At 43.5% G+C, this 138,336-nt stretch overlaps 5 protein-coding genes across 7 annotated transcripts in view; 3 read left to right on the top strand and 2 right to left on the bottom strand.

Moving 5' to 3' along the window:
* Positions 1-26,893: 26,893 nt before the first annotated feature.
* On the bottom strand, positions 26,894-37,556 carry LOC108438447 (perforin-1-like). Its single transcript, XM_037535175.1, has 5 exons — positions 37,532-37,556; positions 36,895-37,016; positions 34,279-34,667; positions 27,926-28,792; positions 26,894-27,457 (listed from the first exon to the last, which is right to left on the bottom strand). Exons 2-5 carry the CDS (start codon positions 37,009-37,011, stop codon positions 27,157-27,159), a joined length of 1,674 nt encoding a protein of 557 aa, XP_037391072.1. The 5' UTR covers positions 37,012-37,016; positions 37,532-37,556; the 3' UTR covers positions 26,894-27,156.
* A 14,233-nt stretch (positions 37,557-51,789) lies between these two features.
* Positions 51,790-84,564, top strand: si:dkeyp-113d7.10 (zinc finger and SCAN domain-containing protein 2). Of its 2 annotated transcripts, XM_017716206.2 has the most exons (4): positions 51,790-52,339; positions 60,191-60,454; positions 79,016-79,324; positions 80,454-84,564. In XM_017716206.2, exons 1-4 carry the CDS (start codon positions 51,802-51,804, stop codon positions 80,882-80,884), a joined length of 1,542 nt encoding a protein of 513 aa, XP_017571695.2. In that variant the 5' UTR covers positions 51,790-51,801; the 3' UTR covers positions 80,885-84,564. The 2 variants fall into 2 exon arrangements, with proteins under 2 accessions (XP_017571695.2, XP_037391074.1); XM_037535177.1 differs by lacking the exon at positions 79,016-79,324.
* A 10,999-nt stretch (positions 84,565-95,563) lies between these two features.
* si:dkeyp-113d7.1 (uncharacterized protein LOC407709 homolog) lies at positions 95,564-101,519 on the top strand. Of its 2 annotated transcripts, none has more exons than XM_037535178.1 (2): positions 95,564-95,888; positions 99,472-101,519. In XM_037535178.1, exon 2 carries the CDS (start codon positions 99,640-99,642, stop codon positions 101,137-101,139), a length of 1,500 nt encoding a protein of 499 aa, XP_037391075.1. In that variant the 5' UTR covers positions 95,564-95,888; positions 99,472-99,639; the 3' UTR covers positions 101,140-101,519. The 2 variants fall into 2 exon arrangements, with proteins under 2 accessions (XP_037391075.1, XP_037391076.1); XM_037535179.1 differs by lacking the exon at positions 95,564-95,888 and adding an exon at positions 96,525-96,892.
* Positions 101,520-111,912: 10,393 nt separating this feature from the next.
* On the bottom strand, positions 111,913-118,014 carry LOC108438411 (keratin, type I cytoskeletal 13-like). The gene is made up of 8 exons (XM_017716203.2): positions 117,543-118,014; positions 117,034-117,116; positions 116,778-116,934; positions 115,407-115,568; positions 115,184-115,309; positions 112,494-112,568; positions 112,235-112,380; positions 111,913-112,140 (listed from the first exon to the last, which is right to left on the bottom strand). The coding sequence occupies exons 1-8, from the start codon at positions 117,960-117,962 to the stop codon at positions 112,014-112,016; spliced, it is 1,296 nt and encodes a 431-aa protein (XP_017571692.1). The 5' UTR covers positions 117,963-118,014; the 3' UTR covers positions 111,913-112,013.
* Positions 118,015-136,146: 18,132 nt separating this feature from the next.
* The window catches only part of LOC108438412 (keratin, type I cytoskeletal 13-like), a 2,692-nt gene continuing 502 nt past the window's right edge, over positions 136,147-138,336 (top strand). The window contains exons 1-6 of the mRNA XM_017716204.1: positions 136,147-136,565; positions 137,160-137,242; positions 137,345-137,501; positions 137,607-137,768; positions 137,863-137,988; positions 138,100-138,329. Coding sequence (XP_017571693.1) covers positions 136,173-136,565; positions 137,160-137,242; positions 137,345-137,501; positions 137,607-137,768; positions 137,863-137,988; positions 138,100-138,329 — 1,151 coding nt within the window. The 5' untranslated portion in view covers positions 136,147-136,172. The remainder of the gene's footprint in view (positions 136,566-137,159; positions 137,243-137,344; positions 137,502-137,606; positions 137,769-137,862; positions 137,989-138,099; positions 138,330-138,336) is intronic.

Below are 138,336 nucleotides of genomic sequence, written 5' to 3'. Positions count from 1 at the left end.
CTATCTTTATTTCTTTTAATGTGTTTTGCTTATCTTTGTTTTCTTTTTATTTATTCTGTAAAGCACTTTGAATTGCATGTATGTATGAAAGGTGCTATACAAATAAAGATTATTATTATTATTATTATTAGGAGGCTAGATGCTATGGCATCACTAGGGTGTTACTAGGTGGTTGCTATATTATTCCAGGTGGCTACTATGGTGTTGCTATATTATACCAGGTACTGCCAGGTATTTGCTATGGTGTTGCTGGGTGGTTGCTGTAATGTCCACATGGTTGCTATAGTGTTGCTAGGAGGTAGCTATGGTGTTTGCTAGGGTGTTAGTAGGTGGTTGCTGTAGTATTCCATGTGGTTGCTGTGGTGTTGCAAGGAGGTTGCTAAGGTCTTGCTAGGTGTTTTTTAAGGTGTTTGCTAGGGTTTTGCTATGGTATCCCAGGAGGTTGCTAGGGTGTTGCTAAGTGGCTGCTATGGTATCCCAGGTGGTTGCTAGGGTTTCCTAGGATGGTTCTGAGGCAGTTTTCATTGTATCTCCAGTAGTTGTTTGGGGGTTGCTAGGTGGTTGCTGTGATATCTCCCAGGGTTAATGGGTGTTTCTAATAGAGTTGTACACAGACTGCAGGTTATCTGGATTATATACTCTGATCACAGACATCAGATACCCGCAAACTGAAAAGCATACCTGTGAAAATATCTGCTATCATACTTCACTCTCATTAAGATGGTTCATCAAGGGTTCTTTAGTAAAGGCAATGGTTCTATATATGGACACTCAATGTTCATGGACACATGTTTTCATCATTAAATGGTTCTTCAGACCGATGGAGACTGTGTTGTATATAGTTCTATACAGAACCTTCTTGAAAAGGATTCTACATAGTACTAAAATAGGGTTCTTCTATCGTTACAGGCTTGACATTGTAACAGTAGAAGAACCCTTTTTGGTGCTATATAGAACCATCGTCTTTACTAAAAAATGTTGAAGAACCATTATTTAATGTAAGAGTCTGCTGTGCTGTCTTAATAATAATAATAGTAGTAATAATAATAATTTTGAATAATGCTTGGCTATACTGTAAATGAAGGCAACCCTTGCTGTACTCAGAGTTTAAAGTTTTAAACAAAGGTTGATTGATTGATTTGTTGATTGATTGGTTGATTGATATTTTCATTATTTAATGTTCAGCATATCTAGGACAGTTTCTGTTTGTACCAGAGGGGGGGCAACAAAATTGAAATATTCATTTTCACAATCACTTTATGATCAAACCGCATGTTTTGTAAAGAATTTTTAAAATATTGTGGAAAAAAACCAAAAAAAAAAACCCCACTGAAGTCTTTACATCAGAGCTCAGTGTTGATCATAGAGTTCCACTGATTTGATGTTTAAGTGGTTCAGACGTCTTTACAGTGGTGGTGATGGGAACCAGGCGTCGCCACAACAACAACACAGACACAGACATTTTATTTACCATCCAGAACCACCAGAGAACCTACACGGGTCTTCTGAGTTCATATGGAATGTTGATGATGGAAAATCTGGAATAATCCGTTTTCTTTGGGGACTATTTTGCCGCACAGCGCCCTGCATGTCTCCCTCCACCATGAATGGAGTTGAAGTTCTCTAAACTCTCATAAAACAGCGTCTCAGTCATCAGGCAGTGAATTCAGAACCAGTTCATGTAGGAACTTTCTGTGAGGAGCTTTTAGAGGCGGACGTCTGGTTCCTATCACCACCACTGTGAACAGCTCTGACTTGGTAAGTTTATCTAGAAACACCAAACCACACTGAACTGCTCTGTTCACATCTTAACCATTTAATTTTGAGAAACTGATGGAATTTCCCTTAATTTTCCTTTTCCCGTAAGTGTTTAGAGCAGTGTGTGTATCTCAGTGCTGAGCTCATAAAACACTTCTTAAGAGACAAAGTGAGTTTTATTGAGTGCTATTTAGTTCATCTGAACGGAGGCTGAATCATAACCTAATGACTTTTCTCAGAATCCACCCTTCCCTTCACGCTATTCTGCGCGGTGCTGCTCTAAAGTGCTGGACAGTGTCCAGCGCAATCATTTTATACTTTATGAAAATGGCAACATCGAGCCAAGACATTAAAACAGAGTGTGTGTTCGGTGAGGAGCTGCATGCTGCAGCAGCACAGAGGAAATAACTCAGCTCCTCTGTTTTCATCGGTTAACTCACCCTGATGACTAAAGCAGTTTGGCAGCGGAGTAGAAGAGCTGGCTATGATCCAACCACCCCACAGCGCCCCCTAGAGTTCAGACCAGCTTCTACTGACATGAACAGAATAACAGACAGCACAATAGTTGTGTTGAGGGGGTTAGTTTAACACTATTACAGATAAAGCCCTATTTGAGCTGGATTAGTTTCAGCAGAGTATCGTAGTTTGTGCGTGATTTGACTGGCCGATTACCAGTGACCATAACCATGTACAACCTCTCCCTTTTGTGATGCACAGAACCCTTTAGTTATGGGTTCTTTGCTTGTTCATGGTTCTACGCCAATCAGGCACCACCTCCTTGTTCCTATGCACACTGGCCATTTTATCAGCTCCACTTACTGTATAGCTGCACTTTGTAGTTCTACAGTTACAGACTGTAGTCCATCTGTTTCTCTGATACTTTGTTATGAGAGACAATTAACCACGGGCGTAAGCGTATGCCAATCAGTCTGCGTCCTCGCTTTGGAGAGCGCTTGACCACGCCCCTGCTGCCACAGGGCCTACAGCACCCAAAAAGGTTCTTCAACTGTAACAAATTTGACATCATAACGATAGAAGAACCTGTTTTTGCGCTATGTAGAACTCAAAAGGGTTCTGTATAGAACCATCTACGGCACATTCTCCATCAATCTGAAGAACATGTCATGATGCATGGCACTGTTTAATCATGCAACGGGTTTTTGCACCCTCATGATTCCATATAGAACTAATGTCTTTTATAGAGAATTCTTGAATCTTTTTGAAAAGGGTTCTATATAGCACCCAAAGGGGTTCTTTTATTGTTGCAAGCTTGACACCTTTTCAAAACGGTTCCATAGAGAAATCCATTGATCTGAAGAAACTTTCACCATGCAAAGAACCGTGTAATGATGCAAAGGGTTCTTAGCATCTTCATGGTTCTATATTTAATCAATTTCTTTACTAAAGAACCCTTGAAGAACCATCTTTTTAAGAGTGTAGAAGCTTGACATAGAAGAAGCCTTTTTAGGTGCTACATAGAACCATACACAACACATCCTCCGTCAATCTGAAGATCCATTTCATCATGCAAAGAAACATTTAATCATGGAAAGGGCTCTTTGAGTGTTCATGGTTGTATATGGAACCATTTTTGTACTAAAGAACCCTTGAGGAACCATCTTTCTTAAGAGTGTGTAGTATATAACATCCCCCATACACATTAAATAAAAACGTTTCAGTCACAGACTCATCAAAACGTCCGATAGATTTTTATCTGTTTAGTGGTGTCTGCGAGCGACTGAGAGCGACAGAGAGCGCGTCACTGCGGTAAAGTTTGTTGTGCTATCAGCATTTAAATCAACAAGAAGCGGTAAGTGGCTAAATATCATGGCTTCTGCTGGTTGTTTCGTCTGCGCAGAGTGTGGCATGTTTAGCTTAACGCCCTTTTACGCCTCTAGTGATAGCGATAGCGTTTGTACTAAGTCCCAGCTAGTTAGCTGTTTGGTGGAGAAGGTCGACCAGTTAGAAGTGCGTATCCGGGGATTATTAAGGGATAGGCAGCCAGAGGCAGCGTTAGCAGCCCCCGGTACCCTAGGGAGAGTTAGCACCCCTTCGACTCCGGCGTCAGAGCCCTCACAGCGGGGCGAATGGGTGACGACTCGGCGGTCTAGCCGGAAAGCTAAGGCTAATGCTAACGCTGAGGCCAAAGCTAGCCCACTGGAACACCACGCTCCTCCCATTCGCGTGTCAAACAGGTTTGCCCCGCTCAGTGAAGCACCCACTGTGAAGCCTGTTAAAAGCACTCTGGTCATAGGAGACTCGATTGTTCGACACGTGAAGTTAGCTACACCGTTAGGGGCGCCAGCGGTTACAGTTAGATGCTTATCGGGAGCCAGAGCGCCGGACATTAGTGGCAACCTTAGATTAGCTGATAGGAGATATTCGAGGATAGTCATTCATGTAGGGGCCAATGATATCCGTCTGCGGCAGTCTGAGGTAACTAAGGCTAATATTAGAGAGGTGGTTAAACAGGCCCAGATGATGTCCGATGCCGTAATCTGCTCTGGCCCCATCCCAATGCGGCGCGGCGCTGAGGCCTACAGCAGGCTTACGGCGTTAAACCGCTGGATGTCCAAGTGGTGTTCCGAAAATCAAGTGGGCTTTATAGATAATTGGTTACGATTTGAGGGCAAGCCTGGTCTTATAGGTAGGGATGGTGTCCACCCCACGCGGGAGGGTGCTGACTTACTTTCGTGCAGCATAGCACATAGTCTTTTAGTTAGTCTGCAGAGTAGTGTAAACCGCTGCTGACAATCCAGAGCCGGGACCAGGCCGCAGACAGACAGGCTAAACCGACCGTCTGCGATCCGCCTTGAGGCGTCACCTAAGATTAACCTTATTGAGACTGTGTCTTTGCCCCGAATTAAAACTAAATTTAATCACAGAAAAACTCAATCAGTCCGCTTAAATAACCTAATCAACATATATCCATGTTCTGATGATGGCACTAACACCTTCAATCTAAAACTTGGACTACTTAATATAAGATCATTAAACTCTAAAGCAGTCGTCATAAATGAAATTATAAGCGATCATAAATTTGACTTTTTTTGTCTTACTGAAACGGGTTAGACCAGATGAATATTTAGCTTTAAATGAAGCCATGCCTGTAGGCTATAATTATGCACATAGGCCAAGACTAACAGGCAAGGGAGGTGGAGTCTGTGTAATATACCAAAATACTCTCGATATTAGTCAGAAACAATGCGATACTTTTACTTCCTTTGAGGTCCTCTCTATTCACGTCACAAATCCGGTCACAAAAAAGAAGGCGTTCTCATTATTTGACATTTACAGACCACCAGGGTCATACTCTGAATTTATAAAAGAATTTAGTGACTTCGCTGCAAACCTGGCTGTGTGTAATGATAAAGTAATAATTGTAGGAGATTTTAATATTCACTTTGAGAAGGTAGATGACCCACTAAAAAGGCATTTACCTCAATCCTAGACTCTGTTGGTTTTACCCAAAATGTAACAGGGCCGACACACTACTGTAGTCATACGTTAGATTTAGTTTTGACACTAGGTCTTAACATAGACAAGCTTAATATCTTACCGCAAACCACAGCGATCTCCGACCATTACTTAATTTCATATGAGCTACGATTTAGCCATAACATATATACGTCCCCTCGTTATTCAACAAAGCGCACAATAAAACCATCTACCGCCCTACAATTTATAGAAAATCTCCCAGAGTTATCAATCCCAGTCTCCACTCCATCAGATCCAATTGAACTAGATTTACTAACCGATTATTTAGAAAATACCTTACGATCCACCTTAGAAAATGTGGCCCCACTTAAAATAAAAAGAATAAGGCAGAAAAAGTTCGCCCCGTGGTACAACGATAAAACCGGACCTTAAAACAAACAGCTCGGAAATTAGAGCGGAAATGGCGTCATACCAAACTAGAAGTGTTCCACACTGCCTGGAAGGACGGCCTTATAGAGTATAGAAATGCTCTCACAGAAGCTCGCTCAGCATATCTGGCCTCACTGATCGAGAATAATAAGTATAATCCTAGAGTTCTGTTTAATGTGATTTCCCAAATCACACAAAATCAGGCAGGTAATGAACCAGAAATCCCAGCAACTCTCACCAGTGAAGTTTTTATGGACTTCTTTAATAATAAAATTGATAATATTAGACAACAAAATCAATCCACAGTATCAAATTCAAATCCAGCTTTGCTGCCATCTGACTTGGCTGATATAGAACAAAACACAGCTGTAGAAAAGAGTCTGGAAACCTTTTACCCACTCCCACAGCTGGAGCTAGAGAAGATTATCTCCTCTGCAAATTGCACAACCTGCACACTCGATGCAATTCCATCAAAACTACTCAAAGATGTACTGCCAGTCATTATAAACCCTCTTTTAACTATAGTAAACTCGTCCCTTAGTCTGGGCCATGTACCCAAAGTTTTTAAACTTGCTGTTATCAAACCTCTGATCAAGAAACCAAATCTTGATGTCACCGTTTTGTCCAATTACAGGCCTGTTTCTAACTTACCGTTTATATCTAAGATATTAGAAAAAGCTGTGGCCCAACAACTTAGTTCATATCTACACAAGAACCATATATATGAAAAGTTTCAGTCTGGATTCAGGCCACACCACAGCACTGAGACGGCTCTAGTTAAGATAACTAATGATCTTCTTCTTGCCTCTGATCAAGGCTACATATCTCTCTTAGTGCTACTTGACCTTAGCGCGGCTTTTGATACAATAGACCACAATATTCTCCTAGAAAGGTTAGAAAACATGGTTGGAGTCACAGGGACGGCCCTATCATGGTTCAGATCTTACCTATCAGAACGTTATCAGTTCGTTAGGGTAAACAATTTATCTTCCACTTATTCAAAAGTGAGATTTGGAATTCCGCAGGGGTCTATATTAGGACCATTACTATTTACACTATACATGTTACCGTTAGGCACAGTTATAAGTAATCATGGCGTAAACTTTCATTGTTGTGCAGACGATACTCAACTGTACATATCAGCCAAGCCTGATGACCAACACAGGTTAAAGAAAATGGAGGACTGTGTAAAAGACGTGAAAGGCTGGATGTCACGCAACTTCCTCCTATTAAACAGTAACAAAACAGAGGTTCTCCTTCTGGGTCCAAAATTAGCAAGAAGTAAATCACCAGATTTAATCTTAAATCTCGCCGACTTTCCAGCCACACCTGGCTCAGCAGCAAAAAATCTCAGCGTTATAATAGATTCGGATTTATCATTCGATCAACACATAGGCAGCATCACTAGGACAGCTTTTCTACATCTTTGCAACATTGCCAAGATCAGAAATGCCCCATCCCTGCGTGATGCAGAAACACTAGTACACGCCTTTATTACTTCTAGGCTAGACTACTGTAACGCACTACTGTCAGGATGTATGAGCAGGAATTTAAACAAACTCCAACTAGTCCAAAACGCCGCAGCTAGGGTCCTCACTAAAACTAGAAAATTTGAGCATATTAGTCCAGTGCTATCATCACTTCATTGGCTACCTATTAAATTCCGTATTGATTATAAAATCATTTTACTGACTTATAAAGCCCTACATGGTCTTGCCCCTGAATACCTGCAAGAACTTATTTCTCATTATGAGCCATCACGACCACTCAGATCCCAGAGCGCTGGCTTATTAATAGTTCCTAGAATTCAGAAGGTTTCATCTGGGGGAAGAGCTTTTTCTTATAAAGCCCCCAAACTCTGGAATGATCTACCAGAAACTGTTCGGGACTCAGACACAGTCTCAATCTTTAAGACTAGGCTGAAAACACACTTGTTCAGTTTAGCTTTTGGTAGGTAATGTTCCCCCCCTAGATAAAGGCAGCAGATCCAGGGGTCCATGGACACAGGGAATTATAGTAAACTGAGACGCTGGTGCTGTCGTCCCGCTGCTCGCACGCGGTCACTCAAGTTTGTGGACGGTGGAGCGGAGGGATGCCGAACTGTTTCAGAGTGCTGCCGTGTCTGTGTGTCCTTCTGGTTCTCTCCTTTTAGTTAAGCTGTCATAGTCAGATCTGCCGGAGTCGTTAGCCACACTCTGTAAATGTATACATTCCCTGTTTATGTACAAATGGATAGAACAAAACTAATCCCATTTACCTGCTTTTTTTTTCCGAGTATACAACCGCCCACATGTCCGGCTGGACACTGAAGGACGACTGACTGCCGAGCCCCCCTGCTACCCACTTCAGACCAGCTGCCCAAGCCTCAGCTACCACCAACCTCCTTGGATGAGCTGCCCACCCTACCCTGATGTTCTCATAGACTCCTAGATATTCCTAATATCAATATTACTGCTATTAATATTAGTAGTATAATCACTTGTAGGTAGTTTGACCAGAGGAGGATGGGTCCCCCCTGGTGAGCCTGGTTCCTCCCAAGGTTTCTTCCTCAGTTCTGAGGGAGTTTTTCCTTGCCACTGTTGCCCCTGGCTTGCCCACTGGGGGGTTTCTGTACATTCTGTACATTCTTTCAGTCCTGTGGAAACTTTGTCTTTTCTGAAATCCTGTAAAGCTGCTTTGTGACAACATCCGTTGTAAAAAGCGCTATACAAAAAAATTTGATTTGATTTGATTTGATGATTTAATACAGCCTCCCTTCACTAATATGATTAATATGATATTCTGATGTTGTGATGTTCAATCAACATGGAATTATCTTCAGTTAATTCTGTTTTTCATAGATGTATGAGATGGCGGGGTTCTCCTTATATTCTCGGAACATTCGAGACAAACCCCTGACACAGCAACACTTCTGTATGCTCTGACACATACAGACGTGTGATGAGGCAAAAAACAGCCTGAAGTGTCTGAGTGAGGCGCTCAGACACCTCCAGCTGCGAGAACGTCTTCAGTGCCACTTGTGAAAGTCTCTGGAACTGTTCTGGGGGGACGGAACAGTGTTCTCCCAGAAGATGTTCTCTCAGCTGGTGTTGTGTCTGTAGTGGTGGAGAATACGGGCTAACATGTCGCGCCACACCGTCCAGGTGGTTGCTATGGTGTTTGATAGGGTTTTGCTACGGTGTTGCTAGTTGGTTGCTGTATTATTCCAGGTGGTTGCTATGGTGTTTGCGACGGTTTTGCTAGGGTGTTGCTAGGTGGTTGCTGTATTATTCCAGGTGGTTGCTATGGTGTTTGCTAGGGTGTTGCTAGGTGGTTGCTGTATTATTCCAGGTGGTTGCTATGGTGATGCTAGGAGGTTGCTAACATGTTGCTAGGTGCTTGCTACGGTGTTGCTGGGTGGTTGCTGTAGTATACCAGGTGGTTGTTATATTGTTGCTAGGTGTTTGCTATGGTGTTGCTATGTGTTTGCTATGGTGTTGCTATGTGTTTCCTAGGGTGTTGCTAGGTGTTTGCTGGGGAGTTCCTAGGTGGTTGCTGTAGTATTCCAGGTGGATGCTATAGTGTTGCTAGGAGGTTGCTAGGTGTTTGCTATGGTGTCACTAGTTTTTTGCTAGGTGGTTGCTGTATTATTCCAGGTCGTTGCTATGGTGTTGCTAGGTGTTTGCTAGGGTTTTGCCAGGGAGTTGCTACGGTGTTGCTGGGTGGTTGCTATGGTGGTTGTTATAGTGTTACTAGGTGTTTGCGATGGTGTTTACTAGGTGTTTTCTAGGGTGATGGTAGGTGTTTGCTAGGGAGTTGCTAGGGTGGTTGCTGAAATTTTCCAGGTGGGTGCTATAGTGTTGCTAGGAGGCTAGGTGCTATGGCATCACTAGGGTGTTACTAGGTGGTTGCTATATTATTCCAGGTGGCTACTATGGTGTTGCTATATTATTCCAGGTACTGCCAGGCATTTGCTATGGTGTTGCTGGGTGGTTGCTGTAATACTCCACATGGTTGCTATAGTGTTGCTAAGAGGTAGCTATGGTGTTTGCTAGTGTGTTAGTAGGTGGTTGCTGTAGTATTCCATGTGGTTCCTGTGGTGTTGCAAGGAGGTTGCTAAGGTCTTGCTAGGTGTTTTTTAAGGTGTTTGCTATGGTTTTGCTATGGTATCCCAGGTGGTTGCTAGAGTGTTGTTGGATAGTTGCTAGGGTATCCCAGATAATTGCTAGGGTTTCCTAGGATGGTTCTGAGGCAGTTTTCATTGTATCTCCAGTAGTTGTCTGGGGGTTGCTAGGTGGTTGCTGTGATATCTCCCAGTGTTAATGGGTGTTTCTAATAGAGTTGTATCACCGTGACATTCCTTTCATTCCGATAGGAATAAATTCAGCCATTTAATGGAAAGAGTATGAGGACCAGTTTATTTACACAGAGATTTATTATATTTTGTTATTATATTATTATATTATATCTGCTGTGTCTATTTTGACATGAGTGTAAAACTACATCTGGGTATTTTTCACCTCAACCAAAGTTCCACACCTTCTATGTAGACATCAGAGAACTGCTTGACTACTTAATGAATGCATTCTGTGGCACCTTTAATGTAAATGTGTGTGAAGGCCTGAAAGAGGAAGCAGTGTCCAACTGAGGAGACATTTCACACCTTCAGTCTGCAGAGTCTGAAGCTCGCGCTGCTGCCCACTAGTGAAGAAGTGACCGTAGGGTGCTGAGGGTTCCTCACTCTGCAGGTTCACAGTTACAGTCAGTACACAGACTGCAGGTTATCTGGATTATATAGTCTGATCACAGACATCAGATACCCGCAAACTGAAAAGCATACCTGTGAAAATATCTGCTATCATACTTCACTCTCATTAAGATGGTTCTTCAAGGGTTCTTTAGTAAAGGCAATGGGTCTATATATGGACACTCAATGTTCATGGACACTTAAAGAACCCTTTTCATCATTAAATGGTTCTTCAGACCGATGGAGACTGTGTTGTATATAGTTCTATACAGAACCTTCTTGAAAAGGATTCTACATAGTACTAAAATAGGGTTCTTCTATCGTTTCAGGCTTGACATTGTAACAGTAGAAGAACCCTTTTTGGTGCTATATAGAACCATCATCTTTACTAAAAAACGTTGAAGAACCATTATTTAATGTAAGAGTCTGCTGTGCTGTCTTAATAATAATAATAATAGTAGAGGTTTTAGTGACCGTTAGCAGTGACAGTTAACCTGGTCTGAGTGGTGGGCAGCACCCCTGGCACTCGCTCCGCTCTCGGCCGAGTCATTCCTAAACCGTAGGTGCTGTGAACACTGCGGTGTTCCTCACGCTGAGGTCACTGAGTGCGCTGACTGTGGAGCAGACCTGCAGAGACTTCACTACAGCAGCTGCACTATATATCACCACACACACTGCTGCCTCCACCCACACGGCCAGGAGAGAGTTCAGAACTGATTACACACTACAGAGAACACAGGGCTCCTAACAACCACCTGGAAGAGCTGGTCGACCCCAAAACTGCCTCCATCAGATAAACAGCACTGAAAGCTTCCGTCTCTGAGAGAGAGGAGAAGATCAAGCTGCTTCAGATCTGAAAACATCCACTGGTGTTTCTGTCCATCCTTCCACTGTGAGAAGACCGCTGTACAGAAACCGCTGTAGCTGAATGGTGGAGCTAAACCGCTGTAGCTGAATGGTGGAGCTAAACCGCTGTAGCTGAATGGGTGGAGCTAAACCGCTGAAGCTGAATGGGTGGAGCTAAACCGCTGTAGCTGAATGGTGGAGGTAAACTGCTGTAGCTGAATGGTGGAGCTAAACTGCTGTAGCTGAACGGTGGAGCTAAACCGCTGTAGCTGAATGGGTGGAGCTAAACCGCTGTAGCTGAATGGTGGAGCTAAACCGCTGTAGCTGAATGGGTGGAGCTAAACCGCTGTAGCTGAATGGTGGAGCTAAACCGCTGTAGCTGAATGGGTGGAGCTAAACTACTGTAGCTGAATGGTGGAGCTAAACGGCTGTAGCTGAATGGGTAGAGCTAAACCGCCGTAGGTGAATGGATGGAGCTAAACCGCTGTAGCTGAATGGGTGGAGCTAAACCGCTGTAGCTGAATGGGTGGAGCTAAACTGCTGTAGTTGAATGGATGGAGCTAAACCATTGTAGCTGAATGGTGGAGCTAAACCGCTGTAGCTGAATGGGTGGAGCTAAACTGCTGTAGCTGAATGGGTGGAGCTAAACTGCTGTAGCTGAATGGATGGAGCTAAACAGCTGTAGCTGAATAGGTGGAGCTAAACCGCTGTAGCTGAATGGATGGAGCTAAACCGCTGTAGCTGAATGGGTGGAGCTAAACCGCTGTAGCTGAATGGTGGAGCTAAACCGCTGTAGCTGAATGGGTGGAGCTAAACCGCTGTAGCTGAATAGGTGGAGCTAAACCGCTGTAGCTGAATGGATGGAGCTAAACCGCTGTAGCTGAATGGGTGGAGCTAAACGGCTGTAGCTGAATGGGTGGAGCTAAACTCCTGAACCCCTTAAAATCCCAATATTACATACTAAGGCTGATTACTCAGTAACTGCAGGGGCTTCTGAGCTGATCTCAGACTGTAGCAGTGTGTAAATGGATCCTGGCCTTTTAAGCCTTTTTAATAACACTCATCTCCCTCATCCGGTGCATTAATAACCGTTTCAGTGTATTTGTCTGTGTTTAACAACAGAAAACCTGCTGCCTCTGAACTTTAATTGATGAACAGATATAGAAATTGCTGAATTCTCACTCTGACAAACGTCTCTAATGTCCTCTCTATCGTTAGATTAGCTGAGAATCAAACACATTAGTCAAAGCATGCGTATCAAATCTGGCTGTAATGACGATGAGGGGTGCTTTAATTCAGTCGTAATCAGACCGCGCCCCCTGCTGTCTGAAAACTGCAAGCTTTCTGAACAGTGTTTCAGACAGTGGTGACCACACTACTCCCACATTCTATTTTAAACGAAGTCGACAAGTCACGTCAAGTCTCAGTTTTGATGCTCAAGTCCCGAGTCTAAAGTCAAGTCCCAAGTCTTAAAGTTAAGTCCCGAGTCTTAAAGTCAAGTCCCGAGTCTTAAAGTCAAGTCCCGGGTCTAAAGTCAAGTCCTGAGTCTTAAAGTCAAGTCCCGGATCTAAAGTCAAGTCCTGAGTCTTAAAGTCAAGTCCTGAGTCTTAAAGTCAAGTCCCGAGTCTTAAAGTCAAGTCCCGAGTCTAAAGTCAAGTCCCGAGTCTAAAGTCAAGTCCTGAGTCTTAAAGTCAAGTTCCGGGTCTATAGTCAAGTCCCGAGTCTTAAAGTCAAGTCCCGGGTCTAAAGTCAAGTCCTGAGTCTTAAAGTCAAGTCCCGAGTCTTAAAGTCAAGTCCCGAGTCTAAAGTCAAGTCCCGAGTCTAAAGTCAAGGCCTAAAGAAGTCGCTCTTTGAAGCCGTTTCAACACTGAACTCCAAAAATGAGTGTGTTTACATGTAGTCAACAATCCAATCATAATCTGATTTCTGCAGTTATCTAATTATTCAAATGGTCATGTAAACATCACACTCCGATCTAGAAATCTGACAAAGAGGCTGGATTTTAGCTCAGTAATCAGATTTCTCAGTGCTGTGAGCTCTGACTCTGATTTCTTTTTCGGCTTTCTCAGTTTGAGCGTGTGCGAAAACAGACGGCGGTACTGGAAATAAGCGAGCAGCGTCGTCCATGAGATGCAGCAGAACACCTTTGGAGTGGCGCTGAAACCAAATACACGCCGGACGAAATGAAGGATTTAAATATTCTTCATCGTATAGATGATGTATGTTCAGATTTTCAGGATTAGTAAGTGCATGTAAACACACTCAGTGATGGTAACAGTGCCACAGCATGTTAATGGATAATTTTACTCTTCCAAATAAAACACATCATGTATTGTACACAGATCACCATCACAGATACAGCTACACATGAATAGAATCTTTAAAGTTAAAGCCCCTGTTTCTGTGCATCTCTCTATAGTAAATATTACTTCATCACTAAAATATTATTACAGTATTGGTCAGGACATTCAGGTCAGGAGGACTTTTTTTTTGTTAGACATGCCCTGTACACACTTAACTGCAGTTCATGGTACAGCCTGTAGGGGGCTGAAGTCCATCCATCCATCCATTTTCTAAGCCGCTTCTCCGTCAGGGTCGCGGGGGGATGCTGGAGCCTATCCCAGCAGTCTTCGGGCGAAAGGCAGGATACACCCTGGACAGGTCGCCAGTCCATCGCAGGGCAGACAGACAGACACAGACAGTCACTCACACTTAGGGGCAATTTAGCATGTCCAATTGGCCTGACTGCATGTCTTTGGACAGTGGGAGGAAACCCACGCAGACACGGGGAGAACATGCAAACTCCACACAGAGAGGACCCTGGCCGCCCGGCCGGGGAATCGAACCCAGGCCCTCCTCGCTGTGAGGCGACAGCGCTACCCACCACGCCACCGTGCCGCCCGGGGCTGAAGTCTTCCTTGGAAAAGTAGTTTTTCCATGCGTGTTCTATGTTGGGGGTCTGATGAGTCTCTGCCCTGTCTCCGCAGCGGATGAGCTGGTGAAGCAGTTCGGTCGTGTGGATGAAGGTCACTTTGTGCTGGACTACAGCGCCCCCTTGTGTCATAGAACGAAGGGATCGTGATGAGGTCTGTGGGGTGAGGAGTTCTTTCAGATATGTAGGAGCATTGCCATAAATGCACATAAATGCAATAACAGCAATAACACTAAGAGAAAGTACATTTACTGATAAATGTGATGAGTGTGCAGCTTAAGCAGGTCCCAGGTGGTTGCTAGGGTGTTGTCAGATGGTTACTGTGATATGTTTAGGTTGTTTCTAGGGTGTTGCTAAGCGGTTGCTATGTTATTGTGAGTGGCTGCTTGGGCTTTGCCAGGTGGTTGCAGTGGTATTCTAAGGTGGTTGCTGGGTTTTCAGGCAGTGTTCAAGTGAAGCCCAAGGTGGGTGTTTCTAATAAAGTGACCACTTAGTGGAAGCACAAGGTGGGTAACTCCAATAAAGTGGTCAGTGAGTGCAAGTACAATGTGTGTTCCTAATAAAGTGGCCTGTCGGCGGAAGTATAGACTTCAGGCACCACCTACAGGCTGTACCGTGAACTGCACTATACACTACCACTGAACAGTACCACTATACACTACCACTGAACACTACCACTATACACTACCACTGAACACTACCACTATACACTACCACTGAACTCTACCACTATACACTACCACTGTACACTACCACTATACACTACCACTGAACTCTACCACTGCACACTACCACTATACACTACCACTGTACACTACCACTATACACTACCACTGAGCACTACCACTATGCACTACCACTGAGCACTACCACTATACACTACCACTGTACACTACCGCTATACACTACCACTGAGCACTACCACTATGCACTACCACTGAGCACTACCAGTATACACTACCACTGAACACTACCACTATACACTACCACTATACACTACCACTATACACTACCACTGAACACTACCACTATACACTACCACTGAACACTACCACTATACACTACCACTGAACACTACCACTATACACTACCACTATACACTACCACTGAACACTACCACTATACACTACCACTGAACACTACCACTATACACTACCACTATACACTACCACTGAACACTACCACTATACACTACCACTGAACACTACCACTATACACTACCACTATACACTACCACTGAACACTACCACTATACACTACCACTGAACACTACCACTATACACTACCACTATACACTACCACTGAACACTACCACTATACACTACCACTGAACACTACCACTATACACTACCACTATACACTACCACTGAACACTACCACTATACACTACCACTGAACACTACCACTGTACACTACCACTGTACACTACCACTGTACTCTACCACTGTACTCTACCACTGCACACTACCACTATACACTACCACTGCACACTACCACTATACTCTACCACTATACACTACCACTATACACTACCACTGAACACTACCACTGTACACTACCACTGAACACTACCACTATACACTACCACTGAACACTACCACTATACACTACCACTGAACACTACCACTGTACACTACCACTATACTCTACCACTGCACACTACCACTAAACACTACCACTATACACTGAATAACAGTAGAAGAAGTTGAGGTGTTGATGTCCAGGCAGGCAGAGACAAAAGCTCCAGGAGCTGTGAAGCGGGAGGGTGTGGAGGTGACTGCTGGACATGCAGGTGCTGTAAAGATCTGAACAGGGCAGTCAAACCAGTTATAGAAGATGTTGAACTCATTGTCTCTCTCTGCGTCACCGTCTAACGCACTGTCCATCCTCTGCTTACAGCCTGTGATGGTTCTTCATACCATTCCATACCTCCCTCATGTTATTCTCCCTTAACTTCTGCTCCACCTTCACCCTGTAGGACTCCTTGGCCTCTCGCAATTGGACTTTGAGCTCCCTCTGTATGTTCCTAAGCTCCTCCTGGTTGTTGTCTTTAAAGGCTCTCTTCTTCTTATTCAGCAGACCTTTGACATCGCTGGTTATGAAAGCAATGAGCAAAATACCAGTGGACTGCAATCTTTGCCAGCAGAGGCCCAGCAGTGGCCCAGCAGTGGCTGAGCCAGCGGATGAGCTGGTGAAGCAGTTCGGTCGTGTGGATGAAGGTCACTTTGTGCTGGACTACAGTGCCCCCTTGTGTCATAGAACGAAGGGATCGTGATGAGGTCTGTGGGGTGAGGAGTTCTTTCAGATATGTAGGAGCATTGCCATAAACGCACATAAATGCAATAACAGCAATAACACTAAGAGAAAGTACATTTACTGATAAATGTGATGAGTGTGCAGCTTAAGCAGGTCCCAGGTGGTTGCTAGGGTGTTAAAGTCAAGTTCCGGGTCTATAGTCAAGTCCCGGGTCTAAAGTCAAGTCCTGAGTCTTAAAGTCAAGTCCCGAGTCTTAAAGTCAAGTCCCGAGTCTAAAGTCAAGTCCCGAGTCTAAAGTCAAGGCCTAAAGAAGTCGCTCTTTGAAGCCGTTTCAACACTGAACTCCAAAAATGAGTGTGTTTACATGTAGTCAACAATCCAATCATAATCTGATTTCTGCAGTTATCTAATTATTCAAATGGTCATGTAAACATCACACTCCGATCTAGAAATCTGACAAAGAGGCTGGATTTTAGCTCAGTAATCAGATTTCTCAGTGCTGTGAGCTCTGACTCTGATTTCTTTTTCGGCTTTCTCAGTTTGAGCGTGTGCGAAAACAGACGGCGGTACTGGAAATAAGCGAGCAGCGTCGTCCATGAGATGCAGCAGAACACCTTTGGAGTGGCGCTGAAACCAAATACACGCCGGACGAAATGAAGGATTTAAATATTCTTCATCGTATAGATGATGTATGTTCAGATTTTCAGGATTAGTAAGTGCATGTAAACACACTCAGTGATGGTAACAGTGCCACAGCATGTTAATGGAAAATTTTACTCTTCCAAATAAAACACATCATGTATTGTACACAGATCACCATCACAGATACAGCTACACATGAATAGAATCTTTAAAGTTAAAGCCCCTGTTTCTGTGCATCTCTCTATAGTAAATATTACTTCATCACTAAAATATTATTACAGTATTGGTCAGGACATTCAGGTCAGGAGGATCAGGAGGACTTTTTTTTTGTTAGACATGCCCTGTACACACTTAACTGCAGTTCATGGTACAGCCTGTAGGGGGCTGAAGTCCATCCATCCATCCATTTTCTAAGCCGCTTCTCCGTCAGGGTCGCGGGGGGATGCTGGAGCCTATCCCAGCAGTCTTCGGGCGAAAGGCAGGATACACCCTGGACAGGTCGCCAGTCCATCGCAGGGCAGACAGACAGACACAGACAGTCACTCACACTTAGGGGCAATTTAGCATGTCCAATTGGCCTGACTGCATGTCTTTGGACTGTGGGAGGAAACCGGAGAACCCGGAGGAAACCCACGCAGACACGGGGAGAACATGCAAACTCCACACAGAGAGGACCCTGGTCGCCTGGCCGGGGAATCGAACCCAGGCCCTCCTCGCTGTGAGGCGACAGCGCTACCCACCACGCCACCGTGCCGCCCGGGGCTGAAGTCTTCCTTGGAAAAGTAGTTTTTCCATGCGTGTTCTATGTTGGGGGTCTGATGAGTCTCTGCCCTGTCTCCGCAGCGGATGAGCTGGTGAAGCAGTTCGGTCGTGTGGATGAAGGTCACTTTGTGCTGGACTACAGCGCCCCCTTGTGTCATAGAACGAAGGGATCGTGATGAGGTCTGTGGGGTGAGGAGTTCTTTCAGATATGTAGGAGCATTGCCATAAATGCACATAAATGCAATAACAGCAATAACACTAAGAGAAAGTACATTTACTGATAAATGTGATGAGTGTGCAGCTTAAGCAGGTCCCAGGTGGTTGCTAGGGTGTTGTCAGATGGTTACTGTGATATGTTTAGGTTGTTTCTAGGGTGTTGCTAAGCGGTTGCTATGTTATTGTGAGTGGCTGCTTGGGCTTTGCCAGGTGGTTGCAGTGGTATTCTAAGGTGGTTGCTGGGTTTTCAGGCAGTGTTCAAGTGAAGCCCAAGGTGGGTGTTTCTAATAAAGTGACCACTTAGTGGAAGCACAAGGTGGGTAACTCCAATAAAGTGGTCAGTGAGTGCAAGTACAATGTGTGTTCCTAATAAAGTGGCCTGTCGGCGGAAGTATAGACTTCAGGCACCACCTACAGGCTGTACCGTGAACTGCACTATACACTACCACTGAACAGTACCACTATACACTACCACTGAACACTACCACTATACACTACCACTGAACTCTACCACTATACACTACCACTGCACACTACCACTATACACTACCACTGTACACTACCACTGCACACTACCACTGAACACTACCACTGCACACTACCACTATACACTACCACTGAACACTACCACTATACACTACCACTGTACACTACCACTATACACTACCACTGAACACTACCACTGAACACTACCACTATACACTACCACTGAACTCTACCACTATACACTACCACTGTACACTACCACTATACACTACCACTGAACAGTACCACTATACACTACCACTGAACACTACCACTATACACTACCACTGAACAGTACCACTATACACTACCACTGAACACTACCACTATACACTACCACTGAACACTACCACTATACACTACCACTGAACTCTACCACTATACACTACCACTGTACACTACCACTATACACTACCACTGAACTCTACCACTGCACACTACCACTATACACTACCACTGTACACTACCACTATACACTACCACTGAGCACTACCACTATGCACTACCACTGAGCACTACCACTATACACTACCACTGAACACTACCACTATACACTACCACTATACACTACCACTATACACTACCACTGAACACTACCACTATACACTACCACTGAACACTACCACTATACACTACCACTGAACACTACCACTATACACTACCACTATACACTACCACTGAACACTACCACTATACACTACCACTGAACACTACCACTATACACTACCACTATACACTACCACTGAACACTACCACTATACACTACCACTGAACACTACCACTGTACACTACCACTGTACACTACCACTGTACTCTACCACTGCACACTACCACTATACACTACCACTGCACACTACCACTATACTCTACCACTATACACTACCACTATACACTACCACTGAACACTACCACTGTACACTACCACTGGATACTACCACTATACACTACCACTGCACTCTATCACTATACACTACCACTGCACACTACCACTATACACTACCACTGTACACTACCACTATACACTACCACTGAGCACTACCACTATACACTACCACTGAGCACTACCACTATACACTACCACTGAACACTACCACTATACACTACCACTGAAGACTACCACTATACACTACCACTGAACAGTACCACTATACACTACCACTGAACAGTACCACTATACACTACCACTGAACACTACCACTATACACTACCACTGAACACTACCACTGTACGCTACCACTATACTCTACCACTGCACACTACCACTATACACTACCACTGAACACTACCACTATACACTACCACTGAACACTACCACTGTACACTACCACTGAACACTACCACTGTACACTACCTCTATACTCTACCACTGCACACTACCACTATACACTACCACTATACACTACCACTGAACACTATCACTGTACACTACCACTGAACACTACCACTATACTCTACCACTGCACACTACCACTATACACTACCACTGAACACTACCACTGTACACTACCACTGAACACTACCACTGTACACTACCACTGAACACTACCACTGTACACTACCACTATACTCTACCACTGCACACTACCACTATACACTACCACTATACACTACCACTGAACACTATCACTGTACACTACCACTGTACACTACCACTATACTCTACCACTGCACACTACCACTATACACTACCACTATACACTGAATAACAGTAGAAGAAGTTGAGGTGTTGATGTCCAGGCAGGCAGAGACAAAAGCTCCAGGAGCTGTGAAGCGGGAGGGTGTGGAGGTGACTGCTGGACATGCAGGTGCTGTAAAGATCTGAACAGGGCAGTCAAACCAGTTATAGAAGATGTTGAACTCATTGTCTCTCTCTGTGTCACCGTCTAACGCACTGTCCATCCTCTGCTTACAGCCTGTGATGGTTCTTCATACCATTCCATACCTCCCTCATGTTATTCTCCCTTAACTTCTGCTCCACCTTCACCCTGTAGGACTCCTTGGCCTCTCGCAATTGGACTTTGAGCTCCCTCTGTATGTTCCTAAGCTCCTCCTGGTTGTTGTCTTTAAAGGCTCTCTTCTTCTTATTCAGCAGACCTTTGACATCGCTGGTTATGAAAGCAATGAGCAAAATACCAGTGGACTGCAATCTTTGCCAGCAGTGGCCCAGCAGTGGCCCAGCAGTGGCTGAGCCAGCGGATGAGCTGGTGAAGCAGTTCGGTCGTGTGGATGAAGGTCACTTTGTGCTGGACTACAGCGCCCCCTTGTGTCATAGAACGAAGGGATCGTGATGAGGTCTGTGGGGTGAGGAGTTCTTTCAGATATGTAGGAGCATTGCCATAAATGCACATAAATGCAATAACAGCAATAACACTAAGAGAAAGTACATTTACTGATAAATGTGATGAGTGTGCAGCTTAAGCAGGTCCCAGGTGGTTGCTAGGGTGTTGTCAGATGGTTACTGTGATATGTTTAGGTTGTTTCTAGGGTGTTGCTAAGCGGTTGCTATGTTATTGTGAGTGGCTGCTTGGGCTTTGCCAGGTGGTTGCAGTGGTATTCTAAGGTGGTTGCTGGGTTTTCAGGCAGTGTTCAAGTGAAGCCCAAGGTGGGTGTTTCTAATAAAGTGACCACTTAGTGGAAGCACAAGGTGGGTAATTCCAATAAAGTGGTCAGTGAGTGCAAGTACAATGTGTGTTCCTAATAAAGTGGCCTGTCGGCGGAAGTATAGACTTCAGGCACCACCTACAGGCTGTACCGTGAACTGCACTATACACTACCACTGAACAGTACCACTATACACTACCACTGAACACTACCACTATACACTACCACTGAACTCTACCACTATACACTACCACTGCACACTACCACTATACACTACCACTGAGCACTACCACTGAACACTACCACTGAACACTACCACTGAACACTACCACTATACACTACCACTGCACACTACCACTATACACTACCACTATACACTACCACTATACACTACCACTGAACACTACCACTGTACACTACCACTGAACACTACCACTATACACTACCACTGAACACTACCACTATACACTACCACTGAACACTACCACTGTACACTACCACTATACTCTACCACTGCACACTACCACTATACACTACCACTGAACACTACCACTATACACTACCACTGAACACTACCACTGTACACTACCACTATACTCTACCACTGCACACTACCACTATACACTACCACTGAACACTACCACTATACACTACCACTGAACACTACCACTATACACTACCACTGTACACTACCACTGTACACTACCACTATACTCTACCACTGAACACTACCACTATACACTACCACTATACACTACCACTGAACCCTACCACTGAACACTACCACTATAAACTACCAATGAACACTACCACTGTACACTACCTCTATACTCTACCACTGCACACTACCACTATACACTACCACTATACACTGAATAACAGTAGAAGAAGTTGAGGTGTTGATGTCCAGGCAGGCAGAGACAAAAGCTCCAGGAGCTGTGAAGAGGGAGGGTGTGGAGGTGACTGCTGGACATGCAGGTGCTGTAAAGATCTGAACAGGGCAGTCAAACCAGTTATAGAAGATGTTGAACTCATTGTCTCTCTCTGCGTCACCGTCTAACGCACTGTCCATCCTCTGCTTACAGCCTGTGATGGTTCTTCATACCATTCCATACCTCCCTCATGCTATTCTCCCTTAAATTCTGCTCCACCTTCACCTTGTAGGACTCCTTGGCCTCTCGCAATTGGACTTTGAGCTCCCTCTGTATGTTCCTAAGCTCTTCCTGGTTGTTGTCTTTAAAGGCTCTCTTCTTCTTATTCAGCAGACCTTTGACATCGCTGGTTATTAAAGCAATGAGCAAAATACCAGTGGACTGCAATCTTTGCCAGCAGTGGCCCAGCAGTGGCCCAGCAGTGGCCCAGCAGTGGCCCACTGTCCTCTTGCTATCAGGATTAGACTGCAGAAGTGTGAAATACAACTTTTAAGAGGTTAAATTAAATACAGTTGAATAACCACGTCAGTAGTAACTGTGTCATTAAACCATTTGAATTGCCAGACAAACCACGCGGGATTGGGATGTATCGGAATACCATATTGGGAATATATGCAGAGCCTAAGTACCTACATTCAGTCCAAGATATTTGTAGAACCCTTTTCTTAGCTGTGTAGACCTAAACAAACAAACGTCCAAAACGTGCTGGTCACTGTAAGAGAGCCGCGCCTGCACCCCCCGGCGCTGTTTGACCCCCGAGCCGCCACACAGACGCCGAACACCACCCACCCAACAGTTCACACATGCTGCTGAAAGCCTGACCACAGGCCTCCAGTCTGCCTTGTTTACTCTGTGTAAACGGTGCGTGAGCCGCTCTACCTGTTCATCTGTTCAGCTACTGTACAAGCAGGCCCGACACAGAGAGCCTCCCATACAAACCACACCGTCCCTTTATCTGTCCATCAGCCGCTCAGCCCCGCCCCCTCACTGCTCACCGCAGATCAGCGTAAGGCAGGTTTATTCATACAGAACCTTCCACACACAAAGCCAGTTCAGCGCCGTTACAGACAGAAAAGCACTCACTGGCCACTTTATTAGGTACAACCTTGCTAGTAAACGGTTGGACCCCCTTTCGCCTTCAGAACTGCCTTAATTCTTCGTGCCACACTTTCAACAAGGTGTTGCAAACGTTCCTCAGAGATTCTGGTTGGTTATTTGAGTTCCTGTTGCCTTTCTATCATCTGGAACTAGTCTGCCCATTCTCCTCTGACCTCTCAACAAAGCATTTTCGTCCACACAACTGACCGCTCACTGGCTATTTCCTCTTTTTCGGACCGTTCTCTGTAAACCCTAGAGATGGTTGCGCATGAAAATCCCAGTAGATCAGCAGTTTCTGAAATACTCAGACCGTATCTTCATTTTTGTCATTTTTCAGTGTTTATTGTGAAAACACCTGTTACTCTTTACACTGTGTGTGAATTTCATGATGAATGGACCAAAAGAAACGGCCTAAAAGGACTTGGACAGAAATTCTGGTTCCATTGACTTCCATTAAAAGCAACGTGTGTTTATTCCTTTATTCACTGGGTCTAAGATATCAACACGTCTCTGTCACTCAGTCAAGCCAAGCTGGACAAAAATTCAAGTGTGCATAAGTCAGTGAGCAGAACAAACTCAAAAAGACGAGTAGTGAGAGAGTACAGGGCGGAGTTTCCCAGAATTCCTGGTGAGTTAGGAATCTTGTATTATCTTCAGACATCAGTTTCAAAGAAACAACATGTTTGTGTTTTATGTATAGAGGTTAACGGCAAGTCTGGGTGCACTTTGCATCTTCAGGTGTGGTTAGCTCTCCAGGTGGAGGTGGTGAAGCCTGTTTACCTCCCTGTATAGGAGAGCTCTACGGCTGCGTTCACCCTGCAGACTCTTTCTCCAACCAGATCTTTCAAAGCGACTGTCCACTCTGTTATTTACAAGCGATCAGATCTGATTTGTGTGTCCAGACATCACCAGTCTATCTGTATGGAGGAGCATCATCTCGCCTCCATCATCATGAATCTTTGGAGCTCTTCTTCTATCTTATGTACAACACATTCTCCATCAACCTGAAGAACCGCTTCACCATGCAGAGAATCATGCGCACTTGAAAAAGCAGTTCTTCAAGGGTTCTCTAGTAAAGCAAATGGCTTTATGTAGAACCTTAAACACTCCAAGAGCCCTTTGGATGGTTGAAGAGTTCTTTGCATGGTGATGGTCCGTGGTGGATTTGGTTCTCGTGTCTGGCGTTTTGAGCTTTATTTTTGGTTTATTTGGATCAAAGCTGCCTATTTCAGTGTAGATCGGACCCGCAGTGCCTCTGTAAACGCGGCCAGCTCGACCTCCAACCGCAACACCCCCACTGTGATCTTTTACCGCCTCTTTTAACTTCCCACCCGTATTCAGGGAGGAGGCATTGGCGGAATACGGGTGGTAAAAAATGACCACATGATCCTAACGCCCGTTTCCAGTTGGTTGGCTGCTTTAAAGCCAAAAGTCTTTTCTGAGTGGACCCTGCTCTTTTAAAACGCTGGATGATCTTGGCCACTGTGCTGCAGCTCAGTTTCAGGGTGTTGGCAATCTTCTTGTAGCCTTAGCCATCTTCATGTAGCGCAACAATTCATCTTTTAAGATCCTCAGAGAGTTCTTTGCCATGAGGTGCCATGTTGGAACTTTCAGTGACCAGTATGAGCGAGTGTGAGAGCTGTACTACAAATTTGAACACACCTGCTCCCTATGCACACCTGAGACCTAGTAACACTAACGAGTCACATGACATTTTGGAGGGAAAATGACCAGCATTTCTCAATTCAGTGTACTCACTTTTGTTGCTGGTGGTTTAGACACTAATGGCTGTATATTGAGTTATTTTGAGGGAAGAATAAATGTACACTGTTATATAAGCTGCACACAGACGACTTTTCATTGTGTCAAAGAGTCATTTTGTCAGTGTTGTCCCATGAAATGATAAACTTAAATATCTGCAGAAATGTGAGGGGTGTACTCACTTTTGTGATACACTGTATCTGTTGTGTCTTGTGATTGGTTTGGGGAAATCACATGATGTGGGAAGAGAGGAAGTTGTGTAAAAAAAAAAGAAAAGGGGGAGAATCAACGAGACCATGAGGCTTGAGTATTAAAAAGGTATTAAAAACACTGCTAGAGAGAAATCCGTCTCCATCCTCCTTCCTTTTAAAAACAGTTTTATATTCCTGCTTTCATTCTTGTATAAAGCACATTGCTGGTTATTTATATCAGAGATGATCAAAGGTCCACTGCATGCAGGGATAAACATAAGATTAAACAGGTCTTTAATACAAAAAGCCTTTTCGCTGACTTGAGCACACGCAGTTCAGTCCAGTCTGTTTAGTCCCAGCAGAAATGACCCAACACACCTGATTCAGCAGGTGAGGAGCAGGAGAGTCAGTGAACAGGTGAGCTTTTACATTAACAGCATCTGACAGATGATCTCATTCAGAGTGATTGACAGTCTGGTCATTTTTGCTCAGGCAGGTGAGGGGTGTGATAGGAGTCTTGGCCAAGGACAGTAGTGCAGCGTGTTCATCCAAACAGGGGCTTAAACCCCAGTCTGGAGTGGGGAGGGAGGACACAGGTGTGACCCACTGCACTAGACCAACCAAAGGTGAGCAGGAGTACGAGTGAACAGGTAAATCAGTGAACAGGTGAACAGAGGAACAGATAAACAGGGGAACACAGGGGAAGGAGAAAAGGTGAATAAGTCAACAGAGGAACAGAGGAACAGGTGAGTAGGGGAACATGTGAGCTGGCGAACAGGTGAGCAGAGGAACAGGGTCACAGGTGAATAGGTCAACAGGGGAACAGGGTCACAGGTGAGTAGATGAACAGAGGAACAGGGTCACAGGTGAATAGGTGATCAGAGGAACAGGGGAACAGGTGAGTAGGTGATCAGAGGAACAGGGTCACAGGTGAGTAGGTGATCAGAGGAACAGGGGAACAGGTGAGTAGGTGATCAGAGGAACAGGGTCACAGGTGAGTAGGTGATCAGAGGAACAGGGGAACAGGTGAGTAGGTGAACAGAGGAAAATGGGAACAGGTGAGTAGGTGAACAGAGGAACAGGGGAACAGGTGAGTAGGTGAACAGAGGAACAGGGGAACAGGTGAGTAGGTGATCAGAGGAACAGGGGGACAGGTGAGTAGGTGAACAAAGGAACAGAGGAACAGGTGAGTAGATGAACAGAGGAACAGGGGAACAGGTGAGCAGGTGAACAGAGGAACAGGGGAACAGGTGAGTAGGTGAACAGAGGAACAGGTGAACAGGTGAGTAGGTGAACAGGTGAACAGGGGAACAGGTGAGTAGGTAAACAGAGGAACAGGGGAACAGGTGAGTAGGTGAACAGAGGAACAGGGGAACAGGTGAGTAGGTGAACAGAGGAACAGGTGAGTAGATGAACAGAGGAACAGGGGAACAGGTGAGCAGGTGAACAGAGGAACAGGGGAACAGGTGAGTAGGTGAACAGAGGAACAGAGAAACAGGTGAGTAGATGAACAGAGGAACAGGGGAACAGGTGAGCAGGTGAACAGAGGAACAGGGGAACAGGTGAGTAGGTGAACAGAGGAGCAGGTGAACAGGTGAGTAGGTGAACAGGTGAACAGGGGAACAGGTGAGTAGGTAAACAGAGGAACAGGGGAACAGGTGAGTAGGTGAACAGAGTAACAGGGGTACAGGTGAGTAGGTAAACAGAGGAACAGGGGTACAGGTGAGTAGGTGAACAGAGGAACAGGGGTACAGATGAACTGGGGAACAGGTGCATTGGTACTTTTAGCTGCTGTTGGAACTAAACTTTGTAGGACTAAAATTCAACTCCCCTGAGCAGCGGTCCCCACGGCGCTGCTGGAGATACTAGTTAAGCCTAATAACAATGAAGGGACAGGCTAAGCAGAGCATTAGAACAGAGCTGCTATATGATCACTGAGCCTTTACAGAGTAAAATAATTTCATTAAAAAAGCAACAGCAGGAATCAGACATCATTTGGCATCTTGGAACTCTTGACATGCAGCATGTATTTGAGCCTGAAGCTCAGAGGAAGCTGCTGTTCCGCACCGGCTCGTAGGGTCCCTGAATCAAGGTGCGCCTGTGACCCTCTAAGGCATTCAGGTAGGTGAGGCGGTCCTCGGATGTGGGCGACGGGACGTATTTTTCACACACTGGGCCGCTCAGGTGCGGGCCGCAGACCGCAGTGACTGAGACGTAGAGCGTGCCGTGCTTCAGACGGAAACTCTTCTTCATGTTGTTGCCTTGGTTGGGCACCAGAGCCGCTTTACCCAGAAGATCATCATCCCACCTGTTATCACGATCCCACACCTCAAACCTTACCTGCCTGAGAAGGTGGAGTTAGAAGATATGGGGAAAATTAAGTTACAAATTACAAAATAACAGAATCAACCAATTTTGTTTTTGAAAAAACATCACTCTAGGCCTTCTGAATGTTCTAGATAGGTCACTAACTGAATACGAGTGGCGACCTAATCAGTGGGTTGTTAGAAATGATAAACAAAGGCGGCAGCTCTGCACCAGAGCTCGCTACTGAGAAAGTCAAATTTTCCAGTTCACCTTAAACCCTGCAGGAGTTACATCCATGTGCCTAATGCAGAGCATAACTGCAAATTTCATTGCACTAGTAGACTACTACTAGAGTCCTACAGGGATGCGAGCAGAAGTTAACATTGCTGTTGAGGTGGGTTTTTTCCTCGAGTTTTATGGCCCAAATTGAAGGCCTAGATCTGAAAGTCACAGTTCTCCACTGTATATCAAACCCCATGTGCCACTGAAATGAATATTTACTCACATTCTCTTTGTCAGATCCACAGTTTCGAACTTTTTGACGTGGTTCCAGATGGGGAAGTTGTTGTTCCAGATAACCCGAGTGGTGTCGGCCTGACTTCCGTAGAAGATCTTGACATATCCATCGGTTTTGGAAAAGTAATCTCCCCAGAGTCCTGCCGCTCGCTCCACTGTGACCGTGAGGGTGGCTATGCCTGGCTGGCTAGGGCAGCAGTTAGAGTCGATCCTCTGATGGCCGCTGCACTTGCAGGCACAGTTGATCCTGCGTCCGTTCTTGCACTTGGAGGAGCAGGACAGGGAGACGGCACTCTTCATGATGTACGCTCTGATGGCCTTCTGCAGGCTGGTTCTTCTGACCGTGTCATTCCGAACCAGCATGTGGAGAGAACTCAGCCTATAGGACACCACTCCGGGGACCGTCTTCAGCGTCTTGAGCCAGGCGGTGTAGCCTTTCTGCTTGTCTGGAGCAAACAGAATGTCACCGTGACTTCCATCTCCTCCCAGAACCTCAGTGACCCGGTCTGAGAAGGATCCAGAGAAGCTGTTGCTCTTCTGCAGCTTCTTGCCTTTGTTTTTGCAGTAGCTTGTTTGCCCGCTCACCTTAACGCCCTTGATGATGGCCGAAGCCTCCAATGACAGACAGTTGCTGACGTCCTGCACTGACAGGCCGGTCATGGACACTTGGCAGGTGCGGACGGCGGTGGTGGAGTGCACACGGCCGCCCAGGTCCACTTGCCGCAGGAAATGTGTGCCGTAGGTGGAGATGAAGCTCTCGTATCTGGCTTTAGACTGGCTGTTGTACTGAGCAGGAAGAGTTTTGATGGAGCCGAGGAATTCTTTGGTCAGAGGCGGCCGGGAATGAAGGCGGAACCTGGGAAGAAAAAGATATATAAATGTAACCGATCAGCAAAGACATGTTTGGTGTCCAATGTTTGCACTGGAGCTACAAGGCCAATGTAGCTAACAGGCAATGGAAGCTAATTAGCAACGTAATTCACATGGCGGACAACGCTAAATCATTGTACACTCGCCTCAAAGTTATTTCAGAGTTACTTGTAACACTGTATGACTCCCTTCTACGGACAAGAACGACAGAACCAGTAGACCTTTCTCACACTTCCGTGTTTGCTAAAGTGGAAGTGTAAAGTTCCACTTTGTATTGCAAACTATGGCTGGGACCACTGCCTGGATTCATTGCTGCGTTCCTTAATGCCCCAATAATTCAACCAAACAGCTTCACCAGCGTTTCCATTCGACCGATCTGACAAATGTTCCACTCTGGCAGAAAAGGTACCCGAGTTGAGTCTCGAGTTTCAGAGTTGACTGTTTGAGTTGAGTTTCTGAGGTGAAAGTCCGAGTTGAGTCTCGAGTCTCAGAGTTGACTGTCTGAGTTGAGTCTCTGAGGTATGATTCCGAATTGAGTCTCTGAGGTTAGTGTCTGAGTCAAGTGTTGAGTCTCTGAGTTGAGAGTTTGAGTTGAGTCTTGAGTCTCTGAGATTCAAGTCTGAGTTATGAGCCTATGAAGAGGGACTGAGATACACGTCATCTGCCTCTCACCGTGTGGAGCTGCTGGATTCGTGTGTCCATCTACATTCTGTGTGAAACTGACCGACGGACACTCGGGAGATCACTAAGGATTGACCGTCACGCCGGAAACCCTTCGTTCTTCCACCCTTCAGTCCACATCGGAGGCTTGTGTGAAATGGTGTCAGAGAGTTTACAGCTGCTGAAGCTGCTGCAGCGGGTTTGGAAAGTATTGATGAAGATAACGGAGCATTTAGATATGAAACATATGTGGGATCATGTTCTATGAAGAATCTTTAGAGGAGGATTTAAGGAGAGAGGAACAGATCGTGAGAGAGCAACCTCAGAACCCAGAGGGTTGGTTGGTTTTTACGTGTGCTGTGGTTGTAGTAAAACCAAAGGGCTCTGTAAAACTGCATGTTTTTCACAGGCGTGTCAGAAATAACAGCCTCCAAACCACACCTGCTGAGCACACGCTCTGAAGTGAGAACCTGTCAAACCATCTGAAATCAGCTTTGAAAGCATTTCTCTCTTCTTCTGAGTTTACTGTACTTTCCACCGTGGAACTTTTAGCTCACCAGTCCAGAAACCTAGAGCTAATCATGCTAACATTAGCTTACAAAGCATCATGACACCTCATCAGAATGTGTGTTATATCTCTGATATATATATTTATATATACATCTCACGTTATTAAAATGTTCAGAAATAGTTCAGAAAATGTTCAGAAAAACAGCCTCCAGGACCAGAAATGTCTCATTCGGTTCACCTGCTATCGTTCTGTATCATTTGATCTCAGCAGCTTTATACTGTGTGAATGTTTCATTTTATATCTTTTATTTCACATATATATATATATATATATATATATATATATATATATATATATATATATATATATCTTTTATACTCACACACACACACACACACACACACACACACACACACACATCACGTTTTTCAAGTCATTTTGGGTCACAGACTGCCAGACAACTAGAGCGAAAATGGCGTCTGACTAAATTAGAAGTGTTCCAGTCCGCCTGGAAGGAGAGCCTTATAGACTATAGAAGAGCTCTTACTGCAGCACGTTCAGCCTATCTCTCCTCTCTCACAGAAAACAATAAGAACAATCCTAGACTACTATTTAGCACAATTTCCAAACTAACAGAGAACAAAAGAGTCACTGAACCCCAGATGCCATCAGCCTATAGCCCCAATGATTTTATGAATTTCTTTAGTGATAAAATTGAAAAAATTAGACAGAAAATTCTGAACACACAGTTAAACTCCACAAACCTGCTGGCTTATAATTCCAGTCTAGACCCTGCGAATATTAGAGTCACTCCAGATAGGCTGGAATCGTTTACATTACTCCAATACAATGAACTAGTCAAAATAGTTTCTTCTGCAAAACCATCGACCTGTATTCTGGACCCAATTCCTACAGATCTACTCAAGGAAATCTTACCAGAGATAACTAAGCCTATTCTGTCAATAATATACTCCTCTCTTAGCCTCGGATATATCCCAAAAACTTTTAAACTTGCAGTAATTAGACCGCTGATTAAGAAAGCTAACCTCGATCCCTGTGAACTATCAAATTATAGATTATATCTGAAATCTCCCCTTTATATCTAAGATCCTGGAAAAAGTGGTAGCAAAACAATTAAGCCCTTATTTGCATAGGAATAATCTACATGAAAAATTTCAGTCTGGTTTTAGGCCACATCATAGTACAGAAACAGCATTAGTAAAAAATATAGATGATCTTCTATTATTCACGGACCAAGGAAATGTGTCGTTGTTAGTCCTCCTTGACCTTAGTGCAGCATTTGACACAATAGACCACTCTATCCTACTAGACAGACTAGAAAACCTTGTAGGGGTAACAGGAACAGCTCTTTCCTGGTTCAGGTCCTACCTCACTGATCAATATCAGTTTGTTAATGTAAAGGGTGAATCATCTGTTTGTGCAAAAGTAATGTATGGTGTTCCACAAGGCTCTGTTTTAGGACCTATATTATTCACAATATATATGCTACCACTAGGCACCATTATCAGTAAACACGGCATAAATTTCCACTGTTATGCTGATGACACCCAGTTATATATATCAAGCAAACCGGATGATAAAATTAAACTTGGTAAGATTGAGGACTGTATAGAAGACATAAAAGATTGGATGTCAAATAATTTTCTGCTACTTAACTCAGATAAAACAGAGGTCCTGCTTCTTGGTTCAAAATTAGCCAGAAACAAATTGTCTAACTCAACACTAAAACTTAACAATCTCTCAGTTTCATCAAGCTTATCTATTAAAAATCTTGGTGTCATGATAGACGCTGATCTGTCCTTCGACACACATATAACCAATATCACTAGAACAGCCTTCCTGCATCTCCGCAATATCGCTAAATTAAGAAATGCATTATCTCTTCAGGATGCAGAAAAGCTAGTTCATGCATTTATCACTTCAAGGCTAGATTATTGTAATGCCCTGCTGTCTGGATGTCCCAGCAAAAGCCTTAACAAGCTTCAGCTAGTCCAGAACGCTGCAGCCAGAGTCCTCACAAGAACTAGGAAGTTTGACCATATTAGTCCAGTTTTATCAGCCCTGCACTGGTTACCAGTTAAATTTCGCATTGATTATAAAACTATATTACTGACATATAAAGCTCTAAACGGACTCGCCCCTCAGTACCTGAGTGAGCTCCTCTCCCACTATGAACCGTCACGCCTACTTAGATCACAAGGTGCTGGCATACTACTGGTACCTAGAATTAATAAAGCTCCATCAGGGGGGAGAGCTTTCTCATACAAAGCCCCCCAGCTCTGGAATAATCTTCCTGCTAATGTTCGGGAATCAGACACAGCCCCAATCTTTAAGTCTAGGCTAAAAACTTATTTGTACAGTCAAGCACTTGGTGACTAGTCTTCCCTGTCAGATCTAGACCTGCTGGAGTCTACACTGCTCTGTTTTACTGTAATCTGTGGTCAGCCATCCTGTGCGTTTGATGCTGTTGCCTCTTCTGCCTTGATTGGTGCCACTGCTCACCAGCCTTCTGGACCGGTTTGACCACCACTGAGCTTCTTGCTGTACAGCACTGTGCAGTCCTCACCCTCAGATCTTTTCTTTTCCGACTTTACTATAAAACTTCATACTAATAATGTTTGCTATCCGGTGTCGACCAGAGGAGGATGGGTTCCCCTTCTGAGTCTTGGTTCCTCTCAAGGTTTCTTCCTCTTTTAGGGAGTTTTTCCTGGCCACCGTCGCCGCTGGCTTGCTCATGGGGGCTCGGACCCGGATATTCTTTCTTCTTTTCTCTTCTCTCTGTAATACTGATTGTTTTGTAAAGCTGCTTTGTGACAACACCTGTTGTAAAAAGCGCTATATAAATACATTTTGCTTGCTTGCTTGCTTGCTCATTTCTTTTGGTCCATTCATTATGAAATTCATACACAATGTAAAGATCAACAGGAATTTTCAAAACAGATAAAGATTTAAATATTGTAATTGAATTGTAATATTACTATTTTGTTTGTGTGTGTGTGATAATAATAATGTCACATATGCATGTAGTATATCACTGATGTCAGAAGAAAAACTTGTATCTCCATTTTTGATGTTTTTCAGTTTTTGACATAATTTGAAATTACATGTTGTTCTTTACATTGAGTGTAAATTTCATAATGAATGGACTAAAAGAAACGACCCAAAATGACTTGGAAAAAACTTCCATTAGAAGTTACAGTTGTTTTTTTCCTTCTCCTGTAAAGTTACCATTTTGGAGATACAAGGTGCATATATATATAGTGTGTGTGTGTGTGTATGTGTATGTATATATAATATACCACATGTATGTACCTACATGTAATAATACAATATACATATACATGACATATACATGTCATCACTGTCCACACAAAAACATATATCTCCACATTTGTAACTTTACAGCAGAGGGCAAAAACACTCTTTAATGTAAATCAGTGGAAAGAGATTTTTTCAAAGCAATTTTGGCGCATTTTTATTGGTCCATTCATCATGAAATGTTCCCTCAAAGTGATGCTGAGCTCAAATGATGAAGAAAAGTAAACCCTGCAAAAAAAAAAGGCTGTTCAGTTTTTCTTTGGACAGTGATGATATATAATATGTTCCAGTTCTATATCATATAATTAAGTTTCATGTTTATCTGGTTTTACTACAGTCTATATGTCTGTTTTGAGCACAGTGCTCTGTCTCTGACCGCTCTTTAAACAGAGATGGTTTGTGCCACTAGCCTCGAAGAGTTTAATGTATTAAATTATTGTAATATGCGTCTAACATACTGCAGGTCTCAGATAGTTTGTAGGAAGCTGTAAAAAGTAATATCAGATAAGGAAAGGAGCTTAGAGAGCTGGATAACATCAAGAATTAACTAAAAAATTAAATAAAACAGTCTGAATGCTTCGGAAAAGCAGTGACCAGATCTCGAAAAGCAGTGACCAGATCTCACTGATCAAATCACTATTCATAGTAATTTTACATCAAGAAATGGCTACAAATAGATATGCTTATTATTTAATAACATTCAATACTTTTGCTACCACGCACTGTAAAAAATTCTTTATAATTAACGCCAGCGTTCAATGTGAAAAGCCAAAGTTACAACCTATAGCCACTTTATTTTAAAGGTATTATAACTTCATTACTCGCAATTTAATAATTGTGGACCATTGTAGTTGTATTCCGAAGCCCTGTGTGAAGTTATTGAGCATAACTTTGCTGAATAAGGATCACTGCCTTCATCTCGGGCCCTCAGTCGTGCTCTGACCGCTCTCGCTCGTACTCACGAGTAGTATTTGCAGGAGAACTTGTGGCTGGTGTAGGAGAATTTGTCCTTTGACGAGTGGCTCTGGGCGAATCTGGAGGATCGAGAGTGAGTGCCTCCCACAGCCACGCCGGCGACATAGGGGATGCCTAGTTCCACCTTCAAGCTGACGGAGGAGGAGCTGGAGGTCTCCTTCAGCATGGAGCTGCTGGACTCGTACACCTTGGCGCTGATGCTGCGGCGGCAGTGGACCTTCACCCTCCAGTCCAGCACAGACGCTGGCAGCTTCTGCTCCAAGTTCAGCAGCCGGTTGGAGCAGATGGTGCAGTTTCCATGATCTCCACCCGTCATGTAGTCTCTAACGTTCACCACGAAGGCTCCGCTGGTCTTCATCCGGACGATATCAAACCCCTCGGAGAAAGAATTCGCTCATGGTCAGTATATAATGGTCAGGTGACAGCACATAAAACACTAAGTATCTTAACCCATTCATGATTGTCCAGTAAATTTAGTGTGTTGAGGAGAAATGCTTGTTCTGATTGGTCTAAACGGATGACATGTCGAATGGTAGCTTGGAGCAGCATCTAACAGCACCTACTTGATACTTTCGATTACGTGTAGGTAACATTCTTATATATACTACCAAATCTGGATTTTCTACTGTATTATTAATAATCAGTAGTCATGTGACCAAACTTCCCACAGCCATAAGAGAAAATGGACAAACTCTGGCTAAGGAGGCCGACAACGCTGCCCACTGTCCCCACACCTGTTTAATCTAGTAGCAGAAGCTGTCATTAGTAAGGCAGGACTGGAAAAAGATGGCCAAGCGTTCAGGATTGGTGAACAACCCTTGATATGTGGTTGATACAACAGTCATGGCAGAAGATCTGGAGGATCTGAAGTTGAAAGATTGAGTGAAAAAATGGGCCCCATTCACCAACCAGAAAAAATTCCTTCTTAAACCCACTGACGAAGATTCTGACTCACCAGTGTTCTCTATGTGAGGTTTGTTCTTAGGATAGAACAGAATCTACACACTCTCAAGAGCACAGAGGTGAGAACAGTTCTGTGCTTTAAGAACACATCATGAATCTGACAGACACTTTTTCTCAGGATCTTTCTCAAGAACATTTGGGAACAAACTCAGGAAGATATTGGAGAACGTGATGCGACATGAAGAAGACTAAGGATAGGACAACAGGGAAGACTGCTGACGTCACCACTGATGGAGACGTTGTGGAAATGGTAGGCGGCTTTTACCTGCTCAGATCAATTATTAGGAGAATCCAACACGTAAGAAATAAAAACAACAGAACAGGGATGAAGGAGTTTGAGAAGATCTTCAAATACAACAATTTGATTCTACAGACTAAGATCAGAAGTGTCCAGGCTGATCTTCTCTTTGGTTGTATGGTTGGACAATGAAAAGGAAAGAATATAGATGCCTTTGCACTTTGGTGCTGGTGAGGACTCTTAAGAGAACCTTGGATGGCAAATAGAAGCTCTTCTTTTGAAGAACCAGTTGTCTGGAAAAGACCACTATTCTTTGAAGAGTTGAAGGTAAAAGGGGATGAAGACAACCAGCTACAAGATGGATTGACACAATCAGAGGAATCAGAAGCTGAAGACTGGACGTTCCGGAGAAGCACTTTTCATATGGTCACCAGGAATCCACCTGATGGCTCTTGTATAATAAATAATATAATACAATAATAATGTGACCAAAAGACTGAAGAACCCACTTTTTAGCCAATTGGTTTGATGGATTTGATCAGTTGTTCCACTTTTTTGTTTGATTGCCATGCGCACACATTTTTAAAGCACTGTAATTTTCTCTTAATACTTTTTATTGGTATTATAGATTATATTGATAGTACACCCTTAAATAAGATGGTTCTTCTAGGCTCCTTTGGTTAATACAATGGTTCTTTATAGAATCGTGATCACGCAAACAACCATTTTCACACTTAAAAGGTTCTTTGCATGGTGAAATGTTTTGAAATGAGAGTGTGTTGTATATGTTTTTATATAGCACCAAAAAGGGTTCTACCACTGTTACGATGTCAAGCTTAAAACAACAGCAGAATCCTTCTCGGTCCGATATAGAACCCTTTTCAAAAAGGTTCCATGTAGAACTGTTATAGCACCATGATTCTCAACAATCACTTTACCATGCAAAGAACTGTTTTAGTATACAAATAGTTCTTTGAGTGTTCATGGTTCTATATAGGATCGTTGTCTTTACTAAAGAACCCTTGAAGAACAATCTTTTATAAGAGTAGCTTTGGTTGGCCAACCTGAAATTAGAAATGAGCGAAGAGTTGAAATATTATTCGTGATGACGTTCCATGATACATGATTTGTGAACAAACTTATGGAGCGTAAACTGAATGGGACGCTATTGCATGTTCCTCCAAACTATAACTACATATAATGTCAGCACTTTAGACCAATCAGAACATGTTCTGTGGCTTTTCTCCTCATCACAATAGACTTACTTGATGGATATGGGCAGAATAACACACATTAAACCCTGACTTCCATAATGTCAACAAGGTAAAAAAATGTGCTTGTTATGATGCAAAATCAGAACAATCCAGTACACAAGTGTGATTAAATAAATAAATATATGCACCTCTCCCACCAGGTTGTGTCCTGGGACAAACTGAGGCTTCTCACACTCGGTGCTGGGGGCAATCCGGCAGCCGTCGGCCAGCGGGACGGCCAGGAGGATCAGCAGGAGGGAGAACATCTGACCTGAGGAACCACCCAACATTTATCAGCTATGAATTATTATTATTATTATTATTATTATTATTATTAAAGTTAATGTTTTAAAATTTCCATACAGTCACATGCAAAAATATATTCAAATACATCAAATAATTATATATATATTAGAGGTTATATTGACATTGAATTATACATATTAGAGTTTACATGCAGTAAAGTTTGCATATTTAAATTTGGCATATTTAATTCTCTACACTAGAGAATATGCTAATGTATTTTCAAAATCAACAAACTTTTTGTCTAGAGCTGCTCAAACCTCAGATGTTTGCATATAAAATCGTCTGTTTAGTTCACGGTTACATGGACTAATTTCAAAGCTGTACTTCAAACAGTTTTTGGGTTCTGAAGTTCTAAAGTGGTTTGTAGAGTCTATGAGATGTAGATACATGTGTCTGTGTACAGAACTAATGAGCAGACGTTAATGAAGGATTGAACAGCACAATGTTTTGTCTGTAGATAAGTGTAGATGATGTACTCACCGCCTCTGTGTGTGCTTTAAAGGTCTGAGCTCAGACGGGAGACGGCGGGGTTCTCCTTATATTCTCAGAAAAATCGAGACAAACCCCTAACACAGCAACACTTCTGTATGCTCTGACACATACAGACGTGTGATGAGGCAAAAACCAGCCTGAAGTGTCTGAGTGAGGTGTGAATGTCTCAGGGCCACTTGTGAAAGTCTCTGGAACTGTTCTGGGGGGACAGAACAGTGTTCTCCCAGAAGATGTTCTCTCAGCTGGTGTTGTGTCTGTAGTGGTGGAGAATACAGGCTAACATGTCGCTCCACACCGTCCAGGTGGTTGCTATGGTGTTTGCTAGGATTTTACTAGGGTGTTGCTAGGTGGTTGCTGTATTATTCCAGGTGGTTGCTATGGTGATGCTAGGAGGTTGCTAACGTGTTGCTAGGTGCTTGCTACAGTGTTGCTGGGTGGTTGCTGTAGTATACCAGGTGGTTGTTATATTGTTGCTAGGTGTTTGCTATGGTGTTGCTATGTGTTTGCTAGGGTGTTGCTAGGTGGTTGCTGTAGTATTCCAGGTGGATGCTATAGTGTTGCTAGGAGGTTGCTAGGGTGTTGCTAGGTGTTTGCTAGGGTTTTGCCAGGGAGTTGCTAGATGGTTGCTGTATTATTCCAGGTGGTTGCTATGGATATGCTAGGATGTTCCTAAGGTGTTGCTAGGTGCTTGCTTCGGTGTTGCTGGGTGGTTGCTATGGTGGTTGTTATAGTGTTACTTGGTGTTTTCTAGGGTGATGGTAGGTGTTTGCTAGGGAGTTGCTAGGGTGGTTGCTGAAATTTTCCAGGTGGGTGCTATAGTGTTGCTAGGAGGCTAGGTGCTATGGCATCACTATGGTGTTACTAGGTGGTTGCTATATTATTCCAGGTGGCTACTGTGGTGTTGCTATATTATTCCAGGTACTGCCAGGTATTTGCTATGGTGTTGCTGGGTGGTTGCTGTAATACTCCAGATGGTTGCTATAGTGTTGCTAATAGGTAGCTATGGTGTTTGCTAGGGTGTTAGTAGGTGGTTACTGTAGTATTCCATGTGGTTGCTGTGGTGTTGCAAGGAGGTTGCTAAGGTCTTGCTAGGTGTTTTTTAAGGTGTTTGCTAGGGTTTTGCTATGGTATCCCAGGAGGTTGCTAGGGTGTTGTTGGATGGTTTCTAGGGTATCCCAGATAATTGCTAGGGTTTCCTAGGATGGTTCTGAGGCAGTTTCTATTGTATCTCCAGTAGTTGTCTGGGGGTTGCTAGGTGGTTGCTGTGATATCTCACAGGGTTAATGGGTGTTTCTAATAGAGTTGTATCACCGTGACATTCCTTTCATTCCGATGGGAATAAATTCAGCCATTTAATGGAAAGAGTATGAGGACCAGCTTATTTACACAGAGATTTATTATATTTTCCTGCTGTGTCTATTTTGACATGAGTGTAAAACTACATCTGGGTATTTTTCACCTCAACCAAAGTTCCACACCTTCTATGTAGACATCAGAGAACTGCTTGACTACTTAATGAATGCATTCTGTGGCACCTTTAATGTAAATGTGTGTGAAGGCCTGAAAGAGGAAGCAGTGTCCAACTGAGGAGACATTTCACACCTTCAGTCTGCAGAATCTGAAGCTTGCGCTGCTGCCCACTAGTGAAGAAGTGACCGCAGGGTGCTGAGGGTTCCTCACTCTGCAGGTTCACAGTTACAGTCAGTACACAGACTGCAGGTTATCTGGATTATATAGTCTCATCACAGACATCAGATACCCGCAAACTGAAAAGCATACCTGTGAAAATATCTGCTATCATACTTCACTCTCATTAAGATGGTTCTTCAAGGGTTCTTTAGTAAAGGTAATGGTTCTATATATGGATACTCAATGTTCATGGACACTTAAAGAACCTTTTCATCATTAAATGGTTCTTCAGACCGATGGTGTTGTATATAGTTCTATACAGAACCTTCTTGAAAAGGATTCTACATAGTACTAAAATAGGGTTCTTCTATCGTTTCAGGCTTGACATTGTAACAGTAGAAGAACCCTTTTTGGTGCTATACAGAACCATCGTCTTTAGTAAAAAACCTTGAAGAACCATTATTTAATGTAAGAGTCTGCTGTGCTGTCTTAATAATAATAATAATAGTAGTAATAATAATAATTTTGAATAATGCTTGGCTATACTGTAAATGAAGGCAACCCTTGCTGTACTCAGAGTTTAAATAAAGTTTTAAACAAAGGTTGATTGATTGACTGGTTGATTGATTGATTGATTGATTGAATGATTGATTGATTGATTGATATTTTCATTATTTAATGTTCAGCATATCTAGGACAGTTTCTGTTTGTACCAGAGGGGGGGCAACAAAATTGAAATATTCATTTTCACAATCACTTTATGATCAAACCGCATGTTTTGTAAACAATTTTAAAAATTTTGTGGAAAAAAACCCCAAAAAAACCACTGAAGTCTTTACATCAGAGCTCAGTGTTGATCATGGAGTTCCACTGATTTGATGTGAAGTGGTTCAGATGTCTTTACAGTGGTGGTGATGGGAACCAGGCGTCGCCATGACAACAACACAGATATAGACCCTTTATTTACCATCCAGAACCACCAGAGAACCTACACGAGTCTTCTGACTTCATATGGAATGTTGATGATGGAAAATCTGGAATAATCAGTTTTCTTTGGGGACTATTTTGCCGCACAGCGCCCTGCATGTCTCCCTCCACCATGAATGGAGTTGAAGTTCTCTAAACTCTCATAAAACAGCGTCTCAGTCATCAGGCAGTGAATTCAGAACCAGTTCATGTAGGAACTTTCTGTGAGGAGCTTTTAGAGGCGGACGTCTGGTTCCCATCACCACCACTGTGAACGGTTCTGACTCGGTAAGTTTCCCTAGCAACACCAAACCGCTCAGAACTGCTCTGTTCACATCTTAACCATTTAATTTTGAGAAACTGATGGAATTTCCCTTAATTTTCCTTTTCCCATAAGTGTTTAGAGCAGTGTGTGTATCTCAGTGCTGAGCTCATAAAACACTTCTTAAGAGACAAAGTGAGTTTTATTGAGTGCTATTTAGTTCATCTGAACGGAGGCTGAATCATAACCTAATGACTTTTCTCAGAATCCACCCTTCCCTTCACGCTATTCTGCGCGGTGCTGCTCTAAAGTGCTGGACAGTGTCCAGCGCAATCATTTTATACTTTATGAAAATGGCAACATCGAGCCAAGACATTAAAACAGAGTGTGTGTTCGGTGAGGAGCTGCATGCTGCAGCAGCACAGAGGAAATAACTCAGCTCCTCTGTTTTCATCGGTTAACTCACCCTGATGACTAAAGCAGTTTGGCAGCGGAGTAGAAGAGCTGGCTATGATCCAACCACCCCACAGCGCCCCCTAGAGTTCAGACCAGCCTCTACTGACATGAACAGAATAACAGACAGCACAATAGTTGTGTTGAGGGGGTTAGTTTAACACTATTACAGATAAAGCCCTATTTGAGCTGGATTAGTTTCAGCAGAGTAACGTAGTTTGTGCGTGATTTGACTGGCCGATTACCAGTGACCATAACCATGTACAACCTCTCCCTTTTGTGATGCACAGAACCCTTTAGTTATGGGTTCTTTGCTTGTTCATGGTTCTACGCCAATCAGGCACCACCTCCTTGTTCCTATGCACACTGGCCATTCTATCAGCTCCACTTACTGTATAGCTGCACTTTGTAGTTCTACAGTTACAGACTGTAGTCCATCTGTTTCTCTGATACTTTGTTATGAAAGACAATTAACCACAGGCGTAAACGTATGCCAATCAGTCTGCGTCCTCGCTTTGGAGAGCGCTTGACCACGCCCCTGCTGCCACAGGGCCTACAGCACCCAAAAAGGTTCTTCAACTGTAACAAATTTGACATCATAACGATAGAAGAACCTGTTTTGGCACTATGTAGAACTCAAAAGGGTTCTGTATAGACCCATCTACGGCACATTCTCCATCAATCTGAAGAACATGTCATGATGCATGGCACTGTTTAATCATGCAAGGGGTTTTTTGCACCCTCATGATTCCATATAGAACTAATGCCTTTTATAGAGAATTCTTGAATCTTTTTGAAAAGGGTTCTATATAGCACCCAAAGGGGTTCTTTTATTGTTGCATGTTTTCAAAACGGTTCCGTAGAGAAATCCATTGATCTGCAGAAACTTTCACCATGCAAAGAACCGTGTAATGATGCAAAGGGTTCTTAGTATCTTCATGGTTCTATATTGAATCATTTTCTTTACTAAAGAACCCTTGAAGAACCATCTTTTTAAGAGTGTAGAAGCTTGACATAGAAGAAGCCTTTTTAGGTGCTACATAGAACCATACACAACACATCCTCCGTCAATCTGAAGATCCATTTCATCATGCAAAGCAACATTTAATCATGGAAAGGGCTCTTTGAGTGTTCATGGTTCTATATGGAACCATTTTTGTACTTAATAACTCTTGAAGAACCATCTTTCTTAAGAGTGTGTAGTATATAACATCCCCCATACACATTAAATAAAAACGTTTCAGTCACAGACTCATCAAAACGTCCTATAGATGTAATAAAATACTGTGTATTTCAGTTTTATTGTGCTGTAATTTACTGTTTAGTGGTGTCTAATACAGCCTCCCTTGACTAATATGATTAATATGATATTCTGATGTTGTGATGTTCAATCAACATGGAATTATCTTCAATTAATTCTGTTTTTCATTGATGTATGAGAGGTTTTAGTGACCGTTAGCAGTGACAGTTAACCTGGTCTGAGTGGTGGGCAGCACCCCTGGCACTCGCTCCGCTCTCGGCCAAGTCATTCCTAAACCGTAGGTGCTGGGAACACTGCAGTGTTCCTCACGCTGAGGTCACTGAGTGCGCTGACTGTGGAGCAGACCTGCAGAGACTTCACTACAGCAGTTGCACTATATATCACCACACACACTGCTGCCTCCACCCACACGGCCAAGAGAGAGTTCAGAACTGATTACACACTACAGAGAACACAGGGCTCCTAACAACCACCTGGAAGAGCTGGTCGACCCCAAAACTGCCTCCATCAGATAAACAGCACTGAAAGCGTCCGTCTCTGAGAGAGAGGAGAAGATCAAGCTGCTTCAGATCTGAAAACATCCACAGGTGTTTCTGTCCATCCTTCCACTGTGAGAAGACCACTCACCTCTGTGGGTCTGAAAGGATGTGTAGCTGATCAAGAAGAACCTCACTGAGCAAACAAAGCTGTAGGCTGAATGGTGGAGCTAAACTGCTACTGCTGTAGCTGAATGGTGGAGTTAAACCGCTGTAGCTGAATGGGTGGGGCTAAACTGCTGTAGCTGAATGGGCAGGGCTAAATCGCTGTAGCTGAATGGGTGGAGCTAAACCGCTGTAGCTGAATGGTGGAGTTAAACCGCTGTAGCTGAATGGGTGGAGCTAAACCGCTGTAGCTGAATGGTGGAGCTAAACTGCTGTAGCTGAATGGGCGGGGCTAAACTGCTGTAGCTGAATGGTGGAGCTAAACCGCTGTAGCTGAATGGTGGAGCTAAACCGCTGTAGCTGAATGGTGGAGCTAAACCGCTGTAGCTGAATGGGTGGAGCTAAACTGCTGTAGCTGAATGGTGGAGCTAAACCGCTGTAGGCTGAAAGGTGGAGCTAAACCGTTGTAGCTGAATGGTGGAGCTAAGCTGCTGTAGGCTGAATGGGTGGAGCTAAACTGCTGTAGGCTGAATGGTGGAGCTAAACTGCTGTAACTGAATGTGTGGAGCTAAACTGCTGTAGCTGAATTCTGGAGCTAAACTGCTGTAGGCTGAATGGTGGAGCTAAACTGCTGTAACTGAATGTGTGGAGCTAAACTGCTGTAGCTGAATTCTGGAGCTAAACTGCTGTAACTGAATGTGTGGAGCTAAACTGCTGTAGCTGAATTCTGGAGCTAAACTGCTGTAGCTGAATGGTGGAGCTAAACCGCTGTAGCTGAATAGTGGAGCTAAACCGCTGTAGCTGAATGGGTGGAGCTAAACCGGTGTAGCTGAATGGATGGAGCTAAACTGCTGTAGCAGAATGGGTGGAGCTAAACTCCTAAACCCCTTAAATCCCAATATTACATACAAAGGCTGATTACTCAGTAACTGCAGGGGCTTCTGAGCTGATCTCAGACTGTAGCAGTGTGTAAATGGATCCTGGCCTTTTAAGCCTTTTTAATAACACTCATCTCCCTCATCTGGTGCATTAATAACCGTTTCAGTGTATTTGTCTGTGTTTAACAACAGAAAACCTGCTGCCTCTGAACTTTAATTGATGAACAGATACACAAATGGCTGAATTCTCACTCTGACAAACGTCTCTAATGTCCTCTCTATCGTTAGATTAGCTGAGAATCAAACACAAACACATTAGTCAAAGCATGCAAAGCAAAGTCTTAAAGTCAAGTCCCGGGTCTAAAGTCAAGTCCCAAGTCTAAAGTCAAGTCCTGAGTCTTAAAGTCAAGTCCTAAGTCTTAAAGTCAAGTCCCAAGTCTAAAGTCAAGTCCTGAGTCTTAAAGTCAAGTCCCGAGTCTTAAAGTCAAGTCCCGGGTCTAAAGTCATGTCCTGAGTCTTAAAGTCAAGTCCCGAGTCTAAAGTCAAGTCCTGAGTCTTAAAGTCAAGTCCCGAGTCTTAAAGTCAAGTCCCGGGTCTAAAGTCAAGTCCTGAGTCTTAAAATCAAGTCCCGAGTCTTAAAGTTAAGTCCAGAGTCTAAAGTCAAGTCCCGAGTCTTAAAGTCAAGTCCCGGGTCTAAAGTCAAGTCCTAAGTCTTAAAGTCAAGTACCGAGTCTTAACGTCAAGTCCTGAGTCTTAAGTCAAGGCCTAAAGAAGTCGCTCATTGAAGCCGTTTCAACACTGAACTCCAAAAATGAGTGTGTTTACATGCAGTCAACAATCCAATCATAATCTGATTTCTGCAGTTATGTAATTATTCAAATGGTCATGTAAACATCACACTCCGATCTAGAAATCTGACAAAGAGGCTGGATTTTAGATCAGTAATCAGATTTCTCAGTGCTGTGAGCTCTGACTCTGATTTCTTTTTCGGCTTTCTCAGTTTGAGCGTGTGCGAAAACAGACGACGGTACTGGAAATAAGCGAGCAGCGTCGTCCATGAGATGCAGCAGAACACCTTTGGAGTGGCGCTGAAACCAAATACACGCCGGACGAAATGAAGGATTTAAATATTCTTCATCGTATAGATGATGTATGTTCAGATTTTCAGGATTAGTAAGTGCATGTAATTCAATTCAATTCAATTCAAGTTTATTTATATAGCGCTTTTTACAACAAGGTTGTCACAAAGCAGCTTTACAGAAAAAACAGGTCCACGCCTCTTATGAGCATCACCACAGTGAAGCCAATTTTGTGGTGACTACAGTGGTAAGGAAAAACTCCCTTTAAGAGGAAGAAACCTTAGAAGGGACCAAGGCTCAGTCCGAGGAACCCAACCCCCGTGGGTCGACCCGCACAGAAGAAACAGAACAGAAACAAGAACAACAGTACAAAGAGAGTGCAAAAAGATGGCTGGAACGCTGGAACCACGAATGGGGCACCTCCAGACAGGCCAACGGGGCATCTCGACACATGTGAGAGAGATAGAGAGAGAGAACGGAGTGGGAGGGAAGAAAGATAGGTTAGAAGGGTTGTGTTAATCCCTGTTGAGCGGGACAGGGCCGATTCCAGAGTGCTGCAAACACGAATCGGCACCTCCAGACAGGCCAACCGAACATCTCGACGCATGCGAGAGAGACAGAGAGAGAGAACAGAGTGGGAGGGAAGAAAAAGAGGTTAGAATGGTAGAATGTAAACACACTCAGTGATGGTAACAGTGCCACAGCATGTTAATGGATAATTTTACTCTTCCAAATAAAACACATCATGTATTGTACACAGATCACCATCACAGATACAGCTACACATGAATAGAATCTTTAAAGTTAAAGCCCCTGTTTCTGTGCATCTCTCTATAGTAAATATTACTTCATCACTAAAATATTATTACAGTATTGGTCAGGACATTCAGGTCAGGAGGATCAGGAGCGTATGTGATGGACTTCAATGGACGGGTCACAAAGGGCTCACTACTTTTTTTGTTAGACATGCCCTGTACACACTTAACTGCAGTTCATGGTACAGCCTGTAGGGGGCTGAAGTCTTCCTTGGAAAAGTAGTTTTTCCATGTGTGTTCTATGTTGGGGGTCTGATGAGTCTCTGTCCTGTCTCCGCAGCGGATGACCTGGTGATGCAGTTCGGTCATGTGGATGAAGGTCACTTTGTGCTGGACTACAGCGCCCCCTTGTGTGCTCTGCAAGCGTTCGCCATCGCCCTGTCCTGCTTCGACGTACGAACTCAGTGCTATCTTACACACATGCTGTCCACATCTCTCTCTGTCTCTCTCTCCCCGTTACATCCTCTTCAGCCATCAATAATAATAATAATAAAGAATTTTATTTGTAACGCACTTTACATTTTAAGCAAATCTCAAGGTGCTACACAGTAGAAGCATTTCAATGAAATCAAAGTACTACTATAAAACATCTTGACACTCCATATGAAGATCACGGGTTGTAAGTTCTGCTGAAGAGAGGGAGAGCATTCCATAAGCGAGGAGCAGCAGAACAGAAGGCCCGTCAGCCATGGAGTGGTGGGTAATTCCAATAAAGTGGCCAGTGAGTGCAAGTACAATGTGTGTTCCTAATAAAGTGGCTGGTTGGTGGAAGTATAGTGCGGTGTCTCTAATAAAGTGGCCTGTCGGCGGAAGTATAGACTTCAGGCACCACCTACAGGCTGTACCGTGAACTGCACTATACACTACCACTGAACAGTACCACTATACACTACCACTGAACACTACCACTATACACTACCACTGCACACTACCACTATACACTACCACTGCACACTACCACTGCACACTACCACTATACACTACCACTGCACACTACCACTATACACTACCACTGAACACTACCACTGAACACTACCACTATACACTACCACTGAACACTACCACTATACACTACCACTGAACACTACCACTATACACTACCACTGCACACTACCACTATACACTACCACTGCACACTACCACTATACACTACCACTGAACACTACCACTATACACTACCACTGAACACTACCACTATACACTACCACTGAACACTACCACTATACACTACCACTGCACACTACCACTATACACTACCACTGTACACTACCACTATACTCTACCACTGTACATTACCACTATACACTACCACTATACTCTACCACTGCACACTACCACTATACACTACCACTATACACTACCACTATACTCTACCACTGTACACTACCACTATACACTAGCACTATACTCTACCACAGCACACTACCACTATACACTACCACTATACACTACCACTATACTCTACCACTGCACACTACCACTATACACTACCACTATACACTACCACTGAACACTACCACTATACACTACCACTGAACACTACCACTATACACTACCACTGAACACTACCACTATACACTACCACTGAACACTACCACTATACACTACCACTGAACACTACCACTATACACTACCACTGCACACTACCACTATACACTACCACTGTACACTACCACTATACTCTACCACTGTACACTACCACTATACACTACCACTATACTCTAGCACTGCACACTACCGCTATACACTACCACTATACAGTACCACTATACTCTACCACTGCACACTACCACTATACGCTACCACTATACTCTACCACTGTACACTACCACTATACACTACCACTATACTCTACCACTGCACACTACCACTATACACTACCACTATACACTACCACTATACTCTACCACTGCACACTACCACTATACACTACCACTATACACTACCACTATACACTACCACTATACTCTACCACTGTACACTTCCTTTATACTCTACCACTGCACACTACCACTATACACTACCACTATACTCTACCACTGTACACTACCACTATACACTACCACTGCACACTACCACTATACACTACCACTATACGCTACCACTATACTCTACCACTGTACATTACCACTATACACTACCACTATACTCTACCACTGCACACTACCACTATACACTACCACTATACACTACCACTATACTCTACCACTGCACACTACCACTATACACTACCACTATACACTACCACTATACACTACCACTATACTCTACCACTGTACACTTCCTTTATACTCTACCACTGCACACTACCACTATACACTACCACTATACACTACCATTGCACACTACCACTATACACTACCACTATACTCTACCACTATACACTACCACCCATAAGAGGGAGGGTGTGGAGGTGACTGCTGGACATGCAGGTGCTGTAAAGATCTGAACAGGGCAGTCAAACCGGTTCTAGAAGATGTTGAACTCATTGTCTCTCTCTGCGTCACCGTCTAACGCACTGTCCATCCTCTGCTTACAGCCTGTGATGGTTCTTCATACCATTCCATACCTCCCTCATGTTATTCTCCCTTAACTTCTGCTCCACCTTCACCCTGTAGGACTCCTTGGCCTCTCGCAATTGGACTTTGAGCTCCCTCTGTATGTTCCTAAGCTCCTCCTGGTTGTTGTCTTTAAAGGCTCTCTTCTTCTTATTCAGCAGACCTTTGACATCGCTGGTTATGAAAGCAATGAGCAAAATACCAGTGGACTGCAATCTTTGCCAGCAGTGGCCCAGCAGTGGCCCAGCAGTGGCCCAGCAGTGGCCCACTGTCCTCTTGCTATCAGGATTAGACTGCAGAAGTGTGAAATACAACTTTTAAGAGGTTAAATTAAGTACAGTTGAATAACCACGTCAGTAGTAACTGTGTCATTAAACCATTTGAATTGCCAGACAAACCACGCGGGATTGGGATGTATCGGAATACCATATTGGGAATATATGCAGAGCCTAAGTACCTACATTCAGTCCAAGATATTTGTAGAACCCTTTTCTTAGCTGTGTAGACCTAAACAAACAAACGTCCAAAACGTGCTGGTCACTGTAAGAGAGCCGCGCCTGCACCCCCCGGCGCTGTTTGACCCCCTAGCACACCACCCACCCAACAGTTCACACATGCTGCTGAAAGCCTGACCACAGGCCTACAGTCTGCCTCGTTTACTCTGTGTAAACGGTGCGTGAGCCGCTCTACCTGTTCATCTGTTCAGCTACTGTACAAGCAGGCCCGACACAGAGAGCCTCCCATACAAACCACACCGTCCCTTTATCTGTCCATCAGCCGCTCAGCCCCACCCCCTCACTGCTCACCGCAGATCAGTAAGGCAGGTTTATTCATACAGAACCTTCCACACACAAAGCCAGTTCAGCGCCGTTACAGACAGAAAAGCAAAATGAACATTAAAGGGAAAAGAAATATATATACACACACACTCACCAGCCACTTTATTAGGTACAACCTTGCTAGTAAACGGTTGGACCCCCTTTCGCCTTCAGAACTGCCTTAATTCTTCGTGCCACACTTTCAACAAGGTGTTGCAAACGTTCCTCAGAGATTCTGGTTGGTTATTTGAGTTCCTGTTGTCTTTCTATCATCTGGAACCAGTCTGCCCATTCTCCTCTGACCTCTCAACAAGGCATTTTCGTCCACACAACTGACCGCTCACTGGCTATTTCCTCTTTTTCGGACCATTCTCTGTAAACCCTAGAGATGGTTGCGCATGAAAATCCCAGTAGATCAGCAGTTTCTGAAATACTCAGACCGTATCTTCATTTTTGTCATTTTTCAGTGTTTATTGTGAAAACACCTGTTACTCTTTACACTGTGTGTGAATTTCATGATGAATGGACCAAAAGAAACGGCCTAAAAGGACTTGGACAGAAATTCTGGTTCCATTGACTTCCATTAAAAGCAACGTGTGTTTATTCCTTTATTCACTGGGTCTAAGATATCAACACGTCTCTGAATTCCTGGTGAGTTAGGAATCTTGTATTTCATTCAGACATCGGTTTCAAAGAAACAACATGTTTGTGTTTTATGTATAGAGGTTAACGGCAAGTCTGGGTGCACTTTGCATCTTCAGGTGTGGTTAGCTCTCCAGGTGGAGGTGGTGAAGCCTGTTTACCTCCCTGTATAGGAGAGCTCTACGGCTGCGTTCACCCTGCAGACTCTTCCTCCAACCAGATCTTTCAAAGTGACTGTCCGCTCTGTTATTTACAAGCGATCAGATCTGATTTGTGTGTCCAGGCATCACCAGTCTATCTGTATGGAGGAGCATCATCTCGCCTCCATCATCATGAATCTTTGGAGCTCTTCTTCTATCTTATGTACAACACATTCTCCATCAACCTGAAGAACCGCTTCACCATGCAGAGAATCATGCGTGCTTGAAAAAGCAGTTCTTCAAGGGTTCTCTAGTAAAGCAAATGGCTTTATGTAGAACCTTAAACACTCCAAGAGCCCTTTGGATGGTTGAAGAGTTCTTTGCATGGTGATGGTCCATGGTGGATTTGGTTCTCGTGTCTGGCGTTTTGAGCTTTATTTTTGGTTTATTTGGATCAAAGCTGCCTATTTCAGTGTAGATCGGACCCGCAGTGCCTCTGTAAACGCGGCCAGCTCGACCTCCAACCGCAAAACCCCCACTGTGATCTTTTACCGCCTCTTTTAACTTCCCACCCGTATTCAGGGAGGAGGCATTGGCGGAATACGGGTGGTAAAAAAATGACCACATGATCCTCACGCCCGTTTCCAGTTGGTTGGCTGCTTTACCGCACTGCGCCGAAGAGACGCGCCTCCACTTTCACCTCTTTACAGGATGAAATAATTAAATAACCCATTAAATGTATGACGTAATATCTTAATACGTGAATAATCCGGCGTACAAGCACAGCTGTGCGCTAAAGTTTGTGCCCCCTGTTGAAATTCAATGTTTGCGTTGACATTCTGGGTGTGAATAAGTAAACGCATCCTCTACAGAGACTCACTTCTGCACATTTTAATACAAAATCGCTGCTAAGTCACTGAATTTAACCCATCAGAACAATGTTAGTCCCCATTATGCTGCAATGAGTAGACATCATCTCTTTGGATCTGTTGTTTACAACCGCCTTTGACGTCCTGACCATGACAGTTTAGGCCTTAAACCCCATTCATGGTGGAGGGAGACATGCAGGGCGCGGAGCGGCAAAATAGTCCCCAAAGAAAACTGATTCTTCCAGATTTTCCACTGTTTTCCATCATCAACATTCCATATAAGCTCAGAAGACTCGTGTAGGTTCTCTGGTGGTTCTGGATGGTAAATAAAGTGTCTATATCTGTGTTGTAGTCATGGCCACGCCTGGTTCCCATCACCACCACTGTAAAGACGTCTGAACCAGTTCACACCAAACCCTCTGAATCTCTCTGTTTACTTCTTAAACACTCAGTTATGGCGGGAATTTTGGGAAACAGGTGAACTTCCCCTTTCAGACTCTGGGCCGTGTCCACATGTCCTGCGGTTTTTAGGGTGCAGTCATTCACAAGGCCTCCACGAACACACTTGATGGTTCTTCAAGGGTTCTTGACTAAAAGCAATGATCATATTTAGAACCATGAACTCTATTTAGACCCATTTGCATGCTCAAATGGTTCTGTGCATGGTGAAATGGTTCTTCAGACTGACGGAGTCAGCGTATGCTGTGTTGTGTATAGTTCTATACAGAACCAAAAAGCTTGGCATTACGAACAATAGCAGAACCCTTTTTGGGTGCTGTATTAAACCACATACACCACCTTCTGCATCAACTTAAAGAACCATTTCAACATGCACAGAACCATTCGGGCATGGTTCTAAGTAGAACCACTCCTTTTACTATAAAAACTCTTTAAAAATGGTTCTTCAAGAGGTCTTTAGTAAAGGGAATGGTTCTATTTAGAATGAGTTCTGTATATGTAAATGATTCTTTGCATGGTGGAACGGTTCTTGAGATTGATGGAGAATGTGTTGGATATGGCTCTATATAGAACCTTTTGAAAAGGTTCTTTGTAGAGAACCGTGACAGCCTGACATCATAACAGAAGAACCCTTTTTTGGTGCTCTGTGGAACCCTACACACTCTGAAGAACCGAGCATTTCACCATGCTAGGAGCTATTGAAGCATGCAAATGGTTCCTTCACTAAAGAACCCTAAAGAACCGTCTGTTTGTAAAAGGGGGGGGGGGGGGGGGTTAGAAGAACCCAGATGGCACCCAGTGCGTCACAGCCACGGTGCCAAAATGGCGCGTGGGGCTCGTGCGCGCGTTCTCGGTGCGCCTCTATGCGGGGCAGTGCGGCGCGCAGGAGGGGCGTGCGCGCGCAGTGGAGGAGAAGGTGGCCGTGGTCTTCGTCCAGCGCTCGTTCGTCTTTCTGCCTGCCTTTGACGGAGGAGCCGGGGGGGGCGGCCGGGGAGAATGAGAGAGCTGGTCCGGCGTCCAGAACCATGAACGGCGCCCTCTACATCTCGTTTTTCCAGGGCCAGCTGGAGTCCGCGCTGGAGCAGGTGGTGCAGCTCGCCGTGCAGGAAATCACCAAGAGTGTGGGCGCCAGCCTGGGCTCCATGCTGCTGGACACGGCCTCCAAGGAGCAGGAGAACCAGCGGCTCCGAGCCACGCTCCAGGGAGGCGATGGGAAGGCGAAGGGTGCCGAGGAGCCCGGAGGAGCCAAGGAGAAGCAGCGCGGCTCCAGCCTGCGCTTCCAGACGACGGACTCCTTCAGGCTGGAGCAGAAGAGAAGAGCCGTGGGTAAGGAGACCAGACGGGCTCCGGGTGTTCGCGTTTGCGCCGTAGTCGAGCTCCTGTTCCTCAAAAACAGCAGAACAAGCACCATTTTCGAGGAAGGAAGGGGAAGCCCCGCAACACAAAGCCTGCGCAGACATTGCGCAGCGACTGCGCAGCGTTTGCGCAGCGTCGAATTCCAGCACGGTCTGGTCCAGTGTTTTGGACGTGGGGGTGCAGGCAGTGCGTAAAAGCCGCACTCTTGCGGTGTCTCTGCATAAATGAGCGTTTAGGCCTGTAATGTTGAACGTGTGGCTTTTGTGACGCTGGGCTTTAGGCTGGGTCAGTCTTCTGCACCACGGCTCTGTATCATTACTTCCATTCTCCAAGGCCTACAGTTCAGCCCGTTTCACTGTGGAGAATAAAGTGGGTTTGTAGTGCTTGAACAGCTTTGATGTGACCGGGCTGAGCTCCTGCGTGATTAATGAGTCTGAGTCAGCCTTGTCCAGTTTTGGGTCCACCCTACAGATCCTCCTGGATTGCGTGGGCTGGCAGGTTGTGCCCGCCGCCAGTGGCTGGCTCAGGCCGTGACGCCGTTGTTGTTGAGCAGCTCCTTAGCGCTGCTTTTCAGACCGCCGTGACGGAAGGGCACCTTTCCCCCAAGAAGTGGCCAATGGGGGCTGACCAGAGGAGGCCACACCTTCAGGTCCCTGAGGGAGGGGGTATCCATCTCCAGGAAGGGGAGGGGGCGTCAGGAATTCTGAGACTGCATAGGCAGCTCGGTGCTGCATCCTGCCACACTCGGCCGAAACCTCACTGCGGTAGAGCGGTTTGATTGATAGGTGATCGATACGCAGTCATTTTGTTATTTTATTGGCAAACTTTAACCTTTAACCTCCGAGCTTATTCTTCATACACTGCTGTCAAGGCTTAATGTCCAGTATCCACTGTAAACTGTCCAGCAGCTGAATGAATGAATTATTCTGCTACTATGAATTATTCATGAACTACTATGAATTATTCATTAACTACTATGAATTATTCAGCATCTACTATGAATTATTCATTAACTACTATGAATTATTCAGCATCTACTATGAATTATTCATTAACTACTATGAATTATTCAGTATCTAACCAGTAATGGAAGGAGGACAGTAATCAGATAATGGGGAAACTCCAGGTCTACAGGAGTCAGACAGTAATCAGATAATGGGGAAACTCCAGGTCTTCATGAGTCAGACAGTAATAAGATAATGGGGAAACTCCAGGTCTACAGGAGTCAGACAGTAATCAGATAATGGGGAAACTCCAGGTCTACATGAGTCAGACAGTAATCAGATAATGGGGAAACTCAAGGTCTACATGAGTCAGACAGTAATCAGATAATGGGGAAACTCCAGGTCTACATGAGTGAGACAGTAATCAGATAATGGGGAAACTCCAGGTCTACAGGAGTCGGACAGTAATCAGATTTCTGCTTTACAACCGGCCAATAAACCTAAACATAAAGTGAAACTCAAACTGACGTAGCATTTTAAAAAAATGCGGAGCGCTGCTTGTGGCTCCATTTGAAACAGTAGAACATGCGGTCCTGTCGTCCTTCTACTGCACACGCAGGGCGGGGAAAAGGCAAACAAAGGGGACGCTGAAAGCAGCCCAAACAAAGTCTGAGATGGGAAAATGAAATAAAAGATTATCAGAAAAGCGAAAGACACTTCCTCTGTGATTCTGAGAGGAAGGTCAGCTTTATGTTTCACCTGTTTGCTTTTAGTGGAGGAAACGCCTTTTGTATGGCTTGGAGCCGTTTGTAGCTCAAGCCTTCTGTTTGTTTTTTAAATAGGTTTCCAGCTCTTTCTTACTTTCCTTTCCTTTTCTTTTAGTCTAAATACGTACCAGGGCTGCGTACCGTACCGGTCACCCCTCTACCCCTCTTACACAGCCCTAAGTAGAGGAATCCACAGGTGTGCCAGGTTGGGCCTAATCAGCCCGAGGGCTTCTGGGAATTGGAGTTCCCTGAACTTATGGTGCCTGCGGGGCAGCGCAGGCTGGGCCCTTTACACATTCCATCTTAAAGAATCTGAAAGAACGTAGATAGATACAACACTGCCATCTAGGGTTTGGGGGTTTAAACACAGCACAGTGTAAACCACAACTTTTTGCATGTAGACTCTTCATTAAAAACCGATGGAGTATCGCTAAATGTAGTACTGCAATACTTGTATATCAATATTTTCTCACGCCTCTAATCGGTAGAGACAGCCCTGCTTAAACAAGGAAAAATGTCCCGTTGGGTTATCTTCTCTCTCTTTCTGCTGCGTCTCATGATGAGGAGCTGTATTGATTAGATGGTTGGTTAAGGTGGTTAGGGTGATGTGTGTTGTATGAGGGGTTCTGCTCTGTGGTCAGGCGGAGGAGATATTACTGTAACATTACTGTAATGTTAGAGCGCTAATTGCGGTTTGTCTGCACGTCGTCTGCTGCAGTGGTTGTGGGAGGTTTTAATGACTTCAGGGTTTATTTACAGGAATCGTTTGAACTCGGTGCTTCAGAAACACCCCGGCGCTGACAGAGGCAGCGGGAGAGAAGACGGGTGAGGTGTGGTGGTGCTGTGGTGGCAGGTTGACTCCAGTGGTCTGATCCTATATCTGGAATACTGTGATTACTTCAGCTGGGTGGTGCACTGTCTATAGTATTGACTCCGGGCTAAATGGTGTTGATTATTCCGATAGACGCCGTCAAGAATAAAGTCAGTCAGACTTTATTTTCACTCTGATGTGATGAGGGTGACCCTCATTTTCACTGCAGCTCAGCATTTACAGCCCAGAGGGACGGAAAAGAAATGAAAAGGGAATTGAATCCGTTTAAATGAAATACGGGAACAGACTGACAGAAGAATCAAATCCAATGAGTGGGAAAAAAACGTGAAAACAATTAAGATTTAATTAAGATAAACAGAAACCCAGATATAGTTCACTCTTAAATGGGTTCTTTAGCGCCAAAAGGGGTTCTGCTATAGAGATGATGCCAAGCTTGTAACAATAGCAGAACCCTTTTTGGTGGTATATGGAACCAAGCACATTCTCCATCAATCTGAAGAACCATATAAGCATGCAAGTGATATATAGAATTCGTGGTTCTAAGTAGAACCCTTCCCTTTACTACACTCTTAAAAAGATGGTTCTTCAAATATTCTTTAGTAAAGAGGTTCTATTTAGAATAAGTTTAATATCCATTTCATGCTTAAACGGTTCTTTGCATGGTGGAACGGTTCTTCGGATTGTTGGAGAATGTGTTGTATATGGCTCTGTATAGAATATTTTGAAAAGGTTCTATGTAGAGAACCTTGACAATCTGACATTGTAACAATAGAAGAACCCTTTTTGGTGCTATATAGAACCCTATACAATCTGAAGAACCATTTCACCATGCTAAGAACCATTTAAGCATGCGAGTAAGTAGAACCATTCCCTTTACTACACTCTTAAACAGATGGTTCTTCAAAGGTTTTTTAGTAAAGGGAATGGTTCTATTTAGAATAAGTTATATATATATCCATTTCATGCTTAAATGGTTCTTTGCATGGTGGAATGGTTCTTTAGGTTGATGGGGAATGTGTTGTATATCGTTCTAAAAATAACCATTGTGAAAATGGTTCTTTGAGTGTTCAGGGTTCTATAAAGGATCCTTAAAGAACCTTTTAATGGGCGTTCTTAAAACCAGTTATTTAACATAGCAGTTGCTGATGTTTTTTTGGCTCCCAATAAAAAACATCTGCATGAATTAAGGTGTGCTACATGTAAATGATATGTAAATTAGGTGCTGGCATTCTGGCGCTTGATTTCACGCACCGAGGCTGATTCAGCGCCGAGATCTCCGCTCGTTTCCACGTCGCATGAAAGTTTCACGGGCCAGTTTGTATTAAAGGCGGTGAAGTCTGATATTGTTTTAGGCACGCTTGGTGAATTAGTGTGATTAGTGTAATTTATCACGATAACAATAAAATATCATCGTGTTGCCCACCCCTGCGCTGGGATACGGTGATCAGGGAACTGTTCTAATGACTTGGTTGCAAGGAAGTAGGCGAGTCGGTTAGTTATTGGAGGACTTCCTCACTGTAGTGATGCCTGTGGGACGCAGTGCTTCTTAACTGCCACCCCCAATACCTGTTTCTGTGTTACTGGTACTGAGCAGTGAATCATGGGATATGTTTATAGTTCAGCATAGAATCAACTCTTCAGCCGTTTACTTCACTTTTGCTTCATGTTTATTCCTCCATCGTTGGTCTCAGTGCACCACATAAACATTTATTACTATTTCGCTACTTGTGGATTTCAAGGGAAGCATTTTTTAAGGAGTAGCTGGAATTTACTGGGCTTTGGAGGACGATTTCTTCCATTGCCATCTAAAGCATTTCTATGTGCTCCTCAGAGAACAGGACAGTGAAGCCAAGATGGTTTTGTTGTAGATTCATGCAGTTCAGAATCTGAGCTATGGAAAATCATCTGCTCCCTTTTTTGGGGGAGGGGCTTACAGACGTCTGTGTTTATTAGGCTTATTAAATAATCCCCTGATCGCAGTTATTTTCCACAGTCACTTTCCATAATGTGTCACACGCAAATTATGAAATGGATGCGTTTTCATCAGTTTGGGGGTTTCTGTACATTCTTACACTCCTGTTAAAACTTTGTCTTTTCCGAAATTCTGTAAAGCTGCTTTGTGACAACATCCGTTGTAAAAAGCGCTATACAAATAAATTTGATTTGATTTGATTTGATTTGCTTGAGAGAAAATAAAAGACATTTGCAGGCAAGTTCAAGAACAGCAGGTTCTTGACCGGGTGCTGTAACACACGTGGGGAGATGCAGTAGGTAGCTGTTCCTGGGGCTGAACGATTTGGGGAAAATTGTGATCTTTCTGACTGATATTGCAGCTGCGATGTAAATTGTGATCGTTTTCTATACATGAAGGTTCAGTCTGGTTTTTGGCCAAGCAGGCGTGAATGTCTGAGTTTTGTGGCTTGAGGTTTGACCGCTGAATGCAGTGAGCCAGACAGCCAGTAGGCTGTGGTTGTGATGTCACAACACATGGAGGTTTGGCTGCCTCTGATTGGTCTAACTTTCCTACAGGCATTTCCAAAGCTTGTGTGTTATTGGGTTCAAATTCCCCGCTTAAAACGTACACGTTATTGATGATGTAGGCTGTATTTTAAAAACTGCAGCTCTTGCGGTTTGAAAATTACGCTGTCTTCAGTTGCGATTGTGACATAAAAATACAATCGACTGACTCTCAAGAGTCAGTTTCTGCCACAGGGGTCTAGGCCACAAAGGACCTCCCTGCATCTCCTACTGCCTATATGGCACTGCACCGGTCCCCCATGCTGGACCTTGCGGGTGGTGGGCCCACATGGTCCCTCCATGTTGCCTTTTCACGTTGCACGGCCACCAGGCGCTTGCCAAGGAGCACTACCCCCAGACCTGGCTCCAGGGATAGGTCCTGGTAACCCTCTCCTGGGCAGGGTACACAGCGGGCTACACTCTGCTTGATAGGGTGAGGAGCTCAGTCATCCGAAAGGAGCTCGGAGTAGCGCTGCTACTCCTCCGCATTGAGAGGAGCTGGTTGACGTGGGCGTCTTCTGGTGGGGGTTTACAATGCACGGCCTACTGGCACGAGACCCCGGGGTCGTCCTAGGACCCACTGGAGCAATTATATCTCCAGGTTGGCCTGGGAGCGGCCCGGAGTCCCCCAGAATTAGTCCAACAGTGCTTTTTACCTCTTTTGTAACGAGACTCAATTGAGGACAGCCAATCAGAGCAGAGCTCATTTACAAAAGTGTTCATGGCACAGTAACAAAAAACAGTGACAGCTCAGAAACAGCCTGTTTAACCGTAAGAGACAAAGGCCTGTTTCCCACTGCAGGGCCGAACGGTTCTGAGCACAGAGGTTAACTGTTCCAGTGGCGGTTCCACACGGACACGGTTCCACACGGGAATGCTTAAACACAAGCCTGGTTTTTTTGGCATGGTTAGCTGGCTGTGCTCGAGGCCACAGAGCCATTGGGTGAGATGATGTAACGTGAACAGCTATTGGTGGTTGGTTCTGCGTTCATGTTGGTGTTCTAGCGCTTCCTGCTGCGTGATTCCATACCTGAACTCAGTCTAATCGGCTCAGTTCGCTCTCACAGTCGCAGATCAGCGAAAGCAGCGCTCGATTTTAAATCCACCGCTCGGTGAACGTCGAAGCTTCAGCCTAACAAGTTTCTGAATGTTAAAGGAAGCTGCTCACCAGGACGGAGTAGCTGTCGACTACCTGCTCTGACGTCACGAGTTTAGACGATCACAGCTCACACCAGCGAGGACAAAGTCCGCTGATCAGCGTCGGAGCGACGGGAAGCTGAACTCGAACCTGTTCTGCAGTGCTTCAAGCTGTAGCCTCCTAGGCGCTGCAGGACAGGCTCGGTTCTAGCTAACCCATGATTAAGAACACCCGTTTGGAGGATACAGACTTGTATCTGAGAGCACAGACTCGAGCGTCTGGTGCTGAAGTGACAGAAGATAAATAAACCAGTTCGGTGGAGCCGTGACCCTATCTGGACTAGGCTTTAACGGTGATGATGATGATGATGATGATGATGTTTTATGGAGCTGTGACCCTATCTGGACTAGGCTTTAACGGTGATGATGATGATGATGATGATGATGATGTTTTATGGAGCCGTGACCCTATCTGGACTAGGCTTTAATGGTGATGATGATGATGATGATGATGATGATGATGATGATGATGTTTTATGGAGCTGTGACCCTATCTGGACTAGGCGTTAACGGTGATGATGATGATGTTTTATGGAGCTGTGACCCTATCTGGACTAGGCGTTAACGGTAATGATGATGATGATGATGATGTTTTATGGAGCTGTGACCCTATCTGGACTAGGCTTTAATGGTGATGATGATGATGATGATGTTTTATGGAGCTGTGACCCTATCTGGACTAGGCTTTAACGGTGATGATGATGATGATGATGATGATGATGTTGTTTTATGGAGCTGTGACCCTATCTGGACTAGGCTTTAACGGTGATGATGATGATGATGATGATGATGTTTTATGGAGCTGTGACCCTATCTGGACTAGGCTTTAACGGTGATGATGATGATGATGATGTTTTATGGAGCTGTGACCCTATCTGGACTAGGCTTTAACGGTGATGATGATGATGATGATGATGATGATGATGTTTTATGGAGCTGTGACCCTATCTGGACTAGGCTTTAACGGTGATGATGATGATGATGATGATGATGATGTTTTATGGAGCTGTGACCCTATCTGGACTAGGCTTTAACGGTGATGATGATGATGATGATGATGATGATGATGATGATGTTTTATGGAGCTGTGACCCTATTTGGACTAGGCTTTAACGGTGATGATGATGATGATGATGTTTTATGGAGCTGTGACCCTATCTGGACTAGGCTTTAACGGTGATGATGATGATGACGATGATGATGCTGATGTTTTATGGAGCTGTGACCCTATCTGGACTAGGTGGTTAATGGTGATGATGATGATGTTCTGTGGAGCTTTGAGCTGAACTCCGCTGGGCCACACTAATGCTAGTGTAGCTAACCGGCTCCAGGGGAAACCCACCGCAGTACAGGCTCAGTTTCAGTACCTGATGGTCCTGAACTCCTGTTCAGAGGATGAAGACTCTGAGAGGAGCCGAGAGACAGACTGGAGCTGGACAAACGGCTGTGTTATAATGTGTTATAATGTGTTATAAGACTATGAGCCCTTTAAGATGTTTCTTCCGTTTCCAGTGTTTGTCCTTTTTTAGGACTCACCCGTCTGTCTGTCTGTGTTCCTCTGCAGATCAGCTGAAGGTGGTGATGGAGCAGGTTCTGGAGTTTGCTGTATGTGAACTGACCAAAATCGTGGAGGACAGTTTTGATGACCTGCTGCTGGAGCTGACGAAGACGGAGCGGGAGAACGAGGAGCTGAGGGAGCGAGTGCGGGAGACGGAGGATAAAAGGGTCGTAGACGAGGAGCCACAGGAGAACAGGACGGACTCTCCGGGCAGCTCAGAGGGAGCAGGAGCTAAAGAACAGGGTCAGGAACCGGCAGAGAACAAAAATGGTACGTACTCTCTTGCCTCATCCTGTTTCTGTCCTAATAACTTTTTCTTTGCAGCAGCTTCACACCAGAGTTTTCCACTGTAGAGCAAATCCAGGCCATGAAGGGGAACTCCACCGATTTTCCAATATTCCCACGTACTTGGATGTGTGAGGTGTAAACGGAGAGGTTCAGAGGGTTTGGTGTGAACTGGTTCAGACGTCTTTACAGTGGTAGTGATGGGAACCAGGCGTCGCCATGACTACAACACAGATACACACATTTTATTTACCATCCAGAACCACCAGAGAACCTACACGAGTCTTCTGAGTTTATATGGAATGCTGATGATGGAAAATCTGGAATAATGAGTTTTCTTTGGGGATTATTTTGCCGCACAGCGCCCTGCATGTCTCCCTCCACCATGAATGGAGTTGAAGTTCTCTAAACTCTCATAAAACAGCGTCTCAGTCATCAGGCAGTGAATTCAGAACCAGTTCATGTAGGAACTTTCTGTGAGGAGCTTTTAGAGGGGGACGTCTGGTTCCTATCACCACCACTGTGAACAGCTCTGACTCTGTTTAACCACATATTTATGAACAAATGTGTGTGATTTTGGTGGAATTCCCCTTTAAGGCTATTCTATCCCGTTGCGCTCCGTCTACGCTGTGGTAAAGGTGGGCATTATCTACAACCTGCAGGATTCCTGCTTTCCTTTGTGTTCAAACTGACACTGTAAAGCTGATACGGCAGATTTATGACGCTCAGCTGGTGACAGTAATGTTGAAGATGCCACGCTGGCCTAACTGAGCTCATTTCACCTGCTTCATATACAGTCGTTTGCAAAAGTTTGTGCACCCCTGGGTAATTTCAGTGTACGTGTTGATCTTCTGGGTGTGAATAAGTTAACACGTCCTCTACAGAGAACACATTCAGCACATTGTAATACACACCAGCTGTTTAATTATAGAATTTAACATATTGGGGGAATAATAAAATAGAAAACATGCTTTTGCACATTTTCCCCCCAATATGTTAAATTGAGTGAATAACCAGTCACTGTGTATTAAAATGTCTGGATGTGTGTTACTGTAGGGGACGTGTTTACTTACGTATTTACACTTAAAATTTGTCCAGGGACGCACACATTTTCGCATATGACTGTATGTATTGTGATATTCTAAAAGCCATAAGACACTAGAAAGGATACGGAATGTATTTTTCTTGCTATATTAGTATTAGTGCTTGTATTATTTGTATTATTAGTGTTATTAGTAATTATTATTAGCGTTCTTCTTATATTTATTGTTCAAATTAAAAGAGCAGACAATTCAGCAGCAGCTTTGCACTACACTGAAATTGTTCTTAAAGGGCTCTAGTAAAAGGAATGGTTTTATTTAGAACCATAAGTTTTATAGAGAAGCATCTACATACTTAAAGTTTTTTGCAAGGTGATATTGATGGGGAATAAGCTGTAGGTGGTTCTGTGTGGTTCCGTACAGCACCTAAAAATGTTCTTCTATCGCTACAAGCTTGACATAGACAACAGCAGAACCCGTTTTGGTGCAATATAGAACTAGATTCAAGAAGGTTCTTTATAGAACCATCTACAGCTTATTGTCAAGTTTGTTGCAGTAGAAGAACCCTTTTGGTTCTATCTGAAGAACGCTTTCAAGATGCAAAGAACAGTTTAAGCGTGAAAAGGGCTCTTTAAGTGTTCATTGTTCTATGTAGAACCACTCTCTTTACCAAAGAACCCTTGAGAAACGGTCGATTTTAAGTGTGTATTCCGCTCGATTTTAAAAGCTGTTACTGTGCGTTCGTGAGCTCCTGCTGGTGTGAGTTCATGGTGAGTTGTGTGCATAAAGCTATTTTACCAAAACCCCCTGAAGAACCAGGTGTTATAACAGTTCATGTTTAAAATTGACGACTCTTCAAGGGTTCTTTAGTGAAGAAAATGGTTCTATACAGATTTCTGAAAAATTTGCATGGTGAAATGGTTCTTCAGATTGATGGAGAATGTGCTGTAGATGGTTCTATGTAGCACTCAGAAGGGATGTCAAGCTTGTTATGATAGAAGAACCCGTTTTGGTACTATATTGGGGGGCAGTCGTGGAGGTTAGGGAACTGTCCCTGTGACCGGAATGTTGCCGGTCCGATCCCCAGCGCCAACAGTCCATGACTGAGGTGTCCTTGAGCAAGACACCTAACCCCCAACTGCTCCCCGGGCGCCGTGGATAGGGCTGCCCACCGCTCACTGCCCCCTAGTGTGTGTGTGTTCACTAGTGTGTATGTGGTGTTTCACTTCACGGATGGGTTAAATGCGGAGGTGGAAGTTCCCCGTTTGTGGGATTAAAAAAAGCCCCTCTATAAAGAACCATCTTCGGCACGTTTTCCTTCTATCTAAAGAACCTTTTGCGATGCACAGAACCCGTTAATCATGCAGAGTGTTCGATGAGTGTTCATGGTTCTGTATAGAACCAGTTTCTTTACTAAAGAACCATTAAAGAACCTTCTTTTTAAGGGTGTAGGGGTGGGCAGTGTGATATTTTGTCATTATGATGTCAGTATTATGGTTTTTGATGTACTTTTTAATCGTCAGTACTTAAAGAATCACTGGAGACATTCATGTGTCGTTAAAGTGAGGAAAATCAGGCCTTTAATGAGATTTAGTGCAGTTTATACAACATTGAATAAAAACATTGTAGCTGTATGTTTATTATTATTATTATTATTATTATTATGGTCATTGTCATATGGGTCACTACAGGTTCTATTTTGTCTGTTAAAAACCTCGGAAACAGTAAATATCTTCATGCGTGTTGTGCATCGTGACCAGGTCTTGTCAGACCGTGATGTATTTTTCCGTATCGTCCAGCCCTGCCGTCTGTCTGGACACGCTGGCTTTTTAACGACCCTCTTTGGCCCCTAAATGAAAGAGCGGCGGTAATAAATGCGGCGGCTGGCGGGAGCAGCAGCTCTGAGCCACGTCCTTCCTCGGCGTGGTGGATTAGAGATTACGCTTCCACCGCTGCAGCTCATGTTTCATAATCCAGAACTCGGAGAGCCGTTATTTCACTCTGCCCGCGGCTCGGCTGCACACCGGTGGAAGCGTCCGATTAATAATTAACGGCTTCCCAGCAGCGCATGTGTAGCTTGGCTGAGGAGCTTCTGACAGGCAGTTGACGTGTGGAGACTCGGGGCCTCGTCTGCGGCCGCATGTTAACCACACGGCTCAGGAGCGTAACTGCCAGAAACGAGAGCTTTAACCCGTCAGCTCCGCCCCGGAGCTGGTCATACGGGCATTATATGGAACGTCGTCCAAACTGATGGACTTCTAGCTGAGCTACAGGAGAGGAAGTTAACTTGAAACACAGGAGGCGGTTAAAAAGAGGTTTTATTTTGTTGCTGCAGAAACCAAAAAACATTCCTATCTTTGGGTGGAAGTTCAGCTACAGCGGTTTAGCTCCACCATTCAGCTACAGCGGTTTAACTCCACCCATTCAGCTACAGCGGTTTAGCTCCACCATTCAGCTACAGCGGTTTAACTCCACCCATTCAGCTACAGCGGTTTAACTCCACCCATTCAGCTACAGCGGTTTAGCTCCACCATTCAGCTACAGTGGTTTAGCTCCACCCATTCAGCTACAGTGGTTTAGCTCCACCCATTCAGCTACAGCGGTTTAGCTCCACCCATTCAGCTACAGCGGTTTAGCTCCACCCATTCAGCTACAGCGGTTTAGCTCCACCCATTCAGCTACAGCGGTTTAGCTCCACCCATTCAGCTACAGCGGTTTAGCTCCACCCATTCAGCTACGGCGTTTAGCTCCACCCATTCAGCTACGGCGGTTAGCTCCACCATTCAGCTACAGCCGTTTAGCTCCACCATTCAGCTACAGCCGTTTAGCTCCACCATTCAGCTACAGCGCTTTAGCTCCACCCATTCAGCTACAGCCGTTAAGCTCCACCAGTAGAAATGAATTTCAATCATATAAGTGTGTCAGAAAGGAACAGAGGTCAAATTTGAGGATGGTGCTTTTGGGCCGTTGAACAGTCGTGACTAATGTCTGGTTAATGTACGTGCGGCACTATTTACATAGTCGCTGTGAATAATTCATTAAATGGGTTTAATTCCCCGTAAACATCGGTGACCCCACCTGCACCTGCTCCAGCAGAGTTTAGGTGTAAACCAGCTGCACCTGCTGTGGTTAACTGTTAACACGGTTTCTGAACATAGTTCCTCCGCTCACCATGTGGTCCAGATAGTGGGGAACCTCCAGGTCCACAGGAGTCAGACAGTAATCAGATCACTGATTTACAACCAGCCAATAAACTCGCAGCAGAAGACACGACGTGAACGTAGCGTAAAACTCAAACTTCATGAGCGTCTTTTTTTAAAAACGTTGAGTCGCTTTAGCAGAAAATATGAAGAAACATCTAGAAGATGAAGATGAAGGCCGGTGCTTTACACCACTCCAGTTTTGGAAAGCCAAACCATGAAGATCCTGATGAACAGTTCTTGGGCTGACGCCGCTTCCACAGGCAGTTTGGTGGTGTTGTAAACGAGGACAGACTCGTCCTGTGATCCTTTTCGTCCGGTCTGTGGAGACTGTAGAGCTGCATGGCTTGATTTTGTGCACCTGTGATCGTTGCGCGAGGCAGTAAGGCGATGTAATCGGATATCATCGATGATGGACCCGTAACCTAATGCCAATAATTGCCATTTCGGTGAAAGAACTGAGAGAATTAAAGACTAAATTACTGTTAAGCTTGAAAAATACACAGAGAATCGGGGGTTCATGGTTAAGAGGTGCGCAGGTTCAGACACCTTTATTTACTTTACATGAAGGGAATCGTTAGTGGTGGACAGTAACTGAGTAAATGTAATTAGTTACTGTACTTTAGTATTTTTGGTGTATCTGTACTGAAGTTTCTCCATTCTGGACTTTTTCCTTTCACTCCACTACATTTCAGAGTCTAATATCCGACTTTTTCCTCCTACATTTTGAGAAATCTGTCGTTCCTTTTGGTTTCTGTGTGTATAAAAACGTAACATGTCAAAACGAAAGAAGCGCAAAGCCAGAGCACCAATCAGGGCCCAGCGGTCACTTTGTTTAGAGCTGGTTTTGACCTGTTGGTCATACCGACCCAGTGCAGCACGCGGTTCAACGTCAGCGCAGCAGCGTAAAACTTTGGGAGAGTCTGTTCAACATAAATGATGAACTAACCTAACTTTGTGTAAATAGAGCTCAATATAGAAATATGTCCACATATGCAGTCGAGACTGACGCGGCTTTTTTCTGAATTTCTACAAACACCATTTCATTTTATAGTAAATGAGTTTGGGCTGGTTTATGTTTATGAACAGACGCCTACAGATCAACATAGTAAAGGAGCTCATCTGTGATCCTGAGTTTAAAGCCAGTTTTTATTCAACTTATACTTGGAACTAAGTTGTAAATAAATCTGAAACTGAAACTTTGCTTGTGTGTAAAAAGTGATTTCAGAGCCACTCGGTTCTCCCTGATGGAAACTGTTTACCTTCAGTGTTTTGTGCCTCTGATCATTTTAATAGACGTCAGCGTCACTAATTAATGACGTTCTATTAAAAGACTGATTTACCAAGAGAGACGCTGGAGTATTTTGATTTGTGTACTTCGTCCACCTCTGATCATTAATGAATGCCGATGTGGTTTGGATCGTCAGCTCTCCGTAAAGTGACTCACTGCAGTAAAAAATGAGCTAAAATGACTGAAAGTTAGCGTAGAGCAGCTGAGTTAACTCTAACTTGGAGAGAAAGTTCCTCTGATCCTCGCCTGTGGCCAGTGTTTTCTGGACAAATTAAGTCCTGAAGTATGAAAACGCAGCTGTAATGATAGAAAACACTTTGTTATTAATAACGAAAGCGCAGGTGTGGCTTTGCAAATCACTTGCAGGCTGACGTTTCTCCAGCAGGGGGCATTAGCATGCATGCTCATGTGAATCTGCAACAGAAGAAGCTCATGAACGCAGTTGTTTGCAGGACATTTATTATAACAACAGATGAAGTAGTTCTCGTAGATGTTGGGCTACTCAATGTCAAATTATTTAATAATGCAAGTTTTATTGAATATTTTTACTAAACAGTTAGTATTAAAAACAATGTAGACTAAAATAGAATGGAAAGTGGGTCAGAGCTGCATAGACTGTGTGTATTTTTGATTATTTTATTATCTTTTACATCAGAATATGTAAAATGTCCTCATATTGCCCGTCTAACATTACTGAGTCAGTACTGCACACACACTCACCCCAGCATCCAGAGTGATGAGCTGAGCAGGAGGGAAAATATAAAAACTCATTCTCAGAGAAAATAATGTTAGACATAATTACGTAGCTAAACAACATCACTCAGCACTGTGTTCTGAACGTTTCAGAGCACTAAGTTAGGCTGTTTGTGTCATTTTCCTGTGTCCCATAATCTCATTAAAAGCATTTACTCTTTTGTTTATTATTATTTATTTATCTACATGAATTTGCCTCAACACAGGCCACCCATCCAGCTGAAATAATCGCAGTCGTCTACAAAGGGGGGTGTCAAACTCAACCACGAAAGGGTCACATTAAAAACTCTTAACAAATCTGTGGGCCAGCTGTGCTTTTATTCTATTTCTACCAAACGTTTTCCTCTGATCTGAACTGGTAATTGTTTATTCAGAATATGCCAGGACGACAACAGCAAAACAGATGTTAACTGTTCAAAAGTCATTCTAAATAAAAATACTTTTAGGTTTTTTTTTTAAACTGCCTACTTGAACTGGACACCAGGCATCTTTTCTTTTTGTGGAACCGCTGGTCCAGAGATTGTTGTCGGGGGTCAGAATGCACACTATGTTGCAGTGCATGTTGGGGACTGTAGTGCAGCTCAGGGTGAAACAGGCTATTAATAATAGAGAATTAAAATAAAACCAATGGGCCGAATTGGACTGTGTCACGGGCCAGACTTGACCCACGGACCTTCTGTTTGACACGTGGGATCTCTAGAATAATTGCTTGAAGTGACCATGTAAAAATGTTCAGGCCTGATTAATTTTGCACAGTAGTAACTGGTGCTCTTGTCTTTTGTAATGCGGCTTGTTTAGAGTCAGAGTCGCTACTTAATCCCAGTTTATAGTTCCATGGAACGTGCTTGTCTACTTTCCGTGTGAATGGTATTAACGCCAGCTGTGCTTGATTAGGGTCATCCACAGACACACCCACCTCAGTCATTTCTGCCTCAAGCCACACCCACTTTCAGTCTGTAGTGTAAGAGAACATGCTGGAAAAAGTATCGATCAGGAATTGAAGTCAAGGCATCGGTATCACGATGTAAATATTGCCGTTTTATTTACTACCCAAAACCACCAGCGAACCTACTCTTTTTTCCCGAGGGATTGATGAAGGTACAAATACGTTTTCTTTAGGGAGTTTTCCCTTAGAGCACCCCTCATGTATCCCTCCACCATGAATGGATTAAAACCTTTTGATTAAAATACATTTTAGACCCCAACTGCATCACATAACTACTTTAAAACCATGTCTCAGACACTTTGCAGTGCGTTCAGAACAACTGTGAGGCATTAAAGATGTCTGGTTCCTGTCACCACCACTGTGAATAATTCTGACTCGGCAAGTTTTCCCACAACAAAGCATTTCGCCCCAAACAGCCCAGAATGACTTTGTTGACATGTTAACCATTTATTTACACAGAAATGTTGAAAAATCAGTGGAGTTCCCCTTAAGAAAATACCCCTTTCCCATTAGATGTGATGTATTCATCGTAGGACTGCACCATCAATTGTATTTGCATCGTTATTGTAATTTGAGTTTCAATGATAACCACATCGTTAGAGCTGCACCGACAGATCTAACGACCTCACGTGCAGCGCCAGGCCATTCGAAGCCGAACGAGAGCTTCTCTGCGCTGGGCCTGAACTCTGCTCTCCCACACGGGACAAGTTACTTAACCATTCAGCTATACAGCCAGTTAAAGAAGCTGAGGGTAAACGCTGATCTCCACAGCACTTTGACCCAGAGGGTCCCCACTTTGACATCACTGAGCCCAACTAACTAAATAAATAAATAATAAATATTCATTCTCATGCTTGTATAAAATTATGTATATGTTTTTTTTGTGTAGTCTGTATAGAAAACACTGTTGAGGTGATGCCGTTTCTCAGTATTTCAAACAATGTGGTCTCAGTTCTGATACAAATATTTGTCAGTGTTTCATATTAGTTTTATTTTGCATAGTAATGTACGGTACTTTCATAATCTTGTGTTTTGCTATCGCTTAAACTAAAAAGGTTATTTAGATTTTTGTTTACATGTCTGTCACATCCAGTCAGAGACACTCTGTTTTAATAATAGTCATAAATTCTGATATCATACAGTACAGACAGTACAGTTTGCTCTATTACAGGCAGGAACCACCAGAATCTTTACACGCAGTGGAGAACCTAAACACTTACCAGCGTGACTCATTAGCCTGGGACTCAGAGTCTGGGAGTAATTACAGCACCACAGGTCCCAGCAGCACTTCGGTCTTTTTATAAAACACCACAGTGCAGTTTGAAGACAGAGCCTTGGGTGAACTGGACGGTGCAGAACAGTTGAAAGCACTGAAAGTGTTGTTATGGGTCAGAAGGTCTAAAAGGACCCGTTCAGAACAAGCAGGTTTCACTTATTTCGTCCAGCTTTATTTGCATTTGACCGTGTGGTCAGTTCAGTTTAGCACATTTCACTCAAACAGTGACTGTAGTGCGAACTGCCTCCCCACATTTCCTCTCTTAGAACGTATCGTCTCCTTGGAACGATGAGGTTCTGGCGTTTTTTTTTCTTTTCCAGTCATTCATATATTCTTGTTCTTGGACACTCCTTAAAATGCTATGAGGTGGTTTTTTAAGTTGTGTGCATTTTTGCACTTTTTGACTAGAAAACAAAAAGGTTCTATCTCCAAAGTCAAACTCTAACTTGGTTCTGTAAGGTTCTCTCTGTGAGCCAGTCAGCACTGCGAGTACACACAAGAGGAGCAGGCAGGTTCTGCCTCTTTGTTGTGTCTCCGCAGATGAAAGCACGTGGCTGAAACTCGGCTGTCGTCTTTAAAAACTCTCATCGTCTTAGATTTCATAAATATTGAGCCCTAAAGGTGATTAAATAGCGAACCTCTGGACGGATGGGCTCTTAATTACAACATAAACATTCGTTTCATTCATCCATCCATCTTTTCTTTTTCTTCTGTCTCCCAAAAGAAGACATTGCGGCTAAAACTGACCTCTGCACTGGACACAGTATGTAGCACTGGCCTTTATACTTAGTCTATCAGTCAGTGCTTTTATTCAATAAGAAAAATAAGATTTGTCCTAAAACGAGACATAAATGTTATTTAAAATAAATAAATAATAAAAAAAACATGTCAAATGTCACAGAAAGCATTAAGTTTAATTTTCTGGTAAAGTAGAAACTCTGTTACCCTGATTTGATGTTTTAAGCCAAATCACGAAGATAAACTGCTTGGTTTTTTTGGAAATCGATGCTTCTTTCTGTTTTTTTTTTTTTTTCAGATAGAAACTTAGAACTCCAAGCAGAAAGTGGGTTCTCGGGATTAGAAGGTTCTCCGTGCATTTGTCCTGTTCCAAGATGCACTCCTTTCCAGATTTGACAGGATTTTGAAATTGTACATTTAAAATAGGCTGAGTGTGTCTGTCACTGTCATGTGTTAAAGAGACTCGTTCCACATATCAGTTCTGATGTTTGGAGTCCAAACATCTTTGAGGCTCAGTGTCTCAGAACTGCTCAGAACACAGACAGAACCTTATAATTCCAAGGGGATGATGGACATTCTAGACATTAAGTAAAACTATCTCACTACACTGGGCGATGATGACTAGATAGGGGACACTTTCCCTCGACTAGGCGTCATTTTTTGCAGTGTGAAGTGTTTTTCGGCTGATTTAGTCCAGATTTGAACGTAACCCAGCAGGATTCCAGTAAAGAACCCTGTGAGGACGAACACGGTGATTAAAGCAGGTGTGGAAGGCGCTGAGCAGAACTCGCAGAGGCTGTGCTGTAAATAACAGATATTATAGAGATGCGGTTGGCGTTTCGTGTCTAGAAGGCGCTCTGTCATCACCACAACCGGTGCAGCCTGGTTTCTGGTTTCCTCCTCGTGAGTTCCTGGCAGCGCGCGCTGCGGAAATGCTTCGTTAATCACCTTCAAATCCGCGCTGGGCTCTGCAGCACGGCCGCCTGCCCTGATTCTGATTCTGATTCTACACACTTTAATTCTGACCGCCGTCTCACTGACGCGCTCCGTCCAGCCAATCAGAACGAGAGCATGTCAGCGTATGGGCTGTTATTGTAAGAGCATATAATAAAGGGGTCTGTTTGAATGGAGAGGAAGCTCACGGCGCTCAACGTAGCATCTGTTTACAGGGAAAGTCCCACATTTCACTCGAGCCAGTAGACTTGCAGATGAAGCCGCAGGTGGGAAAAGCCCTGATTCTGGAGATAGGAGCATGCGCAGTGGTCAGAGCGAGCTGAAAAAATATGTTTTGATGCTTTATTTCAGCCAGACGCTGCAAACTATGCAGTTCTGTCAGATTTTTCCAGTTACTATATGCTTCTGAAACATTAATGTGGCTTTAACTGTTCATTTTTAATTAGAACTCCATTTCCAAAAAATCATTTAAACCCTATATCTCACTGAAAATAGTTCAAAGACAACATATCAAAAGTTGAAGCTGAGAAATTTAACTGTTTGAAAAATATTTGCGTTTGATGTCAGTAACACGTTCCAAAAAAGTTGGCACGGGGGAACAAAAGGCTGGTAAATTTGTGTGATGCTTAAAAAAAAAAAAAAAACACCTGGTGGTTGATTGGCAACAGGTCAGTAACACAGTAACATGATTGGGTATAAAAGAGCATTTCAAATGAAATGTGAAGAGATAGGAGGCTCTTTGAGTGGAAGTAACTGCTCGAGGACACTGCCTGATGTCCTAGTGGGCAGACACTCCTATAAGGACTTTGCCGCTCATCCTTCTAATGATCAAGCTGCTCAGACTCTTCTTACTCTAAACTCTCTAAAGGCTCTTCATAGAACACGATCCTTACGTGTTTCATATCTAAACGCTCCATTATCTTCATCACTACTTTCCAAACCTGCTGCAGCAGCTTCAGCAGCTGTAAATTGTTTGTGATTTGTAGTGATTGTAGTGATTTCCTGAGTGTCCGTCGGTCAGTTTCACACAGAATGTAGACAGACACACGAATCCAGCAGCTTCACATGGTGAGAGGCAGATGACGTATATCTCAGCCCCTCTTCACAGGCTCATAACGTCTGTTAGCTGATGAAACAGCGCTGCTGGTCCTCCAAGCGCATTCAGCTGTTCAGCGACGTTGCATGAGCGGCAGTTTGAATAGATGCGGTGGAGCTTCACAGAACTCGGAGGAAGCCTGCGTTGGCCCTCACCCTCCTAGCGCTGGTGGTATCATGTGATTGGGCGAGTTCCTACTAGCGGGTGGAACTGGATACGACTAAACTGGGGGAGAAAATTGGGAAAAATAAAAAATAGGATGCTTGAGCCTGATTTGAGCTGCTTTTCGAGATTGTAATTCTTATGGCGAATCTTGGTTTTTGGCATTCCAGCCAAGGTTGCCAGCAGCGAGCATGCTCTGTTGATGCTAGCGAAGCGACTGCTGACCAGCTCTCTCTCCTAGTTGGCAGCACTGTTGTTAGATAGATGGTTCGGCATTTAGTGAATGATTTCTTGGAAATTGTGCGCTGTCTTCACTTATTTGGTGTCTTGAAATATTGCAGGATCTGATGGCAAAAAAAATCACTTACTACACCCCCCTCATCCCCCAGAAATACCGCATGCCGCGCTGATATTTGGAGACGGCTAAAGGTATGAAGAATGGGGACGCTGTCCAACCCTGGTGCTGACCAATCAGATGAACAGGAAGGCGGAGCAGACACTTCTGTGTGTGTAGATTGAAATATGACTATACTGGACAATGTTGACCAACTTTAGCTTTTCAAAGTAGCGCAGACACAGCTGACCGAGTGTTCCACCTGTCCTAACAGCAAACAAGCCAAAACGGTCATCAGAGTGGAGCCGCATCGACATCAAAGTCCGATTTCTTGTCATTTCTTCTATGACAGATTTGCTGAGAGAGGAATTAGATGTAGTTTCGTCAGGAAACGGTGCTTAAGTGCTGCACTTAACTCCGATCTGCAGCAGACACCGAGTGCATTTACCTGCACTGAATAATCCGACCACTGCAGAAAATCCGATTTTGTCAGTAACGCGATCAACACGCTTTACAAGCACTTGGATCAGATAACGGGGTAACTCCGGTTCTACAGGAGTCAGACCGCAGTCAGATTTCTGCTTTATAACCAGCCAATAAACTCACAGAATACGATGTGATATAAACGTAATGTAAAACTTCAAACGGCTTTTTATTTTAAACATTGCGCCACAAGAAAATCTGAACATACGTCATCTAGAAGATGAAGAGTATGTAAATCCTTCACTTCATCAAGCGTGTGCTTTCATGGTCGCTACTAAAGTGTTTTGCTGCCTCTCGCGGTGATGCCGCTCACTTATTTCCGGTACCGCCGTCTGTTTTCGCACTTGCTCAGACTGAGAAATCTGATCACTGAGCTGAAGTCCAGCCTATTTGTCAGATTCCTTAATGGGATTTCTAGACCTTACTGCAATCCAAGTATTCAGGGTGCTGTTTACATGACCGTTAGAATGATCAGATAACTGCAGAACTCAGACTATGATAAGATCTTCGTGTGCATGTAAACACAATTAATAAATACACACAGATTATACAAACTACACAATATACAACCATCAAGCACAAGACAGTCTGTTGGTCAGTGGCATCAGTAATTGTGTGTCAGTGCACTCACAATAACGATGCTTTTTAGTGTTGCAACCTCAAAGATTAATAAGAGTAAAAAGCTGTAGTGTCCGCTCACATGACCCTTCCTCCAAATATCATAATAATAACAACAATAATATAATATTCATATGGTACTTGTAGCCGAGTTGTTGATGTTTGCAGGTAAGGTGGTTAATCTGTGGTACCTGCTGACCTGCTGCTCATATTTAATGTGATGCTAGGATTGAAAGCTGGCTTGCTGTTAGGACGAGGTACTGATGCTGGTGTTGCTTGGCAACAGAAAAGAAGCAGCTTTCTAAAAACACAGTATGAGCCACCAAGAAGGGATTTCAGGCTGACTCACTGTTTTCAGCCTCGACTTTAGTTGGACTCGAGCCCAGAGCGAGGGCCGTCTGAAAAAGACGTTCCGAGTCTAAAACTGTTTTTCTGGATTTGAGCGTGTTGTGTTGCTGTGAGTGTTCAGTAGGTGGGAAATGGATGAAGTGAACTTCTATAGCTGTACAGTCCAGCCATCAGCTCATGGTACACTCTGTGGTGCCTGTGGACGCGACAAAAGCATTGGGACACCTATACGTCACACCTACAGGAGCTTTTATGACTCGAATTCTAAATCCATAGGCATTAATACGGAGTTGGTCCTCCTTTGCAGCTCTAACAGCTTCGACTCTTCTGGGAAGCTTCCTACAAGATGTTGGAGAGTGTCTGTGGGAATTTGTGTCTATCCAGAAGAGCATTTGTAGGTCAGACGCTGATTGTTGGACGAGGAAACCACGGCGGTTATCGGAAACGACGACGGTTATCGGAAACCGCGGCGGTTATCGGAAACAAAGGCGGTTATCAGAAGCCACAGCAGTTATCGGGAAACGACAGCAAGCGTGGTTTTAATATTATGGTATTTATTATTGACGTGTTCAGCTCCTCCTCCATGCTTGGCTCCTCCCCCTCTCGTTTCATTTAAGACCTGGGCTGCATTTGGCCCCAACAAAACATGACAAAACGTTAATTTAAATTGAAATTGTGATGTGTTTAACACTGTTGTGGTACCCAAGCAAAGGTCATTCTTGGTGTCCTTTTTCTTGAAATAGATGGGTTTGAATTCGTGAATGAAGCGAATTATTTAAACGACTACATTAGAAAGTTGAAATGCTTTCAAAAATGTGCTATAAAGAGTGTTTGTGGAAATCTACACACACAGTAACCCACAGTAACTTAAAATGAAGTAATTATTGGCTTATTCTATTAAAAGTGTGATAAGTAGCAACTGACTTAGTTTTACTCAACCTAAATAAATACTTTGAACGATTTTTTGCTCACATTTTTTGTTTTGATGAGCCATTTTTTACAACGTACTTACGACAAATGCGTCTTCTAACGTCTTTAGTAGTTGTGTATACCAAGCTGCAGCGGCTGCGTGTTTAGAGGAATTTATTACTATTATTATTATTATTATTATTAACGCGACTTATGTAGCACCTTTAACAAACCCAAGGTTACTTTACAATGTCAGGGGGAAAAGTATTAAAGGGAGTGGAAGTCAGAAAAAAGGTTTTAGGCTGAGCTTTGAGACTTTATCAGACTTTATCGGACTTTATCAGACTTTATTGGACTTTATTGGACTCCGTCATGTGCTGCATTTTTAATACTGTTGTGTTTGTATACACGTCACTGCTGATTGGCTGCCACGCCCATCAAATGAGAGAAAACACACCTCAAAGCTGCACATTGTTTTGACAGAATGTGTCAGAAGTGTTAGTTTTCAACTGAAAACCTTGTAGCTTTGAGATACAACGCCCTTGGTTTTACTGCCTTGTTTGTGGCTTTATTTGTGTGTAAAACTCCAGTAAGACTGAAAGCTTCACTGAACTAAACCACCCCCGCCTGATACCCTTTCGTGCAAAATATTCGTGCTGCGGCCTCGATATCTGAGATGGCGTGAGCTGCAGAGATGAGTAATCGGGTGGAGAAGGGGTTAGAGGGGAATAACAGGAAGTGTTTGAAGTCCATCTTTCATTCACTAATGGCTTTTAAACACACTGTTTCAGTTTCATTCACTATCAGCTTTTAAACACACTGTTCCACACTGTTTCATTCACTAACAGCTTTTAAACACACTGTTCCACACTGTTTCATTCACTAACAGCTTTTAAACACATTTTACGTTGTTTCATTCATTAACAGCTTTTAAACACACTGGTTCACACCTTCATTCACTAAAAGCTTTTAAACACACTTGCGCACTGTTTCATTCACTAACAGCTTTTAAACACATACTTTCACACTTTTTCATTCACTAACAGCTTTTAAACAAACTGTTTCATTCACTAACAGCTTTTAAACACACTGTTTCACATTGTTTCATTCATTAACAGCTTTTAAACACACTTTCATTCACCAACAGCTTTTAAACATGCTGTTTCAACACTATTTCATTCACTACCAGCTTTTAAACACCTCGTGTCATGCTGTTTCATTCACCAACAGCTTTTAAACACACTGTTTCATTCACCAGCAGCTTTTAAACACAGCGTTTCACTCAGTTTCATTCACTAAGAGCTTTTAAACACACTGTTTCACACTGTTTCATTAACCACTTTTAAACATGGCATTTCAGTTTCATTCACTAACTAGGAGGAGGAACGTTAGCACGCTCGGCAAAAGCATTTGGGAAATGGAGACTGAAACTGGAGAGTGTTGGGATCCAAAGCAGTCCAGCCTCCACCCTGGGTCTCTGACGTAGCATTATGTTATAACTAATTAACTTTTTAATTTATATTCTAATTTCAATTTAACCCGTTTTCTAATATAAAAAAGGTTATTAAACAAAAGACTAAAAACATTATTGCAAAGTATAGAAAGCAACACCACCAAAAATGACTCCATAATGGCTTTCTCAACTCCGAGCTGGGCATCTTCTTAATTCCTTAAGAGTTACGACCTGTTCCTGGTTGCTGCTTATCTGTTCCCTCACTAAAAGCTAGCTTGCTTTTAGTGAACAGGCCGAATTTCTTACGTGTCGATGTCTGCTTATCTCTCAAAACTTTCCAAGCAGTGCCTGGCACGAACACCTCTCGCCTGAAAGCATCAGGCCTAACTAAGCCTGCTGGCCTTAGTTACAATGACTTTGTACTCTAGTTTAATGGTTTCTAAATTAATAATTGCTGCAAACATTTTATTAATGATAATTCAAAGATATATTTTATCAGTAAATCCCTTCAAGGGGGCGCTATGATAAACAGCAGGGGGAGATGCTCTGATAAACAGCAGGGGGAGATGCTCTGATAAACAGCAGGGGGAGATGCTTTGATAAACAGCAGGGGGCGACTGTGATAAATAGCAGGGGGAGACTCTGATGAACAGCAGGGGGCGACTCTGATAAACAGCAGGGGGCGACTGTGATAAATAGCAGGGGGCGACTGATAAATAGCAGGGGGAGACTCTGATAAACAGCAGGGGGAGCTCTGATAAACAGCAGGGGGAGCTCTGATAAACAGCAGGGGGCGACTCTGATAAACAGCAGGGGGAGCTCTGATAAACAGCAGGGGGAGACTCTGATAAACAGCAGGGGGCGCTCTGATAAACAGCAGGGGGCGCTCTGATAAACAGCAGGGGGAGCTCTGATAAACAGCAGGGGGCGACTGATAAATAGCAGGGGGCGACTCTGATAAACAGCAGGGGGAGCTCTGATAAACAGCAGGGGGAGCTCTGATAAACAGCAGGGGACGACTCTGATAAACAGCAGGGGGCGACTCTGATAAACAGCAGGGGGCGACTCTGATAAACAGCAGGGGGAGCTCTGATAAATAGCAGGGGGCGACTCTGATAAACAGCAGGGGGCGACTGATAAATAGCAGGGGGCGACTCTGATAAACAGCAGGGGGCGACTCTGATAAACAGCAGGGGGAGACTGACAAACAGCAGGGGGAGCTGTGCTAAACAGCAGGGGGAGCTATGCTAAACAGCAGGGGGCGCTCTCACAGTATTCACTACTTACAGTTTATCACTCTTTAGTTCTGTTTGGCCTTTTTTACGTCAGTAACAGCAGCGTAACTCACATTTTAACGTTATTCTGATGACGTGTTTACGTTTCAGCTGTATGTGTTTATGGTCGGTTGCTAGGAAACAGACATGGCAGCTGATTGTGGACTCTGATAGAGTAGGTTAAGATTTCCTAACTGGAGATGAGAGACTATAAGATAAAACAAAATTCCTAAATTAAGATCAGATTTGCTTCTGTGAAAAATCTTGACCGGTCAGATCTGAACTCCAGACTAACTATAGAACATTTCTGTAATTCAGTCCCCGATGACTCGCCAGTGCGTTTTACTTAATGATATATTAATAGACAAATGAAAGATATAAACAAATTCAACTCTGAAACAGCATTTTATTATTATGTCAGCAAGAATTTACCAACAATGCAAAATCTGTGTTAAACAGCCGACTTGCTAAATTACTGAAACACCCAGTGATTATAAACAGCAAAGCTGTCTATACTGAAACGGTCAGGGATCTTAATTGGGTACATTGTTGGCCGTTCCATCCACTGAATGAGACAGTTTAATGATTTGGGAAAAACGCCTAATTGCGATTTTTCTGACCGATATTGCGAATGCGATTTCGGTTGCGATTATTTAAAATAAATTCAGGTTCAGAACTGCGTTTTTGAACCAGTGAGACCAGAATGTCCATTTTTTCTGGCTTGACCCCTGAATGCAGTCTTCCAGACTGCCATTAAGGCTACATTTACACAGCAGATGAGTGTCAGTGTGAACAGATAAACACACTGAATCTGACATTTTCAGTTCTGATTTGAGACGCTTTCATATGTGGTACTGAAATCCGATATGTATCCAATCTGTGGCAATGCGACTCCATCTGAATAGCCAGATCGGAATTCATGCCACTTGTACGTCAAACCAACTCGACATTCCTCAGAATTTCACGCTGCTGGGACGCAAAACATTTGGGCTGATGTTTCTGTACCAAAAATGAGAAGAGACTCATCCCAGCCACTACGTGTTTGAAGAGGTTTCAAACGAGACCGAGGCTGCAGCGTCAAAAAAAAGTTTGAAGAACCTGAGGACACTAACCAGCTGTCAACCACTGGAACTTCATAATCACTCTTGTGACAGTGAAGACGAAACTGAAGCTCCGGGAGCGACTGCCGTTGGCGGTTGTGATTGTTTACCTCTGGATGAGCCGCATGAAGCAGCGCATTTTACATTCACATTTGTTGCATTTGGCAGACACATTAATCCAGATCGACTTCTGATCATTTTACACAGGGAGGTGAAGGCGGTGTTAGGAGTCTTACCCAAGGACTCTTATTGGTATAGTGTAGGGCGCTGACCCAGGTGGGGGGTTGAACCCCAGTCTACAGCGTAGAAGGCAGAGATGTTACCCACTCTTTGGATCTGATTGGTCTAATTGATCTGCAGGCAGTTCACAAGCTCTGTAATATGATACAGCTCTATAATATAAAATTGCACTCTCTTAAATTGCGATATAGAAACGACTCTTTCAGCCCTGCTGCCCACTGTTACTGGGCTTCAGCTGGTTTCTGATGGTGATGTGGTGGACAGTGTGTTCGATCTCTTCTGCACTCTGACTGAAGTGCGTGCTGGTCTCTCTGTGTTGTCTGTGGAGCAGAATCGGAGTCGGACAGGCCGGCGGTGATCACGGTGTCTCAGGACTGGGTTCCCATCCTGGATAAAGTGTTTGGTCAGAAGTGGTGCAGTGACCTGTGGCAGATTAAAGAGCTGAGCAGCAGTAAGGAGGAGCATCCGGCACAGGGCTCAGGGGTCACACCGGACGTGGAAGGCCCGATCCAGGAGAGTTTAGCGTCAGCCCCTCAGAAGAATGCCGAGGTCACGCCGGATCCGCCTCAGTGGCTGCAGGCGCATGACACAGAGGTGGTGACCTCTGAACCCCAGTGTACTTCGGTCAGCAGCTCAGTAGGTGAGTGCTGATAAACTGCTTTATGAATACCATTCAGTAGTGAGTCAAAGGTAATGCTGATACTTTTCTGTTTAAGTATTAAAGTATTAAATTATTTAATGATACTGAGTAACCCAACATCAAACAGATGTTGCAAACAGAGCGTTCATGAGCTGCTTCTGCTGCACATTCGCAGCTTCGTCTGCTCCCTGCTGGAGAAACTTCTGACTGCAAGTGATTTCCAAAGCCGTGTCTGTGCATTTTCCACGTTAAAAACAAGGAGTTTGCCATCGTTATAGATGAGTTTCAATAATTCAGCACTTAACCTGTACAGAAAACACAACACCGGCCGCAGACGAGGATCAGAGGAACTTTCTCTCTAGGTTAGAGTTACGTAATTCATTCATGTGACGTTAATGAGCAGGATTTACGCATGTGGGTCGTTTCAGGACGCCGGTTCATTCACATTAATGACAGATCTGAGTCACTTACCTGCAATAATGTGAACCCTCAAGTTAGAGAAATCGGATCTTAGCAAAAAGTCTGATTCCAGCAGTGAGGCTTGTAATGTGAACACAGCCTAAACGTGAACTTCTGTTGAGCTACCCTAACTTACATTTTTGGTAATTGATTATCAACCTCGATTGTGTAGTTCAGGCTTTCCGTACTTGAAACAAGATGTTCAGATAACATATCGCTGCTGATTTCTGTTGTTTTTCGGTTTTTGACATAATCAGAAAATGCCTGTTGGCTAGGTCTTGTTCCACTGACTTACATAAAAAAGCGAAGCATGTTTTTTCCTTCTGCTGTAAAGTTACCATTTTCTTCCAACAACAGCAAAATAATTTGGGAATAAGGATAAGATTTGTTCCTGTAATAAGAAATTGTGAACAAAATTATTGTGAACTTGTCAGATCTTAACTTAGGCCTACCCTGCTGAAAAAACTGCCTAGATCAGCATGAATTCGTTAGTTTATGTTGGTCTGGTGCTGGTTTAACTGGTCACAGTGCTTGTCCAGCATACAAACATCCAAAACAGATCACATGTCCAACAGAAGCTTTGCTGTCTTCTGCTTCTTGTAGTTTCTTCTGTAGTCTGATGTCATTTTTTTGGATTATGGCAGTTATTTTTGTGTTCTCTGTTTTGCAGGTGATGAGTCTCAGTTAAAGTCCCCCTCAATGCTTCACCGGCTCCTCACGCTGCCTTCCCAGCTGCTGGAGGATAACGAGGAATCCATGGAGGCACTTTCCAGCCTGGCTGACCCTGAGGAGCCTCTGGTCATCACGGAAACCCCGGGTCAGAGCAGTCAGGCCCTTCAGCAGGAGAAAGCGGATGATGAGGAGGAGGAGGAGGAGGAGGAAGTGGAGCAGCACGAATCCTCCAGGAACAAAGGTGGAAAAAAAGTTCATGTGTGCAAAGATTGTGGCAAGAAGTTCAGCCGATCGAACCTGCTCAAAATTCACCGGCAAACGCATAAGGAGAAGGAAGCGGGCATCCACTGCCCGGAGTGTGGGAAAAACTTCTCTCAGCTGACCAAACTTCAGGCCCACCTACGGACGCATTCGGGCAAAATGACGTGAGTGGACTGGAGGGGAAATTGGAGGAAAAAATGAGGGTTAAAAAGGGTCCAATAGTTTCCCACAATGGTTTTATGGTTTCTTGGTTTTATGGAGAGATGACTGTGAGGATCTTTAACATTGGAGTTTCCAAACTGCTAGTTTGAAGGTACAAGACGTGTAGTATAGGACAGATTTCCCATGCTTTGTACTCTGGTTTTTCAGCCGTCTTCATTTTTTTAACCTTCTGAATTGCTTTTCACTCATTGGAAAAACATGGACATCACGTATGTTGCAAACAGTGAAACTGTATCAATAGAGAAATACGTTTATATATATATATTTCATCGTCTGAAATCGAATGTGAACCGTAGCTCATCTGGGACGAGGCGGTGGCAGCGAGAAAGCTGGTGTCCTACAAGGAACGAGCGATGGGGAAATTCTTTTGTTCTTCTGTTGATTTTCCATCTCCAAGCGAGGCGGAGTGAACAAGCGATTTGTAACAGATCATCGTGGCTCTTAGTCTTCATTCACATAGGACTCAACACAAAATACCTCTGCAGAAATGGACTGTCAACATTGAATCCGACAAACGGGATCAGAAACTTGATCTCTAAATGAAGAATTTGTAAAGTAGTTTGGCACAACGTAATCAAAACTGACACATCCACCATTATCTGTAGTGTACTGCGAGATGAACCTTTTCCAGGTTTGAGGATGGACGTCATCACGGCTCTGGCCTTCTGAGAGAAATACTCTGGGGCGTTTATGCAGAACTAGATGGCTTTTCAGGCTGGACTGATTCTGGAACTCCAAAAGGGAACGTGGTTGGGGTTCTTTGTGTCTTCTTGAGGGGATTCTCTTTGCCTTTCTCTTTCTTTAAGGCATGCACTCTTTACAGAAGCGTCCTGATCTAGAGTAGCGTCTTCCTGTTCTGATAGTGTAGTATTTTTAATGTTTTGGGTGGATATAATAGGCGTATCTTCAACTTGCAGCAATGAGTTTGCTGCCAACTCTGCAGAGTTAAACGTAGATGTCACATCTTTGGTAGAATCCACTCAATCACGGAGCCTTTGTCTTTGGAGGCTTTGCTTCCACATAGAGGCAGCAAAACCCAGCAGTGTGGAACGCAGGTCCTGGAGGGCAAAGCGCCCAACGAAGAGCTAATCAGAGGAAGAATTTGACAAAAAAAATCAATCAAATAGACACAGTTTACCCCCTCACTCATTTTCAGATGTCGTGAGCTAGATGAGACACGTTTGGCATCTGAAGTTTGCTTCTTCAGCTTTGGCGCTGGAGCTACGAGGCTAATATAGCCAATAAGTGAAAAAATTTGCACTGACCACTCAGGCCAACCTTTTGGCCAGTATGAAGAATTTGTGGCCAGAATTGTGGAAGCATGTTTAGTGTATATACATTCAGGGTCATGCTTCAGCACCAAAAACCAGTCAGGTGTTTGAAAATGGTTCTGTGTGGCATCAAAATGGGTTCTCCTAACAATGGAAGAACCATTTTTGGTGTTACATCGACCCATTATCAAAAACCTTCAGTGTAGAACCATATACAACATATTCTCCATCAATCTACAGAACCATTTCACCATGCGGAGAACCATTTAAGTATAAAATGATTCTTCTTAGGAGCCATAGTTCTAAACAGAACCATTGCCTTTATTAAAGAACCTTTTTTTAAAGTGTGTACATGCCTCATAGCTCCAATGATGAAACTAAAGAAGCAAAAAGCTGCAGTGAGGTGACCCTCCAGATCTTCTGTTCTACCCTTCTGACCTGCTGCCTAGTTTCTCTGTGGATGCAGGATGTTCTGTCCTGGTCCACTGTGAACTGTGTTGGCATTCCCACTGAGAAGTTTTGGTGTTGGTGTTCCTCACGGTCCTCACATCTATACCTCATCATCCAGACCATGATTTGTGTGTCTTCTGCAATAATAAGGAGAAGAAGCAGCAGCTGGTCCAAACGTTTACAAAGGCATGCTTGCAAAAACAGGTTGGGGCTGATGACGTAATCGGGTTATCCAGGAATGGATTCCAACGTCTTTTTATTAGACTGTAAAATTTTATTTGATCTATTGTGTAACATTATGAAACTAGAGATTGTGGCCTAGTTAAAGAGCTTGGTTCAGCTCAGATAATGAATGATGAGGCACCATGATCAGCCCTTCCAAAGACTGAGCTACGTAAGTGCAGATCTTCCTAACGATCTAATATCAGATCATGTGATATTGGTACCAAATTCATACTGAAATCAGTTGAAACAGCTTTATGGATTTTTCTGTTTGTTACAAATGCATTATACACTCATTGAGCACTTTATTAGGAATGTTACGACCCACAGAAAACAAGAGTGGGCTCTGTCGCCAGACCAAACGTCGCCCACCGTTTGAACCAGCGAGCAGCTCAGGTTGGTTATAGTTCCCTAAATCTCAGTGGGGTAACGGTTTTGGGGACGAGTGTATGCCGAAATAACAAGACTCTGGGTCCATCTTATCCAATGTTTCTGTATCTGTCTGTATCTTTGTGATGATCCAGCTCAGAAATCCAGGACAAACCCTTCCTGAATCTGTAGAGCTGCCCTTTCCATTCCATCTCATCATGAGATCATACAATACTCACATCCTGAGTTATGAGCCTATGAAGAGGGGCTGAGATACACGTCATCTGCCTCTCACCGTGTGGAGCTGGTGGATTCGTGTGTCTGTCTACATTCTGTGTGAAACTGACTGACGGACACTCAGGAAATCCCTAAGGAATTACCGTCACGCCAGAAACCCTTCAGTCTTCATTCAGTCCACATCGGAGACTCGTGTGAAACGGCGTCAGAGAGTTTACAGCTGCTGAAGCTGCTGTAGCGGGTTTGGAAGATGGTGTGGGTGCCTACACACTGGACAGAGCAAAGACGGAGCGGTAGACACATACACATGCAGATCCTGTCCGTCAAGAAGGTGTGGAACAGGGGCAGTTTGTACAGTTCAGAATCCAGCAGAAAACAAAACATTTGGACCAGAAACAGACATGAAGTGCCATCAAAAGAAAATGTTGATGAGCCAAGCAGACAAAAGCCACGAAGACAAAGAAGTTATAAGGAACAGGAAAGACTACACAGAGTTGCCAGAGAACTTGTAGAGGGGAGAATTTCCACTCTGTAATGTCTTCCGGGCACTAGAGGGCAATCCTGAGCAAGTCCAAAATGAATGGGTTGATATGGACCATTTGAGCAATTCATTCACTGAACACAAAATAGCATTAAACATCTTAACACCGCTGCTATATTTTAGGAGCTTTTAAACTCGAGTTATAGGAGTTTCAACTTCAACGCCTCATGTACGTTCATGATGTCAGTGCGCGCGAACAGCCAATGAGCTGCTCCACTCGCCAATCAATCATCACGCTCTAGCAGTGAAGCCCACCTCCTGCTTCCCAAAACCCGTTTACTGTAGAATAAAGGAAACATACAGGTGTTTTCTCTGCTGTTTTCGTGAAACTCGTTCTTTTATGGTCTCAAATTAAAGGAAAGTTCTGGGCAAGTGATTAGAGACTATTTTAACTTCTTGTTTTTAGCCCTCCCGTGTCTGCGTGGGTTTCGTCCGGGTTCTCCGGTTTCCTCCCACAGTCTAAAGACATGCAGTCAGGCCAACTGGACGTGCTAAACTACCTCGAGGTGTGAGTGACTGCCTGTGTCTGTCTGCATGCCCTGCAATGGACTGGCGACCTGTCCAGGGTGTATCCTGCCTTCCGCCCAATGACCGCTGGGATAGGCTCCAGCGCCCCCCGCGACCCTGAGGGAGAAGTGGCTTAGAAGATGTGTGTGTGTTTTTTCAGCCGTTGAGCTCCGTTCACTCCCGTTCATTGAGGACTCACTCGTGGGCGCCCTCTACTGTTTAGCAGTCCTTTTTTTGATATAACAGGAGAAATAGGAAGTGGCCAGGCTCCTCATAAACCAGCTGTGGCGTCGCTACTGACTTTGATGTTCATCCGTCTTCTACCTGTGTGGGTTGATGTGCCTCCACGTCAGAATCCTTTGTCGCAAAAGTTGAAATGTTTTTTTTTTTTACCTTATTTGACTCGATTATCGTCTTTACACTGCATACAGGTGCATTTCTAGTCCCGCAGCTTCTAGTGTGCAGGCACCCTGAGGAAGATAACTGAGCATTTAGATATGAGGATCATCTTCTATGAAAAGCCTTTAAAGGAATATTTAAGAAGAGATGAACAAATCGAGAGAACGACCTCGGAACCCAAAAGGTTAAAAAACAAACTAACCCTAAAAATGAAATGAAACAGGTATAATCTGTTCTGACGCTCGGCTTAGAAACCGGAGAAAAGCTCACCAAAACAAACGGCGCTCGTCCCCTACTTCACCCCATGCCATGCACTGCTGCCGTGTGATTGGCTGATTAGATCACTGCATGAATGAGTGGGTCTACAGGTGTTCCTAATAAAGTGCTTGGAGAGGGTTCAGTGGCCAAAACGGAACCCAAGAACACAAATACGCTGCTAAATATGGTCTCTTGTCCAGTGAAATGATCTTAAATATAGTTGGTGTATGTAATATTTCCCATTTTTAGAGTGTTGTTTTTAGGATTATTTAACTTATTTCCAGAGTTTTTTACTTGTTTTAAGTAAATTTATTATATATTATTATTAAATTTATTTAGGTCATTTATTATAGTGAGAAAACTTTATAAAATTTTGCTAAAATTACATAAAACAAGTAAAGAAATTCTAGAAATGAGTTGAATAATCCCCCTGCGATGGGTGTATCCTGCCTTCCGCCCGAAGACTGCTGGGATAGGCTCCAGCTCCCCCCCACGACCCTGACGGAGAAGCGTCTTAGAAAATGGATGGATGGATGGAATTGAATAATCGTAAATTAAGCTTACAACAATCTCAACAGGAGACATTAGATTTATTAACAGTATTTAAGATAATTTTACTTGACAGCAATTTGCAGTGCCGCAGTCTCGAGCAGTTTACAGTCATATGCAAAAGTTTGGGCACCCCCGTCAAATCACTTTTTGTTTATTTTTTTAAAGTGTGAATAAGTTAAAAATTACAGTATTAAATATAAAAAGTACAATATTAATATTAAAACGTACAATATTACTGTTTATTTACTGAATTGAATATTTTGGAGGGAAATAAACCACAAAATGTAGCCTGTGCAAAAGTTATGGTACATTTTATATTTCTGTAGTTTTAATTTTTTTCCTTTATTTTCACTCAGAAAATCAACAAAACATGTAATCCAGCCTTTTGCGTCTGACTGTACTACAGAACTCTGGAGCGGTTCCTCACGCGCACCGTCTTATTTGAACCTTGTGTAGTTTGTAGTTTGATTTTTAAGACTTTTTATCAGTTTTGTCTGATTCTGTTATATACATTTTCTAAATGATGCCATAATCCTCCTTATTTAGGTTCTTGACTTTGTGTGGTTGCAGCACTCCTGAACAAACATGAGCTCTTAAACATGGTTCTTCCAGGGTTCTTTTAGTAAAGGCAGTGGTTCTGGATAGAAGCATGAACACTCAAAGAACCCATTGCTTGCTTAAATGGTTCTTTGTTTCAGATTAATGGAGAATGTGCTGTTTATGGTTCTGTATAGCACCAAAAAGGGTTCTACTAATCTTACACTCTTTAAAAAAGACAGTTCTTTGAGGGTTCTTTAGCAAAGAAAATGGTTCTATATAAGCATGATCACTCCAATAACCCTTTGCATGGGTAAATGGTTCTTCAGATTGTTAGAGAATGTGCTGTTGATGGTTCTTTATAGAACCTTTTTGAAAGGGGTTCTATATAGCACCTAAAATGATTATTTTGTCAATTGCATCATCACGGTAGAAGAACATTGTTGGATGCTATATAGAACCCTTTTCAAATAGGTGCTATTTAGAACCATCTACAGCACATTCTCCATCAATCTTTCACGATGCAAATGGTTAGTCATGCAGAGGGTTCTTTATAGAACCATGGTTCTGTATAGAACCATTTTCTTTACTAAAGAATCCTTGGACAAACATCTTTTTTTTGGTGTCAGGTCAGGCTTATAACAGTAGCAGAACCCTTTTTGGTGCTATAAAGAACCATTTTCAAAAAGGTTCGATATAGAACCATATACAACACATTCTCCATTATGGTTCTGAAGAACACCATGCAGAGAACCATTTAGCATGCAAATGTTCAGAGTTCTATACAGAACCATTGTCTTTATTAAAGAACCCTTGAAGAACCATCTTTTTTTAGGAGCGCAGTCTCTCCAGCTCTCCGATGCTGAATTACGTCTGGCTGCTGTTAGAACTTGCGAGTGCTGTGCGTCACATGGAACGGTTTGGTTCTTCTGACCTACTGTATGAGAATAAGGGTGGAACTCTAACCTGCAGCCAGTCGGACCAGGACTAGAGCGTTTCTTGGCTGTTCAGGTCGCCACATGTTGGTGTTTATAGCACATAATTGTAGACTTTTCTGTCCTTTTTTAATAAAATTCTAATGTTAACTTTATTTGCCATTTTTCCACTATAGAGTGTGTAGCTGCTCAGTTATTGTAGCTTTAACTGGCCTTTAAGGTGAAATGATCCAGAAGATGAAGTTCTACACCATTTCTCCGTTTATTTTTGTTTGTTTTTGTAAGGAATATGAGCCATGTCCCCATCAGGACTCTGTTCATTCATTCAGTAATTTAGTTTTAAATGAACATTTAAAGGCACAGGTCTGGTTTAATTAAAGCCAGATCAGTAAGGGCACAGTCTCATTTCGCATCGTACAGATTTACGCCACGCAGTTTGTCTACACGTAAAGAATGACCGGCCCTCAGACGGACCACAGTATGGTGAGATTTTAAACGCGGAACTTTAAATAATCTGGCAGGGGAATTCCACCAATTTTTTCAAAATTTCTGTATAATTCAGTCTAAATCTGATGAATAAGTAAAACTTTGGGGACTGTTTTACTTCATTTTACTATGAATTGATTTAAATGTTTTTGTATATTTTATTTACATTTGTTAATACAGTTTATTTCAGTTTTCTTTGGGGACTATTTTGCCGCACAGCGCCCTGCATGTCTCCCTCCACCATGGATGGAGTTGAAGTTCTCTAAACTCTCATAAAACAGCGTCTCAGTCATCAGGCAGTGAATTCAGAACCAGTTCATGTAGGAACTTTCTGTGAGGAGCTTTTAGAGGGAGACGTCTGGTTCCTATCACCACCACTGGGAACAATTCTGACACCAATCAACTTTGTTGACATGCAGAAGTTTTGAAAAATGGGTGGATTTCCTGTTTAAAATCGCTCTTAATCACTCATTCGTCTTGCTCTTTACTGCAGTGACACTGTGGACAATCAGAAAATGCTCAAACCACGAAAGACACAGTGCCACATTTTGCCGTATGTATTTAATGGTTTCTTCTGCCGCAGAACCACTGCCAGCTCCTCCCGAGTTGAGGAACTTCATAATGTGCATTTTATGATGCTCTTATTTGCTTTCATACTTATGGTTCTTGGTGTCGTACAGTAGCGCTGCACGTACCTGTTTACGGATGTGTTGTTGGGGCTTTTGCGTCACTCGAGCTTGATGGTTGGATCTAATCTGGACGAGGCTTCTTCTTATTGACCAGTTTCCCAATTTGCACTCATTTTTCCATTCCTCCTCACTTCCATACCTCAGTGTCTCATGGGTCAGCGGGAGGGCGTTGCAGTAGTAAGCTAGGCGGCCCATTTCATTACCTCACACAGCAGTGATGTTCTACCATATTCTTATCATGCCTTTGTCTCTTCATGTTTTATTGGGTTTTACTGCCAAACGCTCTGAGCTGTCAGGGAAATAATGCACTTGGTCAGAAAAATGACAGATTTAAGCAGGTATTAAAGCAGGTACTCCACTGTTTCTGCACCAAGACTGCTGGATGTGCTTCTGCTTCATCCTGATTTTAGCTTCTATCTGCGCTGCAGGTTCAGATGTGGCTGTACTGGCTTCTGAGAATGTAAACAATCTGAGATGTAGAAGAGAGAAATTGGGGATTCATCATTTATGGTTTTGAGGTCCACACAACACCTACTAGAGAATGTGTTTGTACATAAATCTCAAACTCGGACACACATTCTGGTTGAAACCAGTGAGGTTCTGCATTACAGTGTGAACAGAGAGATTCAGGTTTGGTGTGAAACGGTTCAGATGTCTTTACAGTGGTGGTGATGGGAACCAGGCGTCGCCATGACTACAACACAGATACAGACATTTTATTTACCATCCAGAACCACCAGAGAACCTACACGAGTCTTCTGAGTTTATATGGAATGTTGATGATGGAGAACAGTGGAAAATCTGGAATAATCAGTTTTCTTTGGGGACTATTTTGTCGCACAGCGTCCTGCATGTCTCCCTCCACCATGAATGGAGTTGAAGTTCTCTAAACTCTCATAAAACAGCGTCTCAGTCATCAGGCAGTGAATTCAGAACCAGCTCATGTAGGAACTTTCTGTGAGGAGCTTTTAGAGGGGGACGCCGGGTTCCTATCACCACCACTGTGGACAGCTCTGACTCGGTTAGTTTATCTAGAACAGAGAGTTTCACAGCAAACCACTCTGTTTACATTTTAACCAGTTAATAACGCAGGAATTTTGAAAAAATGAGTGGAATTCCTGTTTAAGGCCCTGTGGACTTTTGGTGCCAAAACGGTGGAGTATCTAGAAAAAGAATAAAAATCAGCTTTTAGTCTTACGGAGACCTGCGACGGGCCAAGGATTTTTGTTTTAGTCGTCACTGCATTGCTGTACATTTTTTTTTCGTTTTTTAATGAGTATTCCAGAATTCTTATGAGTGTTTGAGCAGCAAAGTGGATTTAAGCATGGAAACTGTTGGTTGCAAACAAATATACAACTTTTAAATTGGATTAAGTAGGAATAATTTCAGTTTAGCCATAGAGTAAACAATACGCTGTTCTGGTTCCGGGCAGAGAATTGTTTATCTGTTATAAATTAGGAATGTTACCTTCAGAAACGAAGCTGGAGGAAAACTTTGGCCTTTAAATGTGTAAAATGTGTTTTTTCTTTTTTAATCTTTAGGTGAAGGGATTTTATGCTCGTTTGTATCTTCTTTTTTAATCAGAGAGGTTTTGTAGTAACAGTTATGCCCTCCGCTTATTATTAGTGTGTAAGTCCCTGGTTTGTGTCCGTCTGACGGAGCTTTATTTCTAAACCGTAGCTTTTGGTTTTCATCCTGATCTGTGGGATTGTGTAAAAAGGGAAGTGGTTTGAATTATGCTGTGTGTAATTCTGTATAATGAAGATAAAATAAAAGACCCTTTCTTAGCTTTTTTCCCCTCATTCACCACATCTACCCTGAATTTCACCACCATCATGTAGGTGATGATGCCATGATGATGTGATCGTTGTAACATTTTATATACATTGGATATGACACTGGGCTGTTACTGTGTGAAAATAAAAGATGTAATGTTGACGTTATGAGTTCTGTGTGATTTACTGTCAGTCGTACCTTCTTTAAGATCATTTAATGCCACACTGTGACTTTCATTTACAAAATATGGCCCAATTCCTAAGTCCTAATTACTGAGTTCAGTTTCCTAGCAACCGGCCATAGAAACACAGTTGAAACTTAAACACGTAATGAAAATAATGTTAAAATGTGAGTTAAGCTGCTGTTACTGATGATAAAAAAGGTTAAACAGAACTGAAGAGTGATAAATTGTAGGTTGTGAATGCTGTGAGAGCTCCCCGTGCTGTTTATCAGAACGTCACCGCTTTCAGTTTCAGTCTCCATTTCCCAAACGCTTTAGCCAAGCGCGCTAATGTTCCTCCTCCTAATAAACAGACACACATTCAGCTCCGCCTCCTCAGGATCTGAATCTGAGTGATCGGGGTAGAAGGGCCAAGGGTCACTCTAACAGAGCTTCAGGATTGCTCTGTGGAGAGAGGAGAACCTTCCAGAAGGACAACCATTTCTGCAGCACTCCACCAATCAGGCCTGTATGGTAGTAGCCAGACAGAAGCCACTCCTCAGTAAACGGCACAGACAGCCTGCTTAGAGTTTGCCAAAAGGCACCTGAAGGACCTCAGACCATGAGTAACAAAAATCTCTGGTCTGATGAAACAAAGATTGAACTCTTTGGCCTGAATGCCAAGTGTCATGTCTGGAGGAAACCAGGCACCGCTCTTCACCTGGCCAATATCATCCTTACAGTGAAGCTTGGTGGTGGCAGCATCATGCTGTGGGGTTGTTGAACTGGGAGACTAGTCAGGGTCGAGGTGAAGATGAATGCAGCACCGTACAGTGACATCCTTGAAGAAAACCTGCTCCAGAGCGATCTGGACCTCAGACTGGGGTGAAGGTTCATCTTCCAACAAAACAATGACCCTCAGCACACAGCCAAGATGACAAAGGAGTGGCTTCGGGAACGACTGTGTATGTTCTTGAGTGGCCCACCCACAGCCCAGACTTGAACCCGACTGAACATCTCTGGAGAGATCTGAAAATGGCTGTGCACCGACGCTCCCCATCCAACCTGATGGAACTTGAGAGGATCTGTAAAGAAATACAGGAGAAACTGCCCAAAAAATAGGTGCCAAGCTTGTAGCATCAAACACAAAAAGACTTGAGGCTGTAATTGCTGCCAAAGGTGCTTCAACAAAGTATTGAGCAAAGGCTGTGAAAACTTATGTACATGTGATTTTTTTTTTTTTTTTAAATCTGCAAAACAAACATTCAAAACTTTTTAAAATGTGTCATTTTGGGGTATTTTGTGCAGAATTTTGAGGGAAAAAAATGAACTGAATCCATTTTGGAATAAGGCTGTAACATAACGAAATGTGGAAAAAGTGAAGCGCTGTGAAAACTTTCTGAATGCGCTGTATTTCTTATGAATTAGACTACTGACTTTAGAATTAGTCCCTGTGCAACTGCTGAATATTAAAACATTAAACACTATAATAAACAATATAAAGTGATTGTATATATATATTCGATACATATATCCTACATATATTATAGATGGTCAGCTCTACTGACCGTATAGTGTCACTCCGTAGTTCTACAGTTACAGACTGTAGTCCTAACCCTAACCCTAACCCTGTTCTTTAGTGGTCAGGACCCCCATGGACCCTCACAGAGCACACACCACCACCACGTCAGTGTTGCTGCAGTGCTGAGAATGACATGCCAGCACAGGTTGCTCTCTCAGAAGGCGTGGCGTTCAGCCATGCATACGTTTTCATGCACAGAATATGCAGCAACCTCTGCGATCTGAGGGGCCAGACTCTCCTCACCCTGCAGACCACCAGCCGTACGTCCATCTCGGCTGGTTTAGACCTGAACCTGCTGCTGCGCTGAATTCCTCAGAGTGATCTTCATAAGCGGAGCAGGGTTCACACTGTGCTGCCTCTGCTCTTTAGATTAGTTCCATTTCTGCAATTCTCCAGCTGAAGATCCATCAATCTGTCAGTTCAGGGCCAAAATGTGTCAGCCAGCAGCCTCAGACTCACTTAAAGGCACAGCTCCCTTTACTTCGTACTCGAACTCCGGAGAAATCAGCACAGGCCTTCGCACTTCGCAGACATTAACCAGTTTCAGCTTTAAAACAGCCTGTAAAGTGACTGAACAGTAGACGCCCCTTATATTAACATGGAACTTTAATGACATGAATTAAATGTGTTGCGCTTCCTCCCACAGCATCTCTATTACCACTCCATTATTACACAGTAACTCCATAATAACTATACAGGAATGGCCCACTTGCTTTAACGTGTAACTTTAACACTGCTCCTGTGTAGTTGTTCATTCACTCTCAGTAATAAAGGTTCTAGACTGTCTCTGGGTCAGTTCCCCTCTTGTCACTGGGGTGGAACCCTCAATGCTCCATCTCAGTACCTTTAATCAGGGAACATAACTGAACCATAATCCACTGAAATGATGTTCTAAGCTGTACTGACTCCACACACCCCGCCTCGCCTCCAGGCTTTTATTCTACTGTTCTGTTTTAGAACATTCGGTTATGAAAAGGAACAAATACCAACTTTTCACCTGGAGAAACTGATTTAAGCTTTGAGGGAACATTTACACTGTTTGGACGTTGATGAACGAGAAACGTTCCTGAACAGAACCTTCAATTCTAACAATGTTGTAGTAGTGGGAAGAGCCAACCGTGACATATAGAACCATTTTATCTACTAAAGAACCCTTGAAGAACCATCTTGTAAGCTTAAGGAACCTCAGAACATGACCATTATAAACTCTTCATCTGGGCAGTGAGTGTTTATTTCTTTGAAATACTTGATTGTGTTGAATCAGGGGCCGCTGATGGAGTTTAATAGATCCCTGTGATGCTGGAGGAGAAATCTAGAACCAGACTTTATTCTTCTAAATATCTCACAAGATGTCAACAACTCTCAATGATACAGCAAAACGATCCAGGCTGTAAAAATCAACTTCCTTCCTATAAGTGTTCACTCTTAAAAAGAGGGTTCTTCAACAGCTCTTTAGTACAGACAATGGTTGTGTATAGAACCATGAACATTCAAAGAACCCTTTGCATGCTTAATTGGTTCTCTGCATGGTGAAATTGTTCCATTAGATTGATGGAGAATGCATTATTTATAGTTCTATATAGAAACTTACTGAAATTGTTTCTATATACACTCTTAAAACAGAAGGTTATTCAGGGGTTCTTTAGTAAAGGGAATGGTTCTTTTTAGATCCACAAGTTCTGTAGAGAACAATATGCATGCTTTAAAGGTTCTCTGCATGGTGAAATCGTGTTTCAGATTGATGGAAAATGTGTTAAGTGCTATATAGAACCTTATACAACACATTCTCCATCAATCTAAGGAAAGGTTTCATTATGGTGGTTCTTCAAGGGTTCTTTACTAAAGGGAATGGTTCTATATAGAACTATGAACACTCACAGAACCCTTTGCATGCTTGGTTCTATGCATGGTGAAATGGTTCGTCAAATTGATGGAGGATATGTTGTCAGTGGTTCTTAACAGTACCAAAAAGGGTTCTTGTATTGCTACAAACTTGACATCGTAACATTATCAGGACCCTTTTTGGTGCTATATAGAACCATTTAAAAAAGAACCATACACAAGAAATTTTCCACCAATCTGAAGAACAATTTTAAATGGCAAAGAACTGTTTAAGCATGCAAATGGTTCTATAGAGAACTCATGGTTCTAAATTGTACCACTGCCTTTACTGAAGAACCTTTGAAGAACCATCTTTTTAAATGTGAGTGCACGCTTCTGTGTAAGTGGCCTTTGGTGTTCGCTGCTGTGTTGATGCTACAGAGACACTGTACACACAGTGAGGCTGGCGGCTCTAAAACAGCAGAGTCAGCTGGAACCGGTGCCAGTCTGGTGAGGCAGAGCTGGCTGAGCCCCCAGTGGTGTGAAAACCATATGGGTTTCTGAATGAGGCCACTGTGACTCCGGCCCAATCAGGAACTGCAGACTCGGCACCATTCCCAGCATTACGTACCGCTTTATTAACAGAGGGGCTCTGGCAAACCTGTACGACTGCACTAGCGTACGTGACGTAGAACTCCATCAGTGCACAGCGTAAACAAAAACAGCGCAGTGCTGTGCAAACCCTTTAAACCCTATACTTAACTGAAAATAGTTCAAACATATGGATTAGATTTGAGTTCATATTCAGGAATTGTGGTCTGAAGGCGAACATCAGTTTCTGAATGTAAACTTATTAAAGCGAAAAAAATATTTAGTGCATTTAGTTCCATTTTGAGGTGTGCAGATTTGCATTTTGCCTACATTTTATAAGCTCACCTGACAAAAATGAGTCACCTGTGACTGTTGTTTGACATCGTCTTGCTGAAATAATTAAGGCCTTCCCTGAAAAAGACGTAGTCTGGATGACAGCATATCGCTGCTGGCGGAAGAAAACCTTGTATCATTTTTCAATTTCTGGCATAATTTCAAAGGACATCTTGCTCTTTACATTTTCTGTAAATTTCATAATGAATGAACCAAAAGAAACGGCCCAAAATGACTCGGAAAGACGTCTGGTTCCACTGACTTACATGAAAACTACTATATGTTTTTCCCTTCTCCTGTGAAGTTACCATTTTGGAGATACGTGGTTTAGATCCGACAACAGCGATATGTTGCTCCAAAACCTGTAAATATAATGCAGCATTAATGCCGGATGGTGCCTCTCCTCTTTAGCCCGGAGGACATAGCGTTTAAAAAGAATTTCAAATTTTGAACACTTTCCCACTTCTCCTCAGTCCATCTTAAATGAACTCTGGCCCAGAGAAGGTGGCAGCATTTCTGGATCCAGTTTATATTTGATTTCGTCTTTGCATGATGCAGATTTAACTTTCATTTGTGGAAATGGTGTTCACAGGCGGTTCACAGACAGTGTTCCTGAGGCTGTTCAGCGAGCCGATTTGAATTTAATATAGGGTTTGAATGGTTTGCACATCATTGCTTTTTTTTTAGTTTTTCTGGAAACAGTGTTGTAAGCGGATGCCCTCTTGTTCTTCCAGGGCTCCTTCTGCAGAGTTTAGAACACATATCACCCATTTCCAGAAGCCATGGAACAAAACCTGCAGCAGAACATCATCTGCATGCTTCAGCAGAACATCTGCATGCTTTAGCACCACATCTGCATTCTCTGTTTGCATGCTTTGGCAGCACGTGGCCCACTGCTGCAGAACCAGGAGGTCTACGCTGGGTCTAAAACGCTCATTCTAGATGTGCAGGCCGCGCTTTTTTCTAGTCGGAACCCAGAAACCTACATTTTTCAGTCGGAAGTAGGTTATATTTTCACGACGGAAGCAGCGCAGCAGCGTTAGTCAACGAAAGAGAGAGAGAGAGAGAGAGAGAGAGAGAGAGGGAGAGAGAGAGAGAGAACGAACGAACAAGAAGAAGAAGAAGAAGAAGAAGGAGGGAGAGTCTGCTGCTGGAGGAGGAGGACGTGGCGCTCCAGATTGCAGGCGAACGGAGGGCCAGCACAGAAAAACACCATGAACCGGAGAGAGAGCAGGTAAAAGCCCAACGGAGTCGCGCTTCGGCCGCATTTCCATCACAATCGGGCTTATTTGCATCTGTTTGTTTGTCCCGGGCTCGTATCTGTGCGCGTATGGACGAGGCTTCCTATTCGCCAGCTTCTTGTTCGAACTCTGCCGTTCCACCTTAAATGGTGCAGCAGTTGCATTCAGATGCCCGAGGCGCCAGAACCTATCTGCTGCACCACTTAAGGTGGAACGGTGGAGTTCGAACAAGAAGCCGACTTCAGCTTCATAGCGAATGTATCTCCTTCTGTTTCGCGAGAAAAAGCCCGGCTTATCTCGCTCGACCGAAAAGTACAGAATTATAATGAAACGTCGGCGCGTGAAAGTTGCAGCGCGGAGCGCAGAGCCGAACTTCGCCTCAGCGCTAATGCTAACAGGCTAGCGCCTCTGCCGCCGCCGCCGCCGCCGCTGCTGCTGCTGTTAGCCTAGCAGCTGGAGTCAGGCTAAGCGACGGTAGCCATAAACAAGATGGCCACTGGCTAAAGCTGCCTTTTTTGTGGCTTCCACCGCCAGAAAACCAGAAACGAGTATTAAAACACAAACACCACGAATTATGTCCCCTCACATCGCCCCCAAGCACGGCGCGGCAGCCGGGGCCGGCGGCGCTAACGCTAGCCGCGAAGCTAACGGCGGTTTATTGTGAGGAAAGAGAAAAGAGCGAAGAAGGCAGCGGACCGTCTGATGTGTGAATACTCAAAATAAAACTCCAAAAAACGCCCATTTCTCCCTCACATCTCTCCAAAACGACGCCCTGCCGGGGTGGGAATATCACTAGTGAGGCCCAGTTACCCACAACATGCATATCGCTGCTGTCTCGCATCTCCATTTTTTTTGTCATTTTTCAGTTTTTGACATGCTTTGAAAATACCTGTGGTGCTACATGTTGTGTGTAAATTTCACGATGAAGGGACCAACAGAAGTCACCCAGATTCGCTTGGAAAGACGTCTGGTTCCATAGACTTCCATTAAAAGTGGGGTATGTTTTTTCCTTCTCCTGTAAAGTTATTTTGGAGATACTAGGTTTTGAGCCGACAGCAGCGATAATCACGCTGTTAGACCGTTAGTACTGATGTTGAACTCAACTTCTGGCCCTGCTTTCGCTGAAAGAGGGATTCCAGCTATTTTTATAGGTGATCCCACCATAATTCGGGGGTTGAGATGTAAACAAAGTCACCCAGACTCTTTTGGTGTGTAGTGGTTAAGTGTAAAGGACCTTACGAATGAGGATTTCTTTACAGTGCTGGTGATAGGAACCCGGGGGTCACTGTGTCTTACATGCAAATGTAGGCATTTTATTTACTATCCAAAGGTCGTTATATGGAGTGTTGATGATGGAAAAATCTGGAATAATGAGTTTTCTTTGGGGACTATTTTGCCGCACAGCGCCCTGCATGTCTCCCTCCACCATGAATGGAGTTGAAGTTCTCTAAACTCATAAAACAGCGTCTCAGTCATCAGGCAGTGAATTCAGAACCAGTTCATGTAGGAACTTTCTGTGAGGAGCTTTTAGAGGCGGACGTCTGGTTCCCATCACCACCACTGTGAACGGTTCTGACTCGGTGAAGTTCTGTAGAACAGAGCGCTTCCCACCAAACCGCTCTGATTACGTCTTAACCACTTAATTATAGAGAAAGTGATAAAAATTGGTGGAATTCCCGTTTCATCGTGATATCAGGCGGCTGTACGCAGCCACCAAACCACACGAGGGTTTAGCTTTGATAGCTCGAGTGTTTAGCAGATAAAATCTATGTTTTCTAAGAGTTTATCGAGTGCCTGAACAGCATGGTTCATATTTTTGGCTCTGAATAGTCTTATTGATGTGTGTTGTGCAGTTTTCCGTGTAGGTAGATGGGCACCTACAAAGCATGTCGAAAAACGAGAGAAATGTGTTCACACGTTTAGCTTTGTTGCTCTAGTTTACTTGAGCAATTTGACGTTTGTGTTGACATTGAGAACGTACTGCAATGCGGGTGTATTTGCAGGATTATTAAAAATTGTGACAAATCAACTAAAAAGGTGCTTTAAATACCTGAGATTGATATAATGAAGGTATAACCTCAAAAAGTTGTGTGACATGGCAATCACAACACTTTGAGATGTTTCCACTATACATGATGTATCACAATATTTACCTTTTCTGAAATCTGATATGCTGAAACAGATGAATTTTAAAAATATGCTATCGAGTACTATGAATCTAATCATTTGTGTGTGATACTGTACATGCTGTGCCACATTAAATACCATTAAATATAAATTATTATTGTGCTCTGTGTTGTCAAACCTGCAGCAGGGAAGTGCTGACGATATCCATGATATACTCATATAAACGTATCATGATGTATGTGCATATTGTCATATTGCTCTGCCGTATAACATCACGACACTTCGGGACATTTTTGCGATGTTCATTTAATTTTTCAGAGCTTTGAGAACCAGTAATGCCTCATTTAATAAATACTGTCAAATGCATTTATATTTACCGCAAGAGTGCTGGGTTCTCCAGTCAGCAGACGTATCATAGCTAGGGCGAATAGGTTAGAGTCCAAATTACCACTGAGCTAAGAAACAAAATCCAGGGCTGGTACTTGTGCTTTTAAAACAGAGGGTTCTTCAAAGGTTCTTTAGCAAAGAAATGGTTCTATGCAAGATAAGATAATCTTTTATTAGTACCACAACAGGGACATTCTCAGTGCTACAGCAGCAAAGGGAGAACAAGACATTAACAAGCAAGTAATTAACCTTATTAATTACTTAACAGGGTTATATATGATTCAGAGGTTCTATGCGTTGTGAAAGTGTTCTTCAGATTGACAATGCATGTGTTATAGATGGTTCTGTGTAGATCTTTTTTGAAAATGATTATAGCACACAAAAGTGTTCTTTTATTATTTGTTTATTATTTGTTATGATGTCAGGCTTATAGCAACAGAAGAACTGTTTTTGGTTCTACGCAGAACTCTTAAATTTTCATAAATGTGCAGTATAAAACCATATACATTCTCCATCAATCTGAAGAACCATGTCATGAGGCAAAGAACCCTTTCAGCATGCAAATGGCTCTTTGAGTGTTAATGCTTCAATATAGAACAATTTTCCTTACTAACGAATCCTTGCAGAACCATCTTTTTTAAGAGTGTAGAACGATACAGAATTAAACTCAGTGTAAGTGCAATATAATGCATTTCAGTAAGTATTTAGATTGGTGTTCGCTTACTTTCTGTACAAAGAGGTGGTCTTCGGTTTGTGTTTGAGGATTGTAAGAGGTTCTGCTGTTCAGACAGCCAGTGGTAGTTGGTTCCACCAGAGAAGAGTCCTGGTGCTTGTCTTCCATGTGTCTTGAAGGGGCTGTACTTGAATGCAGGGATTTTTATTCAACGCTGCACGAGATGTAATTGAACAGGCCTAATTCTGCTGTCCATCGTCTGATGATGTCCATGATATGATCATGAAAGTACACTTGTAGTTTATCCCAATAAAGACATAGTGCTATTTGTCCACCTCTGCCTGCTACTTATGAGTAACCTGTAGTTCTGCTTTTGTCCCCAAACCCAGGAGCCACAGGGAAGAGTGCTGCTCCTAACCCAAGGAAGAAGTGGCCTCGGCAGCCCCTGGCACTAGAGCGGCGCTCCTGTTGGGAGGCTGACTTTCAGCACTGAGCTAGCTAGCTAATCTCGCTCAGAACGGAAGCTTTCGTCGGCGGGTGGACTCGACCCCACCAGCATGGCCGAGCTGGAGACGGAGTGCATCGCCTTAGGACTAAACGCTCTGGCGTCCGAGTGTGGCACGCCGCCTCTTGACCCACTGCGTCCAGAGTGCAGCCCCCCGACCCTCACCATGCTGTCGTCTTCGGGGTGCAGCACGCCCACCCTCAGCACTCTGACCTCCGAGATCGCCGAGCCCATGGCCATGTTACCGTGCGTGAAGAGCGAGCCGGACCTGGACCCCATCCGCACAGTGGACCTGTCCGAGATCCAGCCGCTCAGCACAGCCGAGCTGGGCTCGGAGCAGATCAAGATGGAGATTAGTGGCCTGGACTACATCAAGTCAGAGCACCATGGCGACCTGCATTCCTTCCACGGTACGGAGCTGGACTCCTACAAGTCGCATTATGAACCCAGCCTGGTGTTTGACTACATCACCCACGTCTCTGACAGCCTCGAGTACATCAAGTCAGAGCAGCACGCCGACCTGCAGTGCTACTACGCCACGGAGCTGGGGTCCCTCAAACCTGAGTACGAGCCCAACCTCATGTCCAGCCACCTGAAGTCGGAGATGAACGGCCTGGAGTCCATCCACATGGCAGAGTTGCGCACCGAGCTGAACAAGCTCCGCCCTGACGCCGTCATCGACGGCATGGGCAAACTGGACTCCGAGTTCCCCGCGGGCCACCTGTACGAGCTGCAGTCCGCTCAGGTGGGCAAAGGCCCGAACGCACAGACGCAAACCAGCACAAAAACAAATGGCACGAATCAGCGCAAACCTCGCAACCTCACGGGAGAGAAACCGTTCTCCTGCACGCAGTGCGGGAAGAACTTCAGCACTCTGGGTAACCTGAAGACACACCAGCGCATTCACACCGGAGAGAGGCCTTACACCTGCTCCCAGTGCGGCAAGAGCTTCGGGCAGGCAGGCAACCTCAAGAGGCACCAGCTCATCCACACGGGGCAGAAACCCTACACCTGTGCTCACTGCCCCAAGGGTTTCACCAAAGCCGACGACCTCCGTTCTCACCAGCGGCTGCACACGGGCGAGAAACCCTTCACCTGCACGGAGTGCGGGAAGAGCTTCTGCCAGTCCAAGGAACTGAAAGCCCATCAGCTGAGCCACACAGGAGAGAGGCCCTTCTGCTGCTCGCACTGCGGCAAGAGCTTCACCAAGGAGATGAGTTTCCGCAACCACCAGCAAATCCACACGGGCGAGAAGCCCTTCGCCTGTTCGCAGTGCGGCAAAAGCTTCAGCAATTCAGGGGTCCTCAAAACGCATGAGAAGATTCACACTGGGGAAAGACCTTTTGGCTGCACGCAGTGCGGCAAGAGCTTCGGCCGCTTGGGACATCTAAAAGCACACCAGCAGATCCACACGGGCGAGCGGCCGTACGCGTGCCAGCATTGTGGGAAGAGCTTCAGCCAGTCGGGCCACCTCAAAGCACACGAGCAGATCCATAAACGAGAGCGGCCCGATCTCAGCAGCGGCAGCAGCCGCAGTAACGATAGTAGCTAAACACCTCTTAACCTCTCAAAGTATTACTCTTTTTGTTTTTTTTTTTGTTTTTTTTTCTCCCTTTTTTAAAAAATAAAATTTACAGTATATATATATAAATATATATGTTTCCTTATGTTTTCATACCTTATGTTCTTTTTTGCAATATATTTTTTTGGGGTCCATTTGTGACTGATTTGCTCTTATGCAAGTGTCTTTTTGTTCGGGGGATCAGTGAAGTTACGTAGAACGCTTTGTATCTCGTCTGATCTGTGTTGTAGTGAGTGCCATTCTAGTTTCTTTCCTCCAGAAAATACTCACTGTGTACACATTTATTGATAACATGTAATTCCTAAACCATGTACTTCAATGAATTATTAAAAAAAAAACTAATGTACAAAAAAAAAAAATTACTGTTCCTTTTCTGTTGTTTTTTTTTATTTTTTTTTTATAAAGGTGATAGTTCTGCGGTTTTCTTTACAGGTGTTTTACAGATGCTCAGTAATTACCAATCGGAGCTGGTTTTCTTGATATACACTAAATTACTCTGTATGTACTTTTGCTGTAGAATTTGAGGTGTTTTGTATACAGTAACAGCACCTAATCCATAAGGAAACAGCTTTGTAAAGTGCTGGGGATGAAAAAGGGACGACAAAAGTATTAAATCACAGAGTCACTGAAAAACAGGTTGAGTGACAGCACTGCTGCAGAGACCTTTATTTACGCATCCTCTGTTGTGGCAGTAAATCACCTACAGTGTTGTTTTGGTGTTTTTACTGTATGCTTAAAGGCTACAAGGGTTAGGAGTGTTTATGGGAATTTCTGACCGTTCTTCCAGAAGCATATTTGTGAGGTCAGACACTGATGCTGGACGAGAAGGCCTGGCTCACAGTCTCCACTCTAATTCATCCCAAATGTGTTCTATGGGGTTGAGGTCAGGACTCTGTGCAGGCCAGTCAAGTGCTTCCACACAAAACTGGCTCATCCGTGTCTTTATGGACCTGCTTTGTACACTGGTGTGCAGTCATGCTGGAGCAGGAAGGGGCCGTCCCCAAACTGTTACCACAAAGTTGGGAGCATGAAATTGTCCAAAATCTCTTGGTGCTGAAGCTTTAAGAGTTCCTTTCACTGGAACTAAGGGGCCGAGCCCAACTCCTGAAAAACACCCCCACACCATAATCCCCCCTCCACCAAACTTTAGACTCGGCACAGTGCAGTCAGACAAGTACCGTCTCCTGGCAACCGCCAAACCCAGACTCGTCCATCGGGTCGCCAGATGGAGAAGCGTGATTGGTCACTCCAGAGAACACGTCTCCACTGCTCTAGAGTCCAGTGGCGGTGCTTTACTCCACTGCATTCCACGCTTTGAAGTTTTGAGGTCTGTAGTGATTGACTCTGCAGAAAGTCAGTGACCTCTGCGCTCTATGCCCCTCAGCATCCGCTGACCCCGCTCTGTCATTTTACGTGGCCGACCACTTCGTGGCTGAGCTGCTGTCGTTCCCAATTGCTTCCACTTTGTTATAATCCCACTGACAGCCGACTGTGGAATATTTAGTAGTGAGGAAATTTCACGACTGGACTTGTTGCACAGGTGGCGTCCGATCACGGCACCACGCTGGAATTCACTGAGCTCCTGAGAGCGACCTGTAGAAAAAACACATTTACAAAGATTTTCTTTCGTGAATTCGGCCCCTGTCTCACAAAATCCAGAGTTTAACCGGACTGAAATGTTTACATCTAAGCAGGCTCAGGACATCACTAGGCCTCACAGTCCAGATCCTGCATGATAAGCATCTGATATCTGGAATAAGTTTTGTAGTTCCCTAGTTACGTATCTCAGATATGTGTAAAAAGGAGGGGGGGCAGTATGGCTGAACAGTATCTTTACATCTACTGTATACTTTAAAGACCTAAAATGCGTGTCTTATTTCCATGAGGTTGTTCCCTCTGGTGCAGAACAGATTTACTCACTGTCCACATTCTTCACATGCCACTGTGTCTCGTTTCATCTGGTACTGCTCACAATTTATGCAATGAAATTTATGAAGTTGAGGAAGCTGCATTTGGAAAACAGCTAAACTGAAATCTGAGCTGTTTGTGCAGCAGCTCGGCCACAGTTCCATTAACGTCTGGTGTGTGACGTGATGTTTCTAAGATGAAGAAAATATGATCATTAGACGGCTTTAAACTGCGAAAAGTCCAGGTGTAAAAACAAAACATCTATTCCTCCAGAATGTAATGTGTACATAATAAGCATTCACTGTCACTCAAACATCATCTTACGGCAAGTTTTTTGTCCTTTCAACAGTAATCGGTCCACATTTTATGTCCATTTTATTGAAGTTACATTTACCATGTTGGCTGTCAATCTGGATGGATGGATGGATGGATGGATGGATGGATGGGCTGTCAATCTGTCTGAGTATGTGCTGATATACTAGTACAGACTAAAATATGTAAACGAAAACTCAGACTTATTCTGCTCTGCTTTAATCTTCAGCTCAGCTGTAGCTGCTTTTCTCACATCTCCAGCAGGAAACCTTTCCTCTGAAGTTGATCAGTTTCTTGTAAAACGTCTCTCAATGTTTGAGTTTTTACGAGGCTGAAGTCGCTTCATATTCACCAGCTTCTTGTTCACATTTTCCCGTTCCACCTTAAATGGCACCTGAGACGCCACAATGTAACTGCTGCACCATTTAAGGTGGAACGGGAAAATTTGAACAAGAATCTGGCGAATGAGAAACTTCAGCTTCACGACTTCTTAGTGTTTCAGTTTCTTGTTGCAGATTAAAACAGCTGGACTGGTTATTAAGATTAAGTGACCCTTATTAGTCCCACAACGGGGAAATTTCACCTCTGCATTTAACCCATTCATGAAGTGAAACACCACATACACTCTAGTGAGCACACCCACATTAGGGGGCAGTGGGCAGCCCTATCCACAGTGCCCGGGGAGCAGTTGGGGGTTAGGTGTCTTGATCGAGGACACCTCAGTCATGTACTGTCAGCTCTGGGGATCAAACCGACGACCTTCCGGTCACAGGGCCGGTTCCCTGACCTCCAGCCCATGACTGCCCCATTATAAACACAAATAAGTCCATTCGTTTCCAAATCATCGATGTCCGTCTTAAATCTCTCTCTTTGCCATTTCGTATCTACTAGCTGGGCGAGACTGTTGTCTGTGTTGCTATGGTGACCAGCCGTCTGCGCTGATCTTCAGGGTTAAAGGGTGAATCAGCAGTTCTACATTAACTCCAGCGTTTCAGACCATTTACTGTTAAACTGTGTTGAACGACCAGCAGAGCTTTATTTTACTGTAGAGGAGGATTATTTTATTATTACCTAATCTAATCCAGCTGTGGAGCCGTAGCAGGGCAGGAAAAGAGCCACATGTTGCTGACCGCTGGTTTAGGGTGATATTAGAGTCCATTAACTCAGATGCTTTGAGGAAACCGTTTGTCTTTAACCATTTAAGATTAAGTAACTCAAATCAATTAATCTCTAAACTGAGCATGAACAAAACATGCTTACTGCTTTATACACACTCTTAAAAAAATGGTTCTCCGAGGGTTCTTTAGTAAACAGAATGGTCCTATACAGAACTATGAACACTAAAAAAAAAGCTTTGCATGATAAAAGGGTTCTAAAAGGTTTTTTTTTGCACAAGCCTGTTACAGTAGAAGAACAGTTTTTGGTTCTATGTAGAACCATCTACAACACATTCTCCTTTAAGCTGTAGAACCATTTCACCATGCAAAGAACCCTTTAATCATGCAAAGCATTCTTGGAGTGTTCGTGGTTCTGTATAGAACCATTCTCTTTACTAAAGAACCCTCGAAGAACCATCTTTTTTTAGAGTACACTTAAGCGAATTGAGTATGTTGTAACTCTGTATTTTGTTAATCTCAAGATGATGTTGAATGGACATTAATAGCTTTATTAACTCAGGATGATTAACTCTCACTGCCTTCACACAAATGTCGCCGCTCCAGTTACTCAGTTTGCTACATTAAAAACTTAACTGGACTGAAAAAAAAGATGGTTCTCCAAGGGTTCTTTAGTAAAGTCAGTGGTTCTATACAGAATTGTGAACACTCAAAGAAGCCTTTGCATGACTAAATGGTCCTCTGCATGGTGAAATGATTCAGATTGATGGAGAATGCGTTCTATATGGTTCTATGTAGCAGCAAGAAGGGTTCTTCTATTGCAACGGTATCAGTCTTGTTACAATAGAAGAACTCTTTTTGGTGCTATATAGAACACATTTCAAAAAGGTTCCGTATAGAACTTTGTTTGCCGTAAACTGTTTAAGTTTAAGCCACTCTTTTCTCGACGTATCTGCTCCTTATTCACAGCTGGAGCGTGTGCAGTAGCGGACACGTCAAATTCCAGATAGCAGCCTATCGGTCCACTGGCTTGATAAGGTGGGCACCCTCGGACCACCCATATTACTGCACATACACATTGGTGTTTATTTCTCATAGTTTTATCTTTAGTTTTATACATGTTGTCTATATAATAACAAGTAACAAACTGTAAAATCCTTGTTAACTAATTAATCCGGTTAATTCTTTTCTTGTTCCTCTTTCCTTGAGTACCTTGTTGTCCCTTTGCTGCTGTTGAGTCTGCCTCATTCTTCCTTTATGGAGCTGGTCTGTGCTCAGGGGCTCAGTCCTGCTGGAACAGGAAAGGCTCTTCCCCAAACTGCTGACACAAAGCTGGAAGCTTAACTGTGTAAAATGTCTTTGTGCTGTAGCATCAACATCACCTTTCACTGGAACTGAGAGCCCAAACCCTGAGCCCATCATCCCTCCTCCACCAAACTTTACTGCTGGCTCTGTGTTCCGGTAGGTAACGTTCTCCTGACATCCACCAAACCCAGATTCATCATCAGACTGACAAATAGAGAAGCTGATTTGTCACTCCAGAGAACACGGTTCCACTTTTCCAGATTCCAGTGGCGGATCTTTACACCCCTCCAGCCGATGCTTGGCATTACGCATAGTGATCTTAGGCCTGTGTGCAGCTGATCAGCCATGGAAACCCACTTCATGAAGATCCTGATGCTCAGTTCTTGTGCTGAAATTGCTTCCAGAGGCAGATTGGATATCTGTAGAGAGTGGCTGAGCTGTTGTTGCTCCATTTCACATTAATAGCACTTACGGTTGTCTGGGGCACATCTAGCAGGACAAAACAATGTATAATCTGACTTGTGTTAGAGGCGACATCCTATGACAGAGCCATGTGTAAAGTCATTGAGCTCATAGTGCGACCTTCTACTGCCAGTTTTTGTCTGTGGAGACCGCAAGGCTAGGTGCTTGATTATATATACCTGTTAGCAATGGGTGTGGCTCAAACACCAGAACTCAATAATTAGGAGGTGTGTCCACATACTTTTGGCTAAGTAGTGTATATTAGACTGAAGTGCACTTCACTTGCGTAATAGAAAGCTTCTTGCACCTCATCTGAAACTCAGCCGCAACCGTTGCAAGCATCTCACCTTAATGGAACAATTTGTATGAAACAGCCAATTAACACACCAGTAACACATCATGTGATCACATCGAACGACATCACTTCAGGTGACTGATTGCGCCGGATCAGTGGAAAACAGAGGATGGTTTATTGATTGGTTAAGAATTGTATGATGTATCAGAAAAATGGGCTGTGTAGCAGAATTATAATGTGTTGTGTGCAACGTTACTTTTGACTGGCTTTGTGTAACTGTCAAGTTGCACAAAAGTTGCAGGCACAACCTACAGCTAGTTGCACAAAGGTTTCAGCCGTCTAAGAGTGTCAGTCTCGGATTTTCAGGTAGAGGATTTTAGAGACAGATAAAGGTTCCACTGTCTTGGACACACAGATTCCTCACTGACTAACTGGTCGAATTTCCTTCCAAAAATCTGGTTATTTTAGGTCTTTACACATTAAACTCAACAGGATTTTTAGAAAGACCATCCAGCTGGTGATTCACTGAAGAATCATCTCCCTCAGAAATTCAAATAGCAGCTGGTCACAAATTATTTGCGTGTGATGCCTGAAGTCAGATGCACTCAGAGAAAAGCGGAAGAAGCAAAAATAAAAAAGCCCAAATCAGAAACACGACCCTAATTTAAAATGTGCTTTTTTTGCTTTTTCGTGACTTCTGAAGCTGGATGTTTACGTGCTGAACAGCTCAGGAGAACAGGAGCTCTAGTGTTTCGCAAGGATGTAAACATCCTTGCCTATTTTAAAAACAGACCCTGTGGCCTCAGCTTGAGGCACCGGAGGAATAGTCAGTTTTCAGCAAAAGAAATAATCCTTTCAGACACAAATATTCGCAGGACACGTCCAAACAGTTACTGCATTATTGCATAACAGCAATTGACAGGATCTGTTTGTGATCTGTGAAAGAGAAGCCAGGTGCTAGATACTAAAAACCGACTTATATTAGTTCTTACTGGATGTTTTCGGGGAGGTGGAACCCTGGAGTTAAAAAGCTGTGCTATGCTAAGCCGCCACTAGGTGGTGCCAGTTATTTACACAAGCAGCTCTGGACCACAGCACTGTGGATGTTTGGTTCAGCCTGGTTCAGCATAAACATCGTGTGTTTGCTCTTGTCTTTATTTTACTCCGCCTTTCAGTGGATCTGTATGCACTGTGTTTAAACCAGTTCACTCTTTAAACGGTTCTTTAGCTCTTAAACACAGTACCTCTCTACAGAGCCATGAACTGAATGAACCATTTCTTCTTCTTTCGGCTGCTCCCTTTAGGGGTCGCCACAGCGGATCATCTGCCTCCATCTTGCCCTATCCACTGCTTCCTCTACTTTCACACCAACCATCTCCATGTCCACCTTCACTACATCCATAAACCTTCTCTGAGGTCTACCTCTTCTCCTTCTGCCCGGCAGCTCCATCTCCAACATTCTTTGACCAATATATCCACTATTCCTCCTCAACACATGTCCAAACCATCTCAACCTGGCCTCTCTGGCTTTATCTCCAAACTACTCCACCTTCACTGTCCCTCTGATCTGCTCATTTCTAATCTTGTCCATCCTTGTCACTCCCAACGAAAATCTCAGCATCCAACTGAATGAACCATTTGCATGCTTAAATAGTTCTTTGCATGGTGAAATGGTTCTTTGTAGCACCAAAAGTGATGGTGTCATGCTTGTAACAATAGCAGAAACGATTGGGGTGCTGTATAGGACCCGTTTCAACAAGCTTCTATATAAAACCATATACAGCGCATCTCCATCAGTCTGAAGAACCATATCACCATGCAAAGAACCCTTTAAGTATGCCAAGGGTTCTTTCAGTGTTCATGGTTCTACATTTTCTTTACTAAAGAACCCTTGAAGAATCATCTTTTTAAAGAGGGTACAAGCTTGACATCGTAACAAGAGAAGAACCCTTTTTGGTACTTTATAGAACCCTTTTAAAAAGGAGATAACATAGAAGCATATGCAGCACATTCTCTATCAGTCTGAAGAACCATTTCACCATGCAGAGAAACATTTAATCATGCAAGAGCATTTATGGTTCTATATAGAGCCACTGTCTTTTCTGTGTAGACAGAAACAAAACACTGAATTCAAACCCCCAGTCCAAGTCCAGTGTGATCTCACTGGAGAACCGAGCAAAGATCGTTGGTTTCTTACAGCATCACCGGCATGAAAGAGATTGAGTGATAGTAGTAAGTTCCTCCGTATCACACGACTGAGGCCAGAGAATTCACTGCAGACAGGTACTGGGTTCTACAACTGATTTAAATTCGATATTCAGCTTATCCAGAACATAAAGACCTAATCTGGAGTGGCCACCCCCAAACGTCTTTGTTCTTCTCTGCTGTACAGACATGGATGGCACCATTCAGCTCATTCTTCAGTAGAACTCATCTACATGCTTCTTAAAAGGTTTTCAGTGAAGAAAATGGTTCTATATAGAAACATGAACACTCAAAGAACCATGTCTATATTTAAAGATTTCATTGCATCATGAAATGGCCCTTCAGATTTGTGGAGAATATACTGTATACTCAAAAATCTGATCATAGTCTGATTTCCGCAGTTAACTGATGATTCAAATGGTCGTGGCTCTGATTATTAGATCAGAGGAAGGTCTAGATATCTGATTAAGAATCTGTTAAAGAGGCTGGATTTGAGCTCAGAAACCAAGCCAATTACACACTCAATGAAATGAAGGATTTAAATATTCGTCATCTTCTAGATGATGAATGTTCATATTTTCAGGTGAAGTGGCGCGATGTTTAAAAAAAGCTTTACGTTTACAAAGTTTTACGATCCATGTACGTCGCGTCTTCTCCTGTGAATTTATTGGCTGGTTATAAACCAGAAATCTGATTACTGTCTGAGTCATGTAGAACCGGAGTTTCCCTATGATCTGATTACTCAAGATCATGTAAACATCAGACAAAATCTGATGCTCTACAGTATAACTGCATGTTGTAGTCAATCAAGTACTATATACACAACAGAATGCCAGAAGTGCATTACACATTATTACGTTTATTACGTGGATAAATTGTCATTGTAAGTGTTGATTATAACTTCAGTGCTAAAAATATAGCAGCCTGTTTATAAACACATGCTCAGTCGTGCCATGATTTCTTTTAACGATTTACAGATTATTCCAGGATCTGAAATAAAACCAAGATAGCTTCTTCTGTGGCATCTCTCGAAAAGATCCCCTTATTATAGTGTTTGTGGTGAAGATCTTAGAATGGCACACTGAGGACATTTGTTTGAAGACAGTGAAAAGCTATAGAGTCAGATGATAAGACAGATCAGAGGATTTGCGGAAGCGTCCACAAGGGGGCGCTGATGACCTCCCAAGGCAGCTCTGAAGATCGCAGGACACGGCTGCTCAGTCCTGGTCCTGGAGATTGACTACCTTTGAGGATTTAGATCAAACACACCTGGCTCTGATTGTCAGGTGATTTCATCATGTGTCAGATTAGGCTCGGAGCTAAACTCTACAGGGGGTTAGTAATGAGTAACATATAAAAAGGCCATACTAAAGAATCCGAACAAATCCTTGGGTTCAGCAGCTTCATGTTGGGTAGAGGAGGGAAAGAAGGAGAAAGAAGGAGTTTATTAAGAGCAGGAGGGGTAAAATAAAGACGCAGAAGCCTGAGCTCAGAAAATAAGCACATGCCATCCAGCGTGGGATGGCACTCTACACCTGCAACAGCTGTGAAGCTTTCTTTGAGCTCATGTGGTCTGGCCTGAGTGGTTTTCTGTCAGTTGTCTTCTGCAAGTTCCTCTCATCTGCTTGTGCAGCCTCAGACAGGATATCCGGTCAATGGCACAGAGACCAGCTGAGAAAAGCCCGGCTGACTGCTTGGAGCTGGACCTCATGTGCAACTTATTTTTATATTACAGCAAAACAATCCATGATTTGGGGATTTGGAGACCCCTCTGGTGGAAATGTTAAAACGTTAAAGCGTAAAGACTGCCCTGCGATGGACTGGCGACCTGTTCACAGACAGTGGTTTTCAGAAGCGTTTCTGAGCCCATGCAGTGTTTTCAGCTACAGAATCATGTCTGTTTTTAATGCAGTGCTGCCTGAGGGCCCAAAGATCACGGCCAGCAGATACTGGTTTTTGACATTGTCCCTCACAGACAGAGATTTCTTCAGATTCTCCTGATTCAGAGTGGGCGTGGTTATTCAGTATAAGTGTGAAGGCTGGGTGAGTGGGCATGGTTATTCAGTGTAGGTGTGAAGGCTGGGTGAGTGGGCGTGGTCATTCAGTGTAAGTGTGAAGGCTGGGTGAGTGGGCATGGTCATTCAGTGTAAGTGTGAAGGCTGTTTGAGTGGGCGTGGTCATTCAGTGTAAGTGTGAAGGCTGGATTAGTGGGTGTGGTCGTTCTGTGTAAGTGTGAAGGCTGTTTGAGTGGGCGTGGTTATTCAGTGTAGGTGTGAAGGCTGGGTGAGTGGGCGTGGTCATTCAGTGTAAGTGTGAAGGCTGGGTGAGTGGGCATGGTCATTCAGTGTAAGTGTGAAGGCTGTTTGAGTGGGCGTGGTCATTCAGTGTAAGTGTGAAGGCTGGATTAGTGGGTGTGGTCGTTCTGTGTAAGTATGAAGGCTGTTTGAGTGGGCGTGGTCATTCAGTGTAAGTGTGAAGGCTGGGTTAGTGGGCGTGGTCATTCAGTGTAAGTGTGAAGGCTGGGTGAGTGGGCGTGGTCATTCAGTGTAAGTGTGAAGGCTGGGTGAGTGGGCGTGGTCATTCAGTGTAAGTGTGAAGGCTGGGTGAGTGGGCGTGGTCATTCAGTGTAAGTGTGAAGGCTGGGTGAGTGGGCGTGGTCATTCAGTGTAAGTGTGAAGGCTGGGTTAGTGGGCGTGGTCATTCAGTGTAAGTGTGAAGGCTGGGTGAGTGGGCGTGGTCATTCAGTGTAAGTGTGAAGGCTGGGTGAGTGGGCGTGGTTGTTCTGTGTAAGTGTGAAGGCTGTTTGAGTGGGCGTGGTCATTCAGTGTAGGTGTGAAGGCTGGGTGAGTGGGCGTGGTCATTCAGTGTAGGTGTGAAGGCTGGGTGAGTGGGCGTGGTCGTTCTGTGTAGGTGTGAAGGCTGGGTGAGTGGGCGTGGTCATTCAGTGTAGGTGTGAAGGCTGGGTGAGTGGGCGTGGTCATTCAGTGTAGGTGTGAAGGCTGGGTGAGTGGGCGTGGTCATTCAGTGTAGGTGTGAAGGCTGGGTGAGTGGGCGTGGTCATTCAGTGTAGGTGTGAAGGCTGGGTGAGTGGGCATGGTTATATAAAAACAGTCTAAATAGAAAAAAAGACAATTACAAGTCTTTATTATTTGCATTCTTTTAATAAACAGGGCTCATTAAAGGACATGAAGTCCATTACATGACGCTGAACGCTGCTGTATTATGAGCTTGTTTTTACTTGATTATGATTCATGTTTTACATTTTTGACAAATTCCTCAGAGGAGGAGGAGGAGACCACTCTGCCATCCACAACCTCCTCCACCACGGTGATGACCTTGGTCCTGGAGCTTGAAGTGGATTTTTTGACGCTGTGGAGAAAGAATGAATAGAGATTAAAACATTCTCAAGCTGCATCTCTAAAAATAATCCATAGTTTTGACATGAAAACATTTGGGAACTCACACGCTGGTCTCTCCGTCCAGCAGTCTCCTGTACTCTGCGATCTCCAGCTCCAGTCTGGTCTTGATGTCCAGAAGTAGCTGGTACTCGCGACCCTGGCGCTCCAGATCAGCACGGAGCTGTGCCAGCTGCTCCTCTAGACTTGTTACCTAAAAGCAACAGAAGATAATCTTCTAAGCTTGACTGAGAAAAGTGCTTAATGCTCAGCAGGTGGAGTAATCTAAAGTGGTATCACTGCAGTCATCCAGAGAGTGGATCTCACCTGCATTTGGTAGCCAGACAACCTCATGGAGTAACGTGCTTGAGTCTCAGCCAACGTGGTCTCCAAGGAGGATTTCTGTGGTGAGGAGGAAACAGAGTGAGGACAAAAGGGCATTTTAAAAGAAGGCGATGGATGAATCATTTTCAGAGGAGAACCCTCAGAGCCTTCTAAGACTTCAGGGAAGGTCTAATGATTTCTGTCAATGTTTGTAATTTTTTTGTATTTTTTAAAATTAATACACTGTAAAAATGGCTCATCAGATCAACCTAAAAATGACTTCATCTGATAACAATTAACTAAATTTATTCAACCTGAATGAATACTTTGGCTAAAGGATTCTTTCAATCGATATCATCTTTTGTGTTGAGGTTCAAGTTTTATGATGGCATTTTAGGGCCACTAGTAAAAAAACACTAGAATAAAGTCTTAATATTTTTGATAATTAATAATTATGAAGTTGAAAAGAAAGTTAAACGAATAAACTTGTGATATTTGGAGGATAAAGTGGGCTGACTGTAGGGGGGCTACCATAACACATTGAGGCCTTGGCTGCTGTACTGGTGAGGGCGAAGACACTGAGGGTGCCGGATTTCCACTCACTCAGGATCGATCATTTTGATCTTCATCCTCACCTTCTGTGAAACTTCTTGCCCTCTTAGATGAAGCCCCTGACAGCCGTGTAGACGACACTGCCTTAGGTTCTCCTTCAACAACACAGACAGACGGTTTCCTCCGAGTCCGTCTGGCTCTTTATTCTAGATAAACGCGGTTTCCTCCGAGTCCGTCTGGCTCTTTATTCTAGATAAACGCGGTTTCCTCCGAGTCCGTCCGGCTCTTTATTCTAGATAAACGCGGTTTCCTCCGAGTCCGCCTGGCTCTTTATTCTAGATAAACGCGGTTTCCTCCGAGTCCATCTGGCTCTTTATTCTAGATAAACGCGGTTTCCTCCGAGTCCGCCTGGCTCTTTATTCTAGATAAACACAGTTTCCTTCGAGTCCGTCCGGCCCTTTATTCTAGATAAACGTGGTTTCCTCTGAGTCCGTCAGGCTTTTTAATCTAGATGAACACGGTTTCCTCCGAGTCCGTTTGGCCCTTTATTCTAGATAAATGCGGTTACCTCCGAGTCCGTCTGGCTCTTTATTCTAGATAAACATGGTTTCCTCCGAGTCCGTTTGGCTCTTTATTCTAGATAAACATGGCTTCCTCTGAGCCCGTCTGACTCTTTATTCTAGATAAACACGGTTTCCTCCGAGTCTGTTTGGCCCTTTATTCTAGATAAATGCGGTTCTCTCTGAGTCCGTCTGGCTCTTTATTCTAGATAAACATAGCTTCCTCCGAGCCCGTCTGACTCTTTATTCTAGATGAACACGGTTTCCTCCGAGTCCGTTTGACCCTTTATTCTAGATAAATGCGGTTACCTCCGAGTCCGGCCAGCTCTTTATTCTAGATAAACATGGTTTCCTCCCAGTCCGTTTGGCCCTTTATTCTAGATAAATGCGGTTCTCTCTGAGTCCGACTGGCTCTTTATTCTAGATAAACACGGTTTCCTCTGAGTCCGTCCGGCTCTTTATTCTAGATAAACACGGTTTCCTCAGAATCCGTCCGGCTCTTTATTCTAGATAAACATGGTTTCCTCCGAGTCCGTTTGGCCCTTTATTCTAGATAAATGTGGTTCTCTCTGAGTCCGACTGGCTCTTTATTCTAGATAAACATGGTTTCCTCCGAGTCTGTCTGGCTCTCTATTCTAGATAAACACGGTTTCCTCTGAGTCCGTTCAGCTCTTTATCCTAGATAAACATGATAAACGAGTCCGTCCGGCTCTTTATTCTAGATAAACGTGGTTTCCTCTGAGTCTGTCTGACTCTTTACTCTAGATAAACGCGGTTTCCTGCTCAGCCGTTTAAGTCGGTTCTTATACTGATACCAGGCTGGTGCTGATGAGCAGGAGAGACGGAGTTTCTTTATGAGTGAATTGATCTGAAAGTGCAGCTCCACCAACTCAGCGCCCCTCATTTAACACCAGGAGGCGCTGCTTCACTTTACAAAGACTTTGACAACTTCATTCTCTAAATATTATGATTTTATTCTAGAAAATGCAACTTAATTCTCAAAGTCTATTATTTTTATTTTTTTTCAACAGCGGTCCTAAAATGCTGTTGTGAAAATCAAAAAATCAGCCAATCAGGACTGTTCTCTCTGTGGTATCTGGACAGCAGATACAGGTGAGCTGCTCTCCCATTGGTTAGGACTTCAGGAGCTGGACTGAAGGCCCTACACCTTAGATTAACTTCCAAAATAATTAGGAAATGACAGAGGAACCAAGCAATCAGGCTTTGGGTGGAATCAAGTTTGAGAGAAAAAAACATCTGGAGGGTCTAGATACATGACTGTCTGTGAATATGAGACATAATCTAAGCAGTGTTCCGATTAGTTGTTAGGAGTGTAAAACAGCGGCGGCAGCTCTGTGTCAGAAATCTTTGCTGAAAGAGTGACTGTAAAACTGATAGTCATGACAACAGGTAAGTGTCTGAGGCTGAAGTCGGTAGACGATCTCATGGTTTGATTATCCTTCTAACACATTTTTGAACTATGGTGGCATAAACTCACACCTGATCCTGTCCTGCATCATGTTTTGATGTTAAATCTTCCCTTGAAACACATCTATCCCAGAACAAACTCCCATCACTCACCAACGCCACCAGAGACTGCTGTTCGATTTGCAGAGACTGCATTGTGGATCTGTAGGTGTTGATCTCAGAGCGAGACGTCTGCAGGGTCGTAGTGCTTGTGACCACCTGTTGTTGCAGAGTCTCGGTCTGTGAAGAAGCAACACAGAGAAAGTTGACAACTCAGGCTTGAAGTGTCATCACAGTTCAGGAAAGGCCAGTTTTGGATCTGCAGTGAAAAACCCACCTTTGCCTTGAACCAGTTCTCAACTTCCCTGTGGTTCTTAGCCACAACAGACTCGTAGTGTTCTCGGATTTCAGCCAAGACCTTGGTCAGGTCTTCCTGAGGTGCGGCGTCCACCTCCACGTGAACCTGGCCGCTCATCTGCTGGCGCATGGCTAAGAGATCCTTATAGAAACAACACAGATAAATGAGATTATTGATCTGTCATTTTCATCCAGCCTGTCTAAAGCCGGGTTACGCTATATGACTTTTTATTTCAGTCATTTTAATATTTTTCATTTCCTTTTTTATCTTATCCTCAATTTCTTTTATCTTCTTTTTATTTTGATTCACTGGAAAGAGGCCCTGAATATTCTGTAATAAGTCTTTCTAGGATGAATCAGAACCATACAATGTGCAACGTGCTCCTCAGTATATGGAGCTTCAAACAAGCCGGGATACCCCTGCGTCGGAGCGATGAGGTCAGTGCCAGACAGAATTTGACCAAAAACAGATTTTTTTGGTTCAGACGGCTTCATCGTTACGGGAGCTACAGCAGAATACTCAAGGCCTCTTTCGAGTGAATCTCCCTGTATTATCTTCTGTTTTATATGTATTTAATTTTTAATGTTTTATGTTTTATACTGGCCTGATTTGAGTCAGTTTTATGATTAAATTTACGTTTATTATTTGATATGTTCTTGCACATTATTGAACCATTTTTTTCTGTATCAACTTGGCATCTTTGTAAATGAGGGTCATCCTCAATGTTTTCCAAGCTTAAATGAAGGTTGATTGATTGATTATTTTCAACCCGACTCTGAGTGCAATCAAGTGTGAACTAGTCAGCGACTCAATCAAAGTGGACTCTTACAACAGCCAATGAAAACTGAGAGCGCGAAAGAAGAAAATACAGCATGTAAATGAAGAAGAGCGGCGAAAAGTCTCTCACGAGTGGAGCGAAGCTTTTTACTGAGCTGAGCTTAAGACAATCGAGTTTATGTACATTTAATACCAAACTGATCACATTTTTAACTCGATGAGCCCCAGTCAAACATGTTTACCTGCTTATTTACCGTTTCAGCACAAACGGCAGAGAGAACAGCAGCAGCTGTTTGTTTATTTGCGTCTCCTATTAACGTGAGAACACAAGTTCGCATGAGTTCAGCTCAGCAACAACTTAAAAGCAGACTGGCGTATGATCTAAAGTCGTTTGGTGTGGATCCACAATATTTCAGTTGCTCCAGTGTGAAAGTGTGAGTCTATAAAATCTGTTAAGGCTTTAAAACTCAAGGCTGAACTCAAAGCTAAACCAGACTGTCAAAATAATGTTTGTGCACTGTTTACTAATATCTATCAAATCAACCAAGCAAAGTTGTGCTGGTGGTACTGTACCTCCTCGTGGTTCTTCTTGAGGAAGGCCAGCTCCTCCTTCAGTCCCTCGATCTGCATAGATAGATCTTTTCTGGTCAGCTTGAGCTCATCCAGCACTCTCCTCAGCCCAGCAATATCGGCCTCCGCAGACTGACGCAGGGCCAGCTCCATCTCAAACCTCGAAGACATATTAGCATGTTATCTTCACAGCGCGAAAGAAAACTTGCTGTTATGAGACAAAGATTCATGCAGTCTTTTGGAAGATGGTAAGACTCACTTCATTCTGAAGTCGTCCATTGCAAGCCGTGCATTTTCAATGCTGAGGTAGACTCCACCTTTCAGATGCATGGCCGCCTGGATCTAAACGCATAAGAAATGGTGTTATCAGCAAAAATTCCTTAAAATTTGACACGGACGTGGCTCAAGTGTTCAATGCTACCTCTTAATAAAGATGGTTCTTCAAGGGTTCTTTGGTAAAGACAAACATGAACACTTTAAGAGCCATTTGCATAACTAAATAGCTCTCTGCATGGTAAAATATTTCTTCAGATTGATGGAGAGTGTGCTAGGACAAAAAAGGGGTCTGCTATTGTTACAAGCTTGACATCGTAACAGTAGAAGAACCCTTTTCAAGAAAATTCTCATCCATTCTCCATCAGTCTGAAGCACAAATTCACCATGCAGAGAATCATTTAAGCATGCAAATGGTTCTTTGAGTGTTCATGATTCCATGTATGTAATTGTCTTTGCCAAAGAAGACTTAAGGAACCCTAGACCATTGTTTACCTTGGCCTGGAGATCATTGATGGTGACCTGGTAGGCACGGTAGTCATGAGCGATGGGTGATATCTTGCTCTCCAAAAACTTGCGGATCTTCAGCTCCAGCTCAGCGTTGACCTTCTCCAGGGAGTGTACCTTTGCCAGGTAGGAGGCCAGACGGTCATTGAGGTTCTGCATGGTGAACTTCTCATTGCCAATGAACGGCGAGTCCAGAACCCCAAAGCCAAAGCTTCCTATGGAACTCCCTGCGGAAGCGGTGGAGATACGAACCCCAGAGCTTCCAGCTCCTCCATACACACTGCTGGCCCGTGAGGTCAATACAGACCCTATGGTGGAAGTGGCAGTGGAGATCCGTGTGGATTTGCTAGAACTTCCAAGGAGGGATCCTCCAGAAGAAGAATAGCTGCGGCGGCTGGACTTGGACATGATGCTGCTGAAGGTTTGTCTGTCTGACGCTGGAAGCAGGGAGTGAAGGCAGGAGCACCGCTGGTTCTTTTATAGTCTGGATGAGGCATTGAGGTAAGGATGACTCAAATGCCATCTGAGATGTTTTTAGAAACAATTACCAACTAACTGTCATCAGTTAATGCCACATTCTTCAGGTGCTGATGTCCACACCCAGTAAACACGGGTGCTTTTCATGCTATATGAAAAAAAGCACAGGGCTCTTTCATGCCAGTTTTTGGAATGTAGTCATACATACATTTTTGGAATATCAGGTCTCCTGATAGCATTTTAGACCAGAGTTTATCAAACATGTTTGAGTCCCACCTTGTCCCACCTATAGATAGTCTACAGATGCTTAAATAACAAACTTTCTGGTGATGCTCAGTTGATTATAAACAACATTAAGGTTAGGGTTGGGTTTACAGTCACTGCTGTAGGTTAGAAGGTAAATAAACTGAAAGACAGCATTGTGTTGATGCAGTATAGTGAAAGTCAAGTCAAAGTTTATTTGTAAAGTGCTTTTTACACCGGGTGTTGTCATGAAGCAGCTTTACAGAAAAATCTGGGTCTGAGACCCCATGAATGCCACCATGGTGGCAGTGGCAGGAAAAACTCCCTAAGAGCGAGAGGAAGAAACCTTGAGAAGAACCAAGAATCAAAAGGGGAACCCGTCCTCCTCTGGACCACACCAGACAGCAAACAATACCTTGAGCAAAATGAGCAGAATAAGGTGTTAACTTTAATAGAAACGGGGAAAAATAGGTGAAACAATGGCTCTGATTAAATAGTTTGTGTCTGGGCAGCAGCATCATCAGGAGGGTCAGTTAATTTAGGTGAGGTTTGCACAGTGTTGTATAGTGAGAAGCTCCATGGTGGTCAAACTGGTCCAGAAGGCTGGCGAGCAGTGGGGATATTGTGTATTCCTTCCAACTGAATAAATTCCCATCCTTACTTTCTTTTTCCCTGGTGAAGTTCTTGCAATCCTCCCACCACCCTCCTCCTTTATCCTCAGTCCTTATATCAGTCCGACCACAGTTACAGGGAGGTCTGGCCTTCTAGCCTGAAGCAGAAGCTGTTCAGAACTGCAGCCCAAGTTCTCAGAATCCACTCCCCCACCAACCCTCTATTCGGAACTTTTTTGAAAAGGGTTCTTCTATTGTCATCATGTCAAACACTAGCAGGACCTTTTTTGGTGCCGTACAGTACCAAGCTGCTATACAGAACCATATACTACACATTCTCCATCAATCTGAACTGAAGAACCATTTCATGATGCAGAGAAACATTTTAATCATTCAAATGGTTCATTGCCCAAGGACTCTTATGGAGATTTCCAACTGCAGATATAGCGCCCCCTCAATGTAGCTGGTTGTTGTAGTGTTGTGCATCAAAGAGACAAGTATTGTTCAGAAGAGGCCGATGGCAGCAAGGCTGATAAAAACAGGAGAGTTTGGGAACAGCTGCCTCCAAACTCGGACTAAGAGACGATTTGGGTGCTCAAAGGACTGACCTGGTAGCGAACGTCAGCATATATGTTTAGGGTAAGGCAGGCAAGGTGATATTGGAGATAAAGATTTATTCAAAGCCTACATCCGCCATGTGAAAAAGTAATTGCCCCCTGATCCTAACAACTGCTTGTACTGCCCTTGGAGGAGATTTGGCCCACTCAGTATGAACTGCCTGTTTAATGTCTTGCTATAATGTCAAAATGGGATTCTCAAAGTCGGGACTTTGACTCGGCCACTCCAAAACCTTAATTTTATTTTTTAGAGCCATTCAGAGGTGAACTCGCTTGTGTAGATTTCAGTGACTTTGTTTTGCATCTGTATTTGAACCTCTTCAGAGTGTGGCATCATGTGCTGTTGTTCGAGACCTTCTAGCTGCTTTACGTTACCAGACAGGCTCTATTTAACTGATGCTCAGACTCAGCAGGTTTTAAGCCCATTGAATTTGGTTGATTTAGTAGCTAAGGGGGCAGTTACTAGGGCCAGTTAGGGCTGAAAAGCACTTTTTCCCTTCAATAATGCAATCATCATTAAAAAAAACAGCATTTTGTATTTAGTTGGGTTGTTTTTCTCTAATGTTAAAAGGAGTTTGATCTGAAACACTGAAGTGTGACACATGTTCAAAAACAGAGGAAATTGGGAAGTGGGAAAATTCTTTTTCATGCCACTGTACATCCAAGTGACACATCAGTCCAGCACGGACAGTCCAGCAGTCCAGTTCAGCATGGAATGTTGACAAATGTCCAGGACACCTGACCTCAAATAATACAGAAAAATCTAAATTTAATAAATGTGATTTCTTTTGAACAGCAACAGTTTATTTCTATAACAATAAGAACTCCAAAAATAATTGTATCAATAGTGATAAGAACAGGTTTTATTCTTATAGCACCTTTATTACACCGAAGAACGCTAGTCTGAGACAGAGAACCTACTAATGTCAGAAGGCTGCACCTCTGCAGTCGAATACAAATCCAGAAGTGAAAACACATTTGCACACAGTGAAAGTAATAACACCTCACACCCTCCTCTGTGACCTGTCACTTTGCTGGTGAACAGCAGCTTCCAAAGAACTGATCTCCACATATTCCACATTGTTCTAGCAGAAATATTCAGAGCATGAAACAGAGCAGGCCAGCTCTACCCCAGCGGCACTCAGCCAGGACCTTTCTTGGCATCTGAAGTGTGTTTCTTTAGGCTCAGCACCAGGATTTCAAAGATAATAATTATTATAATTATTATATTTCACTCTTGATGATGCGGTTTCTGACACTGTGTGACTCACTGTTATCTGTGAACAGGGACAAGGGAATATTAGCATAGCTAAACTCATTATCAGCCACCCTGAAGCCTGAATCCTGTCCTTACTGTCATCCATGCTTACAGTGTCACTGCAGCTGCGTCATAATTCAGTCCTTCCAAGGCTGCGTAGACCCGTAAAGGCTGACCTGAAACGAGACGGTCTGCTGTACTGCTGTCCTGTTTACCACTGCGTCACGAAACACAGTGAACCCCGGGATTGAATCTCTGACTGGTTCCATCTGTTACTGCGCGGAACGCTGCCGTTTGCACCTGTTACTGCGCGGAACGCTGCCGTTTGCACCTGTTACTGCGCGGAACGCTGCCGTTTGCACCTGTTACTGCGCGGAACGCTGCCGTTTGCACCTGTTACTGCGCGGAACGCTGCCGTTTGCACCTGTTACTGAGCGGAACGCTGCCGTTTGCACCTGTTACTGCGCGGAACGCTGCCGTTTGCACCTGTTACTGCGCGGAACGCTGCCGTTTGCACCTGTTACTGAGCGGAACGCTGCCGTTTGCACCTGTTACTGCGCGGAACGCTGCCGTTTGCACCTGTTACTGCGCGGAACGCTGCCGTTTGCACCTGTTACTGAGCGGAACGCTGCCGTTTGCACCTGTTACTGAGCGGAACGCTGCCGTTTGCACCTGTTACTGAGCGGAACGCTGCCGTTTGCACCTGTTACTGAGCGGAACGCTGCCGTTTACACATGTTACTGAGCGGAACGCTGCCGTTTACACCTGTTACTGAGCGGAACGCTGCCGTTTACACCTGTTACTGAGCGGAACGCTGCCGTTTACACCTGTTACTGAGCGGAACGCTGCCGTTTACACCTGATACTGAATGGAACGCTGCCGTTTACACCGGTTACTGCGCGTAACGCTGCCGTTTACACCTGTTACTGCGCGGAACGCTGCCGTTTACACCTGTTACTGCGTGGAACGCTGCCGTTTACACCTGTTACTGAGCGGAACGCTACCGTTTACATCTGTTACCGAGGAGAACGCTGCTGTTTACACCTGTTACTGCGTGGAACGCTACCGTTTACATCTGTTACCGAGGAGAACGCTGTCATTTACACCTGTTACTGCGCAGAACACTACGTCTCAGTAAGGGTTCTATGTAGAACTATATGCAGTCACAGTAAGTCTGTCAGACATTCCGATGATGGCCTGAAAAGGTTCTATGAAAAAACATATACATTCACAGCAAATCTGTCAGTCTGTTTGTTGGGCTTTTTATTAATTGTTTGTTCTACTTTGTTCTTTGTTCTTTTTACTGTAAAGCAATTGGGTGGCATTTAATGTATGAAAGTATTATAAATAAAGAAAAACATTATTAGGGCGGCACGGTAGCATGGCGGGTAGCGCTGTCGCCTCCCAACAAGGAGGGGCTGGGTTCGATTCCCTGGCCGGGTGATCAGGGTCCTCTCTGTGTGGAGTTTGCATGTTCTCCCCGTGTCTGTGTGGGTTTCCTCCGGGTTCTCCAGTTTCCTCCCACAGTCCAAAGACATGCAGTCAGGCCAATTGGACATGCTTAATTGCCCCGGGGTGTGAGTGACTGTCTATATCTGTCTGTCTGCCCTGCGATGGACTGGCGACCTGTCCAGGGTGTATCCTGCCTTCCACCCGAAGACTGCTGGGATAGGCTCCAGCACCCCTTTAAGTTTGTGTTTTATCACTGCGTATTACTGGTTCTTAGCTGTTTATGACCTAATTAAAACCCATTAGTAAACAAATTTTGACTCTATGATGTGTAAGTTCATATAAGTTTATATGTCAGATTTGTGCGTGGGTGAAAATTTCCTTAGTGCCACAGACCTTTGACAGTGATTGTTTACTGAGGTTAAGGTGTGTCTCTGTGCTGATAAAATACCACAGTGACAGTTTTAAGGTGCAGACTGTTGTTAAAGCCAGCGTGTGTTACTGCCAGCCCCTCAGGCCGTCACTCAGCCAGGCTGCTTTTCCACAGAACAGTCTAACCTGTCTGAGAGTCTGAGAGTCTGTCAGTCATCAGCCACATCGCACAACCCCACTGTGTTAGTGCAAAACCATTTGACTAATCATTTAAACCAACATGGGTCTAAACCTGCACGATGAGACAGTGACCTTACTATAACCCCCCCTAGATACCCCCCCACCTGCAACCTGGCTTAATTACTGTGTTTCTGTCATTTTCAGAAAAAGTCAAAACCACATAGAGCTGGACTCAAATAAGTAGAGTTAACATGTAAAGTAATTAGTTATGTAATCCTGTTAGTTAAGCTGTCATAGTCAGATCTGCTGGAGTCGTTAGCCACACTCTGGAAATGTTCACATTCCCTGTTTTACGTACAAACAGACAGAATAAAACTAATTCCCTCTCCCTGCCTTTTTTCCGAGTATATGACCACACAGTGCTGCAGCTGGGCCTCGGCCTCAACTCCTGCAGACAGGCCAAAGACCTGACCATACGCAGGGTTTTAGAAATACTGAGGTCCAATAGCTGAGCTTGCTGAGAGCTTTCAAGGTTCAGAACCTGAAGGTTCATCAGTTTGATGCTGGATGGACGGGAACGTTAGCAAGCCATCCTTATTTTCACTCTTACTGTTTATTTACTGAATTGAACATTTTGGAGGAAAATCCATCCATCCATCCATTTTCTAAGCCGCTTCTCCGTCAGGGTCGCGGGGGGGGGTGCTGGAGCCTATCCCAGCGGTCATCGGACAGAAGGCAGGATACACCCTGGACAGGTTGCCGGTCCATCGCAGGGCAGACAGACAGACACAGACATTTTAGAGGAAAATAAAACAGAAAATGCAAAAATTAAGCACTTTTTATATTTACATAGTTTTATTGTTTTCCCCTCATTTTCATTTCGAAAATCAACAAAACATGGAACCCAGACTTTTGAGTCTGCCTGCACTACAGAACTGGTTCCTCACGCGTCCCATCTTCTTTTAACCTTGTAGCTCCATTTAATGAATTAACTTTTAGTTGAAAGAAAAACATTTTTTAACATTTTTTAAGTTTTTGTTACAACCCTGAGGAAAGCCTCTGATTATAATTTTTAAATGATGCCATGATCCTCCTTGAAGACGCAGCACTCCTGAACAAACATAAGCTCTTAAAAAAGATGGTTCTTCAAGAGTTCTTTGTTAAAGAAATGGTTCTATGTAGAACCATGAACACTCAAAGTACCCTTTGCATGGGGAAATGGTTCTTCAGATTGATGGAGAACATGCGGAATGGTTCTATACAGCTTTAAAAAGACATCAAGCTTATAACAACAGAAGAACCCTTTTTGGTGCTTTTCAGAAACCTTTTCAAAAAGGTTCTATATAGAACCATCTACAGCACATTCTTCAGCTGAAGAAGTATTTTACCGTGCAAAGAACCTCGTAAGCATGCAAAGGGTTCTTTGAGTGTTCATGGCTCTCTTAGGAACACATGCGTAGGACCGGACTCAGCATTTTGCGTGGAAAGCAACCATAACTTTGTAAGAAGTTCCATGTACCAGATAAGTGTCTGTGGAAAGTAGCAGGTCTGTGCAGAAACTTTCAGAAAAGTCAAGCCTTCAGGTTAGGGTTAAGGTTACCCTTTCAACTTTAAGCCGCAAGGAAATAAGGAAGTAAGTAATTATACTAACTGGCCAGTGTGGCATCCGATTCAGGTCTGCTCTAACTCACGGTCCCCTTCACGAATCAAGGAGCCACGTTCACTGAGAAGAAATCAACACCAAACAACACGACGGCTATGGAAAGTGAAAAGGTTAAAGAAAGATGTAAACCAGGCTTTGACACCGACTGGATTATTAACCCCTAAAATCTCAGGCCTATTACATACTAAGGCTTATTATTCAGTGCCTGTAGGGACTCCAGTGCAAATGGCTGAGCTGATGTTAGACTCTAGCAGCGTGTAATAAATCTTAGATTATTTTAAGATTTAGTGACCCTTACCAGTCCCACAGCGGGGAAATTTCACCTCCGCATTTAATCCATCCGTTCAGTGAAACACCACATTCACACTACTGAACACACACACTAGGGGGCAGTGAGCAGCCCTATCCACGGCGCCCATGGTGCAGTTGGGGGTTAGGTGTCTTGCTCAAGGGCACTTCAGTCACATACTGTCAGCTCTGGGGATCGAACCAGTGACCTTCCGGCTGGCTCCCTAACCTCCAGCCCATTACTGCCCCCATGGGGTTAATTGTAATTGGTTAATTGAGGCAGAAAACTTTTGCCCCTTTCTAGCTTTCCACTGTTTCAGTGCTGTGTGCATGTGCACCTGTGACCGGGACTATTAGAGTGAAAGTGAGTTTGAGGAGGAAGTGAATCTGATGCAGCAGCAGCATCGTGACTGCTCACTAGGAATTTGGACACACCTAATGTCTGGGAATGGAAGGCACTGAACTAAGCATTCTGCTAGTGAACCTGTATCACGTGTCAGATTCAGCTGACTGTCAGGTTTGTTGACCAAATCAAAGCACCACCGCTTTGAGTACAGATTTTGGTACAGCAATGACGCCGGCGGAGAAACTTGGTTATTGTGCTGTTAAATGACATCTTGGCAGCAGCAAACTTGAGTTGTTTTAGGCAATTATTTCATGACTTTTATTATATACACCTCAGAAACAACACCAAGGTCCACACTTTGGTAACCTCAATGGTCAGTATGGCCATGGTCAAAGGGCCAAACTAGGAGAATGAGTTTATAGTGTTAAAAATATGAGTGATGTTAAAAATGTACACGTATTATTAACCCATTCATTTTGACAATTTTGTTTGAATATTTACACAATGTAAATTAAATGTGTAGCAAAACACGTGGTAAAATTCTGAGGGTAAAAATTGTGCTTTTGCTTTTTTCTGGAGTTTTTATTAGACTCTTATTATCGCTACATACACAGTTTTACACCAATGACTACTTATTGGTGTAAATTGATGACGCCAGTGCTGCTGACCAGTTTGTGTTGTAAGAAGTTTGAGAACCTAAATTTTGAGAAATGGATCAGATTTATTATTTAGCAGAAGAGAAAGCGAGAGAGGGTGAATCCTCACCATCAAAGATGAGAAAACACGAAGAGAAACAAGAATAAATCAGAAATAAGAAAACCTGACGGCCACAAGGCAGGTTCTACTACACGCTTGGAAAGGGAGGGGTGAGGGAGGGGGATTCAGCTGGATGCAGTATGGAACTTCACCAGTAGATGCCACTGAATCTTACACACTGCACCTTTAAGTATTATTTTTGAGCTGATACTTTTTAGTTGCTTTTTGACAAGGTTACCTTTACTTTCACTGCAGTACAGTACGGAAGGAAGACTTTAGGATATTCTAAATTAATGTTGTGAACAGTGTGGTGTGCCTCTGAACTTTAAACGTATCAACTGTAAAGCTGGTGTTAATCAAAACGATAAGGCTAAGTTAACTAAGTGGTAATTCAGGGATCCAAGCACCTTTTTGCAAATATGCCAAACATAAGATTGAAGCAGTGTAATGATTTTAGGGTCCAGCTAGTTTAAAATGCTTCAGTAAAAGGACTTTTCCTTTGGTAGGTGTATAGTATGACAGACTTTGAGCTGATATCTGTTGGTTTTTTGGAGTATGTAGTGGAAATCATTCTTTTATAATGTGATGAATTTACCAAAATGCTTTGCAGACGCCAACAGACTCAACAAATTGATCCGCAAGGCCGGTGATGTTGTGGGTGTGGAGCTGGACTCGATGACGGCCGTGTCGGAGAGGAGGACACTAAACTGCGGGCCATTATGAACAATGGCTCCCACCCACTCTACAACACGGTGATGAGACACAAGAGCTCATTCAGCTCAAGACTCACTCTACCGAAATGACCACAGAGCGCCACAGGAAGTCATTCTTACCTGTGGCCATCAAACTCTATAACTCCTCCCTCAGTGTGTGATTCACAAAACTCAATACCAAACTGTTCAAATGTGCAATAATAACAATTGTGTGTGCAAAAACTCAGAGGGACACTAAATAATTTAAATAATTTAATAATTGTAACTGCTTTATACCTGATGTTTCATATTACTATCACAATCACCGCCACCTTACTATATTCTTAAGTACTTAAATCTGGTGTACATACTGTAAATTTCTCTATAATGTCTTAAATTATTAGTAAAGTGTTTATTTTTACATAAATGGCTGCAACTGTAACAACTGCAATTTCCCCCTGGGATCAATAATGGAATCTGAATCTGAAGAGCAGTAAGTAGACAAAGATGTGCATCATACAAAATGTGTAATGCAGTGCACACATAACATTATTGTCCTATAGTGAGATGTAGAATACGAGCCAAAATGAAAAACAAACCCTCTATCATGTTGTTTTTACTTTACACTCTACCTTTATACTGAAAATAGTACATGAGAATTCATATCAGAACTGAATGCAATCCACCTTGAAATGTAAACAGGCACAAATATGCCGCTTTCCAGTGCACTTTCCTGTGTGCTCTGCATTTCACTGTTTTGGTTGCATTTCATTATGGCATATATACGAAAAAAAATAGGTCATTACAGTGTTGTGGGGGTTTTGCTTTTCATTTTCATATATTCTGCACATCATCTGTGGAAAAGTGATGTATTGAATTTCACAGTTTTGACTGCATTTCAATGCGGAAAATGTTTTTAAAGCACTGCGCAGTGGAGAGCAGCATATTCATTGCATTTTAAAGTGAATTGTGTTGAATTCTGACACAAATCCAGCGTTTTGTTTTCACATTATAAATCCTGGTGTATTGTTTTTCAGTAATGAGGTTAAGTGAAGTGGAAATGGGCTTGTTTTTCATTCTGGCTCGTGTTGTGCACCTCACTGTGAAATAGTAAATGTTATGTGTGCATTGTGTTTCATGTATTTCCACTGTAGTGAACGATTATCAGTTTGGCACAAACTCCTCTCCATAAAAGCTATGAAGCTATAAAAGATTAGCTGTGTTCATTCCAGCTGAGCCTCGCCCAGTTCTTCACCCGGTTCCTCACAGCTGCTGTTCAGGTAGAGCCAGCGTCTCAGCCACACCTACAGCAAACACTCACCTGCCATCAACAGCAGCTGAAGCCTTTCCAAACCCTGCTCACCTTCAGGCTGCATTGCTGAGTAAAGTTCACATAATCAAACACTAAATCTGTAACCTTTGACTGATGATGTGCCTTCGTTGAAGGCAAAGTGCCCAAATCCACAGGCGCGTTATTCACCTCTCTCTGCAGCTCTGCACTCGATGAATGCTGTTCATGCCATATTTGGTGGAAAATCGTGGACTAGCTGCTGGATTAGAACAAAACCTCTCTGTTTTTTGAAAAAGGTCAGGCTGCTGTTTAGATTTTACACATAGGCTTTAGTTTTACTGCAGCACAAAGCGTGCAGACGGGACTTTCCACTAAGAGTTCAGTTTACGTCTGCGACTATTCTGCAAAAAGTGAAGGGATCTGTACTTTAACCTATAATAAAAATACTAAAACTAGCATTTAAACGATCACAAAAGCCCGTAAAATGTCTGTGTCCATATTTAATTTGGTGAGTTTGAGGACCCACCTCACCAACGCTGACTTTCTCCACGAAATGGGCCTGTATTCATTAAAATCTTCCAGTAACACCATCATTACAGCATTGCAGTGCTCCTTTCCAAGCAATGCCATGTTAGAAAGAACTATTTTTGCACTATTCATTCATTTAATTTAACCCAAAAACATGACAAGGTTTTCTGCAGACTGACCACCAGACAGGTCAGTGTGAATGTATTTCAGCATGAATTGCAATGCATTTGAAATGCATTATTTCATAATGGGTGGGGTTTCAGGGTGGAGCATTGTTTAGAGAGATAATCAGTTACACTCAGATGACGATCACTCAGCTATTCAGCTACTAGACGTCTCTGGACTGAGGTGACCTTTAACATCTCAAATAAGCTCAGGAGCCGGACACGTTCTACAGGTTTCAGGTTTCACAAACAGTGTTAGAACGCAGGTAAGCGTGAAGTTATGCAACACATTCGTTTTTAAAGTGAATTTAAGTAGAATTAACAGTTTCATTACATTCAATTCACTTCATTTAAATGGACTTTTTATTTAACCCAATAAAAGTCCAGGACCCACCAGCAGGCCCAGAGTGTTATCACACACTTCTATATCCTAAGAATAGGATAATCCTTGACTTATTAGAAATACATATGAACAAAATTATGCAGTAGATCTTTATGATCAACCGGAGCCTGTAAAAGGCAGAGAAACTCATACAGCAAGATATACGACCCAAGATGAGTTCAGATTATCCAGAGCAGAAACTAACTACAGTGAGGAAAATCAGTATTTGAACACCCTGCGACTTTGCAAGTTCTCCCACTTAGAAATCATGGAGGGGTCTGAAATCTTCATCTTAGGTGCACGTCCACTGTGAGAGACATAATCTAAAAAAAAAATCCGGAAATCACAACGTATGATTTTTTAATCATTTATTTGTGTGTTACTGCTGCAAATAAGTATTTGAACACCTGTCAATCAGCAAAAATTCTGGCCCTCAAAGAGGCCCTGTTAGTCCGCCTCTAAGAAGTCCACCTCCACTCCACTTATTATTCTAATTTAGAAGAACCTGTTTGAGGTCGTTAGCTGCATAAAGACACCTGTCCACCCCACACAATCAGTAAGACTCCAACTATTAACATGGCTAAGACCAAAGAGCTGTCCAAAGACCACAGAGACAAAATTGTAGACCTCCACAAGGCTGGAAAGGGCTACGGGGCAATTGCCAAGCAGCTTGGTGAAAAAAGATCAACTGTTGGAGCAATTATTAGAAAATGGAAGAAGCTAAACACGACTGTCCATCTCCCTCGGACTGGGGCTCCATGCAAGATCTCACCTCGTGGCATATCAATGATCCTAAGAAAGGTGAGGAATCAGCCCAGAACTACACGGAGGAGCTGGGCAATGACCTGAAGAGAGCTGGCACCACTGTTTCCAAGGTTACTGTGGGTAATACACTCAGACATCATAGTTTAAAGTCATGCATGGCACGGAAGGTTCCCCTGCTTAAATCAGCACACGTCCAGGCCCGTCTTAAGTTTGCCCATGACCATTTGGATGATCCAGAGGAGTCATGGGAGAAAGTTCTGTGGTCAGATGAGACCAAAATAGAACTTTTTGGTCTTAATTTCACTCGCTGTGTTTGGAGGACGAAGAATGATGAGTAACACCATCCCTACTGTGAAGCATGGGGGTGGAAGCTTCATGCTTTGGGGTGTTTTTCTGCACATGGGACAGGATGGCTGCACTGTATTAAGGAGAGGATGACCGGGGCCATGTATTGCGAGATTTTGGGGAACAACCTCCTTCCCTCAGTTAGAGCATTGAAGATGGGTCCTGGCTGGGTCTTCCAACATGACAATGACCCAAAGCACACAGCCAGGATAACCAAGGAGTGGCTCCGTAAGAAGCATATCAAGGTTCTGGAGTGGCCTAGCCAGTCTCCAGACCTAAACCCTATAGAAAATCTTTGGAGGGAGCTCAGACTCCATGTTTCTCAGCGACAGTCCAGAAACCTGGCTGATCTGGAGAAGATCTGTGTGGAGGAATCCCTGCTGCAGTGCAAACCTGGTGAAAAACTACAGGAAATGTTTGACCTCTGTAATTGAAATCAAAGGCTACTGTACCAAAGATTAACATTGATTTTCACAGGTGTTGAAATACTTATTTGCAGCAGTAACACACAAATAAATGATTAAAAAATCATACGTTGTGATTTCCGGATTTTTTATTAGATTATGTCTCTCACAGTGGACGTGCACCTAAGATGAAGATTTCAGACCCCTCCATGATTTCTAAATGGGAGAACTTGCAAAGTCGCAGGGAGTTCAAATACTGATTTTCCTCACTGTACATATAGAGCTGTAAAGGAGTGGAATTCCCTACCAGTGTGCCTGCGTAAAACCTGGAGTAAAATAATGTTTGAAAAACTAATAAATAGACTATTTAACAGATTTAAAGATCAGTCCGGTAGAGTCGGCTATGGTCTCTGTGAGATACGCCAAATGACCGTGTCTCTCAGTGGGATTTTACCCGTTTTTCATGCTGGAAGATCTCTATATCAGTATTCCAATCCCAGCATCTCATTTATTTATCAGCCTCAGACTCAGTGGGATATTGCACATAAGGCAATGCTATACTAGTGTATATTGTGTGTATGTGTATATATTTAGAGTGTGTTATATATTTCTGTTTCATTTCCGTTTGTCATTTTTTGGCATAATTTGAAAATGCCTGTTCTTTATATTGTGTGTAAATTTCATGATGAACTAAAAAAATGACTTAAAATGACTTAGAAAGATGTCTGGTTCCATTGACTTACATTAAAAGTGAAGTATGTTTTTTCCTTCTCCTGTAAAGTTACCATTTTAGAGATACAAGTGTTTGTTCCCACAGCAGTTATATATATATATATATGTGTGTGTGTATATATTTGTATTTAAATTATTTTTTAAATTTAAATTCTAAAGGGGGCCAAGCACCTAAGATGTTCACTTACCTTCGCACCTGTGTAAATATGTGATGTGACAATAAATGTGATTTGGTTTGTTTGTTTAGTTTTCTCTCTGTTTCTTTCTGTTTTTCTATTATTTTTTTCTCGTGTTCTGTTTGACTTGTTTTCTTGATTGTCATTGCACTTTTTGTAATGTATATTATGTCTACTGGACCCCAGGAAGAATAGCAGATATGGTGATAGTGGCTAATGGGGAACGTAAAAATAAACAACAAAGTAAACAACAAAAAGTTCAGCCAGTTTAATACTTAATACCTTAAAGCTACTGAATAAAAAGCCTTAGTTTATAATAAAACTGAGACTTAAAGGAGCTAAAAAAAAGTTTGTTTGACTTAAAATTCTCTAAATGTTCCTGGACCCCACATAAGACCGAACATGGGAGGGTCCCGTGTTGAATATTTTAATAAAATGTGAATCTGGAAATATAAATGACATGAAAATGACCTTCTTAAGGAAAATTCTGGGCTGGACAGTAGAGGGACTACACAACACTCTTCTGTCATACATGCTTAACAAAGATGGTTCTTCAAGGGTTCTGTAGTAAAGGCTATGGCTCAATGTGGAATCATGAACACTCACAGAACATTTTAGGTGCTATGCAACCCATTTCACCATGCAGAGAACCAATTAAGCATGCAAGTGGTTCAATATAGAACTCATGGTTCTAATAGAACCATCTCCTTTACTAAAGAACCCTCGAAGAGCCATCTAAGCGTTTACTTGTAAATATTTCTGACTCTTTCCATGTGTCCGTCTTCAGCCCCACCTAGTGGAGTAACTGTGCAGCAGAACCACACAGTGGGCCAGCAGACTGAACAGGACCAGTCTAGAACCAAAACACAGGTTGTTTTACTTTCTTAAATCAGAAAGAGGAAAATAAATGATATATATTCATCCTTTAACACTATATATGAACTTTTGCAGTATTTCTGATGGTCTGTTTACACAATGTAAAGAAAGACTGCAGTTTTCAAATCACATGAAAAATTATAAAATGATGTGTGTGTGTATATATATATATGACATATATAATATATATTTTATTAAATATATATGTATATATATATTTTTTTGCTTCAGGTAATTAAATTTTTTTCTATTGATCAGTTTATCAGCAGCAGTCTTTCTGTATGAAACAGAAAACACTATAAAATCACGACTTCTGATATTTTACCATCTGAACTTTGTGTTTTCTTAGTGCTGCTGTTGTTTTTTATTCAATTTGTTGTTGTATTGTATCTAATAAAGCTGAAAATCTGTAGATTTCTTTTCAGTTTGTGCACAAAACATTTTAGAACCAGAGTAATGAACACACATCACACATTTACTGTTACTCTGATTAAACAAATGAGTAATTGTGCTAAACCTGACATGAACTGATGAAAACATGATTAAAGAGCCGCATTCAGAATAAGCAGCAGTGTCTTCCACGGACTGTAAAGCGGAGCTCTATACGTCACTGAAAGGTTTAGCCGACTGATAGATGCTGTAGAGCCGACACACATCACTCATTACACACCGTTACATGACCCCACACCAGTCAGCCTAACATTCTGACCACCTCCTCGTTTCTACGCTCACTGTCCACTTTATCAGCTCCACTTACTGTATAGCTGCACTCTGTAGTTCTACAGTTACAGACTGTAGTCCATCTGTTTCTCTGATACTCTGTTACCCTGTTCTTCAGTGGTCAGGACCCCCATGGACCCTCACAGAGCAGATACTATTTGGGTGGTGGGTCATTCCCAGCAACACTGTCATGAGAGTGGTGTGTTAGTGTGTGTTGTGCTGGTACGAGTGGATCAGACACAGCAGTGCTGCTGGAGCTTCTGCAGACACTTCAGCATTTTATGGATAAGACTGACCAGCAGCTGATCTAACCATTTACTTTAGTCTTAAATCCAGCACTTTTAGTTCATTCAAATCTGTTATACTGCTTATGAATTGAGAGATGAGAGAGAGAAAGAGAGGGAGAGAGACAGAGAGAGAGAGAGAGTGAGAGAGAGGAGAGAGACAGAGAAATAGAGAGAGGGAGAGAGAGAGACAGAGAAATAGAGAGAGGGAGAGGGGGAGAGAGAGGGAGACAGTATGAGAGAGAGGGAGGGAGAGAGAGAGCGCGAGTGAGAGAGAGAGAGAGAGAGAGAGAGAGGGACAGTATGAGAGAGAGAGGGAGAGAGAGAGAGAGAGAGATAGAGAGAGAGAGAGAGAGAGAGAGAGAGGAAGGAGAGACAGAGAAAAAAAGCACAAAAGAACTGTTCACTGTATTTCATCTACTCATCTACTGACCCAGCAGTTCATCTTATTTCTGGAGTTGGTTCTCCATCAGATCTTCAATAGAAAATCACATCACTCCAAACACAAACTCATCTTTCCTGTCCGTTCCATTTTGTGGATCCTTCAGATGACCCCACCAATCAGACTGGTTCCTCAGGTTCTCTCTCCCTGAGAACGCTCCTCAGGGAGTGGGTGGGGGGCTTGTGAGGGTGGAGGTGGGAGTGTTGTCAAACCATGTTTTATAAGATAAACCAAAAAACCACAAAAGAACTGTCTCATCCACTGATCCAGCAGTTGACCTTATTTCTGGAGTTTGTTCTCCATCAGATCTTCTATAGAAAATCACGTCACTCCAAACACAAACTCATCATCTTTACTACGAGACGGTCAGAAAAGTAAAACCCTCACAAACACTAACACAGTCTGACTGAACTCACCTCTCAGCATCTTCAATGAGGAGCTCTGATCACACACAGCTCAGCAGCTTTTACAGAACCCACACCAGACCAGTATCTGTATCAGAAGGTACTGGAGTCTCCATATCAGGACAGTAAAAGTAAAACATTGTTACAGACATAAGAAGAGCATAAGAAGACCATAAGAAGTAAGAAATGCAGTTGTGACTATACTCAAGTCATTTCCAGCACCCTGAGTGAGAGAGAGCACCAAAAGATATGGCGTTTACCGCTGACCAGCACATGTAACTGAACACAATCTCACTTCAAAGTAAAACCAGCCTCTGAACTGTTAATCAGTCCTTGCGATACCTGTCCTAGCAAACTTTTTAAACCCCAAAAGAGTAAATAAAGCTTAGGAAAACATTTAGATGTCATTTAGATAAAAATATAATAAAATAAAATATAATATTGAAGGAAAATAAAATAGTGATGAAGATACAGTGCAGTGGTAATCAATGACAACTAGCCTTAATATGGCTGGCTGCATTTGGAGTGTCAGAAAAGTAAAACCCTCACAAACACTAACACAGTCTGACTGAACTCACCTCTCAGCATCTTCAGTGAGGAGCTCTGATCACACACAGCTCAGCAGCTTTTACCTTGCGATAGCTGTGCTGGCAAACGATTAAACCCCCAAGCAGTTGATAAAGCTTAGGAATATCAAGATGTCAAAATTTAAAATTCACAAACTAAGAATGACTCAAAACCTTTCTGTTTGCACACACACTTTATTAATATCAGTTGTTGCACTATTAACTCACTAATACCTCTCCACAAACTGGAGCAACTGGGTGATGTTTGCCTGAGTCGCCACATGGGAGCCACCAGAGCTGCTAGAGTCACCACCAGAGTTTAAACCACCAGTACGAAGCTGTGCAAACCCCACCCTCATGAACTGACCCTCCTGCTGCTGCATAAACTCAACCAGGACGGGTTCCCCTTTTGAGTCTTGGTTCCGTTCAGTGTTTCTTCCTTGTGCTCTTAGGGAGTTTTTCCTTGCCACTGGTGCCACTGGTGACACTCATCGGGGCTCAGACACGGATTTTTCTGTAAAGCTGCTTTGTGAGTTTTTTTCGTGTTGTGGAAAGTGCTACATAAATAAACTTGGACTTGACTTGAATAAGACCTGTCCAGGGAGTTGCCTGCATTCTGCCTGGAACATATCAGAACATGCATCAGAACATATCTGCCTTTATCTGAGAGTTTGTTCCAGCAGTGGGCAGCACAGTGACTGAAACTGCCTCACCCTGTTTGGTTCTCATTCTGGGCTCAACTAACTGACCGTCCTGAATGATCAGAGAGGCCTGTTGGGTTCATATACTACTAGAAGATTAGCAGTGTATTTTGATCCAAGGCCTTTCAGAGATGTATCTACAATTTGATAGCCGCCCTGTTCACCTCTCACACACTGTTCACCTGAAATCACCTGAAAGCCTCACAGCTGAGTGGGGGTCTGCAGTTATGGACCCTTGGTGAGCTGTAGAAGCAGAGTAGGCTCCTTTGCAAAACGCTCCTGTTTAACAAGAGTCTTTACACTTAACAAGAGTCCTTTACATGTGACATGCCATAAATATCATGCAACACTGTGGCGCAGCATAAGTGCTGTTTATGAAGTCCCTGCTTGCTCTTGTTTTTAGTTTATACACCTTTCATTGAGTAGATGTACCAGAATCTGATTAGCATTGCACAATAATGTATTTCATAAAAGTGTAGTTCTAGATATCAACCTTTGTTGCCCCAAAGCTGTTTGTCCACCAACACTGAGACACTTTCACCTCACAGAACCAGAGACTCCACTTTTATTTCTTTCTGCATTTTCTTTCTATCGGTGGATGCAAATAAACCTCTAATACAATCAGGAATTTCAAGCAGGGAAAGTCTTTCGACATTGAGTTTGGACATAGTTCTAGATTCCACTCATTGCTCAGCAAGTCGCCACTGGACTGGCTATCCTTGATACAGGTCTGTCTGGTTCTGAGGAATTTGCCTAAGGGGTGGAACATCCCCCCAGACCCCAATTCTGGACCCTCCCCAGCAGGGTTAAAAGGAACAGGTCTCCTCTGCTCTCCACTCATTCCCCTCCAGCCTGAGCAGAAGGGAACTGAATCTCCAGCAGCACCATGGCCACCTCATTCTCCAGCCACAGCTTCGTCTCCTCTGCCGGATCCATGAGGGCTGGCCCTCTGCGCTCTGCCTCTAGCATCCAGCTGGGCAGCAGGAGGGGAGGTAGTGTCTATGGTGGAGCTGGAGGCTCTGGGGTTCGTATCTCCACCGCCAGCAGCGTCGCAAGTGGCTTCAACCTGGCTGATACCATGGACGTGTCTGCAAATGATAAGGCCACCATGCAGAACCTCAATGACCGTCTGGCCGCCTACCTGGAGAAGGTGCGCTCCCTGGAGAAGGCCAATGCTGACCTGGAGCTGAAGATCCGGCAATTCCTGGAAAGCACGGCCTCCCCCAAGGCTCGGGACTACTCTGCCTTCTATGCCACCATCAGTGACCTCCAGGCCAAGGTATGTCTAACTTATTGCATCATATTACTTGTTATTCAGGATTGTAGCTCTGGATTTCAGGAGCAAGAAACTGTAGATAAAAGGTTTTTAATGCTAGTAGGTTGCAATTAAAGCAAATCAGACTTATGTAGACTGCTTTAATGACCAAAGTTAGCATTGCATAATAAAAACACATAATAACCTTTGTGCCTACTGCAGATTTGACCTTAGCCCTATTTTCCTTTACCAAGACAACCACTTCAAAAACTGTAAAATTATCTGCAGAATTAGGAGGAATTTTTAGTCTTGAACTGATCTCAACCTTTAAAGCAATATTATCGGTTGCTTCTACCATGTCTTACCCTCACTCTGGAAAAAGCATCAAAAACTGAGCAGAATAATAGCATTAAATATTAATTCTACCAGATGATATTTGAATAAAGCCTTTTATCTGGTTTAGATCCTAACCCAATCCTTTGCTCCATTCAAACTTACACCAAAGTGAATACCTGGTCCAGGTGTGCTGGGAGCTGTGGACAGTCTGCAGGTCCCAGAGGACTGGGTTGGGAACCACAGCTTCAGATTTTCACTGACATCTTTCTCTCTATTCTGCAGATCCAGAATGCCGCCACAGTGAATGGTGGCATCTATCTTGGCATTGATAACGCCAAGCTGACAGCTGATGACTTCAGAGTCAAGTAAGTGAACCATCTAGAAATGCTATTAAATAGAAGACCAGACTTGCTACATATCAGCTTTAGTTCAGACCTGAAACTAACAGCATCCAACCTTCTGACCAGGTATGAGAATGAGCTGGCCATGAGACAGTCAGTGGAGGCTGACATCATTGGGCTAAGGAAGGTTCTGGATGAGCTGACCATGGCCAGATCAGACCTGGAGATGCAGATTGAGGGTCTGAGGGATGAGCTGATCTCCCTGAAGAAGAACCATGAGGAGGTACACTAGTGTTGTCCTAAAGCCACTTGGTTGCTTTATGAGGCAGGCAAAGACTTAGAACATATAAAGTTGCATAGCACACCTCTTTTGCTTGCTCTATTTCAGGAGCTCTTGTTAGTGCACTCTCAGTTGGGTGGTCAGGTCAATGTGGAAGTGGACGCCGCACCACAGGAAGACCTCTCTGCTGTTTTGGCCGGAATCCGCGAGCACTACGAAGCTGTGGCCGCCAAGAACCGTAAAGACCTCGAGGCCTGGTACCAGACCAAGGTACACTCACACCAGAGTACAGTCCATGTTTAATAGTCAGTCTTCAATGAGTTACACAGCAGAAGAATCTGAGTGTAAGATCTTTTCTCTGTAGAGCGAAGCACTGAGCAAAGAAGTCGCCATCAGCACAGAAACCCTCCAGACATCCAGATCAGAGATAACAGAAGTCAAGCGCATACTGCAGAGTCTAGAGATTGAGCTGCAGTCTCAGCTCAGCATGGTGAGATCTCCCACACATCTCCTGGATAAACACGTCTCCTATATTCTGTTTAAATGATCTCCAGCCAGTTCCAGTGCAGATGATCACTCTACCTCCTCTGTGGCTCTTTAGAAAGCATCTCTCGAGACGACCCTCGCTGAGACCCAGAGTCGCTACACTAGAATGCTCGCTGGGTACCAGGTGCAGGTGACCAGTCTAGAAGAACAGCTGGCGCAGCTCCGTGCTGATCTGGAGAGCCAGAGTCTTGAGTACCAGATGCTTCTGGATGTGAAGACCAGACTGGAGCTGGAGATCGCTGAGTACAGAAGACTGCTGGATGGAGAGACCAGCACCACCACCACGTAAGAC

The sequence above is a fragment of the Pygocentrus nattereri genome, chromosome 27 (genome assembly GCF_015220715.1).
Source record: "Pygocentrus nattereri isolate fPygNat1 chromosome 27, fPygNat1.pri, whole genome shotgun sequence".
NCBI lineage: Eukaryota > Metazoa > Chordata > Actinopteri > Characiformes > Serrasalmidae > Pygocentrus > Pygocentrus nattereri.
The sequence above is the reverse complement of the archived record's forward strand: the minus strand, read 5'-3'. Positions and strand labels throughout refer to the sequence as shown.

Bases quoted from the DNA above. Each gene is read 5' to 3' on its own strand.
- LOC108438447 (XM_037535175.1), bottom strand. From the start codon at position 37,011: ATGTTCTCCCTCCTGCTGATCCTCCTGGCCGTCCCGCTGGCCGACGGC. The intron at 34,668-36,894 runs GTGCATATATTT...TCTTTCTCCGAG, and splicing joins GACACAACCTGGTGGGAGAG to GGGTTTGATATCGTCCGGAT. The intron at 28,793-34,278 runs GTGAGTACGAGC...TTTTCTTCCCAG, and splicing joins TTCTCCTGCAAATACTACTC to GTTCCGCCTTCATTCCCGGC.
- si:dkeyp-113d7.10 (XM_017716206.2), top strand. From the start codon at position 51,802: ATGGCACCCAGTGCGTCACAGCCACGGTGCCAAAATGGCGCGTGGGGC. The intron at 60,455-79,015 runs GTACGTACTCTC...TCTGTGGAGCAG, and splicing joins ACCGGCAGAGAACAAAAATG to AATCGGAGTCGGACAGGCCG. The intron at 79,325-80,453 runs GTGAGTGCTGAT...TCTGTTTTGCAG, and splicing joins TTCGGTCAGCAGCTCAGTAG to GTGATGAGTCTCAGTTAAAG.
- si:dkeyp-113d7.1 (XM_037535178.1), top strand. From the start codon at position 99,640: ATGGCCGAGCTGGAGACGGAGTGCATCGCCTTAGGACTAAACGCTCTG.
- LOC108438411 (XM_017716203.2), bottom strand. From the start codon at position 117,962: ATGTCCAAGTCCAGCCGCCGCAGCTATTCTTCTTCTGGAGGATCCCTC. The intron at 115,569-116,777 runs GTACAGTACCAC...TGTTTCTATAAG, and splicing joins TCAAGAAGAACCACGAGGAG to GATCTCTTAGCCATGCGCCA. The intron at 112,569-115,183 runs GTGAGTGATGGG...TCCTCACCACAG, and splicing joins AGCAGTCTCTGGTGGCGTTG to AAATCCTCCTTGGAGACCAC.